The 144,179-nt window shown below is 41.3% G+C and overlaps 1 protein-coding gene, 2 long non-coding RNA genes and 1 other non-coding gene across 5 annotated transcripts; 3 read left to right on the top strand and 1 right to left on the bottom strand.

Moving 5' to 3' along the window:
* Nucleotides 1–6,634: 6,634 nt before the first annotated feature.
* E2F7 (E2F transcription factor 7) lies at nt 6,635–44,973 on the bottom strand. 2 transcript variants are annotated; one of them, XM_008526525.2, is made up of 14 exons: nt 44,615–44,973; nt 43,822–43,914; nt 36,883–37,158; nt 33,124–33,292; nt 28,581–28,871; nt 27,154–27,312; nt 25,589–25,723; nt 17,795–17,980; nt 17,111–17,183; nt 14,839–15,019; nt 14,515–14,712; nt 12,854–13,091; nt 10,895–11,316; nt 6,635–9,555 (listed from the first exon to the last, which is right to left on the bottom strand). In XM_008526525.2, exons 2-14 carry the CDS (start codon nt 43,912–43,914, stop codon nt 9,385–9,387), a joined length of 2,592 nt encoding a protein of 863 aa, XP_008524747.1. In that variant the 5' UTR covers nt 44,615–44,973; the 3' UTR covers nt 6,635–9,384. The 2 variants fall into 2 exon arrangements, with proteins under 2 accessions (XP_008524747.1, XP_008524746.1); XM_008526524.2 differs by having other exon boundaries at nt 14,515–15,019; nt 44,615–44,967.
* A 74-nt stretch (nt 44,974–45,047) lies between these two features.
* LOC139080171 (uncharacterized) lies at nt 45,048–58,285 on the top strand. The gene is made up of 3 exons (XR_011534449.1): nt 45,048–45,435; nt 45,900–46,006; nt 57,966–58,285. It is a non-coding gene; the product is annotated as an uncharacterized lncRNA (long non-coding RNA).
* A 65,408-nt stretch (nt 58,286–123,693) lies between these two features.
* Nucleotides 123,694–123,798, top strand: LOC139080393 (U6 spliceosomal RNA). Its single transcript, XR_011534879.1, has one exon. It is a non-coding gene; the product is annotated as a U6 spliceosomal RNA (small nuclear RNA).
* A 4,146-nt stretch (nt 123,799–127,944) lies between these two features.
* Nucleotides 127,945–140,042, top strand: LOC139080172 (uncharacterized). Its single transcript, XR_011534450.1, has 4 exons — nt 127,945–128,036; nt 135,189–135,372; nt 137,288–137,441; nt 139,836–140,042. It is a non-coding gene; the product is annotated as an uncharacterized lncRNA (long non-coding RNA).
* Nucleotides 140,043–144,179: the final 4,137 nt, after the last annotated feature.

Raw genomic sequence — 144,179 nt, forward strand, 5'->3', positions numbered from 1 at the left:
AGACGAGTTTTTCTAAAGTTTATGCCTTTGAAATGATTGAAATACTTTACCATAGTGGCCTTGCACGGTTGAAAAAGGTAACTGCTTTGCACACCAAGGTGAAGCTTTACAAATGGCGGCTCCAAAGGGACCGATTGAACACGACATGAGACTGTATCCTGGTCTTACCTGAAACCATCCTGGCAGAGAAAATCAGAGACAACCTCATGAGACTTTCCTGGGCCCCTGAGTTGTGCATAAAGCAGTTGAAAGATCATCATCCTACAAAACTAACGGTGTTCCTAGGGGCTGCAAGGAGTGTGGTAAACATGGGGCTGAGGAGCAGCACACTCAGAGACACCTTGTGGTTGGATGAGGAAGGCCCAGCGGGGGATGCCGGGGGTGGACTTGGTGTGCGAGGAAGTCAAAAGGGATGATAGGGACTGAAGAGCAGAAGGAAAAGGGGACATCTCAGCCGATGTCAATGAACAGATGAGGACTGAGGACCAGTTGTCCTTCCCCACGCCCTGACGCAGGTGACTGCGGGGAGAGGGGGTGGAGTTGTATTGAACTTGCTATTGCTAGCCAGCGTCCATTTCCTGCTTTTCCTGTTCTAACAGAACACAAATTTTGTTCAGGTGTCAACCCCTCCCCGACAGAGCCCAGGTGCTTCAGTTTCGGGGATAAGGCTAAGTGGAGTAAAGGTAGTCCTATATCCCTTGCCAGTAATTGTTCTAGAAATGGCCATGGAAGGCAATTTGGGCCAAGAAGAACAGAGGAGAGATTTTCCAGGGCACTCTGAGAAAGTTCTCTCTTACTCCTCTGGAAGAACTTCCAAAGAATTGTTTTTTCTCTTCCTTTCAAGTTGGATAGTGTGGCTGTAATTGCTGCAGCCTGTGGATAAAAGTGACATATGGAGTAAGCAGAACGGAAGGGATGGGAGCGAAAACAAGCTGGAGTCATCATCCCACTCTGTGCTGCTGGTTATGTGAGCCAACTAGGCCCCTGGTCGCTTCTACCTGTTTGAATTATGTTTTTAATACTTGCTACGAAAAGTGCTGCTTCTAGAGAGTGGCAGGAAGTGTCCGTGTGTGGGAGAGGGGAGCTGAACTGATAGATCTTATTCTGAATTGACAGATCAATTTCAGCCACAAGGCAGAATGAGAGCTTAAAATAGAAATTAACTTCAATCACAAAATATATGCAAGAAGTCCTTGCTTTCTACAGTTCTGATATGCACACATGTCAGTTACCGTGTTTAGTTAAATAACACCAGTCTCCAATGACATGGCTCAAATTTCAGTTACTATGATGTAATACATTAAGTGTATGTAATTCATACAAATACAAACTTCACTGCTTCCGTCCACAAACGCTGCATAAATAACAGATGCCCATCGTGACCAGTGACCAATCACATCACTTCTTTCATAGTCCGCTGTCCATGCACAAAGTCTGTCTACTCATGTGGGTAGCAAAGCACATAGTCATGTTGTCACTGTGTTTCCTGATGACACACACAGCATTTTAATAAAATGAATACTTGAAAGACAGAATTGGCCAAGAAACATGAAATGAAGCAAAGAAACAAAAACTGATAATGCTGGAGGTGAAGTTTGAAGCAAACATAAACGTAGAGAATTTATGAAAGAGAAGAGAGAGTTGATGGTGAGGATATTGACACTGGCAGCCGTGAGAGACCTGAGATGCACGGTCAGAGGAGCTTAATGGAGGCAAACTGATCACCACACGTGAGGAAAGTGATTGTGATGAAAGTCTGAAGAGGCCCCGGAGAAAGTCCTGCCTGCAGAACCTTCATGTTAAAGGAAATCTTACAGCTATTTCATGGACTTGAATGTGCAAAGGGTCACATTTGGAAGCTGACCCAAACTTAGAAAGGAGTATAATCATCCATCAGGACACAGAGAAGATGGTCTGTGCTCAGCATAATTTATACAGCGAAGAGGTAAGTGCTGTTCTAGTGTTTTTGAAAAACACTTTAATTCTCTATGTTTCTAATGTTTTAAATTACATAACTACATTAGTTTTACTACTTTTTCATTTCCCTTAATATTTATAGTCAACAGTAAGAGGGTTTTTAGCATCTTGATAAAAATTTTAAAGATCACAGAATAATTGCAGTTCTGCGTCCTTGCCCTTGCACAGCCATTCTCTCTGCCCTCCTCCCACCCCTATTTCTTGTTCTCTACCTGGCGATTTCATTGCCCCAAACCCAGGCCCAATGTTAAGATGGCTTTGCACAGTTTGCTGTGCAAAGAGAACAAGACTGTCTGTAATAAGGTATAATAATGTCACAACGTTCTGTACACCCAAGTTTGTGGTCTATAAAATTCACACATCCTGAAAATTGGATAGATATGTATGGACAGCTCCTTCAACATTTTGTTAAAAGATTTTGCTTTAGCTTGATGAGTGGCATGGCGTAGGGACAAGTGTGCTGGACCGGGTTATTTGGAGTCCTGTGTTCTGGTCCAGCTTTGTGGTTAAGTAGCTGTGTGATCCAGGCCCAGTCACTTAAACCCCTTGCCTCTATTTCCCCCCTGTAAAACATAGGAGAGTGAATAAGCTAATTTTCAGGATTCCTTTGGGCACTACATTTCTATAATTCTCTATCATTATTAAAGAGAGAAAAAAGGTGAAAAAGAGAGAAAAAGCCCCTCCACCAAGACTACTTCCATTTACATGGTAACAGTAAATGTTTATTGAATGAATAAATGATTAGCATGACTTTGGTGGGGTGAGGCTATGCATGGTTTGATTGTGGTGAGAATCAGTGAATGTTTGTTCTGGTGAGAAACTGCTGTTTATTGTACTCACTATTTTCATGTTGCCATTGCATATTAAGGCACAGCTGCCCTGATAACTCAAGGTGCAATACTGTGTATCCTTCTTCAGCTTGGTGGACCATTTATTCATATACTCATTGAGCACAGTGCTAGGCCCTAGATGAGAAAAACTTAATTCTCGCCTTGGAGGATCTCACAGTATGGTGGGAAACCAACTCACTCTTCCTGAGGGAGGGCCATTTGGACTGGATTTTGGAAGATGCGTGTGAGAAGGCCTAATAAAGAAAGAAAAATGGGGGTGGGAGGAGGGCATTTTAGGAAGAGGATGGCTGTGCAAAGGCAAGAGCACATAAAAGGATATGAAGGACGTGAGCACTGAGAGTGGAGTGATTGACAGAGGACGGGTGCAGGAGGAGGAGCGGGGCTTGGCGGAGATAGGACTGCTGGCTTCTGTGCAGAAATTAGAAAACACTCTAGGTATTTCTAGCAGGAAACTTTTAATAGAGGGAATTAGGTGCTTATAAAATTGCTGGAAGGGAGGGAAAGTAGAAGTCAGGGGGTTGTTGTGAAGTGTTTAGATCATGTCAGCATCGCTGCTACGCAGAGGTTTGGGGATGCTGTTTCCTTGTGGACGGTTGGGAACAGTATGATGCTACTGCCAATATATAGCTGTACCTCGTCTTGGGCTAGACAGTAGAATAAAGAATGGCTGCTGCAAAAACTCAGTCTGCCGCAATCCGTGCACGAGTTGCTCCTAGTGTAAGAGGAAGAACAGCCTCAGGTTCCTTTCTCTCTACCAAATCCTGCATGAGTGCATTTAACTGACAGAATCACATCTAGAAGCTGGCAGCAAAGGGATCTGGGAAATGTAGTTCCCAGGCTTCCAGACCCTGTTAAAGAACTTATAAGGGGAGTGGAAATGAATGCTGACGGGCAACAGACAGTAACTAGTAGAGCTGGGAAGGTAAGTCGGGGCCAGAGCCTGGAAGTTCTGGAAAGGCATGCTAAAGGAGACAGGAAAATGCTGCATAGGATGCCACTGAAAGTGTAAAAGCAGGATTGATACAATTCAATTTATTTTATCAGCATTCGTGGCATGGTGGAAGCCATTCTTCTAAACTAAAAAAAAAAAAAAAAAAACCAGCAAGCTGTACCACAATTATTTATTAAATAACTAATAACTGTTATGTACCTAGAATCATGCAGTGAAAAAGCTCTCTAAGTTTTTTTTTTTATTAAATTACCTGTGGTAACTCACCCGTCAACTATTCTTCCCAAGTTTTTACTGGGTGCACATTTTGTGGCAGGCATTGTGAATACAGATATAAATCATCTATGGTTTCTGATCTGAATAAGCTGAAGGCTAAGGAAGTTTCAGAGGGTTGTTTGGTGCATTAATTCATTGCTTCTCAAAGTGACTTCTGCTGAACTTTATGCTTGTAAGATACTCTAAGAAAAAAGTGGTCCCGCTATCAAACTGTTTAAAAAAATTTGTATATATACTATATTTCCTCTTGCAAATTTAAATCTCTAATAAATCCTATAGTAAAAAAAATTAGCTGTTTAATTTTGTCTTACCAGGATTACCCACTTTATTTGACTCTGAATATCTATGAACAATCGAGCTCTTCAGGGCCCAGTTGGGGAAAGACTGGAGGCTTGGAGAGAAGAGCCAGTCAAACTGAAGGCTGCCAGCGGGCGATTGACAAAAAAGGATTTAGATCGGAGAGAACGGAAAGAAGAAAATTCCAGAAAATTTAGCTTTAGGTACGATTTCTTAATTTCAGAAGCATTTTCAGGACAGAAAGATGTCAAACTAATCAAACTGATCTTAACACTTCAAACACATCAATATCTATCAAAAATTACTTTTATAAGGATGAGATATTAAGTGCCATAACAGTCAGCTAGGAAAACGCAAATCTTGGACAACAAAAACTTCTGTTTACCCAGATGTAAATGGTGAGCTGCAACACTAAGTTATGGTAAACGCTGCATTCCTAAGAACGGATAGAGCAGGAGGCTCGCTAACCAGTTACACGACCACGGAAGCCCTTCACCCATAAGGCCTTGAAAGAGCCTTGAAGGGGTTGAGCAAATGGAAGGAGAAATGGGTTTTGTGGACATTTCTTTGGAGAGTTATGCTGTGGTGCCTCCCTGGAGCCACTGAGGGGAGGGAGGGTGCTGCTCGCCTCATTTCTTGCCTGAAGTTGGAGAGAGTTCTGGTGTGTAACTCTGGTCTGGGGCGCCTGGCGGTTGTGGGGGCGCTAGCAGCTTTGGCAGGGGAGGGAGGGAGAGGCTGCTGGGAGTTTGGCTGGGCCTTCTGGCCAAGAATCGGGGCAAAGGGCACTGGATGCAGGCTTGTGGCAGATAGAGCCAGCCTGGACTGTTCTAAATCCCGCCCAAGAGTCTGTGTGGAGTGGACTGTGGGAAAACCAGATTCTGAGAGAGAAGAGCAGCTGGAGGAAAACGCACTGCTCGCATCACAGGAAATTCAGGCAAATGTTGCCAACCTGAGGCCTCTGAAGAACTGGCCACGCAAAACAGCTCAAACGTGGGCCAGTCCCGCGGTATGAGAAGCCCGCTTACGGCAGTGCCTGTTAACCCCCTGATATCCTCTGCCCTTGCCTCTCCCACCGCCTGCTTTGACCTTGCTGGGGCTAGAAGTCCAGGCAAGCACGTGAGGAAGGAGAAGTGCTTAGCAAAGAGGCAAAGGAGCCCGCCTTCTCTCATCCTGTGACTCAGGTGGTGAAGTTTTAAATGCTCTTTCCACACAATGAATTGAGATTGTCTTTGTAACTGAAAATGACTGAGAAGTTCTCTTACAGTAACCAGATAAACCACAGCACCTAACTTAACGCTCATCCGAGGGCCGGTGTGTCACCCCCATCGACCAGGCTTACAGGGACACTCGGGGGCAAAACAAAGCTGCTTTCATGATTACCCCACAAGTCTGCTTGTCCAGTGCACAGTTTACTCTGTTAAAGATGACCAAGAGGGGACACATGTGAGATCTTGGCAGACGCCTGCAGTACAGCAGGATCTTGTTATAATGTCATATACCCCTAAATACATGCTAGTGTAGTCCTGATCGCGGTGCAGGTGTAGAAGCTAACTTATCCTGGGTCATTTTATACACGTCTTGTGAGAAATAAGGCTAGAGACTGGGACAAGAGATGTGTAGGAAGGAAGCGGTCACAATAAAACAAGGCAGCCACAGGCTGAATCGAACTGACTGCTGGCAAAGGGGCGGCGCTGCTGTGAGAGGCCTACCGTTCCTCCACCACCGTTTTGGGGGCTTCTGCTGTACCAAGCATGAGGCCTGATATTGGAGCTTCAAGCTTGTTTTCCCTAACTCCTCACAAGTTAGCATGGGAGACCGACAACAGTGCAACATAACTGACCCTGGAGATAGCATGAGCCAGGGAAGCCAGACCAAGCCTGCTTGGAGGTTCTTTAAATAATGAGGGTGAACGAGAGAATCCGGCTTTGAATGAAAGGTGGGCATTGGCTAGACTGAGAGGCGTTTCACCTTGCTGATAGCATGAGACGTCAGGGAGGTGGTCTGCATTCACCTGTGATTCTTATATTGGATAAGTATCAGAATCATCTGGAAGCCGCAAACCGCAGGAGTTTCTCACTCAGGTGGAAATCAGCAGGTCAACAGCACGGCCCTCAACCCTCCCAAGCTCCCACGTGATGCGGATACAGGGCTGGCATCTGGGAACCACCCGGAGGTCTCAGCGGAGATCTGATTTGGGCTTATGAGGGTCTGGCTGGCTGTGCTGCACCTGTTAGGGTTTTACTGAAAATGGCACACAGAGAGAGTCCACCAACGAACACGGCCTGCGTCTTATTAAATGAATTCGTTTTTATTACTATTTATAAAGCTTAAGATTTTTCTAAAAGAAAAAAATCAGTTTACATGTAGTAAAGTTACAAGTAGACAGCTATAGATAATATAGCTGTTAGGAAAAAAAAGAACTAAATAACAGGAAAAAAGCAGTATGCAGCAATAAAATTAATACCTACGTAAAACTAGCAGTGCAATAAGAGAAGCAGAAAGCAGCTTTACATGGAAAAAAAAAAGGTATTTAAATACAGAAATAGCACCTTATAAAAAGGAATTGAGAAATGTAAACTTGGTAGGTAGATTCAAGTATAAAAGTTATACCCCCAACTCTTGTACCAGAATGAAAGGGTTTCACAAACCCTGGACAGTGTAGGGCACACACCTTCCTCAGTGCCAACTCAAAAGCTGCAGGATCGCCAACAATGGGTTTTTCCTTTTACTAATTTACACAATGATCGACTCAGGCTGGCTACAGCTTCTTCACGCACGCAAATACCCACGTGCAGCTCAGCAGCGTCACTACCGCCAGTTGCTCTGTAAGAAACACACTCGCGTCCTGACAGGAGCAACCACTGCATTATTATTTCATCTTTATGTATCACAAAGCCACATTAAGAGGTGGGTACTGAGCACAGAAGGAGTTTGTTCTTAGTTTTCTACTGCTAAGTATGTCACAGTCATAATGGTCTCCTCTATGGGGCTGCTTCTTAACACTCCTCAAGAACTGTGAATTCTCTGAGGTTTATGTAGTCATATCATGAACAGAATAAAAAAAGATGAAAAAGAAGTTAAAGTAGTAAGTGGCGAGCATCCAAGAACAGGAAGGGCGTATCAGTTTGCTTTCATCTAAATGCACACCTCTCAAGTGGGAGTACTTTGTGGAAGGTCTTGAGCGTGGCATACTGAAAACCCACATCCCCTGGGCAGGCCTATACGCTGCATGGCTGTAGCCTACCTGGAAAAGGCAGATTGTTACGTCTTGATGGGGAACCTATCATACTAGTTTGGGGTAATCATTACCATGCAATTGTTGATGATCAGAGCCATGTTTTTATCTGTTTAACTCTAGAGAAGACTGAAAAAGGGAAAAAAAAAAATCTTGTAAACTTTAAAAGTTTAGTGTTGATAAAAAATTTTATATAATAGCAAATTTATTTAATCTGACTACCTACCTGAAGTTTTCAAAAATCTCGTGGGGGTAATAAGGCTAATACTATCCTGTAGTTAATATAAAGCTACTTTACTGAGACTCCCAGAGTCTCTTAAATTAATATTTTTATTCTTTCATATAATATTTTATTGGGTCCAAAAATAAGAATAAAATAAAACCCTACACCAAGAATCCAAATCTAAGATAGAAGTTTAGGAAAAGAGAAAGGAACAAAGAAAGGAAGGAAGGGTGGAGGGAGGGACGGTGGAGGGAGAAAGGCGTTTACTCTGAAGAGACAAGAATGAGGTGAATATCCATAAATCCAGGAAAACAAGATCTAGCTTGGCTACTTAATGAAACCTAAAGTAATATGATGCAACAAAGGGATACTGCATTCGCACGAGAACAATGAACCCCTGCACTCAGCATTCTTATTTGTCAGAAGTACTCTGAAAAATAACTCTGGTTTCAATACTGAACATAATGTGTCCATTTTCCCTCTTGCCCTTCCAAACATGCAGAAAAAAAGTAAAGGAAAAAATAAAAGAATCACCTATTGTCCTCTATCAATTTCTACATCGTTACTCTTCAGAATTCTATCAAAAGGTCCCATCCAGGTTCCAATTTTCCATATAATTACTTTCCACTTTCCTGATTTATTCAATAAACAGCAATTATTAGAAGGCACCCATATCTGACACTCTACAGTCAACATTTAAATATAAAACCACAGGGGCAGGTGGTGACGGCAAGTGAGCACGGTAGGACTTCTACAAAGGAACAGTAAAACCTCGTCCTTCACACAGCTATTCGAGAAGCAGCTGTCAGGCTGCCAAGTTCATCTTGGTTCTCAGGCCCAGAGAGGTCAGCACAGTTCATCAGAGCAGGTGTGTCTTTCACAGTTATTTTGGTCTTGACGTTCTGTCATGTATATACATTTATCCACATTTTTCCTAGGCTGTAAAATAAGTGCAGGGCAAATCATACAAAAAAAGTAGAAACATTCAAGTCGTCATACCCTGAAAAACATGTGTTTTGCTGTAGTTGTAAACTTTTTGCACTAAATCCCACTTCAGGAACAAAATAAATAATACCATAGGATTCACAACTGACGCTGGCTTCCCGGTGAAGCCTAAGGAAGCAGTAGCTTTTTTAAAACTGCAGAAAGAAGCTTCTCTCACCACAGATCTCCTCAGGGCGAGGGCAAACACGTGGCAAGAATGCTCACCCCAGGTAAGTGCTAGACAGGCCCCCCCTTTAGAAAAACCACCAGACCCCACAGCCTGTTCAGGTCGACTCCCAGCAATAAGAGGATTCTTGAATTGAAACCACTAAAGTCAGTCGGCGCTGTCATGGTGACATCAGGTACAGAGTCCGGACTCTGGTATCAAATGCACAATTAGTAACAATTACTTTCAGGAAAATAGATGATTCACGATGATGGGAAGTTAACATCAGAACCACGGGTGGAAGAGAGGAAGGATGCGTGCTGAAGACTGATGGTCTGCATTCTGCTTTCCGTTCAGCATCAGGATGTGATCAATACACGAGGAAATTCAGGTGGTCTGTTCCCACCCTGCCTGGCAAAGTGTCACTTAGTCAGCCCCACTGCTTGGGATTTCAAGTCTCCTCTGTGCCGAGCTGGTGTTTCGTGACTGGTTCCTTTCTCTTCTCCTAAGGACAGGGTCTCCGAGGCTGCCAGGTGTCTTGAAAAATGTCTCCCGATGTGTGCGTCGGATGCTCTTGGGGGTCACCGGAGCTGGTGACTGAAAACGAAAAAGGGGTAAGGAAAAGCAGAAGTGAAAAGAAACTGCCCTCCATCTCTGACGTGGAAGCCCTTTCTTGACTGTGTCATTGAGACCCTGATGCAGGCATTCTCCCCTCTGCTTTTGTCACACTCATCTGACTTCTCTCCTGCACAACACTTATCATGACTGGAGATTAACTCATTTATTCTGTGTGCAGAAAGGCAGCCTCGCAAAGAGGTTCCGAGTGTGGCACTGACACCCGCCCCCGCTGGCTGTGTGGCCTCAGGAAGGTTACCTAACCGTGTGTCCCTCAGTGCGGGACATCCACACAATGGGGTGATACAGAGCGCCTTCACAGGGTTGTAGGAAGGAAATGAGTTAATATTTATAAAGCACTTTAGACCATGCCAGGCAAACAGTCAGTGTATGTGTCTTGGCTTTTTTGGTTTACTTGCTAATATTTATCCTCTCAAGTTAAATGTTAAGTATTTATCCCCTTAATGTGCCCCAAAAGGGCAGGGAGCATCATCCTGCTTACTGTTACATCCTCACTGCCTAGGTCAGTGGCTAGCACATAACTAGTGATCAAAAAGCATGTGCCATGTTACAACCACTTTGCTTAAAACCTAACATGTTTATTTCGGTGTCTAGCAAACTTCTGGGCCTCTGAGTAAACTTGTCTAAAATACTTTTGGCCACAGACTACTTTTTCTCTGGGAGAGAAGTAATCACTTTGAACAATGCCTAATGCCTAATAGAAATTCAATAAATATTGACTGACTGAACTACAAATAGAGTTTGGGGGGGGGAAAGACAATACTGATTAATTTATATTGACTATATACATTCATATACGTACATTTGCATATATTTCATTTGAACATATATATCTCCATTCCCTCCTAAACACTGCATTTTAAGAAATGACAAATGCTAAAAGTCTTTGTGGTAGTATCAAGACTTCTATTTCCCTTGGCTGTTTCTATAGCTGGACAATTAAAATTCAGAGTGGTCTCCTTTATTGAGCTAATGAAACGAAAGCTTGGAGAAATCATCTGAACATTCGGCATTCATCAAAAATCCCCCTGACTTATGCCTAAAATAAGTCACTCTAATTTTAAGAAACAAATTGACAACTCAAAAATGTTTTTATCCTTCAAGCACAGGGTCTGCCGCCTTAAGACTGTGCTTTCTAAGTAAGCAGACAACGCTGGGTCTCCGGTGGAAGCTGGGTAGAACCTGACGGAGAGCCCCCGTCCTACGGTCACGGGACTGCAATCGGAGCTAATTAACGCAGGCACACTCATCTCAGAGCCATGGGCCCTGTGCTGAGTCGAAATGAAACGCCAGCGCTCACCTGCTGTAGTTGGACTGCGGAGACTGGATGTCCCCCACAAGCGGGCGACTCAGGCTGGATGATGGCGTGTGCTCTCGACATCACGGGACTCAGGTTAAGTGAAAGCGGACCCTGCAGCTGAGGGTCTGTGGAGCTGAGAGTCGATGATTTTGGATTAAGCATGGCCGCAGGGCCGATGAGAAGGTGAGCTGCTGATCCGAGGCCAGACAGGCCCAAATTCACAGGTCCTGAGTTTGGGAGAGCACCAGGGGCAGAGGACAGTGGCCTGGGCATTGGGGGAGAATAGAGAACAGGAAAAGAGCCCAGTGCTGGAGGTGGTAAGACCATGCAAGGGACACTGAGGGACGACAGCTGACCTGAAGAGGGTCCCACAGCATGGAGGATCTGACTGCCAGAGAAGAGCACACTGAAACCATTTAATCCTGAAACACAAGCAGAACAAGGTGAAAGTCAACACAACGTGACCATACTATTCAAGCTCACATCCCTCATGGCCCTTCAGGTAGCGGCCCACAATAAACCAGCCCCCACTGGGCACGTCACGACCCCTGTGCTCTCCAGCCCCACACTGCCTCATCGCAGAGTGGCCACGACTGAAACCCCACATTTACCTGTGTGGTAACTTGGTGGATGTCCTGTCTCCTGAAAGGGTTTATGAACCTGAGCTCCACTGAACCCCAATTGAGGAGGAAAGTGAACTTGCATGGGAAAAATTATATCTTTATTTATGAACTTCCGAGATTTATACTTCCCTCAATTAAGCTCACAGGCCACAAGTCACAACAGCATTAACAGTGCCTTGACTGTCCCTAAAAAGCACAGACGTGTTCACAGAACCTGACAGCTATGGCAGACTTCTTAAGAGACTGTTAAGCTCAGCACAACTTTGAAATTATGGGTGTCCTGGACTTGCTGTCAGATCTTTTTATTACTGTAATTTAAAAAATTATTTTTTCTAACTGTATTTCAACATAATTGGCCTCAATCCTATGTATTTAATTCTATGCATTTGCAAACACCCTGAGAAGGACTCCATGGCCTTCCACAGTGTCAACGGGTCCAGGGCCCAGAAGGCCAACATTCGCCGTGTGGGGCTGCAAGCGTCATTCAGCAGGGGCGGAGTCTGTTTTTATTCATCAGTGTATCCGCAACACCGAGTATTACGTTTACATTGAACCCTCAAAAATATCTGCTAAAGGAGAATGTTTTCTAGATAAGTAAGTGAATAATAACAAATACCTACCTAACCTGTGAAGCAAACAAGGAACCAAGGAAAATCAATTTAAGTCTCTTTGCATCAGGAGTAGCTTCATGGACAAGTGTGGATCTTAAAAATTAGGTATCTGTTATATTTCAGTTTTATTTCAAAATAGTACCAGCATTTATTGCGTCTCATAAGCGTCAGGCACTATTATTCTAAGTGCTTTAGGTGCGTTCTCTTATTAAATTTAATTCGATTCTCACAGCACCCCGTGAAGCAGGTGCTCCTATGATTGCTGTGAGGATGGCTTAAGTTCATGCAGATATCAAGTGGTTTCACCGTCCAGCCTCTCGCTCCAGAGCTGGCTCTCGCCCACGGGGACATGCCCGTACTTCTGGGTATTCACGAGATCGCACGCTAGCTGCACACGGTGGCCAAGAGGTTTGTATTGTTAAACTGAACCAATGCCAGATTCAGCTGAATTATAAAAACTGAATCATCTTTTGAATTTGTTGTGCCTTTTACCAAATAAAGTTTAATGCATTTTAAAAAAATCACCTGCCCTAATAACTTTCCCATGATTCTGAGGTTGGTGAAAGTGGAAGCAGCCTCGACCTTCATTTCACGGATGCAGAAAACACGGGGTGAAGGGTAAAATGACTCCCAGCAGTCATCAGTGAACCACGTGGGTCAGGCGACTGGACAGGAATTTTAAAATCTAGACTCCCCAGGGGACTCGGGCGCGACAGCACCCTTACCGGCTGGCGACTGCACGCACACGTACTGCAGCAGCGGGGGCTCTGTGGGGCTGTCCTTCTCCTCTGAAGGCTTCTCAGTCTCCGTACGCCCTGACGGGTTCCCCCATGCGGAAGGAGCCCTTCCCGAAAGCGCCTCTGCAGCAGGGCGTTCACCATTCCTGGGGAGGTCGTCGAGGGACGCGGACCCCCCGTCACCCACGGTCTCGGGGGGGGCCATGTCTGTGGAATCCGAGGGTTTCTAAGCACAACCAAACCAGGAACCAGAAGAGCAAGTCAAAATCCCAGCAGTAGATCTTAATGACAGCTTCCTCAAAATAGCTCACACAAACAGAAAGGGCAAACACAGCTGTGCACCACCGACCGCGTGCCAGCGCTTCAGTCGTGCTCATGGGCATGGTCTGAAACTCAGTGTCACGTCGTGTGCTTCTGCAGGCCTGGGAGGCTCAAGCAGAGGGATGATGGGGATTTGAATAACGGAAAACTGGCCACGGTGGTTAGGCTGTGAAATCAATTTCTGAGCTGCTAACACGTAAAGGGGTTGATGCTGTGGTCTCTGAGGGGCCTGATAAGAACTGTGGGGCTGGCCCAAAGCCGTCCTGGTTATCTAAGACATATGCCAGCCAGTCCTTCACTTCTGTTCTGCAACCCCAGGCTACATACAAAACTAGAAAAACTCAGTCTGGCAGGAGAAAGGAAGAGAGGAGAAAGGGTCTTAATGAACAGACTGATTTCCATGAAGAGTCCTGGCTGACCTACCACAAACGGCTGTCATGACAGTGCTTCTGCTCTCTGTGAGCTTTACAGGCCATATCTTACGAACCTCCGAATGGCCACTGAGTGGGAGATGAGGACAGCCCACTTTTTGGTCTTTTCATTTTGTAGTTAGGGAAACAGGATCTCTGAGAGCAGCAACAAGAACTGATACAGACCCTGAAAGCCAGAAGCACCCACATTCCTGCCTCTGGAACTTAGGCGCACCCTCGATTAACATGATTATTTCAGTGATCTCAATTTGTTCAAAAAAAATATAGTCGCCCCTCGGTATCTGCAGGGGATGGTTCCAGGCCCTGTGAATACCCACATCCGGGGATGCTCGAGTCCCTTACATAAAATAGCACAGTATTTGCATATAACCTACACACATCCTCTCCATACTTTAAATCATCGCCAGATTACTCATAATACCCAATGCAATGTAAATGCCATGTAAATAGTTGTTACACTGCATTGTTTAGGGAACAATGACAATAAAAATGTCTGTACATGTTCAGTACAGACGCAACCACTGCAGGCCTTTCATCCGCGGTTGGCTGACGCTGGATGTGGAACCCACGGATTCCGAGGGCCGGCTGCACAGCAAAAAGACAGAGACGAAATATACAAATATGTTAACAGTGATTGTCTCTCTGGTGGGATTATGGGTAAGGTTTTTTTCCTTTATACTTTTTAGCATTTTATGCAAAATATGGCTTTTACAAAAATCACTTACTTTTCTTACAGTACTACTTTATGGCAAGATCTTTTGGGAGAGCCAGTCCCTGGCTTAATTATTCAAGTGACACGTGAAATACCTCATATTCCAGCCCCAGTATCTGTGTCTTTACTAGGAAGAAGCTCTGGGTTAATGGCGTCACTGAGCACGACCACCTCAACTCCGTTACCTTGGGGATGACAAGGGACAGCGGGCCGTCTTCGTAGTCTCTACTTTGTCTTTTAGTGGCCGGCTCCTCCTCCTGGGGCTTCCGCTCCTCACTGAGGCGCTTCTGAACGGAGGGTGTGGATGACTGCTCTGCTGCTGTGACTTCCGAGCTTCTGCTGTCCCTCTCAGACGTGGCCCTGGACCCAGGGGACAGTTGCTCCTGCAGGCGCCCGTACAGCATGAACAGTGAGGTGGAGGGCACATACACCAAGGGCTGGCCGGCCAGCAGGGCTGGCTGCAGGCTCTCTACGTCTGAGGCTGCCGGAGCCCGTGAGATAACACCTACTTGGCCATTCGGACCGTTCTGCATGGAGAAGGGCTGCAAGTCCGTGTGAGCCACAGAAAATACTTGGTGGGCCAAAGGAGTCACACCATATTCTGAGTCAGCAGAGAGGACGGGGGAAGGGGCAGCAGGGTCCAGACTGCTTGATGGAGGCGTCACTCTCTTACTGGCACAGGCTTTCGCCCTGGAATAAAAAGGAACGTAATGGGCACCATCAAGTTACCACCTTCTACCAACTCCTGACTCGTCGCTTTCCTAAAGAGGGATGTGTCAGAGTGGAGTGAGACGACACCGTTCAGGCTGACAGGAAAGCGCACTGCTGAGCACAGACTGGCTGACCCCAGAGGCAGATGCCCAGATATAACCTGACGGACGGTTAGGGACGGGGAGGGGAGCCGAGGTGGGTGTGCTCTTGTGGGTCTCAGGTAGGAGCTAATGCTGGCTCCTCCCTCCCTCTTCCACACCTCATAGTTACCAGTTACCCGGCATGTACTCCTAACCAGGCATTCAGACGCTAATAATCAGCATAAGGCCACAATGATTATAGATGCTCTCATCCTTCCCCCGCTAGCTTTCCAGGAGGGAACACTGAAGCTCAGAGGCTAAGCCACCTGCCGAAGGGCACCAGCTGGGCCTCACACTCAGTCACCCGGGAGGGCCTGGGTGGGCGACAGAGACTGGACCCAACTTTCATTTAAAGGACGCATCTAGTTGGTCTCAAATCCACGGTGAGATAAATGAAGTGGGCAGTGAGTGAGGAAATAAACATCTACAAAATTATTATTTTCTGTCATTCTTGTCCCATTCTGCTCAGTATCACTACAGAATTTCTGGGCAGCATACATTCAAAATTAAGCCTCATCAATATGTGAGATTATAAACAATGTCTGGTCCTTCTACACAGAAAAATTTCCAAGTACCGTTTAAAAACATATTTTTAGTATATTTTTGAAACTAAATGAAGAAAATCCTTTTCTAATTCCTTTAAGAACAGTAAACAGAGGACAGGGATTTCTCTCCACCTTTCTGATGGAATCGCTGCGGCCTATTTTGCCCACAGTCTTGTCCACGGGGCTGCGGCGATGAGTGACTTTCTCAACCACGGCCACTCAGAAGAGGATCGCCACAACTTGGCTCTCAGAAACTCAACACGCCCACACTGAGCACAGCACCCAGGGCCCTACCTCTGGCCTCCACCTTCAAACTCCCCATCTCCACCAACCATACCCCATCACCTGAAACCCAGGCGTTCTCTGTGCTGCCTCTTTCTACTCTGGTGAGTTTGCTGGCTCACTGTCTTACACTGATTTCCATCTTCAGCCCACGTGGCTCAGACCTCACCACAGCAGACCAGAAGGACTGCCACTGCTCCGCTCCGTGACCCGCTCATCTGGAGCCCTTCTCTACCTCCCATCCACCTGCTTGACGCAGCCAGCTGGGCGTCTCCCGTGAATCTGCAATAGTTCCGTCCCGTCTGTCTGATGAATCCACACTTTTCAACCTGGGTTTCAAAGCTTTTTGCCAACTTGACCTATTTACCTCCAACACCCCAAGCTCTTCTTATGAATGATATTTCCTTTTACTGTCCTATTTGGACAAATCATTATAGCTAAACTCATCAGCTTATTGGGCCCCACTCCCTGAGCCTGCCTCTCAATCTGTTTCTTCCCACATCTGTCATTAAAGCCTCTCTTGTTTCCTCTTCAGCATTTCTTCTGTTTCCTCTGGTAGCATGTGATTTCCTTCAAAATTAGGCCCAAAATTGGAGTCAGATGGCCTGGGTTTGAATCCCCTCTGTCACTCATTAGCATTGTGACCTTAGGTAAGTTACTTAAGCTCTCTGGGTTTCAGTTTTCTCTCTGTAAATGGAGGATAACAGTCCCAACCTCAAAAGACTGCTGTTGAGATGAAATGAGTTCATATCCATAAGCAAAGTCACCACGATGACAGCACAGTGATTTGTGGGACTACGATGCATCATTTCTCAGGCCACGTTAGGAGGGAATTGTCTTTTTTCAGTGTTATTTGTCTTTTTGTTTTCTTTCCTATAAGCTTTCATAGTTTAGGGGATAAATTTTTATACTTTTGTGTCCCTGACGCTACATCCTGCACAGTGTTGGGCACAGAGGGGAAACTGATAACATTCTTAATAAACAAACGGCTGACTTACGAGCAAGATTGCCAAAATTTAGCTTTTGATGGGTGGCATTTCAATTCAGTCAAAGTTAACATTAGGAAATAGATAAGAATACACTTGGAGTTTTTAAAGACTTACTGTGAATTGTCTTCTATTTTCTGTCGGTAAACAGCTGCCAGACTTCCAATTTCTAAGGAGTAGCCATCTGATCCTGAAAAGAACAATGAAGTTCTAACCAAAATAGCAAAGTATACACACCAATTATATACAGCATGGTTCCTTATTCACAGCTCTGGGATTATAAGACTATCTCAAATCCATTCTGTTTTTTAAAAATTTTTTGTGAGGAAGATTGTTGCTGAGCTAACATCTGTGTCAATCTTCCTCTATGTTATGTGGGATGCTGCCACAGCATGGCCTGATGAGCGGTGCTAGGTCCACGCCTGGGATCCAAACCTGTGAACCCCAGGCTACCAAAGCAGAGCACATGAACTTAACCACTATGCCACCGGGCCAGCCCCAAATCCATTCTGGTTTTGATTCAAAGAGAGAAATTTCCAGAAGTTAGCTGTTAATGGTGAATTCAGGTCTCATCAAGAATTAATAAACAAACAAAACAAGTGTTGCTTTGTAAGTCCAATGAATTTCTGAGATGCATCCAACAGGCCAAGCGTGACAAAGCAATTGATCTTCAAGTCTGACTGGGATCAATTTCAGGTAAGTGAGAAAACAGGTGGGGGCTAGAGAGTGAGCTCATTGCAAGGGCAGGGCTACAACTGCATGGTGACTGACAGATCCCGCAGTTTCAGTAAAGGCAGTCACCTTGTGCTTCTCTGCAAGGGCTGCTGGGCTCCGAGTCCGCCTTCCTCCAGATCCTCTCAGAAGCCTGCACTGTGTTAAAAGAACCATGTCGGGCCAGTCTCTGTTTTGCACAGACTTGAGTCTGGCCGTATGTTTCTCTTTTCAATTCTGGTAAGACAGATGCAGAAACATCCCCTCGTTCTTCATCTAAACAAACGAGAGAATTGGTAGGGTTGTTACACAGCTATAATTCAGGATAATTTTAGCCTTTTAAGATATGCCTTTGAGAGCTTATAATTGTAATGGAGCTACCCTATAAATTAAAAACTAAGACAATCAAAGGGATTTCATGAGCCTTGTCTCAAGCCCCAATTTCTTTCAATGTACTAATTTTTTTTAAAAGTTCGTGGGTGAGTATAAAGTGAGACTGAATCCATACATATTCTAAAATTAACTGAACTACAACAAAAGTAGAGCAAGATGTTCTTCAACCCAAATTAGAACAGATCGGACATTTCAGATGCTTTCTTTGGGCAGAGATATCAAAGGAGAACCCATACTCAGCCCACCATGCGTATTTTGAGATTTTAACACTAATTGAGATCAGTCTCTTATGCCATAGCTCTAGGGTAATGAGAATCTCTACTTTCTATTATGCTTTATTACTTCTGTCTTATGCAGTAGAAGGCTCAGTTACTAAGTGACCAAAGGAATAAGGTCAGCAGAAACCTCATGGTTGAAATGCTGCAGAACAGTGAAGAAAACAGAAGGCTGGGCCTGGAGGCCCACTTTATGCTTACAGAGCCTGTGTGAAGTCGGAACAGAACTTTCTATATAGAATCAGCCTGTGTTTCCATATAGGAATAGTTCCTGTTGCTCAGACAGTCATTCCTACCCTGTTCTTCCGTGCTATCTTTTTCTAAGTTCAAAGGATGCACATTTTAATTATGAGACTGATTTAATAAACTGAAAGGCCCAGCTGGATTTACATTTTCTAAAACACACAAAGATTGAAAGAGAAAATCATCTATATGGTTTTCATTTTCTCATAACAAAAACCCAATAAATGTTCTCTTCAGAAAACCAGAAATTACAGAATTAAAATGAAGAAAATGGGTCAACACAGTAACAGGGATCATATCTACCCTGAAAAAAAAATTGGACAAAAAATATAAAACAATGGCTGTCAAGACGTTGGACATCAGGACATAAAGGACAGTGATCTCTAAGAGACAGGAATCAAATGAGGTGAGCTCTATGACTGCTCAGCTTACTGCCTGGAGAACGTTTCCAGGGTGTGTGCAGAGGAAGGGACCTGGACAGAACGTGGAAGTCTCCCCAAGTTGAGGATGGAGTTGGGAGTCCAGGAAAGCCAAGGCAGCCGGAGTTTGCGGGGCACTGGAGAGAGGAGCCTGACAGAAAGAGAATGCCGGAGATGTGCAGAGGGCCCCCTCGAGGACTGAGTGGAATACTCACCATGAGAAAAAACTACCCAAGGCCAGGGAAAGAACCACTCCAAAGGAGAAGAGGGAATGGTGTCTGCAGCTCACAAAGGGCTGGGAACAGTGCCTGTGGCCAATAGCCAGAGTGGAAAAATCTCATAATTCATGGTCATTGGCTAGAATACTAAATAAAAAGGTGTTGCCTCAGTAGTGGGGCAATGTACTCAGGACTAAATGCTGATAGGGTCCCGCCTACTGAAGCTCAAAAGCAAGACCTGAAAGGATCACTGTTCCCAAGGAACTGCACTGCATCCCAGAACAAAGCTCAAGGACATTCTTAGGAATACAAAACGTCTGCCATCTAGCAATATGTCATTCTCAGTGTCTGGCATACGATTCCAAATTGTCAGGTACACAAAGAAGCAGGGAAATACAACCCATAGCAAGGAAGAAAATCAATTGAAATGGTCCCAAAAGTGACACAGATGATAGAATTAGTAGATGAGCAGATTAAAATAGATATTCTAGTTGTATTCCATAAATTCAAGAAACTAGAGCAAAGACTGACCATGTTAAGTAGGGACATGGAAAATATAAAGGCCCAAGTCATACTTCTTGCAAATAAAAACTACTGTGTTGGAGATGAAGCACAATGTGGATGAGATTAATGACACATTAGATGCTGCAGAAAAAAACTGTGAACTTGAAGACATAGCAGCAGCCACTATTCAAAACGAAACAGAGAGAAAGAAATGAACAAAACATCAGTGGGCTGTGGGACAACTTCAAGCAGCCAAATATAAGCATAACTAGAGTCTCCCAACGTCAGGAGAGGTGAGGACAGAAGAAACAAGGGCTGAAAATTTGCCAAATTTGATGAAAACTTTAACATAGATCCAAAAAGCTCAATAAACCCAAGTACAAGAGACATGAAGAAAGTACACCAAGGCACTCATAAGCAAATTGCTTAAAACCAGTCATAAAGAAAATCTTAGAGCAACCAGAGGAAAAAGACACATCACACACAGAAGAACAGGATGATTGTAGATTTCTTGTCAGAAACAACACAAGCTAGAAGACAGTGGAGCAACTCCTTTAAAGTGGTGAAAGAACAAACCATCAACCTAGAATCCTTTACCCAGCAGAAATATCTTTCAAAAAGAAAGGCGAAAGAAAGACATTTTCAGACATACAACAGCTAGAAGAATTCATCACTGGCAGACCTGCACTACAAGAAATGTTAAAGAAAGTCCATTAAGCCAAGAAAAAGGATACCAGATGGAAACTTGCATCTACAAAGAGGAATGACAAGCACTGGAAATCCTAACTACATGGGTAAATATAGATTTTTTTCCCCCCTCATTAAAATCTCTTTAAAACACAATCAACTGTTTAAAGCAAAAATAACAAGGCATTGTGGGATTTATAAGATATGGAGCAGAAAAATGTATGGCGACAACAGTAGGAAGGTCAGGCAGGGAGAAACGAAAATATGTATCGTAAGGTACTGACACAATATAAGTAGCATAATATTACTTGCAAGTAGCCTGTGATAAGCTAAAGGTGCATACTTAAACCCCAAAGCAGCCATTAAAATAACACAACAAAGAGCTATAGCGAATAAGCCAATAAAGGAGGTAAAATGAAAGCATAAAAAATCTTACTAAATCCAAAAGAGAGGAGAAAATGAATAAAAAGAAACAATGAGCGGACAAGACAAACTTAAAACAGAGAGCAAGATGACAGACTAGAATCCAAATATGTCAATAATCATATTAAATGTATATGGTCTAAACAACCCAATTAAACAGAAGAAATTCTCAGATTAGATTTTTAAAAGCCTCAACTCTACACTGCCTACCAGAAACTCATTTTAAATATAGATGCCAATAGTTTAAAAGTAAAAGGATGAACAATACACACTATGCTAACTAATCAAAAGAAAGCTGAAGTGACTATATTATCATCAGGTAAAGTAAATTTCAGTGCAAAGAATACCATCAGCATAAAGAGGATCACTTCATAATGATAAAAGGGTTGATTCATTAAGACACACCAATCAATCCTAAATGTTTATGCACCTAATGACAGCTTGAAATACACGAAGCAAAACTTGACAGAACTGCCGGAAATAGACAAATCTGCAATTATAATCAGAGATTTCAACATTCCTCCATCAATAGTTGATAGAACAAGTAAACATAAAATCAATAGATATAGACGATTCAGCCAACACTATCAACCAATCTGATCTAGTTGTCATTTATAGAACATTCCATCCAACAAAGCAGAATGTACATTCTTTTTAATGCACATGGAGTATTTACCAAGATAAAGCATATCTGTATCAAAACACACGCCTCAATAAATTTAAAAGGATTCAAGTTATACAAAGTATGTTCTCTGCCTACATAGAACGAAATTAGAAATTAGTAAGAAAGAGGTATCTGGAAAATCCCAGACTATCTGGAAACTATGTAACATACATCTAAGTAACTTGTCGATAAAAAAAGAAATCAAAAGGCAAATTGAAAAATATTTTAAATTGGAAGACAATGAAAACACACATATCCAAATTTGTGGGATAGACATAAAGCAGTACTCTGAAGGAAATTTATAGCACAAAATGTCTATTAGAAAAGAAGAAAGTTCTCAAATTAATGACCTCCACTTCTACCATAAGAAACTAAAAAAAGAGCAAACTGAACTCAAAGTGGAAGAAAGGAACTAACAGAGATAAACTGAATGGCCCTACAGCTACTTGAATCTGTTGTTAAAATCTTCTCACTTAGAAAACTGTAGGCCCACATGGCTTCACTGGTGAATTCTACCATTTAAAGACTTGTGTGTGAACACTCATTGTAGCTTTATTTACAATAGTCCAAAATTGGAAATAATCCAAATGTTTATCAACAAGTAAATGAACAAAGAATGATATATCTATACAATGGGATGCTCATCAATAAAAAGGAATTGATACATTCTACAACATGAGTAATGTCAAAATAATTATACTGAGGGAAAGAAGCCTGATAAACAGTCGATTCTGGTTATTCATGGTAGCTACGCTGTATAAGGTCACTACAATCACCGAAATAGCAAATACTGAACCAGTGCTCCCTGAGGAAATACAGGGTTAGGTTCCTGAGAGCCTCTGGTCACAAAATTTCGTCAACTGATGAATACACAACCTTGTTTTGCATGTGCTTCTATTTAAAGACAGCTTAATTAATACAGATTGATCCATTATCACTGAACTCAGCCATTGCACTAGAACTCATGCCTGAGTATGTATTTTGGCTGTACAGTAGTCCCCCCTTACCCAGGGTTTCACTTTCCAGTTTGTTAACCAAAGTCAACCACAGTCTGAAAATATTATGTGGAGAATTCTAGAAATAAACAATTCATAAGTTTTAAATTGCACGCCCTTCTGAGGAGCATGATCAAACCCCACGCTGTTGTGCCCGTGATGTGAGTCATCCCTTTGTCCAGAACATCTGCACTATAGACACCACCCACCCGTTAGTCACTCAGTAGCCGTCTTGGTTATCAGATCCACTGTCACGGTATCGCAGTGCCTGTGTTCAAGTCATCCTTATTTTACTTAATAATGGCCCCAAAGCACAAGAGTAGTGACGCTGGCAATTCAGATATGCCAAAGAGAAGCCGTAAAGTGCTTCCTTTAAGTGAAAGGGTGGAAGTTCTCAACTTAAAAAGGAAAGAAAAAAATTGTATGCTGAAGTTGCCAAGATCTAATAGTAGCTTTTATTATAGTATATTGTTATCATTGTTCTATTTCATTATTAGCTATTGTTGCTAATCTCTTATTGTGCCTAATTTATAAATTAGACTTTACCATAGGTATGCGCATGTAGGACAATACACAGCATACACAGAGTTTGGTGCCATCCTTGGTTTCAGGCATACACTGGGGGTCTTGGAGCGATTCCCCTGCGAGGAAAGGGGACTACTCTAAGGCACACACAGGCTTCTTGTACTTTGAAACAATAGGCTGCACTTCAGTATGACACTTGGGAACCATTTTAAACAGCAAAATCACCAACACAAAGCACAAAAACATGAAAACATGGCCTTAAAAAGGCCACAACAAGGACACTTGTTTACAGGACGAGAGCTGAAACAGCAGGCAGAGCACTGCTGCGAGCCCAGCCGGGAACACATGTGTCAGCAACTCAAAGTTTTCACCACTTTCTGCACGTCCGTGAATGAGAAAATGCCCTGAGGACTGATGTTGGTGTTACAAATAAATTTTAGTGAGTAGGCAAATTTGCAAATATGGACCTGTGAATAATGAGCAATGACTGTATATGATTCGCTTATAAAGAATTTTAGAAAATACAAATGATTCTGGAGTGAAAGGCGGCGGATCTGTAGTTGCCCAGAGTTAGGGGTGGGGGCAGGGAGGAAGGAATCCTGAAGGGACAAGAGGAGACTTTGGAGGGTGACTGGTCATTATCTTGAATGTGGGGATTATTTCACAGGTGCATACAACACAAAAACTTATCAAATTGTAACTTTAACCACATGCCATTTATCATATGTCATGATACCTCAAGAAAGCTGTTAGAAGCAAAGGCCATGATGGTGGGGAGAAGAGGAAAGAGACATTTACGAAGTTTAACTGTGAGGAATTGCTCATCAAGGACTGAAGGAGAGTGAACCAAGGAATCAAAGAACTTGTTCCAGATTTGGACTGCTGGGTTGATGACGACAGTGTCCTCAGTAATGGAACTAGGGAATACAGAAAGGGGGTCTTGTTTCTGAAGGGCAGAGAAAATTAAGTTTATTTTGAGGTTCCTGACCTGGTTCCCAGCCCTCTTTCCCTCATCAGATCAGAGCTCTCCACTGGTTCTGCAAATCCACAAACTCCTTGACCTCCTAACACCCGCTCATTTCTCCAGTTGTCTTATTTTCCTCAAAACGACACCACCACCTTTGAGTCCTTCCTCTCTTTCAATCTCTTTATCTAAAGACCCCTTGTCCCTTCTGCCTATTACATCTAGTACAAACTTCTTGGCTTAACTTTTGAGGCCTTCCAAAACGTGGTCTCAACTGAACACATTTTATTTCTCATCATTTCCACCCTCTGCCCTCCACTTAAATCAGGGTGGCTGGTCTCTCCAACACAAACCAGCTATTCTTAGGTATCTAGTTCCTTCAACTAAAACGCTCTCCATCCCTCCAAAACCCAACAGAGTCCATCAGAACTTAACTCATATCCTCTCTGAATTCCTACAGAGCCAGTTCCACCATGCGTATTGCTTAACTGTACTGTAATTTTCACAATATGAAGTTGCAGTAGTTCAGCTGAGACACTGCTCTGTAATCAGGGAACACTTCATGGAGGAGTTGACACTTGAGCCAGATCTTGAAGATCAACAACATTTTTATGTTGAAAAAGAAGAGGGCCTCACAGATGAAAAGACTAGAAGCCAAAGGCAGAAGAGTGGAAAATGGCAAAGTTGTCTGTTTCCTGCAGGGGGGAGCGCGTCATCTATGTTTTCAATCTCCCATGGCATTTAGTACAGTGATCATGCAGTCCACATGCTGGGCTGAATTAGTTATACTTGATCTTAAGTGATTTCACCTAGATCCTAAGTGAATAATGTCTCATGAGTGAGGTAGAGAGGTATATCTTTTATACGCCTGGGTTAAGTGGCAGGAATTTATACCACTAATGCCCAAATTGGAAGGGTAATTTAAAAATAACTTAATGGCTTTTTCCAGGCAGCAGAGCTATATGTAAAGTGGCTGGTGCGGTAGGATCCAGCTCTCGATTGCTCAGATATTACCTATGAAATAAGTAGAAGAGAAAACCCTCTTTTGCTGTAGTTTAGTAAAATTATGATGTCTGTAGCCTTTTAAGTAAATTATAAAAAAGGTATTCATTACATCCACACTGTTTAGAAGCCATCTTACTACATATTAGTTTTGTGATAGTAATTGACATAATGTTTACATTACCTGGAATTTCAAAGAAAAACAATATTTTATTTTTCTAATGAAGAAACAACCAGAGTTCATAAGAAGCGTCATTTTTAATCCTCAGTCCTAAACTTCCAGGAACTTTGGACTAAAATAAAAAACGCTAAAGAGCTGTAATTTACTATTACAGAAAGCCCTGGGCTGCAAGCTCGCAGGACTTCCCTTCCCACCGCGTGTGAGCCAACCACACACAGCAGTTGCAGACTAGTGCCCCCTGTTCCAAGAGCGACAGCACTAGTCTAATTTCGAACGTGATGTGCGTTACAGGAAATGAAGATCAGTCTCACTACGTGGTGGATGTGTGATTTGAAAAAGGAATTAGGGATTACAAACAGAACAGGTTCCTAGCACAACCATGGCGCCTTACCACTGGAACTGAAGTCCACGGGCCCGATCCACTTGAAGGCTGGTTTGCGGCCCCGCTCTTCTGTTACATGCACTTTCTTTATCAAAGCCAAGCTGGTCAGAACATTGGCTATGTCATAGAGGCGGCGTACCTTTGCTTGAAGATGGAAAACACAATTACAGTCATGCTGTCTGAGCCACCATTCCATTTTAGTTTACGAGACAGGTCACTTTTCTCAGCCACCATATAAACCTCAAGGGGAAAGCAGTGGGGTGGGATGGAGACAATGGCTCTCCATGAAATCACCCAGGATTGATGTTTCTGATGTATCTGAAGACACACACTAGGGGAAGGTCAGTGTGTCCTTCCGTTTCCACTTCACACCTCTTACAAAAGGCAGCTGGTGACAAGCAGGGAGCACCGTGATTGCAAACACACCAAGGGAGAGAAAGGAGCTGTAATTAAGGGCTCAGTAACCGTAATTCTATATGCGGCATGTCAAAAGCTTGCCCTGAGTTTCTCCTAGCAGGAGGTGGCGGCGCCAGCTCCTCCAGGCACCTGGGCTGTGAAAATGACAGGGACTCCCCAGCTACCTGTGAGGCTGCACCCCTGGGCACACGGGGTGTGTGGGGCTCCTGGTTACGAGGTACGACTGTGCTAAACACAGGCAGCTCCTCACCTGAAACCCTGGCGTTCCTGCCCCCCAGTGGGGGAGGGGTGGAATGGGCGTTCCTTGAGTCTTAAGAGGGACGTTTTAAAATGCATGCACTGGAGGAGAAATTCAGAAGGGAGGTAGCACATTAAACAGGCAGGACCATGCCCACAAAACACTTTCTATTCAAGAAGTTCATTTACAGGCAGGAAACCCGCTTGACCTCAGTGCTAAGACCAAGCAAAGGGGCTTTGATTCTTATCTAGAAACATCAACCATTCACCCCAGGTACAGTTTTCTTCCCAATTCTGATAGAGCTGGATTTTATCTAGTCATTTCTTCCATAGGGTGGCTATCATTCCAGCTGGAAAAAAAAGCTGGAATGTTGACCTCATGGCTTCCTAGGGCTTGAAAGAGTTACAGGCAGATGAGGGCATTTGGCTCAGGCGCTGTGCTTGACAGAAAAGGAAGATGCACTGGGTGTGAAACTCAGAAATGCTGTCCTTGTCCAGCAGCCATGTCCCACCACCCCTACCCTGCCCTGCTTTCCTCTGGTTCTTACCTGTAGACAACTTTCATCTCCACCCATCAGAAGAGTATGCAGGGGTGAGGAAAGAAGGGGAAAGAACACTCAGACATTCCGTCTTGGATGCAGTGATACTAAAGAGCAACGCACAGTCCCTCACACCCTCCCTGACCTGCATTTGTGGGATGGCATTCCACCAGCCACTCTTACTCCGAGGAAAAGGTGTCTCACACAAATTTGATGGGCATTCTGGCTCGTGACTAACTTACCTCTCAAGGCATCAAGGACCTCTATGAGTGCAGGAAGGATCATGCTTCTCAAAAAATCCCTCTTTTAATCTCAGAGACAGAATATATCAACATAGGAAATCTCACCCTTTTTGTGCAAGATGTAGGTGAAGATGCTTACTTTTAAATTTACTATGGTCTGGGGTATCTTGGCTTTCTTCTATCAGTATTTTGGCAGCCACGTCAAGAGTAACAATCTTGGTTTTGGAGACGAGGAACAGCATGACAAACTTCTGGCTCATAATTCTCAGAGACTTGTCTTTTCTACTGTTTGCAGATGCTACAAAGGGAATGAAACAAAAGCATCAAAACATGTAATTTACCACAAAAAAGACTGTACTTAGAGTTTGCCAGAAGTATCTAACGCTACCAGCAAATGGAAGGATCACTCTCGTTCCACGCAGAGGCCTGCTGGATGCACATCACAGAAGACAGCTGGCTCATAAAGAAAGAAGAGGGGTTTTCTTGTGGCTCATAAAATTACTCTAGAGTGGGCATCCACTCTGAAATACGCATTTTAAACCACTCAATGCTTTGCATCATACTTCATAGGATAGAATCATGAGGGAGTTTTCCTGAAGCAATTTTTTGAAAAGATTAGTTTTAGAGGATAAAAGGATAGGGCAGGGGTCAGGGGTTGTTTTCGGAACATCAACTCTCCTCAAAGGCAAGGACTCCATTTTTATTTCCTTGTGCCCACACTACGTAGAATATACCCTAAATGTAGTAGGCGCCCACCTCTTCCTCTTCTTTTCAGAAACAGATGAAGAAATAAATCATAAACAAACAGGACACACTGATTAGACGTGTGTTGCCGTAGACGGCAGGCAAAACACCCCTGACAGATGGCTGTCCCCTCTGGTTATTAGGACAAGAACTGGCTCATGGGGTGAAAGTAAAAGGCATGGGGCAGTAAACAGAACGAACACCAGGCCCACCTTTCCCTTTCTATTTCTTATATTTGCAAGTGAAATGGGAGTGAAACTTACACTTTATCATCTTAGCAATGGGGAGTAGGCTGAGAATGATGAAGATCAATGGGTAAAACAGGAAGAAGATAAATATGAATTGGGAGGGGAAGAACAATGTGGATATAAGTTAAAAAAATCATGCATCAAATGAAAGCAGGGTTGTTTATCTTTCTAATCACCATTTTCTGCTAATGGTATTCTTTTCCAGGTAATCTACTTCAATATATAATTTAAAAAATTGAATTATTTGAAAAGATAACTTCTTCCAAAGTAAATTTTCCCTAAAGGCTCACAAATAGAATCAGCATGGGGCTGTCAATCTGAAACGGGAGCACTGTTGGCGACCTACAGTCCACACACACCCAACTCCAAGTGGACTGCCCCTGGACAGGCTTTCAGGGAGGCCAGTGGGCAGCCCAGCTGTGGAGCCATCTGTCTCCCTTTCTTTAGTCGAGAGAATAAGAGGATATCCCTCTCAAGCGTGTCACTCCGGCGCTTCTCATCTTAGCAGTGAATCTCTTCAGAAGAGACCGTCACTTTCTCTCTGCCACTACTCATGGGGTTACACTGGACTCACAGGAGGGATAGTCGGGTTCAGAGAAATCCAATAACTGTTGATCTTGGGAATCTGAATAGCCATCTTTTTTATGTTCTCCAAGTTTATAATCCATCAGGTCTAGCTCCTTCTGTTGGAAGTGTGCCATCTGCTCTTCATATTTCTGCTCCTCTCCTAGTCTCTGGAGGTTCCTCAAGGTTTTTGGCAGGCTGTGCCGGCCATGCCAGCCATACTGATTCTTGGCCACACGACTGACCAGATGCAGTGACTCCAGCACATTCACAATGTCATAGATACGTCTCCTTTCAACACCTGTTTGAAAAACAGAAGCCAACCATCAGCATGCAGATGACCATGTTTTAGTCTATATTTCTTGAGGGCTTGGGTCATGTCTGTGAACTACTTTGTATGATGCCTAGTATAATGCCCAGCAGGTGTGGATGCTCAAGAAATTCAACCTGTAAGGATGCAAGCAACAGAAATGATTTTTCTTTCTTCTTCTTGAGATCCAACCCTCAATAAGATCTAGGATAAACATCCACCTAGATATGGACCAGAGTTCCATCTGCATTACATAAATGGTAGAGCGACTTTTCTTTAGACCTGACAAGCAAACCACACAGCCTTTCAGCATATTTAAGCTGGTGGAATTGTGCAACACACGTTATAGTAATGGATGTCTGATGAATGCTGGGTGGTTGATTTCGACTTGTATTCCTAACTATACAGACTACAAAACAAATTGTGTCTAGTAACTGATACCTCGTTATTGGACAATACTGTCCATTCCTGGAGTTTGAATGATGTGAAAAAATTACCTTGTTAACTCTCTTAATGCCTCAGTAAGGAAAACAGATGGTAAACATTTTGTTTCCTATTATGCACGGGAAGCTCAGGAGTTAAGAGCTTGGGCAGCCTCCTCAAGTTGCTGGAGGAAGCTACTGCAGGGCTGCAACGGCCATCGACAATTCTCCCCGTGCTCCCAGGCACCATATCCTGCCAAACAGCCCGACAGGAAAGCCCCGGCCACCAAGTCCATCAGTGCCCTACCCACTCTCCCAACATGCCCCAAATAGATAGGATTACGAGCGGTCTATCGAATTTACTAAAAATATTTACGCTGGTTAATCGTGGGGGCCTCGGGCTCCGGCTGCCTGGACTTGAATCCCTGCGCTATGCCTTACTGGTTGGGTAATCCTGGGAAGTTACCTTTCTGTGCCTTAGTATTTATCTCATAAAATGATGAGGATTAAATGTGACCATAAACATGAGGGGTCTCTAACAGGAGTTAATTTTATCTACTGTTTGTATATTATGTTGCAAACACTTCCTGCGAGGCACTGGAGATACCTAACGTCCCTGTTAGCATAAGAGGTCACAGCAGATACAGATAAACAATCTCCCGTCTCTGACTCATCCTGTTGGGCAACAGGCCCTCAGGCTTTGGAACGCACTGGCCCCCTGTGCTCTGTGTAAGTATCCGCAACAAGGGCCTCCAGGCGTCTCTCGGAAAACCCGCCCAGCTGCAAAAATGCCCTCTTCTGTCCACAGCTAGGAGCTGTGATAGAATCAGGGCAGACTCAGTGAGTGCGGCTTTGGGCCCTTCAAAGACTTAACAGGAGAAACAGAACAAATTACAATGAACAGTTTGGAGCTGAGAGGAAGTTCTATCATACGCACGAAGAGGCATTTACTGTCAATCAGCACATTTCGGCTCATGACCCCACAGGGCTCTTCACCCTCACCAGCTCAGGTTCTGGTGCCAGATGCCTGCTGGAAGGTGCTGGCAGGAGCAGTCAGCAGCCCCCTGTCCAGATCCGCCTGGTTCCTCATTCCAGTCTGTTTTCATATATTAACACATCTTGTTTAGAGAGTAACATTCTATAAACCTTCCCATTAGAAATGTCATGTGAATGCAACTGAGACACCCCAGGGCCAGCCATATGCCCGGCTGTTTTGTTGTTTTGGATGAGATACAAGCTGTTAAGTCTCCACCTAGTGGCTAGACATCCTAAGACGGGAAAATACAGGAAGATTCTGACCACTTGGAGAGTACGATGAGGCTTAATATGAAAAATGGGTGTTTGGTAGTGGGTACGGGCAAGGCCAATGTGTGGCTGTTTGTCTGGATAATCACTCATCTGGATTAAGTGTAAGCTGGTGCATTACAAAGTTCCATTTCAGAGGTTTCAAGACGTGTAGGTTACTCTGGGGCTTGCTCTGTCAGGAAGGTTTTCCCTGGCACTCAGCCTTCTTTTTCTTTGTATCCAGGCAATCCTCTTAATCCTAGTCACGGCATGAGTTATGCCCTCAAGGATTCACCAATCGTTACCATGCTTCCCTTGGCCTCCGATGGAGCTTATCAAGAACATCTCAGCCCAGTAAAATAGTCTCCTAGGCTGTGCAAAAGATTTTTCATTTACTAAAGTCACTCCCAGTTCTTTGACTTCTTACCTATAATATCAAATCTACATGGGACCAGAATCTGGAAACAAAGCTATTTGAATACTCTGTACATTCATGCTTAAAATATGGTCTTATAGCTTATGACCTGGCATGTGGCAGGGAGTCTAGACTCAATCCCAAAAGATGGTCACCACTGAAATAGCTTCTAGGAAGGGACCCCCTTTTTTGATCTCACATGAAGAGAGAAGGCAAATTCACTTGGCAGGTCTAGGTGATCATGAGACAATAGGAAGCTACTGCAAAAATCTCTGGAGTTCTGCTCCAGGCAGTCATAATATGCAGATCTGCAGAATGATCTGCAGCGCATGAGGGTAGGGGTCCGCTTTTCTGTCCTCCCGGGACCTGCAGCATAGCCTTCCAACATCTAATCCTATGTCTCCTGCATTGACATTGATGCAAGGCCCCCTGATAGAAGTTGGCTGCCTGGGAAGACACCGCATGATCTGTTGTTTTACCCTCATCCTCTGTAAGACTAGTTTCCAGGACCCTGGCCCTCAACTCGGTCCATACTAAGCTTATGTCCAGCTGGGTCACTTTCCCCTGCCTGTTTCATTGCTACATATGCCAGAATATTGTATTCTGCTTCTGGGTTCCAAAATGGCCCCAAAGCACTGCCTGTCCTCTTCTGGGCTGCAGGGGCTGACAGGGCAGCTTGGGGAAGGGGGGGGTGCCTCGAGTAAGGGCTCAGTAGAAACTGTTCCATGCAACAGTAAGAGTCACCATGCCGGGGGGGCCGGCCCGGTGTCGCAGTGGTTAAGTTCGCACGTTCCGCTTCTCGGCGGCCCGGGGTTCGCTGGTTCGGATCCCGGGTGCGGACATGGCACCACTTGGCATGCCATGCTGTGGTAGGCGTCCCACATATAAAGTAGAGGAAGATGGGCACGTTGTTAGCTCAGGGCCAGGCTTCCTCAGCAAAAAAGAGGAGGACTGGCAGTAGTTAGCTCAGGACTAATCTTCCTCAAAAAAAAAAGAGTCACCATGCCGGGCCCAAGTTAGGCAGTTACTGCCATTATCCCAAACCTTGCTAGGTTTCTACAAGGGAGGGACTACGGTCCATATGTTATAGAGGAAAAAAGGGTCATTAACTTTTTTAAAGCTCTCACAGCCTGCAAATTGGAGAGCTGGGCTTCCAATCCAGCCCTGTCTGACCCAAAGCCCAGCCCATGGTCTTTCCATCACAGCCCATTGCCTCCTCATTATCTCAGTTTCCAGCAAACACAATTTCTTTAGCCATCAGTTTGAATAATTCAGATTGACACTCATCTACTGGGTCACATTTCTCTGGGCTATGGGAAGAAAGAGGACTAACAAACAAACTAAAAATATAATCTATCCTAAGGCCTACTTAGCTGATTCCTTTGGGACTTTTTTCTTTTTTTTTCTGTATGTAAACCCTCCTAATTTTTTAAGGGGACACCCTGACATCTTCAAATCATTGTGATTTCTGCTTATTTATTGATTGCCAACAATACGTTCATCCTGAAACCAACTGCAATGCATGTCCACTAGGGGTCTCTATTCTGAAGCAGCTGTACATACCTTTACAGCACACACACTGCGGCATGTCACACACGCCCAGGCCACGGGAACACATGCACTCCCCCGTTATAAAGTTTGCTGTGTGAGTTGTGTCCAGATGTGCTTTCTCTAGTTTGGCAGGCTTGCTGTGAATGTTACACTAGAGAGCTTCAAACCTGATGCTCTTGCTTTAACAGAACACCAGTTCTGAACTCCTAGAAGCATTATTAAAAACGAACAGCAGGATATTTCTAAATATCTTTTGCGTCTGTCTGAAAAAGATGGAACTAAAATAGTAGATATTAGTTTATAATGTGAGTCTTTTGTAAAAATATTTTTTAAGGTTAAAAAAACCAAATTTTTGTTTGCCCCTCCCTCAGGCCTAGCAGGCTCCCTGGAATTCTGTGCGTAACGATGAGACTCTTGATGCTGACAGGCGGCAGCTCCGTCGGCTCTGTCCTCGCTCTCCTGGAGCCCACTCTGTACTTAACACAAGAGGCAGCCGCAGCCCTCAGCCTGCCCAGGGAAGCCAGTTTCCACTGTACCTGGAGATGGCTCCGGGTAATCTGATGATACATACCCAGACTGACAGCAACTTCGTCTAGGGAGATGGTAGTTTTCTCAGTTGACAAGGGATAACTTGGATAGCGAGCTAGAAACTTCTGGCACAGGAGTCCTAAACTTTTCTGTTTTCTGCTTGGCCTTTGCTTTTCAAATTCGTCCACAGCACTGTCCCCAACAACATCAAGCTACAGAGGGCAGACAGAAGGGAGGGTGGAGACGCCAGGTTAAAATTCTAACAGAGAAAGTGCAATGGTGGGTATTGGCTAGTTGGAGAGACATCCCAATCCATACCCTCCCAGATTCTGGATAAAAGATATTTCCTAATCTAATTTTCTTAACGTTTTACCTATTGCTTTCTCTAGACTGAATTTTTTCTCCTTTGCAATTTGAGGCTGAGTCTGCTGGTTAAAAGCTTAAACAATGAAGTTAGTATGTAGACTGCTACTGGTGTGCTCTCTGGGCTGCAGATCAGCATCACCAGGAGCTTGTTGGAGATGCAGAGTCTCAGGCCTCATCCCAGACCTGATGCATCAGAGTCTGTCTTTTCATAAGATCCGGGGTGATGCCTATGGACATGAAAGGTTGAGACGGACGGGCCTGCACTGTTATCATACTGTTTTATTTTTTACAGTTGACCAAGGCTTGATGGACCTGAACAAGGTCAGCTAAATCTTATTCTTCCGTATTCTTTCTTATTGTAAGTACACAAAACTGGTGTCCTTGTCTCATCAAGCCATATTTGAAAAGGGCTCAGTTCAAGCCCTGAGAAAGTAAAAAGCTTTTCAATGATCTCATTCAAGGAGAAAAGCGATAGGATTATCTCAATAGCTTCAGAAGAAGCATTTGATAAGTTTAACACCCAGTCATGATTTTCAAAAATGCCCTTAGAAAACCAGAAATGGAGAACTTCTGTAATAAAGTGTTTCCATAAAAACTCAATGGCAAACATCTGTCTTAATGGGGAAACCTTGGAAGCATTCCGTTAAAATCAGGAAAGTGACAAGGATGCCCATTATCATTGCTCTTCTGTACCATATTGGAAATTCCAGCCAGTGCATAAGAAGCAAAAGAAACCGAGGCACAGGAATTGGAAGGAGTAAGTAAAACTTTCATTCTGCAGAAGACATGATTGTTTACATAAAAAACAAAAAAATCTCAGACAAATTCTTAAAAATATTAAGAGAATTTAGCAAAGTGGCTGAAAAGACGTTAAAAAATCAGCTGCACTGCTATACAATAGTAACGAAAATGAAGAGAAAAGACATCATTTACAACAGCAACAAGAAGGATAAAGCTTTTAGGAACAGATCTATCAAAAATTTGCATAAAATACTAAAACTTAGATTTTAGAGAAACATACTTAAAGCTTAGAGAAATATACTATATTCACGGATAGGAGGACTCAGGATCATAAACAAGGTAATTCTTCTCAAATTAATGTACACGCAACGCAATTTCAATTACAATTCAATCTGACGTCTGGATGGAAGAACAGAGGGTGAAGAAGAGCCCACACGCTGTGGGGGAAAACAAGCTGAGGCTCTTGCTTATCTGACAGCAACGCTTAGTACAATGCGGTCTTGGTGTAGGGACAGAAAAATTGGCCAAGGGAACAGAAAAGAGCCCAGAAACAGAGGCACGCACAAACGGAACCTCGACACACGGCAGAGGCAGCACCGCCAGCTCAGGGGAAGAGGAAAGGCTGAAGAGACGGAACGGGGACGACTGAGCACAGGCAGCAACACAGAGGGGCGAGACGCGCACCAACTGAAACGCGGACATGTGACTGAGGCAGCTTTAGCTCCAAGAGCGTACAAAAAGCTCCTACAAATCATTACGAAAAGAAAAACAACCCTATAAAAATCAGCGAAGAACATGGACAGGCATTTCACAGAAGAGGAAGAACATGGTGGCCAGTACACACTGGAAAGAAGTTTAACCTCATTAGTAACCAAGGAAAAGCAAAGGAATACCACAACAATACACAACTGCACACCCACTAGACTGGCAGAAATTAATAAATTCGACAATTTCAAGTGTCAGAGAGGATCTGTGGATCAATAAATGTTTACACATTATTGGTGGAAGCAAAGAGCACTTAGGAAAACAATCTGGCATTATCTTGTGAATATCTGTACATTCGACAGCCTAGGAACTTCACCACTAGGCGTATACCCTGAACAGTAGTTCTCAAGCTTTTTGGTTAGGATCCCTTTATTACACTAAAAATTACTGAGTAATATCTCTTTTAAAAATTGGTTCTTTATTACCATTTGATAGAATATTTGGTCATATAAAATACACTTATCACGTGTGTAATATCTTTAATACTCATGAATCTACCTCCCAATCCAAAAACCAGAACAATACTATTAATTTAGATTTGCCTACTCCACAGAGTAACCTCTCTCCTGAATTTGTATTTATCATCTCCTTGCCACTTTTAAAGCACTCTGTCACCTATGTATCTATTCCCATATACTAACTTGCTTAGGGGTTTTTGGTTTTACTTTTAGTCTTCTGGAACTTGCTTTTTTCAATCAACATACATTCTGAAGACTCATCCATGTTCTTGCATATACCTGTAGTTCTCTCATTTTCATTGCTGTATGATATTCCATTGACTGAATATGACACAATTTATTTATCCATCTTCCTGTTTATTGCCATTTGGACTGGTTCCAGCTTAGGCTAACAGGAACTGTACGGCTATGATATTCTTGTGCACGTCTCCTGGTGTGCACACGCAGGAGTTTCTCTAGGGCAGTGCTTCTCCAAGTGTGATCTGATTTGGATTTAGTTACATGAAAGAATCTGTTAGTTCTATCACTGCAATTAAGCGTACAGCAGATTCAATTCATTGTGTTCTAGTAATTTCATGTTGTTATTCGGGACATCTTTCTCTCTTCCCAATTTCTTTATTTTGGTAATTTTTATAGTGTAGAAAAATCCACCAAAAAGAGGGAAAATGGCAGAGAAATAACACTGAAATCTGTGAATAACTTTTCTTAGCAAGTCTTGGAAAAAGTCTGATGGGTGAGTGAAAATTATTGACCATTGATTTTTTAAAAAAAAGTATTGATATGCTGCTTATTCAATAGCTCTGCTTCGGGGCAAGTGGTTAAGTTCACATACTCCACTGTGGCGGCCCAGGGTTTCACTGGTTCAGATCCTAGGTGCAGACATGACACTGCTCATCAAGCCATGCTGAGGCAGCGTCCCACAGAGCACAGCTAGAAGGACCCACAGCTAGAATATACAACTATGTACTGGGGGGTTTTGGGGAGAAGAAAAAAAAAAGATCAGCAACAGATGTTAGCTCAGGTGTCAATCTTTAAAAAAAAAAAAAGCTCCGGTTCCCCAAAGGACAGGTAATTTCAAGATAACTTGTGCACTCAACATACAAGAGAAAAGTGAAATCTCCCAAGTCAAAAGTATTCAGAATATTACCCTTAATTGGAGCAAAATTACAATCCACAGCAGTATTAAAAAAAATCTAAATTCCTTCATTAAATCAAAATCATTAAACAACATTGCTTAAAAAAATTTATCAGCTTAAAATGTGTACTAGTCAAGGGAGTATCATACAAGAGAAGCAAGCATTCATTATGAAAAATGAGATGAGTGAGAATTCCATTTCAGCTATAAATAAAAAGATATTAAGTTTAATACTGTTTTTCTCTCAATAGTAACTGAATAATTGAGAATTCTGAGTTTTTAATACAAGTAAAAATTTTACATTTCTGCAAAGCCCTCAGCAGCACAGCCTGCTTACCTGCAGGGAGCCTGTAAGCGCATCCTCCTTGTTCTCAATGGGTCTGAAGAGCCCCTTCTTCTTCTCCCGATCTCTGATGTCGGGGCTGGCAGCACTAATGAGCATCTTCAGGTTGGCCGTGGGTGTCCATGGTTCTGTCTGCTGTCTGTCGACAAGCTTAACTGGAGTAATGGGATTTCTTTCTGGAGTGAAGATTTTTTGCTTTGATAAATCAATTGGTTCATTTTTTATTGGAGTCTTCGGGGCCATCCTTAACCGATCAACAAATATATTTTCCTATTTAAAAAAAAAGAAACCTTTTAGCAAGAATGAGAAAGGGCAGGTACCAACATTTTGTTCCCACCATTCACTAATGCATGAAAATACAAACAGACCACATGTTCAGGGCTGAAAAACATCAGGAAAGGACTAATGAAACTAGACAGATTGATTCATGGGAATGCAAGAGTGGCTCCAATGAGAAACTGATTTTTACTTGGTACTTGTTTAAAACATATTTTTCATGGCATCTCTGTGAAAGAAGTCATGAGTGTAGCTGTCACTGGTGGATGCTTCTATTGTTGGGGATGATAACAAGGATAAATGTGGGTTGAGTCCCTATTGCTTCTAAATGCCAGGTCTTTTAAAAACACTATTTATAAGTTTGCACTAACTAGTGAAGAGCAATTTTGCTTTTGTAGTTCAACGTTCCCCAGTGCTAATGTAGCAATTAGTAGCAGGACCAATTAATGGAAGAGCATCCAACAAAATGCCACATTTCAAGCCAACCTGGAGAACTGTCTAATGTGATCTCCCCAGATCAGGGCTTCTCAAACTCCCCGTGGTGAAGGACTACGGTATTCCCACTTCCAAACTCCCCCATGCTGACATGTGATCTTACTCTGTGGGACTTAGATGCAACTCCCACATGTGACTCTCCACTTGAGTTTGTCACTCAACCTGACCTACAGCTTGTTCAACAGGAAGAGACCACTGATCACAGGCTCGGGCGTCATGAGGCAACATCAAATTGCTAGAGGGGTTTCTAAGTGCTTAACTCTCAAGTTCCGTTCTTAAATTTTTTGCAGCTTGTTAATAGTGTGTGGACTAGCACCTGCCCACAGACCACACTGTGTAGAATGTCTTAAAAAGATCAATGATGGGTCCATTATGACCATTATGAAAAAGGACTGAGTACATAGAACCCATATTTGGAAGTACCAAGTAATTAAAGTAAATTTCTTTCCTCTAAAAATAAGTTTTGCCATTCAAAGCAGGAAGACTCTGCTCTTCTGTAGCAGAATTCCCCTCCAGGCAACAGTGTCATCCAGAATTAGGAAGGTGGGTGAATGAAATATTTGTCATTTCCTTTCCTGCACACGTATCACTCTACAGCTACTGCATGCCTGGATTTTGGGTGAGCAGTGGTTTAAAAAAAGTGCCTTCCTCTCTAGGGCCAGCCCCATGGCCTAGCGGTTAAGCTTAGCATGCTTTGCATTGGCAGCCCGGGTTTCGGTTCCTGGGCATGGACCTATACCACTTGCTGGTGGCTGTGCTGTGGCGGCGGCTCACATACAAAATAGAGCAGGACTGGTACAGATACTAGCTCAAGGTGAATCTTCCTCAAGCAAAAAGAGGAAGATTGGCAACAGATCTTTGCTAAGGTGCAAATCTTCCTCAGCAAAGAAAAAAAGTGCTTTCCTATAAATGAGCGACATGTGAAGAGAGAAAAGACTGGGAGAAAGTGGAATCTGTGGCAGCAGACCAACTCTTGTTCCCTGGATCAGGAGAAGCTGCCAGGCGTGGTGAGGTTCTGTCCTAGCCTAACAGGAAAGAAGGGAGTGGGGATGGGAGTGACATCTTCTCACGCCACAGCAGCAGTGAGCGTTCAGCCTGGCGCAATGCATCTACCCACAGCTCTTAACAAGTCCCTACCGGAGTGTAATTCTGATAAGTCTTCTACAAGGGAACTCTCAAGGAAAGTACTGAGCGTTTACTGCACGCCACACCTTGTTGCAGATACTTATATACAGCCAAGTGCCGCATAACCGATGTTTCAGTCAACAATGGACCACATATACAACAGTGGTCCCACGAGATTAGCACCATATGGCTAGGCGTGGAGTAGGCTGTACCATCTAGGTTTGTGTAAGTTCACTCTGTGATGTTCACACAATGACGAAATCGCGTAATGATGCATTTCTGAGAACGCATCCCAGTGGTTAAGCAATTCCTGACTGTATCAACTCCTCAGCCAATCCTGTGACCTACGTAATATTATTTTCCAGTCTACAGATGAAGAAACTGAGGAACAGAGACGTTGAATAACTTGCCTGAGGTCAAACACAGCCTCATTCAGTACAAAAGTAATTGGTGTACAAAAAATAGCTAAAAGCAGAAGTTTCTGAAATCTGCACCTAGAAATGAGCTTGTCCTGGGTACCAATTGGGAGGAAATTATCTTCTTCACAGCTCCAGCAAAAGGTACCCAGCAGGCCACTGATGCCCTCTCGCGCCTGTGGAGAGGGGGTAAGGGGTCGTTCTGCACGCAGGCTCTGGGGGTAAGCTGGTAACTTATTGGCAGGCTGAGCACGGCAAGTTCCTTCTCACTAGGCTCTAGCTGTCTCAACTGAAAATGAAGTTCACAAAAATGCCAACCTCAAGGGTTACGAGAATCATTCCTGGCATATGGTGAGCACTCAATAAAACTTAGCTATTATCTTCTCCCCTCTGCCCCATTCTTCGTTACCACTCATTCTGGCACTTGGAGCCAATGGGATATAGCGCGTCGTCCTGCTACTGAACTTCCCGGGTGTGCGTCTGGTCTCGTTAATGAGCCTCTGCAGCTCTGGCGGCCAGGGAGCACGTTCCACATGTCTCATTCCTCACAATTTTTGGCACAATGGCTTGCCTCTCACAGGTGCTCAAAGAACACTGTGCCTTGATTATCTAGTTATTCCAAAGGTGTCCCCACGGTAGACGGTGTGGCCCAGGTGCAGAGCTTCACCCTCCTGCTCGTCTGCCTCCCTGGTACCTGTACTCGCAGGAAGGATGAGCTCTGACCTTTTCCCCACCCAGGAGCAACTCAGACGACTTATTTCCTCCAACCCTTGGACAGACTTTCACTATGGTTTAAGTAATACTTACAGTAGGAGGAGTTGGGTACCTGGCAGGTTATGACTGTATCACACCTCTGTACCAAAGGAAAAAAGGCCCAGCAAATTGTTTCCTGAGGTCTCAGGTGGGCAGAAAGCCAAGTGCAATCTAATCCCACTCTGCACAGCTGTCTGTCTACCCTGCGATCCTAACGCTGCACACGGCGCTGGAAGGAAGACTGGCACCAGACTCCAGAAAGCTGCCTGTTGTCTCAGCTCTCTATCTTTTTGATACTCGACAGATTGTTCTTTCCGTCTGGGCCCACGTTTCCTGACCATAAAACAAGAGGTTTAGAGTAAAGGCCAGCTCTGAGGCTTCCCAGCAAGCCTGCCCGGCTGTGGTGGACACTGGGCTGCACCCAGATCTCTTTAGGAATGAGCGACTCATTCCCCCGGCTGCTGGAAGTAATGCCAACAGGAGGCCTCTGCCCTTGGCTGCAGAGGGCTGAATGGTCCAGGACCACGCCCCTTCCTGGGAGGCCCAACTGTCCTCAACGGCTGCTAGGGGCAGCACTGACCTGCGAAAGCCTGGTCCCCTTGTCCTCACTCAGGACTGCTCCAAGGGGTCATCCCACAACTCCCTGTACGGTAACCTCAGACTTCCACCAAGACGGTGCTACAGACGAGCTTCCCCCTCTGTCCATCTCTGCTGCCTCCCCTCCTTCCACAGGTGCTGATGCCCAGAGCACTCCCTATAAATCTCCCGTGCACTAAACTCTGGGTCCATCTGCCGGCCATGAAATCTAAGCTGCAACACCCTAGAAATCACTTCCTCGATTAGAGAGCCTGGAGAAAGTAACCTGAGGCAGGTCCCCCAGTTCTCACATGTAAATGGAGCTAATACACCTTGGCTTATCTGCCAGAGAGTTGCTGTGGGGATCAGATGAGCTAATGAAGGTGACAGCAGTCTGCGTCTGTGAAGTGCTGTACAAACATTCAGGAGTATTAACTATACCAGCATTAGGACTATGCTGCACGCTGCCACAGAAAGGGCCTTGTTGTTAAAGATCTTGGTTCTAGTCTTGCTTCTGCCTCAGATAAAGCTTTGATCATGCTGCCTCAAAGAGTATAGACTATCACCAGCCTTGTCAAGGCCCTTGCCAATTCTGTGCCAACCGCTTTTCCAGTTCCATCTCATGCATATTCTGCATTTAGCCCAAACAGTCGACCTGCTTTTCCCCCGGTATTTTACCACATCTGAGCTGTTGCTCCTGCCATCACTTTGCCTTTAATGCCAACGGCTAAGTTCTGCCCATTGAAGCCCCTAGTGTTTAAGGATCATTGCAAAGATGACGTGTTAGGAAGTGTCTCCTTCTAGCTAATGACTAACAGCTCTCCTTCCCTTCAGAGCACACTTTCTAGAAGGAATAAGCCACGCTGAGGGCTCCCCCTGCCCACGCCCCAGGGCTTCCTCACACCACCACAGTCTGCTCAGATCCACTGCTCTCACTTAGGCCACCTCTCAGCTGTCAAGTCACCGGCTAAATTTCTTACTTGACCTCACAGCAATGGTCAAGACTGTTGACTCTTCTTGGCTCTCTGAGACCCTCAGCCCTGCGATATCACTCGCTCTCTCTTGGTTCTCCTCCCACTTTTCTGACCGCTCCTTCTCAGTCTCTTTCACCAGTTCCTCTTTCCACTCCTATAAACCGTGGCCTCCACCCTCTCGGTTTGCTCTCTCCACGGCAGTTCACCCAGTCTCGTGTACAAACATGCCCCAAGTTTCTATCCAGCTAGCACCTTCCATCAACTGCAAAATCAGGCACCCAGCTGCCTCCTGGATCTTCTGCCTACAAGGTCTGTCTTCCTTACCCGTGTTTTCCTGTAGGTTGAACGTCCTCAGATGTTACCTTCTCTGTGAAGCTTTCCAACTCTCCCTGGACTCCCCATGAATTTACGTCTTCATCTATTCTCTAGGCATTTTGTTCCCACTCCTATTACGGCACTTACCAAATCACAGGACAGTGAGTGAGTTTTACACCCGAGGCCCTGAAAATCTCTCCGGTAACCGAGGGCAGGGCCTGCACCACGTTGGTCTTTGGAGTGTTGGTTCAGCTGAGCACAGTGGGAACAGTATGTGTTTCTTTACAAACACCCAAAGGGAGAGGTGCTATTTATTAGCTCCAATTTATGGAAGAAAAAAACAGGCTTAGAGAGGTTACGAGACTTATTAAACCATGTACCCCTAGCACTAGGAACATAAATATTTGTTGAAAGACTGAATACAGGTATGAGTTCAAGGTTACATAGCTAATGAACGGCAGAGCAGGAAATCAAACCCAGATCTCTCTGACTCCATATGCCACGTTCTTACCATCCCTAGAAATCCTCTTTCCTTCACTTCGGAGCAAGGTGAAAAGAGAGACAAAAGCCCCTCCCGTAGGACCTGGGCAGAAGCACTCTGCTCCATCCTTGCCTTCTCTTTGAGAGGTGAAAGAATCCCTGCTCGTCCATTCTATTTCAAACATTTTAACCACTTTCCCAGTCTCTCGTGAGTCGTTTGAATTTTTCTCCACACACGTTAAAATGTGAAAGCTCAGCTGGACAAAGCACTAAGGGCAGGCACCTAGAGTAGAAGTGCCCGTGCTGGAGGCACAGAGAAAGGTCACTGACCCAGAAGGGAAGCAGTACACACTGACTGAGGCTTTATATAAAAATACACACATTCTGTCAAGGCTGTCCCTTCCAAGCTACGAAGGAAAACAAAAAGTTTTGCTCTAAGACTCCCAAAGTCAAAACTATGAATATACATTTTAAAGTGTGGGCATTTCCATCTTCATCTGGCTTAGGTAATGTTTTTAAAAAGTCTTCTTTAAAACACTGATGATTTGGTATACTTCTTTTCCTAACAAAAACATTTTTGAATGCTAGGTGGAAACCCCCCCCACGGAAAAGTGTACAATTTCACACCTGTCCCAAACTGACGGTTGCCAACTATTCTTCAAAGGCCCACAGAACAGGGGCTTTGCTACCAGGAGGTTTCATTGTTGACACTAAGCCTAAAAGTAAGACCAGGAAGCTGGAGCAGTTCAATGCCCAAGGAAGCTGCCGTGCTCAGATTTATAGTCAAAGTTTCTAAGTTGGCGTTTGTTATGCCTGTTTGCCTAGAGATGTTCAGATGTTCACGACTGACAAGCTATCACACCTTTTCGTAGGGCAACGGTGCTGATGTGGGGAGGGTGACAGTTTAGGCACTGCGATGGCCGGAGTACCTCATTATGTTTCTTAAAGACACCATACTCTTACAAATCACAAGGGGTACAAAAAGGGAGAATGTGCAAAACCAGTAGTAGCACTGTGAAATATTCAAAGAGTATGTTGGTGGGTTCAGCCACCTTGTCTCCCTATATGGGAGGCACCGGGCATACTCTTGGGTGAACGAACAGCCTCTAGGAACTGGCTCACTGGTATGAAGAACATTTCACGGTACTCTAATAATCCAGCATTTATAGCAAAAAGTCTATTTTCCTGGGAAGTGAGGCTTAACATTCCTGCACAGCATTAACTAATTCCACTCTCGACAACTATAAGTATTACAAACTTTTGGTTGCAGTGTCCAGCATATCTCTGATTCATATAAACTGGTTCCAACATTTCATCTAATCTAGCCTCTTTCTACTACACAACGACTGAGAAACAACAATAATGGTTAGGATGCTTCCATTTAAAAAAAAAGTATATTTCTATAATGTTCATCAAAATTAATTGTGTTCACAAGACAACTACAAGTGGCATGTTGAACAATGAATTGAATCGGACATCACATCCTAAATATGCCTGAGCTTAAGGTATTTCAGTACGCTTACCTTCTGTGCATTTTCCCCATCTTCAACTGCGAAATCCAGTCCGGGCTGCCTGGGGCTGATCAAATCTTTCAGTGTTAAACAATTTACCTCCATCTGTAACGCAAAATTACATTAGAAAATGATTTTACAATTGGATGTGTTCTCCTCCAACAAAAGTATCTATTACTTGCTCGTGAACGTGAACTTCCCCTCCCTAAACTTGTCCTGGGAATTTCCAGGAGGGTAGCCACCCAACTCTCTAAAACGCACATGAACCAACACAAACGCTTCAAGTGTGCTTAGTGATGACTGAAAACCTGAGATGAAAAAAAATCGACAAAAATAGTAATTTTTAAAGAAAAGCAACAGGACAAAAAAAGTTACCAAGTCAGGAGGGTATAGGGCAAATCTGTCAGAAAGGACAGGGTCTCCTGGGTCAGTTAATTTTGGCGCAAAGAACTGGGAGGAATTCGGCTTTGAGGGGGTTTCGAATCAGGGGAGAAGGAAACCTGATCGCTAGACCAACCCCACCGAATGCTCAGCGCAGCCCCCTCCCAGGCCTCCAAGCAGACCCCAAGGATAAGCTCTTCCAACGAAACCCCAAACCATGAGGAAGAGCAAGTCCCCTCTATTGCCCAGCCGGAGAGAGAGCTGGGACCAGGACAACCCACGCGCGCCTGGTGCGGCGGCAGAAATGCCTCGATTCCCCGCCAGCCGGGGAGGGGAGGGGTGGCAAGCTGGCAGCGGGGCGGGAAGGGTCCCTTTCCCCCCAATTCCCGCCTCCTCGCCAGCGGTGGGGCCGCACGCTACTTACTCCCGCTTTGCGAAGGAGCCTTCCTGCCTCTACGGGGACCACCACGGTCCCGGCCCCGCGCGGGATCAGCGGGGCGAGGCGATCAGCAGCCGGGCGGCGACATCGGGCGGGGACGGCGAGGCGCGCAGATCCCCGCTCCGACTGCCCTGCGCTGGCGGGGACCGCGCGGCGTGCGCACAGCGCCAGCGCTCCGACCGCCGAGCGCGACTGCGGCAGGGGCAGACCCCGCTCAAACACCTCCGCTGGCGCCTTGAGACCGAATTTGAGAACGCACCAATCCGCGGCGGCCGGCGGCGGCCCCGGCCAATCGCGCGGCGGCACGGCCCGGGCGCGCCGCCCCGCGGAGTCTTGGCGCTCCCGGCCGCGCGTCCCGCCCTCGCCGCCCGATTGTTGCCGCCGCGCCCCCTCCCCCTTCCGGGTACCTGGAAACCTCGGGCCGCGAGCCCGTCCGTGCGGCGGCCGCGGGAAGCCGAGGTGGGGGCGGCGCGGGCGCGGGCGCGGGAGGAGGAGGAGGAGGAGGTGGCCCTTTTGTTATGCATAAAAGGCCCGCTCCTGTCCCCTCGCCTTGCCGCGCCCGGAGACCGCGGGCACGGCCGCGGCAGGGAGAAGCAGATGGAGTTTGGAAAAACGATCCACACACACTGGATGCTGCCCCCCGCCCCCCGCGCGGAAGCCGAGTTGTCCAGGCTTGTTGGGGCAAACTTCCAGCGCCGGGGCGGCACGTGAACCATGGTTACCGCGCTGTGCAAGCAGATGGCACGCCAGTTAGCCCTGGCAACTCGACTGCCAGCAGAACCAGCTGTTTGCTTCTCCTTTTGCAAGTCCGGAAAAGTTTCTGGGTTCCCTTTTCAGAACATCGTCAATAATTAGAGGCAAAAAAAAAGCCTTATTAAATAAGTCTTTGCAATATGGATTAGCATTTTGAGAAACAGTCGAGAAAATTTCCTCAACAACGTTACTGAGTTGTTTTAAATGTTTCACTTCCTTCAACTTTAGTTTCTTATTTAAAATGTGGCTATTGATAGGGACAGCCGAGTCTGTGTGTGTGTGTGTGTGTATTTAATAGACGTTTTTGTTTAGAGCAGTTTTAAATTTACAGAAAAATTGAGAAGAAAGATCAGAGCGTTCCCGTATATCTGGCACCCGGTTTCACCTATTTATTAACATCTTATATTTGCATAGTACTTTTGTTAAAATTAACGAACCAATGTTGATACGTTGTTCTTGACTGAAGTCGTTATTCAGATTTCTTTAACTTTTACCTAATGTCCTTTTTCTGTTCCAGGAGACCACATTACATTTAGTCTTCTTGTCTCCTTGGGCTCCTCTTGGCTGTGACAGTTTCTCACACTTTCCCGTCTTTGAGGACCTCCACAGTTTTGAGGAGTACTGGTAAGTCATTTTGCAGGATGTCCCGCTATTGGAACTGGAGACACTTCCCTACAAACCGTATACTTTATAGCAAGGATATCTTTCTCTTTATTATCCTTTCTCTACTAAGTGCTCTGCTCTTCACCGCTCATCTCCCAAATAGACGTTTTTAACGAGCTGTCTGCAGAATTCAGAGTGCTCAGTCAGGTCCTTCACTTTGTCCGCTGTTCAGATTCCTGATAAATATAGCCTAAATATCACTGCCCGCGGCCCCGTGGCCGAGTGGTTGGGTTCGCGCGCTCTGCCGGGGCGGCCCTGGGTTTAGCCGGTTCGGATCCTTGGAGCGGACATGGCACCCTCGGGCCATATTGAGGCGGCGTCCCACATGCCACAACTAGAAGGAACCACAACTAAAATATACAACTATGTACTGGGAGGGTTTAGGGAGGAAAAGCAGAGAAAAAAAAAAAAAGATTGGCAACAGTTGTTAGCTCAGGTGCCAATATTAAAAAAAAAAAAGTCCCTGCTATGGTCATAGGTAAGATGTAAAAGCATGGAAACACTTCACACAAAGAAAAATAGCAATAGTAATAAAAATTTGACATTTTTATATTAGAAATGATATTTTGAACTGAAATCTATCTTGTAGGTAGTAGGTAGAAGCATAAGGAGACAAGTATAAAGAATAAAATTGCTATTTATTAAATTTTGCACTTATGTGGAAGCAGAACATTTTGATGAGGAAATTTTTTTTCCCCAACTCTATTAATTTCGTGTGGCTGCTGTAACCAATTACCACCACCTGGTTGGTTTAAAACAGGAGCAATGTATTCTCTCACGGTTTTAGAGGCCAGGAATCCAAAATCAAGGTGTTGGCAGGGCACCCCTGGGGGAGAATCTTCTTTGCCTCTTCTAGCATCTGGTGGCCTCAAGCAGTCTTGGCGTGTGGCTGCCTCGTGCGGTCTCTGCCTTGGGGTCGCATTGCCTCCTCTTCTGCCTGTAAAATCTCTCCTGTGTCTCTTATAAGGACACGTCATTGAATTTAGTTCCCACCTGTATAATCCAGGATGATTTCCTCTCAAGATCCTTAGTTAATTGCATCTGCAAAGACCCTTTTTCCAAGTAAGGTCACATTCACGGGGTCCAGGGATGAGGACATAGCTTTTTTGGGACCACCTTTCAGCTCTCTAAACCCACATTATTAAAGTCCATTCATTTCTCTGATATTTAATAAATAATAGTGGTTGTTTCTTTGAGTTTAGGCAGTTTCATGTTATAGACCTTTTCCTAGCATCTTCAGAGTAGTTTTTCTATCTGTTTCAATTCAATTGTAGCTACTATTCAAAACAAGAAAAACTCAATATGTAGCTTCAGACACTTGTAATTTCATTGATTAAGAGTGATGTTAGATTTGGAGGAAAACTGGAAAATGAATGTTTGGGACAAATTCAGAGACATTACTCTAACACGTTTATATTGATGCTTTCAAGTCCCAGAATTTGTAAGTAATCTGTCAACCTCTCAGTTATTCAGTGGACACCATGGCTGGGAACTCCAGTAGGGCATCAATGGGTGCCCCTGCGTGTGGCTTCTCCACGTGGCCTGGCCTTCCTTACAGTGTGGTGGCTAAGGTGGTTGAGCTTACACGACGGCTTGGGGCTCCAAGGTGGGTGTCCCAGCGCACAGAGTGGAAGTTGCATTGTCTGCGTGATACAGCCTCAGAATGAAGACAGCATCAGTTCTGCTGTGTTTTCTGGATGAAGCAGTCAAAGACCCACCCATATTAAAGGGGAGAGGACGTACACCCTACCTCTCAATGAGAGAAGTGGAAGGAATTTGGGGCCATATTATAAAATTGCCACACTGGATTTTGTGCTAATTGAAGTATTCTACATTTCTGCCTCAATAATATCTGCCTGAAAGGTCATTGACTTTGGAACAGTATAGTATTGCCTATATGGCAACAGTCCCCAGGGTTCTATATTGTGCTAGACCTGTGGTTTTCAACCCTGTCTATGCTTTAGCATCACCTGGGGAGATTTTTAAAAATATCAATAACTGAACCCCATATCCAGAGATTTCTAGTTTACTTAATCTGGAATTGGACTTCAGTATTATATATTTTTTCAATGCTTACTATCTTGTTCCTTAGCGTCATGCTAGTTGTATGCTTATTCATTGATTCCTTTGGCTACTTCTGACTCAGTGGTTTCAGAAATGGATCCTCAGGTCCCATCAATGAAGACAGGAAGAGTTGGACAGGTGTGTTACCCTCTGGAGTAGGAGCAGAGGTTCCAAGAGGCTGGCTTTACTAGTTTGTCGCTGTGTCACTGGTTTTTGGAAGGAGTTTGCGTATAAATGAGAAGTCTGATGGGCGGGATGGAGCTATAACAGAAGAATGAGCAGATAGGGCTGTGATCAGGAGAATACACACAGATGATGTCTGACATTCCTCTGTGCAAAAGACTTCTTCCACAGCTTCTCAGACTTGCAAGTAGTGTTTTACCTTTCTGGGGTTCCAAATCCCAAGATTTATCACACTTTACAGAAAGAATGCAGCATACTGAAATAGAATTCCTGTCAGTCAGGCAGTCTGGTTGTCCAGTTTGTGTTTCCGCTGCCTCTGGTATTTCCCTTTTCTTCCACCACTGTGAGCACAGTCATCTTGATGTAGTATCTGTTCTCAAGAGTGCAGTCACAGAGGAGATTAGAAACCGATTTTTCACCCCATGGGTAAGAGAGGCACCTTGGCTTCTTATCCTGGTGACTCTCAGGTCTCTGCGAGTACATCAGCTCAACAGTGGTTGAACTCAGGACTGCCCAAAGACTGACCGTCTGTCTGAGAATATGACACGTTTGCTTCTCTAACTGCCAGCAAGTTCAGAGAAGACAGAAAAGTGGTTCCTGGCTGACCGCTGGTGATGTCAGAAGGAGAATGAGTCCATGACTGGTTCCTGCTCATGGCCTTAGCAACGATAAAAAAAAAATCATATTAATACTAAAGGGCAGTGTGGCTCCCATCTCAAATGACCTCCGGATGTCCAGCTGTTCACAGGGAGGTGCCTAAGCTGTGATTACATGTCCCATGGGGAACAGAGGGAATGCATTCTTTATCTTAACAGACTCCTAGTCCTCCTTAGCACAGTGGAGCAAGATCAGTTTCCTTAATGATTGTGTGATTTGTGTTGTCACTAAATGAAAAGATAGCGTATTTTGTGTGCATGTGTGTATATGTGTGTGAGTGTACCTGTGTGTGCATGTTGAAGGTAAAGATGCAGGGAGGGACTTGTGCTGGAACAAACGTTCCAGACCACAACAGATAGGTGGGATTTTGAGCTGGGCTGGGTGTTTCTGGGAATGATGTGGTGGTGGAGAGTGTGTAGGAGGCACCCCTTTATGAGGAGCCACATTTATGCTGCAGGTTTGGGCGAGGTTGTTGGGAGGGCCCCCAGACTGGGTGGGTCAGTAAAAATGGGGATTGACCTGGAACTGAGATTCTGGAGAAAATGGGGACAAGCTTCCCCTTAATCTCCAGAGCCTTACCCAGAAGGGGAGGAATTCACTTTGAGGAGTAGAGAGACACGGTTTCTAGATCAAGCTTGGCCATGAACTTGCTGGGTGACCTGGAATGAAAGGCATTGCCTCTTAGGCCTCAGTTTTCTCTTAAAGTGGTGGTGCTAATTTGAAAGACTTCCTAAGAACCTGCCAATTCTGTCATTCTAAATCCTTATTGGACACTTACGATATCCTCTTAAAACTATTTGCTTTTGACTCCTAATCTCTTAGTGTGGATATGTAAGAATATTGCTGAAATCACTTTTTTATTTCCATATTTGGTGAAACTGAACACATCCCTACCCATTCTTTTACATTATGTATATACATTTTTAACATCAGACAAAAGACTGACCTTTGTCACCTTTGTTTTTCTAAGCTTAGAACTAAATGGCTGAATATAACTTTTTGTACCTACCTAATAGCCTTATTTTAATAGCATTTATTCATTATAATATGTGTAGGACCAAATGAAAATGTTTTCATTGTCAGTGGAAAGAGGAGTTTGGGGTTAGCAGCTCAGGGGCTGGAAACCTAAGTTTAAATGCTGCAAATATTACCTTTTCCTAACCCAGAGCCGCCTCATCACATGCAGGGCCTCCTACCTTGGAAAAACCAGAGTAGTAGAGCATTGAGCCCAAATGGAGACACAACATTAGCCCAGACCTTCACTAAACAATGGGAGGAAACGTTCACGTGCGAAGGGTGAGGTATTGTCTACAAGAAGTTCCTGTTAAAATGCAAACTGTTCTGGAAAGAGTGATCATTTAGCCAATGTCGCCCGTTAAGACATCTTCCCTCCAACCATTCCTGGGGGTGAAAATGAGGTTAACCTTAAAGTACAAAACATTGTTTCTGTGTAATACCTTCTATAAATACTGGACTTTCTAGCCTTGTTCAAAGACTCCTCCCGCCTACCCCGTGAATCCTGGGCGTCCCCAGTCGCACATACTCTCAAACAAGTCCTTTCAGCCTTCCCTGACGCCTGGGACCTCTGCTGCCATATGTTGGTTTCTTTCTGCCCGCCCTGGCAATGCGTGCCATCAGGTACCTCCCGCAGCATGGCTACCTCCTGCCAGCGAAGCCGTCGGCACGCAGAGGTCAGCATGCTCTGTGATGCCATCGTGCTCTCCATCAAGGGTGCCACTTGCTGCCGCGGCCATCAGGTGAAGCCAGACCTGGATCTTTGCTGCTTCTAGGACTGGTGTCGCTGCAGATGCTGGTTCTGTGAGGTGCTGCTGCCACAGAGCATGGGAGATGGCCTTGGCCCCCGTCTCGTGCTGTCCTCTCACCCCCCAGCAAGGTCATGTCAGGCCATTGCATCTCTGTGCTGAAATAGGGAGTCAGAGAACAATCTCTTTCTGTTGGTGGTTATGTTTCACTTCTTATCCCTTTTCCTAAGCATTCATCGTGGGACTGGGGTGGGGCCAAATCTGGGTAGTAGAGACTAAGTTATAGTCACAATTCCTTCCCTCCCCCAGTGGCTGAGACATTGTAATCAGACTGAATTTTGGTCTCTTTGGATAAATTATTTCCCAAATTAATTCCTCTCTCCTCCTCTAGTTGCAAACTAAGATGGCCACTTCTTGGGCATTCACTAATGGCCTCACTACACTCAGATAAGTTTATCAGTGTGGCTGTAGAGAATGGGACCCCAAAGGTACAAGGGCCCGAGAAGAGAGTGCTCAGGACAGGCTTAGCTGAGTGGGGCGGATGTGAGTGGAATCAGGTAAGATTGGGAACAAGTGTGTTCCTTTCTCCAGGAGGAAGGCTTGAATGGAGTGACTGCGTTCCTAATGGGTATGAAGAGAAACAGTCTCCTGATAAAAGGAGGAAGATGCAGAAAGGAGTGTGGAAAATAGAGGCTTGCATGACCATCTTAATAGAATTGCTTGGGATCCCTGGATAATTATTCTTGTCAAAGATTTATAAGATATGAATAAAATCTGCAGTGGATAGACCTCCGGGTAGAGAATGCCTATCAAATAAACTGCCATTTCCATGAGGGTAGAACAGAGACCTTGGTTTTGTTCTCATATTCAGCTGCACACATGTATAAAGAACCGTGCCATCTAGCACTGGGGCTTCCAGGACCCTACAAATTAGGACGTATTCATTTGGTCTACATTTTAATGACATACTTACTTTAAGTTTTCTTTCTCTCTTCTCCAGATGTTGTCTGTTATAAAATATAAAAATACCCTCAAAAGTGATTAGATTTTGGCCAAAGGAGTGCCAAAAAATTGTTTGTTCTGTTGAATATTTTTTTTAATTTTTATTTTTATAGCAGTAACATTGGATTGTAACATTATATAACTTTCAGATGTATATCATAATATATTTCGAATTCTGTGTAGATTACATCATGTTCACCACCCAAAGGCTAATTATAATCCACCACGACACATGTGCCTAATCACCCCTTTCCCCCTCCCCCCCCCCCTTCTCTGGTAACCACCAGTCCAATCCCTGTTGCTATGTGTTTGTTTGTCGTTGTTTTTATCTTCTACTTATGAGTGAGATCATATGGTATTTGACTTTCTCCCTCTGACTTATTTCACTCAGTATAATACTCTCAAGGTCTATCCGTGTTGTGACAAATGGCCGGATTTCATCATTTCTTGTGGCTGAGTAGTATTCCATTCTGTATATATATGACCTCTTTATCCATTCGTCCCTTGATGGGCACCTAGGTTGCTTCCAAGTCTTGGCTATTGTGTATAATGCCGCAATGAACATAGGGGTGCAAGTATCTTTATGCTTTTGTGTTTTCAAGCTCTTTGGATAAATGCCCAGCAGTGGGATAGCTGGATCATATGGTAGATCTGTTCTTAATTTTCTGAGGATACTCCATACTGCTTTCCATAGTGGCCACACGAGTTTACACTCCCACCAGCAGTGTACGAGGGTTCCCTTCTCCCCACATCCTCTCCAACACTTGTTGTTTCCTGTCTTGTTAATTGTAGCCATTCTGACTGAGGTGAGGTGATATCTCATTGTAGTTTTGATTTGCACTTCTGTGATAGTTAATGATGTTGAACGTGTTTTCATGTATCTGTTGGTCATCTGTATATCTTCTTTGGAGAAATCTCTGTTCAGATCTTTTGCCCATTTTTTAATTGGGTTGTTGAGCTGTATGAGTTCTTTGTACATTTTGGAAATTAACCCCTTATCTGATATATAGTTTGCAAATATCTTCTCCCAATTGTTAGGTTGTCTATTCGTTTTGTTCATGATTTCCTTTGCTGTGCAGCTTTTTAGTTTGATGTAGTCTCATTTGTTTATTTTTTCTATTATTTCCCTTGCCCAGCCAGACATGGTACTTGAAAATATGCTGCTAAGACCGATGTCAAAATGTGTGCTGCCTATGTTTTCTTCTAGAAGTTTAATGGTTTCAGGTCTTACATTCAAGTCTTTAATCCATTTTGAGTTTATTTTTGTGCATGGTGTAAGATAATGGTCTACTTTCATTCTTTTGCATGTGGCTGTCCAGTTTTCCCAACACCATTTATTGAAGAGACTCTCCTTTCTCCATCGCATGCTCTTGGCTCCCTTGTAGAATATTAGCTGTCCATAAACGTGTGGGTTTATTTCTGGGCTTTTGACTCTATTCCATTGATCTGTGTGTCTATTTTTGTGCCAGTACCATGCTGTTTTGGTTACTATGGCTTTGTAGTATAATTTGAAATCAGGGAGTGTGATATCTGTAGCTTTGTTCTCTTTCCTCAAGATTCCTTTGGCTATTCAGGATCTTTTGTTGTTCCATATAAATTTTAGGATTTTTTGTTTGATTTCTGTGAAAAGTGTTGTTGGAACTTTGATAGGGATTGCGTTGAATCTATAGATTGCTTTAGGAAGTATGGACATTTTAACTGTGTTAATTCTTCCAATCCAAGAGCACGGAATGTTTTTCCATTTCTTGGTGTCTTCTTTGATTTCTTTCAACAAGGTTTTATAGTTTTCAGTGTACAGATCTTTCACCTCTTTGGTTAAGTTTATTCCTAGGTATTTTATTGTTTTTGTTGCAATTGTAAATGGGATTGTATTCTTAATTTCTCTTTCTGCTGAGAGAAATGAATTAACTTCATTGTTAGTGTATAGAGATGCAACTGATTTTTGTTTGAATGTTATTTGTAAAATTTGTTGGTCCTTATCCATAAGAGCATAGTTTCCTTTATTTTATCTTATACTTTATGTAGTTTGAGTAAAGTAAGAATACTTCCCTATTCCTTATATGTATTTTTTGTTTTGTTTGTTTGCAAATAATATCTGATATTTTGTCACATTTATTTCTCCCCTCCTAGGCATACACTTATTTAGTAATCTGGTCTAATATCCTTTGTGTGTGTTTCTCTAATTCCTCATTTCAGTTATTCAACTTCTTTTAGCCGCTGAAGTTAAGTTCTGCCTATCCTTTTGACTCAAGGAGGATTTGTTTCTGTTTTCAACTTCCAGTTTTACTAGATTTCTTATTGTTTAATTATGTTCCCATGTGGCCACTTCTACTATTTTCTTAACCTTGTTGAAATTTACTCTGGAAATTTGTTTTTCCACTTTACTCATTTCTTTACTTTTCTCATGGTTGTTAAATATTTTATTGATGTTTGCAATTACAGTGACACGGTACTAAAGTGTCCACTTAGGGTAATTTGTGTTTATTCTTTTCCTAAAGTTTTTATAAGCTTGTGATTTTTTTTAATAATTAAAAATTTGAGAAAGATTCCATCTTAGTCAGTGTCAGCATAAACCAAGCAAAGCTACTAGCTGAAGAACAGTACAGTAATCTAAACAATTTAGCTTTTTTCCAGTGACTCTTCTAAAGGAGTAAAAAATTACAGACTCACCTAAGGCCTAACTGAGAACATATTATAAAGAGAGGAAAGCAGACAGCATTGCCCGTGGGGGAGACCACATGTTGCGAGGATAGGACTAAAATTAAAAAAGTAAAAGCAAGAGATGAATTAAAATTTGCACAATAATAAAAAATAATTTTGCTTTCACCGTTGTCTAATGATTCTCTTGTTAAACATGCAACCAGCAAGTAAGAGAAGGAAAATCTGTCCAGTGTGGGAGACAAGTGCCCCTGAATTTCATGGCTATAAAACTGACATCTTGATGGTTTTCCTATTTAAAGTGGTGGCCTAATTTATATGTTTGTTTGTTTTAGAACAATCACAGTTGGCTATTTGAAAGAATGCAAAGCAATCTTCTCTCTCAGGCCAATGGCAAGCTCATGGTTATTATGTAAGATGGCACTGAAGATGAATATATTTTAATAGCATTAAATCTCAATGAAAAGTTTTTATGGGCTAGGTAACTCAGAAAGATTCATAAGACCTTTGGTTAGTTTCATTTACTTTTTATACATTAATTATTAATACCTGTAATGAGATAATAATACTGTTATGCACTGGCAGAGCCCTTTTCGCTGCAGAGGACACCAAGCACTTTATGAGCTGCTGGGAGCCAATTTCTGCTCTTGGTCCATATAGTTCTCTGATTTGAACCAGCCACAGGCATAAATGTCACTTATGCCTGAGTTCCAGACGAGGAGCCTTTGGCACTGTCTTAAAGATCTGTGCAGAATCCAGACACTGCTTCCACCTCCACCACAACCTCCTGATTCCAAGCCACCTTCATCTTTCCCCTGGATTGTTTTAATCAACTGGTCTCTCTGTTTGTTGTCCTTCTGTAATTTGTTCCTAAGCACTAGCTACAGTGATCCAAATTAAAATGTCAGATCACGTCCTCCTTTTCCAAACACTCCAGTGGCTCCCCACTCGTTCAGAGTAAAAGTCGAAGTTCTTATAATGGCCTTCCAGGTCGTAAGGATCTGGCCTCCCTTTATAGCTCTTAGCACCTTCAGCTTTTCCTCTCGTTTGCTTTGCTTCAGCCATGCTAGGCTTCTTACTAATCCTTGGACACACTTGTTAGTCTCCTGCCCGAGGGCCACGCATTTACTGTTCCTTCTGCCTGGAATGCTTTTCATCCAGAGAGCTGCAGAGCTCTGTCCTCCACTTCTTTCAGGAGCATATTAACTAGGGTAATGTTAGCTTCTATAGCAGAGAAACCTTAAATTTTCAGTGCTTTAACAAAACAAGTTTACCTCTCACTTATATAGCAGTCCAATAATGGTGCTCCTGCATCGCAGGTGACTTACCTATGTGTGGCAACTCGGGGACCCAGGCCCCTTCGTTACTGGCTCTGCAGTCTCTTTGGGCAGGTCCTGGAGTGCTCTGTTTCTAGCTAGCAGAAGGGGAAACAGACAGTGGCCATGGCACACATTACTTCTGCGCACATTCTGTTGAGAGAACAACTAGTCACATGACCACGCTGGACTCAAGAGGAGCTGTGATCCTAATCGCTGGCTCTGTAGCACATCCCAGCAAGAACCTAACACTGTGGGCGTAAGAGCTCAGGGGCAGCTAGCCATTTCTGACACAGAATGCCATCTGCCCACCGAATATCTCTGTGGCCTCCTCCCGGAAGGAGACAACCTAAAGTCCCACGCGGGCGCCTCCTCCATGACCGGGTCCAGGCATCTGGGGAATGTGGTCCTTTGGTTTGGAGACCGAAGAATTCAAAGACAAATTCTTTGCCCACTTCCCCCTACTAAACCTCATATAAAAAATACAGGCCAGGAACAGGATAACCACAATAGAAACTCCTGTTTGGAAAGGGGCGGACTGGAAGATCCATCACAGAAACTGGTCCATAACAGTGAGGAATCCGACTGGGCAGGCATTATAAAGGCTCCCAGCGCTGGAGGTGGAGGCGATTCCTTCATTAGACTGTGCTCCTGCTCGATGGGCAGAGCTTGCCTGTTCGCTGTTCTCTCTGGTCCTTGGCTCTGCCCCCTGGGATGTTCTTTCCTGTCCACTACGCTTTCTGGTGATATCTGAGATCGGCATTAAGGAATATGCCTTTTTGGAGCATGCTCAGTGTTCACAGCCTGCTTTCTGCTGGTGGATATTTGAGGTCCCTGGGAAGGTATTTTATAGTCATAGGCTTTTTAAGGCCCAGATCACTAATCTTCAGAAAGTGTTCCCTTGATTTCTTTGGAAACATTATTCCTTGATTTCTAGTCAGTTTGATGTGCCAGTCACCATATCCAAAGTTCTTTCTTAGAAGTGATTCTTAGGCCTGCTCTATTTCTTTCTCTCCTTGTCCCTATACTTGTCTCTCTAACTTAACGCCCCTTGAAGCAACAGGCTGGTGGGAAGAAAATAAGTTCCCACGATCTGTGTTTCTGCCTTGCAAATATCTGCTTAACCTAAACAACTTAATGGGTGCTTTTACCCAAAGCATTTCAGCTCTCCTCTCCTACTGCTTGGTGGCTAGAAGCAGCTAGCTTTCCAAACCTGCAAGGCCCCACACCCACCTTGATTTCTGGATTCTCTTTCTTCTGTTTCATTTCTGCTTGCAGACCAGCCAGTTCTTTTCTGAACATGTTTCTTTCTTGTAATCTTTGTTCAGTGCAGAGAGGAGCATTCAGCATCTTCATGGACTGAATTATGTCCCCCTAGATTCATATGTGGAAGCCGTAGCCCACAAATCTAACTATATTTGGAGATAGGGCTTTTAAGGAGGTAATTAAGGTTAAACAAGGTAAGAACAGTGGGCCCTTAATCCAATAGGGTTGGAGTCCTTATAAGAAGAGGAAGAGACACCGGGAGTACGTGTGCACAGAGAAAAGGTCGTATGAGGACACAGCAAGAAGATGGCCATCTGAAAGCCAAGGAGACAGATCTCGCCAGAAACCATCCCTGCAGATACCTTAATCCTGGACTTGCAGCCATCAGAACTGTGGGAAAATACATTTCTGTTGTGTAATCCCCCCAGTCTGTGCTGTTTAGTTGTCGCAGCCCTAGGAGACTAACACAGCGTCTGCTGGCGTTCTGGATCTTCCACACTCCTTTCGTGCAGCAGGATCACTAGGTGCTTGTTCTGTCTTGCAAGAGTGCACAGGTGATAGTTTCACTGCTACACTACATGGGGCTCTGATTTCCAGCTTCTAGTGTCTATCTTCTGCTGCCTGTTACCTGATTGCTAAGCCAATGCTCTATATTTTTGTTTTTTGTTTTTATTACACCACTTCAAGGAATTAGTTTCTGTAAGAAATAGACCTCAAAACTTTGGAAGATTAACACAAAAGAAATTTATTTTTCTCTCTTGTAATAAAATGTGTGTGTTCCTGGCTGATGGGTAGCTGTCCTCCATATGGAGATTCAAGGGCCCACCTTCTTTCTTCTTTTCGGTCTGCTATACTCTAGACCTGTGCTGTCTGAGGTGGTGCCACATGTGGCTACTGAGTACTCAGAAAGAGCTAGTAGAAACATGCTGTAAGTGGAAAATACATACTGGAGTTTGAAAAGCAGAATATAAAGTATCTAATTAATATTTTTTCTTTTCTTTTTTTTTTGAGGAAGGTTAGCCCTGAGCTAACATCTGCCGCCAATCCTCCTCTTTTTGCTGAGGAAGACTGGCCCTGAGCTAACATCTGTGCCCATCTTCCTCTACTTTATATGTGGGATGCCTACCACAGCATGGTGTGCCAAGTGGTGCCATGTCCACACCCGGGATCCAAACTGGCGAACCCCGGGCCACTGAAGCGGAATGTGCGTAGTTAACTGCTGTGCCACCAGGCCGGCACCATCTAATTAGTATTTTTTATATGAATACACGTTGAAATAATTTTTGGAAATATTGGGTTCAAAAATGCGTTATTAAAATGAATTTTAGCCATTTCTTTTTACTTTTATTAATGTGGCTACTAGAAAATTTAAAATAACATGTAACTCTCACATTATATTTGTCTTAGCAGTGTTCTAAAGCCTCAGTCTTCTGCTTCAGTTGGCAGAAAGGGAAAGAGACAGTGGAGGACCTGTATCAGATTCATAACAACCCTGGCTTACAAATAAGAGAAAGTGTGTTTACTCAAATTCCACTGGTGAGAGTGAGTTAGGCGGCTATGTCTACAGGAAAGAGGGGCTGGGAAACGTAGTCCTGGCTCAGACGCCGCCTCTTAGCAACAGTTCTGCTCTAAGAAGGGAGCATGAATGTTTGTGGACAGCCAGCCCTCTGTGACACAAGGTGTTTGCTCAGACCTCGCCTCGTCGGTGCAGCCTCCCCCGACCACTGCAGCCACCCCCAGCCTTCCCTCTCATCCTCCCTTGGTTTGTTTTTCTCTAGAGCGCTTCCACTATTTGGCATATCATATGTTTTATTTGTTCACTTTATTTCTTTCTCACAGTATGTAAACTCTTTGAAAGCATTATTTTTAAAAAATTTTTTTTACTGTGGTAAAATACACGTAACATACAGTTTGCTATCTTGACCATATTTAAGTAGACCATTCAGTTCAGTGGTATTAAGAATGTTCCTATTGTCGCACAACCATCACCCCATCCATCTCCAGAACTCTTTCAACTTGCAAAACTGAAACTCTATACCCGTGAAACGATAATTCCCCCTTTCTCCTCTCTCCCCAGGCCCAGGCAACCAATGTTCTACTTTCTGTCTCTATGATTTTGACTACTCTAAGTACCTCATAGAAGGGGAATCACAGAGTATTTGTCTTTTTTGTGACTGGCTTATCTCACTTAACATAACGCCCTCAAGGTTCATCCATGTTGTAGCATTTGTTGGAATTTCCTTCCTTTTTAAGGCTAAATAATATTCCGTTTTGTATATATCACATTTTGTGTATCCAGTCATCTGTCTACAGACACTTGAGTTGCTCCCACAGTTTAGCTATTGTGAATAATGCTGCTCTGAACATGGGTATACAAATATCCCTTTGAGACTCTGATTTCAGTTCTTTTGAGTATGTTCCTAAAAGTGGAATTGCTGAATCAAATGTTAATTCTATTTTTAATTTTTTAAGGAATTCCTAAACTGTTTTCCACAGCAGCTGCATCATTTTACATTCTCACCAACAATGCACAAGGGTTCTAATTTCTTCATTTCTTGACAGCATTTGTTATTTTCTATTTTTTTTATAGTAGCCATCCTGATAAATGAGGTGGTATCTCACTGTGGTTTTGATTTGCATTTCCTTAATGGTTAGTAATATTGAGTATCTTTTCACGTTGTCCATTTGCATGTCTTTGGAGAAATATCTGTTCAAGTCTGAAGACATTCATTTTGTCTGTGTATTCAGTGCTGTTTCCCCAGTGCCTGGAACTAGGCTGCCATGTACTGGGCACTCAAGGCTTATATGCTGAACAAATTAACCTTTGAGCCTTATTGGCCTACTAGGCCCCAAATAAAGCATTGAGGAAGGAATTTAGGGTACTTGAGGTGGCATAGTTCAGAAACTCATAATATTGTCGAGGTAAATGATATGTTCTATCAGTATGTAGGTATGAGCAAACCAGAGTTGGACATAATGGCAATGTCAACCTACATCATGGATTTTAAACTTCAGCTGAAATTTGCTGCCTGGTGTTGTCTTTGCTCTGCATAGTACTGGAGGAATTTTTGGGGGGAATTTTTATCTTTTATTTATCTGTTTTTTATTAGTGCTTAACTTAAAAAAATCTGAATATTTCTACATCAAAAAAATCAAGATTTCACTCTTTTAGTCTCCTGTTTTTTAAGGTATACACTCTATTTATGCTCTTTTAGTGGCTGTTATTTAACTTGTATCATATAAGCACATCAGTAATAATAATTATAATAATGATAATAAATACCTTGTGGTGTTAAAAAGAAGATAGAACCTAATTCTGGACAACAAATCTATGTAATCCAGGAGGGAGGATATCAGAGTTAAGTTTCTAAGCTCCTCGTGTTGTTTGGAGGGGGTTAAAAAGTTAACTGTAGAGTTTCTTAGTTATTATCAATGCAAGAGCTTATTTAAAGATAACCAGTAAAGAGTAGACAGAGAGTCTGTAATCTTCTATCAGTAGAAGGAAAAAATCAAATAATAAAGCAAACCACAACTCCATTCCTAGGTATATACCCAAAATAATTGGAAACAAGGACTCAAACAGATATTTGTACACCTATGTTCACTGCAGCATTATTCAGAATAACCCGAAGGTGGAAATAACCCACATGTCCATCAACGGATGAATGGATAAACAAACTGTGGTATATACAAACAAAGGAATATCATTCAGCCATAAAAAGGAATGACATTCTGATACATGCTACAACATGGATGAATCTTGAAGACTTTATGCTACATGAAATAAGCTAGACACAAAAGGACAAAGATTGTACGAGTCCACTTATGTGAAATATCAAGAATAGACAAATCCAGAGAGCCAGAAGTAGATTAAGGTTACCAGGGGCTGGAGCAAGGGAGGAATGAGGGCATTATTGTTCAATGGTTACAGAGTTTCTGTTTGAGGTGACAAAAACGTTTTGGAAATAGATAGTGGTGATGGTTGCATAACACTGTGAATATAATTAATGCCACTGAATCGTACACTTAAAAATGGTTAAAATGGCAAATTATGTTATGTATTTCACCCTGCGTTTTCTTAAAAAATGAAAGCAAATCAGTAATTTGCCTGAAGAATGAGTAAACATACAACAGTACCATAAAGGAAAAAGCACTAGCCAGACCACAGAAACGAGTCCAGGTAACAATCTCTGTAAATCGGATGAACTTACCAGCTAAAAGACGGAGATTCTTAGATGTAAAAACACAAAATCCATTTGCATGTTTCTAAGAGACACATCTGAAACATAAGGACCAAGGAAGGTTGAAAGTAAGAGAATAAAGAGAATTAAGAAAAAGACATACCAGGAAAATACTCCCAAAAGAAAGTTGGGGTTTCTGTATTCATATTAGTTAAAATAGACTTTAAGGCAAAAAATATTGTTAAAGAGAATCACAAAATTACGCTAAAAGGTTTATTTCAATAGGAAGTTCTACTGACTCTAAATTTGCAGAACTCAATAAAATATATAAAGTGCAATATAAAATTTATAAAACCTCAAAATATACACAGTAAAACTGATATAACTATAGGAGAAGTAGACAAATGCATGTTTGAATGGAAAATTTCAACCCATGTCTCAATTATTGACAGTTGTGTAGACCAAAAGTTTAATGAATATATGGGAGACTTGAATCACATGCTTAACAACATTAACCTAAGAGATCTGTATAGAACCATGTTTATAGAGCCATGATTAAAGAATACATATTCTTCTCAAGAGCATAAGGAACGTTCAGACAGACAGACAAACAAATCTGATCACGTGCTAGGCCACAAAGCAAGCCTCAACAAATTTGAAAGATTAGTTATCATACGGCTCATATTTTCTGTCAACAATGTGATCTATTATAAAATCAATTAAAAAATATAAAAAAGGCAAGACCTCATACATTTGAACATTTAAAAATATATTTTTCTAAATAACTTTAAGTCAAAAGGAATAATAATGAAGATTAAAATATACTCAGAACTCAATGATAGTGAAAATACTAAGGATCAAAATGAGAGATGGGCAAGAAAGGTATTGAGAGGGAAATTTATAGTAATAAATACTTGTTTTAGGAAAAGAATGTCAGTGGAAAATCAAGAAGCAAGGCATATAGTTAGAAAAAAATGTTATAAATCTCCCCAAAAGTCAAAGAAAATGAAATAATAGAAGCAGAAATTAATGTAAAAGAAAATAAAGATACAGTGGAGAGGATAAACAAATCCTTAAATTTCACACCTAGGGATATATCCTAGAGAAGTTCTTACACATGTGCATCAGATAAAATAGACATAAATGACAGTAATACATTACCAAAATTGAGAGAAACAAAAATGGAAATAAGTGAAAGTCACAAATAATCAAAATTGACACAAAAAGAGACATAAAATCTGAATAACATTATATCATTTAAGTAATTTAAATTTATAATTAAAAGCCTTCCCACAAAGAAAACTCAAGTCTCAGGTGGACTTACTAGTGAATTTGACCAAAAATTTAAGAAAAAAGTAGTACCAGTCACGCATAAAAGCTTCCAGAAAATAGAAGAGAAAGAAATACCTGCCAACTCATTTTAGGAGGCCAGAATTTCTCTGATAAGAAAGATGTTAAAAGATAATTAAAGACCAATATCTCTCGGGAACACAGACAGACAAAGTCATAACAAAATATTAGCAAATCAAATCCAGCAATATATAAAAAGAAGAACACCTCATGACCAAATTAGATTTATCCCAGACATGCAAAATTGGCATAGCATTCCACAATCAATTAATGTAATTCACCATATTAAAAGAATAATAAAGGGAAAAACCCAGATTGTCTCCATAGGTACAGTAAAAGTATTTTTAAAAATTTAGCACTCACTAATGATATTTAAAAAAACTCTTGGGAAACTAGACATAGAGGAAAACTTCCTCCACCCAATAAAAGGAGTCTGAAGAACCTGCAACTAATGTCATATTTAACAGTGAAAGACTGGATGCTTCCCTCTAGGAGTGGGAACAGGCGAAGGTATGTGCTTTCACAACTCTTGTTGAACATTTTCCTGGAGAATCTAGGAATTGCTACAGGCAAGAAGAACAAATAACAGGTATATAGATTGAAAAGAAAGAAGTATAACTTTCTGTTTGCAGAAGATATGATAGTATATGTAAAAAGTCCTAATGAATCTACAAAAAAGCAGCCAGAACTATTAAGTGAACTTGGCCAGATGGCATAATAGAGGTTCAGTATACAAAACTCTGATGAGTTTTTTATACTAGCAGCAAACAACTGGAAAATCAAGTTAAGAGAGACAAATACCGTTTACATAGCATAAAAATAAAATACTTAACAATAATTTAACAAAATATATTCAGTGTCTGCGCATAGAACATTACCATAAATCGCTGAGGGAAATTAAAGAAGATCTAAACAAATGGGGTTATAGATCATGTTCATGGATTGGAGGAATCAGTGCTGTTACACTTTCAAAACTCCCTAAATTCTTCTATCGATTCAACACAATCCCAATCAAAATTCCTATAGCCTTTCTTTTGTGGAAATTGGTAAATTTATTATCAAATTCATATGGAAATGCAGAAGATCTAGAATATCTAATACAATTTTGAAAAATGAGAATCAAGTTAGAGAACTTATGCTATCTAGTTTCAAGATGTTATAAAGTTACAGAACTTAAGATAGTGAATGTTAGCATAAGAATAGACATAAACATCAATGCAATATAGAGTTCAGAAATAGATTTTCCTCGACTTATAATGGGGTTATGTCCTGATAAACCCATCATAAGTTGAAAATATGGTAAGTCAAAATGCATTTAATTACACCTAACCTAACTGAACATCATAGGTTAGCCTAGCCTACCTTAAATGTGCCCAGAACACTTACATTAGCCTACAATTGGGCAAAATCATCTAACACAAAGCCTATTTTATAATAAAAAGTGTCACATATCTCATGTAATTTATTGAATACTGTACTGAAAGTGAAAAACACACTGGTTGTCTAGGTGGAGAATGTGTGTATTTCAGTTGTTTACCCTCGTGATCACATGGCTGGCTGGGAGCTTGGCTGCTGCCGCTGCCCAGCATCACAAGAGAGCATCCTACTACCACATATTGCCAGCCTGATAAAGGATGAAAATTCAAAATTCAAAATACAATTTCTACTGAACGAGTATTGCTTTTACACCATCGTAAAGTCGAAAAATTGTAAGTCGAACCATCAAAAATTGAGGACCATCTGTATGCAATTAATTGATTTTTGATAAAGATTTTAAGATAATTCAGTGGATCAAATGGTAATATTTTCAACAAAGGGTGTTGGAATAATTGGATATCCACATGAAATAAAATGAATTTCAGCACGTATTTCACACTATTCACAAAGATTATATTGAAATGGATCATAGACCTAAATGTAAAAGCTAAAACTATAAAACTTGTAGAAGAAAGTATAGGAGACAATCTATGTAACCTTGAAGTAGGCAGTAGTTTTTTAGATAGCACACACCATAAAATTTTTAATAAAAGGATAAATTAGACTTCATAAAAATTAAAACTTTTTTATTCTTTGAGAGGAATCATTAAGGAAATGAAAGCCGTGCCACAGAATGGGAGAAATTATTCTCAATACATATATACAAAAAAGTGTACCTGTATCCAGAATATATAAAGAATTCTCACAACTCAAAAATAAAGAGACAAACAACCCAATAATAAATGAGCAAAAGATTTGAACAGATACTTGGCGAAAAAAGATATACAAATGGCCAATAAACACATACAAAGTTGCTCAGCATTATTAGTCAGCGGGAAAATGCAAACTAAAACTACCGTGGTATACCACGACTCACCCCTTGGAATGCCAAAAAATCCCCCAAATCTTAACAATATCGAGTGTTGGCAAAGATGTGGAGCCTCTGTAGCTCATACATTCCTGGAGGGAAGGTCAAATGGTACACAACACTTTTGAAAATAGTTTTGCAGTTTAAGGTACGCATGCAGTTATCATATTATCTAGCAGTTCCATGCATTGATATTTACCTAAGAGAAATGAAAATATGCGTCAACACAAGGCCTTGTTCATAAAATTCGTAGCAACTTTATTCGTAATAGGACCAAATTGGAAACAACTCAAGGGTTCCTCAACAAGTGAGTGAATAAACATCCAGTCTAGCCATCCAGTGGAATATTGCACAGTAATGAAGAGAAAGGAACACACAACGACGTGGAAGAATCTCGAAAATATTATGTGCAGCAAAGAAGCCAGTCAAAGAAGATTACATACTGTGTAATTCTTTGTACTTAAAATTCTTGAAAATGCAAAACTAACCTGCAGGGATGGAAGGCAGATAAATGGTTTTCTAGGGCCAGGAGTGAGATGGAATTGATTGCAAAGAGCCACAGAGAACATTTTTGGGTGAGGAAATGTTCTCTATCTGGATTGTGGTGGTGGTTACAAATTGTGGTAGTTATAAATTGTCAAAATCTTCTAATTATATACTTAAAATAAGTGTAGTTTATTGTATATAATTTATACTCCAATTAAATAGATTAAAAAGACAAATGACACATCGAGGTCAGATCTCCTCCGTTTGGTTTAACCCTGCTGTTCTGCACTACCAGTGCGGACTGTGTTCCTGGAAACATGGCTGCTAATTTGGGTGCTATGACTAGCGAGGCTTTGAAGTTACTGGTGGAGCTACTCCCAGAAATTTCTCTGGTTGCTCTTTTTATTGCCATCTGTTTTGGTTTCAGTGAATGTAATAGCTCTTAAATTATCTGAAGATGCTAACTGGAATTTTATAAAAGTTCTCTTCTATTCTCTGATTTATCTCTATTTTTTTCTGTGACCATAAAGATAAGGAAAGGGAGTAAAGCCTTCGCTGGTCATTTTTTCCCTCCTTTTCTCCATTCTCTTGCTACTTCAGACCTTGCCTTGAGATTAATGATGAAGAAGGATCCCCATGTCATCTTAGATAATATACTGACTTGGATTACAGTAATTATTTCTAGGGTCAAATTATAAACCAGATTTCAAGTTCTAGAAAGAAAAGAGGATATTAGAAAGCTAAAAGAGCAATCAATTTATCACTGCATTATTAATTATTTTCTAGAATTAATCACAATTTTTGTGTTTTTATTTGAGCTGGTTCTGATTTTTTCTTTTATTCTTGGCGATTGCTTTTATAATTAATTTACAATTAGTTATAGTGTTAACAAATAATTTCTTTCTAAATAGGTCTTGCCAAAATTAATCATAAGAATATTTTCTTCCATTTAAGTTTGTTTACATTTTGTTACGCAGGTAACATTTTCAGTTTTCACATTTAATTCCATTTCTGCCAAGAATTACTGAGTGCCTGCTGTTTGCTGGGCACTGATACTGCAACTGGAAGAGTCAGGGTGATAACTGGACCTGTCCTCACTGCCAGAGAGACGTGGGGAAGGAATTTTATAAAATGCAGCCCCACATCATAGAAGTGTATTTAAAAGGCTGTGAGAACCAGTTGAAAGAACAATTGATTCCCCCTGTTGAGAGAGAATTAGAGAGACCCAGTGGTTACTGACGATTGAATTATCTAGAAGTGAAGGAGAAGGAAGGGCAGTTTACTTAGAGAGGAATTTTGTAAGCAAAGAGTTGAGGTATTTTTGCTCCCATTGTCTGCGAAAGTTGAATTAAGGAACAAGTTATTCCAACAAGCTTTCTGTGATATTTTCAAATTGCATTCTAGATTTTCACAAATATTCACAAAATCAACACTTGCAAACTGGGCCTTGCTAAAGAACAGAGGCAAGGGGATTGGCTAGGTAGTGGAGTGCGCTTCAGAGCCCTGAGACAAGCCCATGCAAGCACGTCGCCCATGGAAATGTCCATCTTTGTGTTCGTCTCAATGGGACAGGCGTAGAGCCTTGTGTTTAGGACAGACAGGAATTCAAAGCAGTGTTGAGATCATAATAAAGGGAAACATTTTATAGTGTGGGGAAAACGAAAGAAGATACACACACGGTGAATATAAACAGGCAAAACATAATTAACAACACTGGCACAGAATTTACTTTTGTTCTTCAATACCCACACCTCTGTGCTCCTCCTTCCCAAAGAAGAAAAAATTCACAGGTCCTTTGTGAAGGATGGTTTAGAGTCAGAAATACTGACATTGCTCACTAGCAGCACAAGCAGTTCTAGACCTGAGCATATTCCTACCAGAACAAGCCATGCCAAAACTTAGTGGCTTCAAACTACCACAGTTTATTATTTCTCAATGTTGGTTTGAATTCAGGCAGAGCTCTGCTTCATATGATCATATCTGGGGTCATTCGTGTGGCTGAATTCAACTGGGAGCTCAGCTGGAGCTGGGACATGCAAGGCCTTTTGCCCCTCAGGGTCACTTTCCAGATCATTCAGTGTTTAGCCTGGGCTTCCTTACAGCACAGTGCTTGGACAAGAGTTTGGCTCATCTTTTCATCTAACCTTTGTTTTATCCCTCCACCCATTCCCTAAACTCTAAACAAATATATTTCGCAAGACGTGCTCCATGAAGTTCTCTCTTGCTCCTCTGCTTGCCTTCTGCCCACTGAAATCTTTCTCCTCTTACAATGCCCATCTCCAATGCCACTTTCTTGAAAACTGGATGACATTTTTCTTTTCTACGTGCTGTCTCCATACCCTCTGATGGCAGCACATTAGCTCCTTCCCAGCTCCCACAGAATGCTATTTGTCACTCTGTCTTGTGTTGTGCTCAGCTGTTTAGTTGCTCTGAGAAAAGCTTGGCCCTACCCATGACTACTTGTTTGTGGACTCACCTTTGTGTGGTCCTGAGGAATCTTCTCTTCAGACAGATGTCTCAACTTTCATAAGAGAATGTCAACTCTCTCCATTTGACTGACCAATGAAACATATGAAATTGAGCTTTATAAAATAATTTGTACTCCAAGTTCTTGTCAGAGGCTATAACCGAGAAGTCTCTGCTGCCCAGTACCTATCAAAAGCTCAATTGTGAAAAGTAATATATAGAGAGAATTGCCTGAAGGATATGCAGTCCATCCATTCTCTAGACACACTCAATTTTATTCCTGGATTAAGCCGAACCAACAGAGAGCTGCAGCCTGAAATACTTTTGTTTTAGTTCCCCAGGGAGTTGCTTTCACGGAATTGCCCTTGGCATTATGCCATTGGCTTCCATTTTGATGGATATTATGAGGAAAAGCCTGTTCAACTCTTTGCCAATAAATTTGAAAATCCAGAGCTAAGTCCATTTTTTTTTGGAGTGGATATCTATTGTATTTATTTGCCTATCAATTATGTCTCTCCCTATATCTTTCTCTTTCTCTTTTTTCTTATATCAGTCAGTACCACTCTTTCTTTTGGGGAGTGTATGTGATACTATGATTGTGGGACATCGCGGTATACCAATTCCTGGCCACAGAAGTAAACTCATCATGTTGAACCCTATTTGCATATATACTTGTGTATATTGATCTAAGGTGGGGCATGTGACCAAATAGAGTTAATCAGAGTCCTTTCCTGGAATTTGGTATTCATATCTGTGGGAGATGATCTCTTTTTCTGGGTTGCTAAATGGGGATGATGTCAGCCTACAACTGGATATGGTCACAGCTCCCCCCCCCCCACACACACATAAATTAAATCCATCTGCAATAAGAGACGAGAGAGAGAGAGAGAGAGAGAGAGAGACAGAGAGAGACAGAGAGAGGGAAAGGGAAAAGGATGGGGGCAAGGGCACGGAGCCACAGAACAGACAGACACACAGTCAGAAACTCTCTGCCTGAGAGACGGAGACTGAAAGAGACAGGCATGCACACACAGACATAGGACTCAGACACAGACACGGAAATAAAGTAAAAGAGAAAGAAAGAAAAGATAAAGATTCCAAAATTGAGTCCCTATGCTGCTCCAGTTCTTCCTATATGTAGAGCAATAGATTTCTTTAAATTTTTTTTTTTTTGCTAAAGCTAGTTTAATTTGGGTGTCTTTCATTTGCAAGGGAAATACTTCGGATCAAAATGGTTTTATAGGTGAACTTAAAAAAAAATTAAGGACAGATAATTCCTTTGTTCCTTTCACTATTGTAAAGATAGAAAAGAAAACTGCCATAAAATTTGTCTTCCCATTTTATAAGGCTATCATAATTCTGATATAAAAACTGAAAAGTCATATCACAAAAAGAAAACAATGAATATACATGAATAAAAATGCATATATTCTGAATGTAACCCAAAAGACATCTGTCTCCTTGTCCTCACAGGATGACTCCATTTAGCCCTGCTCCATTCAGTGCAGAACTCACCCCCTGCCCTGGTTTACTCAGAAAACCCAATCACGTTATATCTATTAGGATACACAGGCTTTGCTGTGGTGACAAATAACCCCAAATTCTTAGTGGCTTAAAACAGTGAAAGCTTATTTCTTGTTTACTGAGGGTCAGCTGGGGATTTCCTCACTCAGGAATACAGGCTTTCAGAATGTCAACCATGTGTAAAATTATTTAGTGACTGCTACCAGAGGAAGGATACATGAGGAATCATATTCTGGCTCTTAATGCATTGGCACAGAGACGATATACATAATTTTTACTTAGATATCATTGGCCAAGGCAAGTCATGTCTGCATCCAACTTTTAAAGATTGGTCAAGAACAATCTTACCTTTGTCTTGGAAGTAGAAAGGACTGGACTATTTGCAAACAGTCCTAATGATTACCAGAGAACTCCTTTCTGGTCACCAATTATTTGATTCATTCTCCTTTCTACGTTCAAATTACAATTGTCCGCTTTCCAAGGGAGACTACTTAAAATCCCCATAGTCTAACAAAACCAGACTCAAAGTCCAGGATCTCTAGATGATGTATGAAGCTCTCTTCATCAAGAGCGGGTAATGCCTACTAGTCTTTGTGAAGCCTGGTTGTGGCTTCTTTTGATCTGGAGATTTATGCATTAAAATGTTATCTGCCCTTCACACACTCACTATACACAGAGATTGGGTAATAGGAAAAGAGTCCCTTTTCTGGATGTGGGGATTATTTCTTGATCAAGTCCTGACTTGGCTCCCTTGACCATCCATTATTCTGCATTGTTTCTAGCTTCTCCCTCTAAGAGATTCTTCCTTTTCCATTATTCTCTTTGGTCAATTGGAAGTGGGCATCAGGACTAGGTCCTTCACTGGGGCAAGCAGCTTTATTGGCCCACTTTCTGTTCAATAGAAGTATTTTGTTTAATTTTTTAAATTATTGTCTCTCATTTTAAGTCTAGAACAGTCATAATCATTTTTAGTCGAGGTTGGTGGTACTTTTACAGTACAAATCTCTCAAAAACATTGGCGACTACTTTCCTATTTGATTTTAGTCAGCTCCATGTACGTATAGGTATAACCACAATCTTTTTGGACATAAATCTCAAATTTGCTCTGTCTTTGTTTTCTTTACCTTGAGCCAAATGATTTCTCACTGTATAAAAGAGACTTTTATCTTTCATGCTCTGACAATGTTTTCTTCACCACCCACCTCCCATTCCTTAATCCAGTGCCAAGTATTTTAGTATTTTTTTTTAACATTGCAACAGTCTACTACAAGCTATCAATTTCCATATCAGTTAGGATAGACTGGGCTATGTGGCAGCAACAATCTAAAAATTTTAGTGGCCTATGACAACAGAGATGTATTTCCCACTCACACTGTGTCCATCATGAGTTGACTGTGGTCTCTGCTGTATATGGCCCTCATTCAGGGACACAGACGGTCAGGGATTCCGTTATCCGGAACATGGCCAATAGCCATGGTAGGGAAAAGGGAAGATGGAAAGCCATGCATGGGCAGTAAAACCTTCTGTCTAGAAATGACCCATATTACTTTCACTCACATTTATTGGTTAATGCAAGCCACAACTAATTTTAAGAGGTTGAGGAAATTAAATCTTACTACATATCTGGAAGGACAGGGAAAAAGAATATCTGTGAACATATCCAATAAATAACACACACACACACACTCACCCTGCAATATTAATGATCTTTGTGGACTTCACTGAAAATTTGTGGGGACCAAAGGAGGAATTTTATCACATGGTATATAGAATCTTCCAGAAAAACCCTCACCTGAAAGTTCTGTTCTTCCTAGTTCCTTTTCTACGGTGTCACTAATGTTTTATTTTTCTCTCCTTCTTCCCTCGTGTAGTACTCAGCCTCACAGACTCCACTCTGTCCCTCTCAGTTTTTCTGTTTGGGACCTAAAATTCCATAGTTTTTCATTATGGGGAGCAAATTCCATTATCCTTGATATTTGCACATTCTCTCGAGGTCTTATGTACTACCCCAAGAGACTTATGAAGCATTTCTTCTGAACAAATATAGTGCTTTTTCTAAGAATCCTGGTGAGTGTAATGTATTTATAATATATTAGCAAATCAAATATGGCATTATCAAGTAGATTTTTTTCCAGAAATGAAAGACGGTTTGGCCTTACTAATATTTCAATATCTTATATTAATAGATTAAAAGAGAATATCTATATGATAATCTGGATCTGCTCTGTCCAACATGGTAGACACTAGTCACATGTAGCCATTCCAATAAAAATTTGAATAGTTGAAATTAAATTATTTAAAAAATGTGGTTCCACATTTCAAGCGCTCAATAGCCACATATGGCAATTGGCCATGGAATTAGCACAGATATGAACATTTTCATCATTGTGGGAAGTCCTACTGGACAGTGCTGATCTAAATCAATGCTGAAGAGTCATTTGATAAAAGTAATAGCCATTTATGATTTTAAAATTTTTGTAAATTAGAGTGAGGGAAACTTTCTTAAGTTGAGAAACAGTATAAATGAGAAGTCAATGGTAAATATCATACTAAGTAGTGAAACACAAATAGTATTTCCATTATGTTCAGGAAAAAGATTGATCATCACTATACAATTGTATGTGTTAGGCTTAGGTATGGTTTTATTTCTCTTTCTTCTCTTATTTAAGACAACTGGAGAAAGGCAGTTAAGGATGGTAAACTGGGTCTACTCCTTGGCCTCTTCAGGTACCCAAATTTATTCTAGCACTCCTAGGCTCTGGCCTTCACTCTCACGTTTTAAGATGATAACTCAAGTTCCAGATGTCATATTTGTATGTAAGGCAGAAGGATGGAGAACAAGACAAAGGGTAAAGAAGAAAGGAGGCCAGTATGGTATCTGCTGTTTTTAAAGAATACTCATGGAAGTTGCCACATGATACTTCTGCTGATATTAGCCAGAATTGGTCACATGGCCACACTTAGTTGCAAGGAGTGCTGGAAACTGTTGCCTTTATTCTGAGTAGCCGTGTGCTCATCCAAAAACTAGGGTTTCCTATGGATAGGAAGAAGAGAATAGATACCGAGAGATAACTAAACTTTCTGCCTTACCACCTTATTTACTATTGTTCTTGAGGTTTTAATCAAAGCAATAAAATGGGAAAACAAAGAAGTACAAATATTGGAAAAAAATGGACATAATTATTTTTCTCTTCAGAAGATATAATTAAATGCCCCAAAATCCAATTGAATCAACTGAAAATCTATTAGAAACAAATAAGACAATTCAGTAAGATGCGGGAAACATGCAAAAATCAAGAGCTTTCCAAATGATGTTTTAACCCATGAGAAAGATAATGAAAAATATGGAAAAAAAATATAATGCCTGCGGATAAATTTAGCAAGAAATGTGTAACCTTATAAGATGAAAATTGTAACATTTTATTGCAGGGCCTAAAAAGAAGATCTAGGTAAATGAAGAATCTTGGTGTGTTCCTGGATGGGATGCTCAGTGTTGTAAACACATCAGTTCTCCCCCAAATTTGTAAATTCCATACAATTCCATTAAAAAATATTTCTTAATTTGTCAAGTTAATGATGAAATTTTTAAAGATTGACTGAGAATAGCAAGAAAATAGAAAAAGAACAATGAGGGGTACATTCCCTGGTAGATGTCAACATGCTACAGTAATTAGAAGTGTGGTGTCAGCTGAGGCATTGACCACAGGACAGAACATAGTTCAGGACAGGGTATATGCAGCGAAGGAGAGCAGTGCAGCGTGCGGCCTCGGGCAAATTCCTAAACCCTCTGTATTTCAAATTTCTCATCTATAAAATTGGGATAAAGTGGTCCATACTGCATAGAGTTGCTGTAAGGGCAGTATCTGTAAAGTATTTAGAGCAATGCCTGGCCTAATGTAAGCACTATGAAGGTGGAAAATATTATTAATGCCAGAACTTAATATATGATAAAGGTGCCATTAAAATCAATGGGGGAAAGAATGCATTATTTAGTATGTGGTGTTGGAGTAAGTGGCTTACATTTGGAAAGAAAGAAAGAAGAAAGGAAGAAAATTAGAACTCTAGTTCACATTCATTATAAATTAAATGGTATAGATTAAATATTTAATTTTAAAAATCCACATAGAAGTATTAGAAAAACGAGGAAGAATTTTAAAACTATTTTTGCAGTGCAAATGGTCTTTTAATGTATTATTCTTATTTTCAGCATGACTCCAATACAACAAGCCATAAAAGAAAACATAGTCAGATTTCACTGCCAATCTAAAAGGAAGTTGATATGGGGTGATGGGGGGGCGGTTGGTAAGAGACAGTGTTTAGGCAGGCAAGAGATGGTGGATCAGAAAAAGTTTATTTAAATACAGTAAAAGCCTTTATGTCTAATTCCTTTTGTAAACTATGCTCCATATATGGCTCAGATTGCTATTTTGAAGTGCTGCACTTTGGTAGCAGAAAATGTAAATGAACATAATGGCTTTCCCTTTTTAATTTTCTAGAAAATTTAAGCAAGTCCATTTTAAATGATTGTTTCTCCTTTGGAGCATGTATTCAACAGATGCTTATGGTTTTAAAAATTAGATGATAATGATGGGGAAAATATAACTATTGTGCATCAAATGTGTAAGACAGCAATATTAGAGCAATTTGGCTGTTCCAGATTGTAAAGTGGAAGTGGGTTGTTTTGGTGAAAGGAAGATAAGAATTTTTTTATGTCATAATTGTTTTTATAATGCACATTTAATTCAATGGAAATAACCATTGCAAAAGTTTTCTTTTTAGCTTTATAGAAAATTATACACTTGGAAAATTACATAAATGTAAAAAATTAAAGCAAAAAGGGCAGAGCTTGATATTGCATTGAAGATACTCTATTCATTATGAGGAAGAGAGCTGTAAAAATGTAGAAGTCTAGAGGGTATAGTTTTTATGCAAAAATTGATGTAGCAGATTGAAAATTTAGTTGGCAAATAGCTACTGACTTTTTAATTTAGAGACATTAAGATTTATTGTGTCAATCTGGCTGCTACCCAGCTTGTGCAATAGTCAAGGCTAGGAGTTAAAACTCTATAAGATGTAAGAGTGATAACATAGAATACAAAATGATCTTTACAGAAAAATCTGATTACTTGGATCCCCCTGGCCTCCCCCCAACAAATGCCCAAGAGTTTGAATCCCACGTGAAACATTCATGGACTTCTATATTTCACTTAAAAATGCTCTCTGAGAATTATGAGAACATCAAAGTGACTGAGGCTAATAATAGGTATTTTCTTTAGCTGCACAACATGAAAGAAACTAATTTTTAAAAAGTTATAAGCAAGACAGTCATGCATATTTGATATTCTTTGATTTATGTGGAAGGATACAAACAAGTTCAGGTTTCCTTCCCCCAGGATGATAGAGCTCTTGACACAGTTCCTTCTCCGTAAGTTCTAAACAGAAAGCATCGGATGCCCTTTGTCTCTCGTTAGAACTGTTAATTTATTAATGCCTTAAAGGCATTGTTTCTCCCACCTTTGACCCTGACAAATTAGACACTCACTGGTGATGTGGTCATCTTATTCACCCCTCTCTCTGCTTCTTCTTCTTCCAAATTAATACAGTTCCATAGGACGGGTCACATCATGGTAAACACTGTGGCACCTGCTGCTGTTTTTGTGTTGGGAGAAGTTTCTATTTCTTCAGCATTTCAGATCTGCTTTCCAGGCTTGACATCCTTAAACTGGCATCTAAATATTTAGTTGGAGGTTTGTATGTGCTGTTGTCATCTTTACTTTTTCAAAGATATGGAGGGCGATGGATATGTACTTTTCTCCTCCAACTCTCATCTCTAACCCTTCTCCAAACAATGAACGTTAGAGTGCCAGTTTACCTCCCGCCTTCTTGCCCTAACTGGAGTTCAGCTTTCCTCCGGCTGAGTCTCCCCCCCATGCCTCCCCTATAGAGGTCTCATGAGGGGACTCTTTAAATGTTGCCACCCACTGTCCAGAGCCCTGAGGCAGCACTGGACTGACCCAAATATTGCCATTACCCCTGGCACATCATCTTTCTTCTACATGTAAGCAAACCTCTCTTCCATTTTGCACCCTGCCTTCTGTTCAAAGCACCTTCTAATGTGGGTCTGGCTGTCATCCAATTTCGGTCACTCCTTCTCATTTGTTGAAGGTTTTGGCACTGGGATCACAGTCTTCCTAGTCAAGCCATGATCCTTGGTGACTTTACTATCTACATGGATGATAAATTCAGTACTTTAGTCTGAAAGCTTCTTGACCTTCCCATTTGCCAACTTCCTGCATGGCTATCTGCAGGGCCCAATCAGCACCACCTCTGATTCTTTAAGTCAGTGTCTGCCCCGAGCCTTCAATTACCCAAAACTTGACCCACTGCTTCCTGTTGCTCTTTCCTGCACTTTTCTCCTACCTACTCTCTCAATTCACCTGTTCCCTGCAATCTTAACATAACCAAATGTCTTCTATATAAAAAACAACTTCATCCCTGATCACAAGTCAACCTCTAGCTGTCTCTTACTATCGCTTATTCCCTTCTGAGTCAAATGCCTCACAAGACTTGTCTTTGGTTTCTGCCTTAATTCATTCTTTGGGAGTCAGGCAATTGATTCCACCAAGTCAGTGAAATTGCCATTTCTGGCCATCATCTCCTAATTATCCAATCCAATGGACTGTTTTCAGACTTCATTATAGTTAACCTCTGCAGCATTTCACCCACAGTCAACTTTTCTCCCTTGGCTTCTGTGACACAGCTCTCTCTGTGTCATCTCGTGATTTCTTTTCAGTCTCCTTTGCCAGTTCCTCCTCTTGTTTCCACACTGAAATGTGAATGATCCATTTTTCTCTTCTTTCTGTATGTGCTTACTGGACATCTCATCCTCTTCTGTGACTTCCGTCTATAGGCTGAGGATTTATGATCTCTAAAGGGAAGTGAATGAATGAACTTTCTGAACAATACATCTTGTCTCAGGAATAATTTAAAACTGCTAATAAGGGTACAAGAAATCCAACTGAGTAGCACGAAGTAAGTATGAGGCAAAAGAAACAAAGACAATTAAGGGAGAAAACAAATGTCACGAACGAGGAGTGAGGCTAAATATGCTGTAAGTCCCAATTTGGTTCTAAGCTTTTGAGAAAGCAATGAGAAGAGAGTGAAATCTCATCATGGTCATACAATCCAAAATATCTATAACATACACAAACCAATTCTTTAGAAATACAACCATTACTGCTTCCGAGAGGAACAAGATTTTCTCTCAGGGTGGGGTGAGGAGGCCTCTAAAGGATATGAATCAAATCCTCAATGTCATCCTTCCAGAAGAAGCACTCACGAGTGCCCAGGGTCTGTATCTTATAAACACCTTCCATTTAGACAGTGGCATCAGAATAAGATTCGATTTAGTTAAAGCAGTTCTGTGAGAGGCCAGTCCAATATGGTTTATGTTCCTAAGGAAATGTTTTAGAATATCTTGAAGTGGAGATAGTTTTGTCTTACAAGCAATTCTTCCTAAATATTCTCTTAAAACAGCTTTTGATAACTGTTGGGGACATTGAGTATGAGATTTACTCTATGACAAGTATTCAGTCTCACAAACTAATGTTTCTAGCTTTATTCTAAATGCTTAGTAGTTGTCTGCACCTTGATATCCCACAGGTATCTCAGTTTCTAAAACTGGGCCCATTATTTCCCTCCAAACCTGTTTCCCCTAGCCCTCTGACAGAGAATGATATTATCATGAACTCAGTCTCATCAAGAAATCTTGGAGTCATCTTAGACTTTCGTCTTTTACCCTTATTCCTCACACGCAATAAAAACCCACATCTTTCTGAAATATCCTCCTTACACCTCCTGTCTCTGTCTCTGCTTCCTAGCTCCACTGCCACTGTTTGGGTTCATTCACCACCTTGTCCTTTCTTGCCTGAACTACTGCCATATTGTCGCAAGCAGCTTTCTTGGTCCTAGTTTGGACTTTCCTCCTCCAATCCAGTTTCCATCTGATTCACATCTGTATCTCTGGTGTTTCCCACAGTGCTGAGCACATAGCAGGCAAGTAGGCTATTTTTATTGGATGGATTCGTATGTGGATGAATGACTGTACACACATGTGGTCTTATGAGGGGCATTATTGTAACGCTGCTTGGTAATATCAGAAGAGTATCTATGCTCATTCATGTGCTCTCAGGATTAAGGCAAATGGTTGTGCAGAATGGTAAGTAACAGAATGTTGCTTCCCACATTTTGAGCTTTCATTTTATCTTTCATGTGAGCAAACAACTGAGGAGACGGAGACCAAAGAGCACTCTTCTCACATTACTGTTGGAGAAACTCCAGGAGAGGCCCAAAGCAGAGAGAAAGAGGAGGCCAGCAGCCTTACGGTAGCTGTACCTCCAACAGCCCAGGCGGGGGAGGCAAGGACTTGACTCAGAAAAGCCGTCAGGATTTAACTAAAGACCCAGGCGTGGAGACGCTCAAATGAGGAGAAAAAGGAAAGAAAACTCAGCTATTACCGAGTGGTTTTTGTTGAGAGAAGACGAAGGGAAGGAATTTATATGAATGTTAAGAATACGTGGGAATGTGTGAGCAAGCCTATAGTGAAAATGATAAGTCCATGAAATGGTAATTGGTTGAGGGTGTAAAGCAACATTATCAGAGGCTCTTGAGGGGAATAATTGCGTTAAAGCAGTTGATAGCTTCAGCCCCTTATCAGCTAGGAGAAGGATGGCTGTTGTGCTTACCTCCAAGTAAAACAGTGCTGTGAGTTAGCCAATCGAAGAGCACTTGCAATTCATGCAAACCGCATTTTGGGCTCATCTCTGCTCAGTCCCTGTGTGAGAGAAGAGAATGAGCAAGAGTAAATTCTATCAATAAGCATCACTTTATTTATGATGCTGGCTGGCCCTGGCAACTTGCGGGAAGCAATACGAATCCTTCAGTACTCGTCTGACTGAAGGACTAAGCCAGACAGGAATGTAGGTTGCATACTGGGTACCAATTCTTGTTAAATAGCCAGGTTGTGACTTACAGAAAAGGCTGTGTCCTACAGGAGCTGTGCACTTCAGCAGAGATCTCCTTGGAGAAGGAGCATTGACTTAAATCTCTTAAGTCATGGAGCCATCCCTTTCTGCTTAAAGGCATATTGCACCTCTTACTTCCCTTTGGCCAAGGGAGAAGAGAAAATAAAAAGAAGAGGAAATAAGGTTGCTAGTTTATTAAATATCTAATGACAGTAATAATCACATTAAGAGCTAACATAGGGGCCGGCCCCACAGCTGAGTGGTTAAGTTTGTGTGCTCTGCTTCGGTGGCCCAGGGTTTTGCCAGTTCGAATCCTGGGCGCAGACGTGGCACCGCTCATGAGGCCACACTGAGGCGGCGTCCCACATGCCACAACTAGAAGGACCCACAACTAAAAGATACACAACTATGTACTGGGGGGCTTTGGGAGAAAAAGGAAAAAAATAAAATCTTGAAAAAAAAAAGCTAAGGTATTAAATACTCATTATGTTTAGGGTCCTGGTCTCAGTGCTTTAGTTGCATTATTTTACTTTATTTATTTAATCCTTACAACAGCTTTGGGGTAGGTATAATTTCCTGTTGCCAGGACGCACCTCCTTACAAGGCAGAGGAAGATCGTAATTATGGGAAGGTGGGATTCCAGCCCGTCACACTCCTTCTGTGGCTTGTCGGGTGACTTAGGAAAGACTGTGTTGCTTAAAGCCTGGGGGTGCTCACCTGTAAACTGTGGATGTAATAGCTGTCTCGAAGAGCTATATGGAGAGTCAGAGATAACATTATCTAACATGGTGGGTCTAACATGGGTCTAACATGGTGGCTAGCACAGAGTCACTATAAAAGGGCCTTAATGTCAGGTCCTCTCTGAATAAACTCTTTTTTCTGCTCTCATATTTTAAAGTTAAATTCAGAATAAAATTAATTAGCACTATTTTCTCCTCCAAGCCCTGATTTTCATGTTTTTGTTTTGTTTTAAGTCTCAGAGAAGGGAGTCCTGAAACAGGAGAGCAATAGGGCCGTTCATAATAAGAATGAGGAGATATTCTTGGCTCTGACTAATGATTTTTAGCTACTTCTGTTCAATAGTAGACAAGTTTTGAGCACAGAGAGTTAATATTATAACTAGGTATTATTCCTAGTTTTTCACAAGTCCATGCCTGAATGTCCAGTAGAGGCTGAATCAGAAAGAAAAGTTCCAGGAATCCAGGACTGAGCCAGGACAGATAAGTTAGTATTTGGCCTCTAAAGGGCAGTGGAAAGCACAAATTAAAGACATCAAGCCACAGGCAGTCCTGAGAACATATTTCCCCAAAAGTAGACTCAGGTAATCTTAATAAAATGAAGGGATGTAGATTGGTTTTTGATAACTTCGGAGCGTCAAAGGGTATTTGAGTGTTTTCATGAAAACAAAAGGCAGAAGTGATAAATAGTGACATACTATGGGAATGGTTCATGAAAAAACTAGTAACATTACCAATTTCTATTATTAGCATCCTGGGGAGGCTGCAGGATTCTTCAGGGGCTTGGTCTTAATTATCTTCTAATGAAGATTTGATTTCATTTGCTCTTCATTATCTCTCATTCTTATTTTTCTTTCCATATACTTCCCTTGTTTTTAATTTCATAGTTATAATGCTTCATGCTTAATATTCTCAGTATAGGAACTGAGCTCTTCAGAGGAAAGACTATGTCCGTCTCACAAGTAATATAACTAGTTATGAGGGGCCCTTGCATTACTGCAGCTCCTCATATTTTCATGTGCTCTCTCTACTCAATGAGAGGAATGAGAGGAGGATTCAGAGAGAAGCACTGTGATATCCACTCCTATACATCTGTTCATTTATTTGTTTATCTGCCACATGTGAGTGAAATCATACGGTAATTGTCTTACTCCATCTGACTTATTTCACTTACTATAATACCCTCAAATTCCATCCGTGTTGTCACAAATGGCAAAATCTTGTCTTTTTTATGGCTGAGTGGTATTCCGTTGTATATATACATACACCACATCTTCTTTATCTATTCCTCCATTGATGGGCACTTAGGTTGCTTCCGAGTCTTGGCTATTGTGAATAATGCTGAAATGAACACAGGGGTGCATATATATTTTTGAATTGTTGATTCCATGTTCTTTGGATAAATACCCAGTAGTGGAATAGCTGGATCATATGATATTTCTATTTTTGCTCTTTTGAAAAATCTCCATACTGTCTTCTGTAGTGGCTGCACCAGTTTGCATTCCCACCAGCAGTGTATGAATGTTTCCTTTTCTCCACATCTCCAACACCTATTATTTCTTGACTTTTTAATAATAACCATTCTGACGGGTATGAGATGATATCTCATTGTAGTTTTGATTTGCATTTCCCTCATAATTAGTGATGTTGAACATCTATTCATTTGCCTATTGGCCATCTATATATCTTCTTTCAAAAAATGTCTGTTCTGATCCTCTGCCCATTTTTTGATCGGGTTGTTTGTTTTTTTTGTTGTTGAGTTGTACGAGTTCTTTATATATTTTGGATATTAACCCTTTATCAGATATATGATTTGCAAGTATCTTCTTCCAGTTGTTAGGCCATCTTTTTATTTTGTTGATGGTTCCCTTTGATGTAGTCCCATTTGTTTATTTTTCTTTTGTTTCCCTTGCTGAGGAGACATGATATTCAAAAAGATACTGCTAAGACTGATGTCAGAGTGTACCACCTATGTTTTCTTCTAGGAGTTTTATGGTTTCAGGTCTTGCATTCAAGTCTTTAATCCATTTTGAGTTGATTTTTGAGTGTGGTGTAAGATAATGGTCTACTTTCATTCTTTTACATGTGGCTGTCGAGTTTTCTCAACACCACTTATTGAAGAGACTTTCCTTTGTCCATTATATGTCCTTGGCTACTTTGTTAAAAATTAGCTTTCCCTTTTTTATATTTTTTAAATTAAAATTTTCCTTATATTGAAGTACTACATTCACATTGTTTAGAGAACTATACAGATGGCCAACAGGCACATGAAAAGATGTTCAACATCACTAATTATGAGGGAAATGCAAATCAAAAAAACTACAATGAGGGGCCAGCCTGGTGGCACAGCAGTTAGGTTCACACATTCCACTTCGGTGGCCTGGGTTTCGCTGGCTTGGATCCCGGGTGAAGACCTATGCACTGCTTGTCAAGCTATGCTGTGGTAGGCGTCCTACATATAAAGTGGAGGAAGGTGGGCACGGATGTTAGCTCAGGGCCAATCTTCCTCAGGAAAAAGAAAAGAGGAGGATGGGCAGCAGATGTTAGCTCAGGGCTAATCGTCCTCAAAAAAAAAAGCTGCAATAAGGTATCACCTCACACCCATCAGAATGGCAATAATTAACAACACAAGAAATAACAGGTGTTGGAGGGGATGTGGAGAAAAGGAAACTCTCATACACTGCTGGTAAGAACGCAAACCAGTGTAGCCGCTACGGAAAACAGTATGGAGATTTTTCAAAAAGTCAGAAATAGAAATACAATATGATCAAGCTATTCCACTAGTGGGTATTTATCCAAAGAACATGGAATCAATAATTCAAAAATATATGTGCACCCCTGTGTTGACTTGGAAGCAACCTAAGTGCCCATCAATGGATGAATGGACAAGGAAGATGTGGTATATATGTATGTACACAGTGGAATACTACTCAGCCATAGAAAAGATGAAATCTTGCCATTTGTGACAACATAGATGGACCTTGAGGGTATTTTGCTAAGTGAAATGTCAGATGCAGTAAGACAATTACCATATGATTTCACTCATACGTGGAAGATAAACAAACAAACAGATAAGGAGAACAGATTAGTGGTTACTAGAGGGGAAGGGATTGTGGAGAGGACGAAAGGGTAAAGGGGCACATATGTATGGTGACAGATTAAAGCTGGATAATTGGTGGTGAACACAATACAGTCTACACAGAAACTGAAATGTGATAATGTCACCTGAAATTTACACAATGTTATAAGCCAATATGACCTCAATAAAAATAATTAAAAATAAATAATTAATCCAAAAAATCAAATAGTTCTCTAAGTCTCATTATGAAAAGCACCAATCCCTGCCAATGACACTCCCCCCTCCCACATTTCCCACTGCTGAGAGGCAAACACTTTCACCTATTTTTAGATATTTTGTTGTTGCTGTTCTATCTCTGGACATCTCTAAATTGCTGAAATGTATTGATATTTGTAAATTTTTAAGTTTTGGATATTATGTACTGCTTTCCCACTATGGGAGGTGGCGATTTAGCTGTCTTTCATTCCTCTTCTTCCACGCCAACCACACCCACACACGTCCCATCCATCCACTCACCCATCCTCTCAATGAAGTTTTATGGTATTTAAAAAGTTCATTAGGTCTGTATTCAGCATTTATAGAACTAAAACCACACAAATGCTAGTTACATTTGAGTAACATAATATACTATAATTATTTTTCTTTACTTGCACAATGTTTTGTTTTTCCTAGAATTAACAATCTTCTTCTTTGTGGATGATAATTCTTTTTGTGTATTTACCACAAATTTAATCCTGGATTCTCTCCCAGTTGTCTAAATCTCTTATTAACACAGCAGATATTCTATCAATTCCATCTTTTGGAGACAGCTTTTCCAGTAACTTCTAAGCCACTCAAATTTAGACTGTGGCTTTCAAGGCCCCCTGCACGCTGTCCTCCTCGGATCTCATCCTGGGCTTTCCCTTGTCTCTCTCTTTCTTGTGTTGAAGCCTCTGTTTCTTTAGTTCTGAGGCTTTTTCTTCATTTACTCCCCATTCTAATAGATCGTATCCTTCGGTAGCTTCCTGAGAAAGAAGGATTAATGGTAAATTTTTTGAGACTTGCATTCTAAAACGTATTTATTCCACCCTCACACTTAATTGGTGATTTAGAGTGATGGTTTGTTGAATACAAAATTCTAGATGGCAAACCATTTTCCCTTACAATTTTAAAGGTATTGTTCTATTGCTTTATAGTTTCTATTGTTAATGAGAAGCCAAAATGCCTTCATTATTTTTGATTGTGTGTAAAACTATTCTCTCTGGAAGATTTTTTATATCTACTCTTCTTCCTAGTGTCCTGAAATTTTACAAGAATGCACCTTAGTGTGGGTCTATTTTCATCCATTGTGCTGGGCATTCACTCTGGAAACTCGTGTCCTTGGGTTATGTTAATATGTTTTGATTTCCTCTTTCTACATTCTCTTCTGGAACACACCTACTATAATAAAATTGGATCCCCTAAATTAATCCTCTCATTTTCCTATCAGTGTTCTACTATTTACCACTTCTGTTATTTTTCTACTTTCTGAGGAATTTTCTTAACATTTATTTCAGTATTGCTGTTGTGTATTTAAATTCTACAATCATCTTTTTCATTTTTAAACACAACTTTATGGAGATCTAATTTACATACAACAAAATACACCCATTTAAGTGTACAGTTCAATAAATTTTGACAATGTATATTCAATCAATCCATGAACAACTTCCATTATACCAAAACTTTTTCTTGTGCTCCTTTGCAGGGTTTCATAGTATATCTTTTTAACCTGTTCACTTTTAACCTATTTTTAAAGGGGCTATTTTAAAACCTCTTTTAAAGGGGCTTCTGGTACATAGCATATAGACATCTTTTTTTCCCCATGCAAATTGGTTATCTCTGCCTTTTAATTGGAGTGTTTAGTCCATTGTTATTTAATGTAATTGTCTCTCTGGTTGGATTTAACTCTACCATTATGCTGTTGGTTTTCTATTTGTCCCATTTAATCATTGTTCATTTTTCATATTTTTCTGACTTCTTTGGGATTAATTGAATATTTTTTTAGCATTTCATTTTATTTCCACTGTTGACTTATTCACTATAACTCTACTACTATCTTTTTAATTTTTTAAGAGCTCTTTTTTTATTTCTAAATATCCTTTTTTATGGTGTCCTATTGTTTCACGGATGCACTTGTTTCCTTTCATCTCTTTGAATGTATTAATGCATTTTTGAGGTTTTCTCCCCTCTGCACAGTCTCTCCAATTTGCCTTCCTCCATCTGTTTATTTTGTCTCTGTCTTTTACATCAGAGGCTTTCCTCAAATGTTTCATAACATCCTACAGGGGCATTTCATTTTGGATAGTGGCCCACCAACCAGATTGGATCCTCTTTTTCTGAGAGTTTTTTAGGTGACACACAGCAGGAGTAGCAGCAGTCGTAGAGGGAGAACAAAATTGAACAGGTGCTGAGACAAAGGGAAGCTGAATCACAAGAGTGAGTCAACAGCTGATGACTGCGTTCCAGGGGATGATAAACGGTGATACTCCTGGGCTCCTGGAGCTGTTGATGTCTTGTTCCCTGAATGGGGATGAATGACTTACCAGGTTCCTGAGGTCAAACTGAGTGGCTACTGGGTCTTCCATTTCCTTGTGCATCCTTTCAACTAACTCTCACTACCAAGTTAAACTGAGGGTGCTTGTACCTTACAACCTAAAGGACTGTAGCACCTACACATAATAGAAGGTTTAATTCACAGAAACAATTACTATAAAGTGTAAAATCTGCAGGTTATACATGTTATGCTAAAAGTTTCACACAATTCCCATTCTGTATGCCGATAAGGCATATGGACTAGGACTGTGTGCTCTGGGGTCAGAGCACTTGAATTTGAATCCTAGCTGTGTGACCTTGGGCATATCACTGAACTTCTCTGCCTTATTTCCTTATCTGTGGGCCTAGTAGTCAAAGATAGCTCCAAAATTTTTATTTAGAAGTGGCTTATGCTGGCAATCTGATTGGAAAGGGAGTTTACAATGAATTTCCATAGGACTTTTCAAAAAAGTCAGTTGTCCACATCAAAGAATGGGGAGTGGCTGATGGTGATTTCGTGTGTGTGTGTGTGTGTGTGTGTGTGTTAAAGATACCCATTGGCACCATCATTTGTAATAACAACATTGCTTTATTATGAGGGTTAAATGAAGTGATATGTTTTAAAAGTTTAACATAATGCCTAGCAATAAGTATTCTATACATTATTAATGGTTATATTAAATGATTGTGATATTTTTATTATCTGGCATATGAATAAAGGAGCTATGACAGGAAGGAATAAGAGTTTCTTCAAATGACAGGCAGGTCTTGGTGTGTTGACGTTGGTTCTTACCAACAGGTTCATAAACCTCTACTCTAAACCCAGAACTGAATGAGTTTTGGCATGTTTGCTGTACAGAATCCTACCTCTTTAGCACTTTAGAGAACTCCTCTCCCATGGCTACTGCCTGTGGTTGAAACTGCTTGCTGGTCGTTGCTTTGTTACTGTATCGTGCCCTGGTACAACTGTATTTCCAGGGAACCATCTTTATATTGTATGCTGTGACTTGCTTCCCAAAGATTCTACTTCTGATTTGTAAATTTGTGTCCTGTCAGCAAAGTTCAGTTTCAACTCCTGGTGGCCAAACACCCTATTTTTTTCCCCTAGACTCTTGCTTGCGTCAAGTCTTTATTTACTTAACAGATATCATTGTGCCTGTATGATGGGGCTGAGACAATGCACATGGAAACACAACCCTGAATGTAGATACAGCAGTAGATATTTTGTAGTTTTCACAGAAGGCTGCGACCGAGGGTACAGCGAAACCATACTGTTAATCAAATCTTATGAAACGTATTTCTCTCTTATTCATGCTCATTCAAAACTTCCCATGCATTCTTACGGAAGTTGAGATGTAGTTTTCAAAAGCTGTTGTTGCTAAGGCTTAAAGAATTAAGTGCTCCTTGAGGCAGAATTGGAGCATCCGTTTGCCTGATCCAGCTGTTTCAGATAGCTCGACGTCCCCAAGCCCCACGCAGCTGAAGGCCTAAATTTGAGTCAATCTCCTTCCTCACCATCCTCATCCTCACTTCCTTTTATTTACTTCCTGCTTTCTCCCTGCCAGATTTGATGTTCTTGCTCTGGTTTGGCTTCTCTGAATAGGTTTTAGCCTTTTTTGTCCCTTTATTTCTATGAAACCCTTAAAAGAAACTCTTTTATATGTGTGTCCACAACTCTGACTTATGGCCCTTAGAAAGGACCTCACTCTCTGACACTTTTGTGAGCCACCCGTTCTTCCCTGGTTCTGGAGTAGAAGTGGGGGAAATGGACATTCTACAAATACTAAGGACTTGGGATATTATCGAGATCAGTTCTGAACCTTTATTTCTATCAACACTGAAGGAGAGAGAACTTTCATATAAACAGCACACTCCCGTGAATGTAGCAGGATTTTGTGAAATTCCCATCACACTAGCAATATCTTTATTTTTTTCTCTCTCACTCAAGAATGCAACTAGAAATGTTAATGAGAGTGACATTATTAATGAGCTACCTTTGAATCCACTGTGATTTATGGAAAATTTATAAACTTCATTACTTTATGATGTCTAACGAATTACTTAAGTTGTACTTCATAGTTTATCAAGACACTTCAGTAAATTTTTAAAGCTTTTTTTCTATTTAAATTTTTAAAATAAATAGTGGAATTGTTTTTAGCAGGGATCTGTATCTGAGAAGCCCAACATGTAAAACAAATTAAGAGGGAATTCCACTTATTGGATTAGGGAGGAGCCCAGAATTCCATCCCTTCAGTGTTCTTTGGACCCTAAAGCCCCTCCATTAAACCTTAGGGGCTTTGTACAGCACAACTTGAAAACCCAGTGACCTTGATTACATCTTTAATGACAAGCAATGATTCCATGAAGTTGAAGCACAATGGGAGTTCATCCAGTATAAGGCATCTAGGAAAGTATTTTAGAAGGCCACTATTGAACTGTGACAGCAAAGTACCATTTGGAATGTTGGAACTGGATTCTTATGCATTGTTCTACTCCATTATTACCATGTCCCCCCCAGGCAATTTGGTAATTTTTTGACTCTTCTCCTTGTCACTTATGATTATCACCCAGAAGGCAGGGGTGCCTGGCCTGCTGTGCTTTCCAGTCTCATTGCCATCTCATCTCTATCCAGCTTAACCTCACCCTGCCTGACTCTTGTCCTACTACTTGCCCATCTATCCACTTCACTGTGCCCTCTGGAACCCCTTTTCTAGAGTCCTACACTCCATTATATACGCCACATCAAGTTTTGCTCTTTCTTCTGTGTTCCTTTATCTTGGTTAAAGATGGCACTGTCCTCCTCTTGCTCGCTGAGTCGTCCTCACTTATCCCTCTCACTTCCCATTAGTCACCAATTCCTATTAATTCTAGGTCTAAAATGTTTCTGAGATCCGACATCATCATAGCCTGTAGGTATTAAAATAACTTCTTGCACAGAGCTTTGAAAGTAGTCTAAAGGACAACACAAAAAAAGAAAATTACAGGCCAATATCACTGATGAACATCGATGCAAAAATCCTCAACAAAATACTAGCAAATCGAATACAACAATACATTAAAAAGATCATACATCATGATCAAGTGGGTTTCATTCCAGGGATGCAGGGATGGTTCAACATCCGAAAATCTATCAACATGATACACCGCATTAACAAAATGAAGAATAAAAATCACATGATCATCTCAATAGATGCAGAGAAAGCATTTGACAAGATACAGCATCCATTTATGACAAAAACTCTAAATAAAATGGGTATAGAAGGAAAATAGCTCAACATAATAAAGGCCATATATGACAAACCCACAGAAAATATCATTCTCAGTGGAGAAAAACTGAAAGCTATCCCTCTAAGAACAGGAACCAGACAAGGATGCCCACTGTCACCACTCTTATTTAACGTATTATTGGAAGTCCTAGCCAGAGCTATCAGGCAAGAAAAAGAAATAAAAGGGATCCACACTGGAAAAGAAGAAGTGAAACTGTCACACTTTGCAGATGAAATGATTTTATATCTAGAAAACCCTAAAGAGTCCACTAAAAAACTTTTAGAAATAATAAAGGAATACAGTCAAGTTGCGGGATACAAAATCAATGTACAAAAATCTGTTGCGTTTCCATACACTAACAACGAAGGAGCAGAAAGAGAAATTAAGAATACAATCCCATTTACAATTGCAACAAAAAGAATAAAATACCTAGGAATAAACTTAACGAAAGAGGTGAAAGATCTGTACATCGAAAACTAAAAACATTGTTGAAAGAAATCGAAGAAGACACAAAGAAATGGAAAGATATTCCATGCTCTTGGATTGGAAGAATTAACATTGTTAAAATGTCCATACTTCCTAAAGCAATCTATAGATTCAATGCAATCCCTATCAAAGTTCCAACAACATTTTTTACAGAAATAGAACAAAGAATCCTAAAATTTATATGGAACAACAAAAGACCCCGAATAACCAAAGGATTCCTGAGGAAAAAAAAGCAAAGCTGGAGGTATCACACTCCCCAATTTCAAATTATACTACAAAGCCATAGTAACCAAAACAGCATGGTACTGGCACAAAAACAGACACACAGATCTATGGAACAAAATTGAGAGCCCAGAAGTAAACCCACACGTTTATGGACAGCTAATATTTGACAAGGGAGCCAAGAGCATACGATGGAGAAAGAGAGTCTCTTCAATAAATGGTGTTGGGAAAACTGGACAGCCACATGCAAAAGAATGAAAGTAGACCATTCCCTTACACCATGCACAAAAATCAACTCAAAATGGATTAAAGACTTGAATGTAAGACCCGAAACCATGAGGCTTCTAGAAGAAAACATAGGCAGTATGCTCTATGACATTGGTCTGAGCAGCATATTTTCAAGTCCCATGTCTGACCGGGCAAGGGAAACAAAAGAAAAAATGAACAAATGGGACTACATCAAACTAAAAAGTTTCTGCACAGCAAAGGAAACCATCAACAAAAAGAAAAGACAACCTAATAATTGGGAGAAGATATTTGCAAACCACATGTCAGATAAGGGGTTAATATCTAAAATATACAAAGAACTCATACAGCTCAACAACAAGAAAGCCAACAATCCAATTAGAAAATGGGCAAAAGATCTGAACAGAGATTTCTCCAGAGAAGATATACAGATGGCCAACAGGCATATGAAAAGATGCTCAACATCATTAGCTATCAGAGAAATGCAAATCAAAAATACAATGAGGTATCACCTCACTCCAGTCAGAATGGCTATAATTAACAAGACAGGAAACAACAAGTGTTGGAGAGGGTGTGGAGAGAAGGGAACCCTTGTTCACTGCTGGTGGCAGTGCAAACTGGTGCAGCCACTATGGAAAGCAGTTTGGAGTATCCTCAGAAAATTAAGGATAGATCTACCATATGATCCAGCTATTCCACTGCTGGGATTTATCCAAAGAACTTAAAAACACAAAGGCATAAAGATACTTGCACCCCTATGTTCATTGCAGCATTATACACAATAGCCAAGACTTGGAAGCAACCTAGGCGCCCATCAAGGGACGAATGGATAAAGAAGATGTGGTATTTATACATGATGGACTACTACTCAGCCATAAAAAATGACGAAATCCAGCCATTTGTGACAACATGGATGGACCTTGAGGGTATTATGCTGAGTGAAATAAGTCAGAGGGAGAAAGTCAAATACCATATGATCTCACTCATAAGTAGAAGATAAAAACGACAAAAAAAAAAACACATAGCATTGGAGATTGGACTGGTGGTTACCATTGGGGAAGGGGTGAGGGGGGAGGGCAAAAGGGGTGATTAGGGTCACATGTGAGGGGATGCACTATAATTAGTGTTCGGGTGGTGAACATGATGTAATGTATCCAGAATTTGAAATATGATGTGCATCCGAAAAAAATAAAAATTAAAAAAAAAAGAAAGTAGTCGCAGAAAAGTTTGCTGAGTGCAGTATGTAGTAGTTTTAATCTTTTGAAAATGTCTGTGCCATCCTTTATGTCTCCCCCTACTTGTTTATATTCTTCCTGACTTCAATCTCATATTTGGATGAAGATATTTCAGATTTTTGTCTATTCAATATTTATGACGTGCTGTCTTTTGAAAGACTAATAATTGTAAGCTTAAGGTAAGATTTTTATAGGGTAAATAGCAAAGTTTAGCAATTTTATTACATAGAGCAGCAGTTCTCAACCTTGGTTTTATTTTGATCAGGTATTTCAGAGGTCGGTGGGAGAGGACAAAAATGAAATAACAGCGTGCTCAGAAGTGCACGTGACTCCAAGCCATTTTACCTTGCAGACAGTCATAGTCTGCATTTGCCTGTGGGGGTGTGACATGTTTGACAGTGTCATCTCATGTGTGTAACTCAACTTCCCAGCGTCTCAGTTTCCTAATCTATAAAGTGGGTGTTTTAACGTTACCCAGATCACTGGTACCCAGATCCCAGGAATGTACATTTAACATATAATGAATGTAAAGTTCTTAGCACAGGGCATTGCTCAAAGTAAGCCCTCAAAAACTAGAAAGTGTTGCACTCAACTCAGAGGAGAGAGAATAAAAAACCGTCAGTTTATAGGCTTCATTCGACCCACAGATGTGTTTAGTTTAGCTTGCACAGTATTTTCCTTTCTTTTTAGAGGAATTGGTTCCCAACATTTAAAAATTTGGGAGATATATAAGATACATGTTTGGGGCTTCTTTTGTAAAATTGGAAAATTTGGCACCAATGCTTGATAGTGGTGAAAACCTCTATCAAGTTTATCCTAGTTGCTACCATTCTCTATTGATTTTTGCCAAGGGTGCATCATTCTTGCACTACCAGCTGGCTTCCAACTCCTGGACTAGAGAGTTTTGGAGGTCCTGTCCTGCTATTTTAGAGTTTTAAAGTTTTGATTTAAGCTGCACCAACTTTCTTTTTTTGCTGAGGAATTTTCCCCCTGAGCTAACATCTGTTGCCCATCTGCTTTTTTTTTTTTTGCTTGAAGAAGATTAGCCCTGAGCTAACATGGGCACCAGTCTTCCTCTATTTTGTAGGTGGGATGACACCACAGCATGGCTGACAAATGGTGTAGGTCGACGCGCAGGATCCAAACCTGTGAACCCAAGGCTGCCAAAGTGGAGCATGCAGAACTTAACTACTATGCCATGGGCTGGCCCCTAAGCTGCACCAACTTTGTGAACGACCGTGGCATCTCTTCAAAGAGTGAGATGAGTCACACTCTTTTGATAGCCTTTCTGATATAGTTTAAAGAGTTATAAAACTGCTAATACTCACTAAACACCTACTAAGAGAGAAACTGTGGTGAGCACGGGCACCTCCTTGGGGAAGCCCCATTATTTCTTTGAAGGAGCTCACTATCTCGTAGGAAGGAAAATACAGGTACATCCATAATCATGTACCAAAGAATAATATGGTTGGCTAGTCCAATCAGAGAGGTACAGAGGACTATGAGACCACAGAGAAAAGAGAGATTTACTTAATAGGGCCCGGGGGAGAACAGTACAGCCTTCATGGAGGGGTTTGTACATTCAGCAAATGCATTCATGGACACTAAGTAGAGGAAACTGTGGTATGTGTCGGGCATACAGTGCCTGCCCTTGAGGGACCTGGAGTCTAATGGGGAGATGTGACTAAGTGAGACCAGCGAAGTGTGATAGAGAAAGACAACGAGGGGAATATGTGCTGTGGCCAGTTCTCTGTGAAGTTAGGGAGATTGGGGATTCAGTCTTAGAGGGCTTCAAAGGGAGAATGGCTCCTACATTTGGAATTTAAATTATGAGTAGGTGCTCAGATAATGAAGAAGAGGTAAGAGGGAGTTTCAGGTAGGTTGAACCAAAGAAAGTAAGATATGTTATTTGGATTTTCCAGAAAGGATAGGGTTTTAATAGCTATAAATGGAACAGGGGCGTATCAGGTGGAGAGAACAGTAATCATTAAGGCATGTGGTTTAGGGCATGTTCAGGACTGATCAGTAACTCTCTTTGACCTCCTGACAGGGTGTATTGAGAGAGCGGAAAGGCAGTAGGTTTCAGGTTATGGAAGGCCATGAGAGCCATATTAAAGAGTTTAACTTTAGGAAACGAGGAGTGCCAGAATGTTGTCTAGCATGGAAAGCTAAACCAGAAGATAAGAATTCTGGTGATGTGTGTGAGGGCTGGACTGTAGTTGGGGAGACGGGAGGGGGATTGACTAGATTCGAGACTGATGAGTCTTTTCATGATTATTGAAGATTTTGGTGGGCAGTACCCAGACATTGCCATAACCTTCTCTTTTGCTTTAGTGTGAAAGTATTATGAGAAAAGAAAGGAAAATTACACCAATGAATGGTGTGCAGGACCCTCTGCAGTTTGCTTCTTTGAGGAGATTGTTTTTGAGGAGACTTTGAGGGGCTCTTGCTGTTGAACCTGGCTTGTGGTGAGGAGGTGGAGCTTCAGGAGGGAAGAAATTGGGGTGGGGAATGTTGCTACCTGTTGCAGCAGCTTCCTGATCACCTAAAAGATTTACATAATTTCTTCCCCTCACCAGGTACCTTTTAGCAACCAATATCTGTAACAAAAGGGAAGCTGCTATGGAAGGAAATTTAATGACAAAATTAGCTAGGCATTTGTTCGCACTAGCAATACTTGACATTTTGCAGGTCCTAACTCATTTAATCCTCATAAGAACACTGTGTGGCAGATTTTTTAAATTCCTTTTTTACAGTTGAAGTAACCAAGACTCCAAGAGGATAAGTGACCCATGCAAGGTCACATAATGTGTAAGTGGCTGAACCAAGATCTGAACCCAGGAATATCCAGATTCAAAGCCCATCCTCCCTCCAACAAATGCAACATACTGTTTTGCATTTTTGTATTATCTTAGGAAATGTTTTTCTTCTCGTATGAAGTATGGATTGCCAATATATGTCTCCCAAGTTAACATCACATATTCCAAATCTAGGCAGTAAGGAAAGGAGCAAATTAAAGACATCCACACCAACAGACATATCCTTTTCCACTTTCCACCTTCATTCCTGCAAGTTTAACTTTTACACACTGAAAAGCGTGCTATCACAAAATTAGCGAGCCACAAATGTAAGTAACACTTTGTTCCTTTTTTTGTCTGATTGCCAAAGTTGATCTCAACTAAGATTAGAAAATATTTTGGTACATCACCTCTCACAGGAACATAAGAAATTAAATTGATAAGTTTATGCACCACTGTGAATTCTTTATGACTGAGTTGTCAATTACTTCCTTCAGGCAATGAGCCAATGTTTATTAATAAGGTATAATAGGCAGGGTGTTTTGCAAGGCTTTGTAGAAACTTTCAAAGGAAATAGCTGTAGACGTGATTTCCATCACAAGAGGGTTATAATGTAATGAAGAAGACGGACAAAATACATAAGAATAGAGGTGAACAGGAGTACATGAGTGACCCTGTAATGAGAGATCATGTATGCCTCATTGTAAAGCAATGATTACAACAGTGAGAGATACACATCTAGAGACTATACGAATAGCCAGAATTAAGTGGGAATTTCTTCATAGACTGAACATGGTGAAGTAATCAGTTCTGAGAAGAGTTGTGAAGAAATTTTATAAAACTGGAAATCAAAGAAGTCTGTTGAATTCAAATGCTTATTAGACATTTTTATGACTTCTGGCAAGCATTATGCCTTTTAATTTTTCCAAGTTGTACAATCTGTGATTAATAAGTGATATAAAATAGAAAAACTTCAATTCAAACCAATTTAGCATACAATCTTTGACATTTTTAGTAGAGCTTATGAAATTCATTCTTTTTCAGATTTGCTCAAATTCAAACACAAAGAGACAACAAGAAGGCTAGCAGGTACAAATGAAACACTGTGCATATTATGACAAAAATTGCTCATATTAACTCCTCATTAGAACATTCATTATTTTGAACTTAACAGTAAAATAAGGCATCATATTAATGTTACCTATCAGTGAAAAATACATTCAAGCAGCAACTATTCTCTGAGTCTTTTGCAGTTTGAAAATAGCTGTGAATAATGACTGACTAAGAATTAATACTCACATTTAAAATAGTTAAATCTGTAGTAGTGAGGCTGTATGGTTCACATTGGTCAAGGAATGCAGCAGCTTTGCAATTAGGGTTTTGAGTTTTGAAAGTCTTTAATTTTTTCAGTTCCCTTCCACGTATTACCAGAAAGGCAATACCTTACACTTCCTTAGGAAAAGGATGATACAATGGCTCAAGTGCTAGATGAAAACAGAGGGAATTATGGTTTTATTTCTAGCTTAGAAAATTATTAACTCTTAATTTGAACAAATACATGTGTTATATATCTTCGAGTCTCAGTTTCTTCATTTGTCATTCCATTCATTCAACAATTTTTCATGAGGGCCTGCAATGTGATAGGCAGGGTTGTAAAGTGATCAAATCAGAAACAGTCTTTGCCTTATTAGAATTTATATAATGGGGGAAGAAGAAGTAAGCAGAAAATAAAAATATAATTTCATATTGTGAAAGGTCTTTGACGGAAAATAACAGGATGCTATAAGGGAGAGCCAGGGGGCTGATGGTGAATCAATTTGAGGTTTGCTGGTTAGAAAAGTTTCCCTGGGGAAGTGACATTTGAGCAGAGACTTGAAGGTTGCATAGGAGATAGCCAATTTCAAAAGGAGAAAGGGGGAAGACTGTGCCAGGACCAGGAAACAACACCTATAGAGACCCTGCTGAGAAACACTGTGGCATATTTGAGGGACCCAGAGGAAGCTGATGTGGCCGTAACTTAAGAAACAAGAGAAGAGTGGTCATAGATCAGTGCAGGGCCTCTCAAACCTCAGTCACGTTCAGGGGACTGGATTTTAGTGTAAGTGACATGGGAAGCCTTTGAGGAGTTTTAGATGAGGAATGACATAAGCCTGAAGGCTGCTGTGTGGAGAATGGATTGAAGGTAGACAAGAGGAAGCAGAGAGACCAATTAGGAGACTTAATACATTGTCCAGTTGACAAGGATGGTGATGGACTTTCCTTTAGGGTTGACAATATAAATGGACAGATGGGGAAAGACCCAGGATGCATTATGGAGGCACAATGGATAAAACTCAATAATAAGTTGAATGTGGGGATAAAGGAAAAAGAAGTGTCAAGAATGACTCTCAGGTTTCTGGTTTGAGTAACTGGTGGACTGAGGTGCCATTATTGACATGGGGAAGGCTGGGAGTAATGATAATACTTACTCCCCTGTGCTGCTTTGAGACTGCATCTGGAAAGGCCTATACATTTCCTGGGGTTGGTTGGTATATAAACAAGAGTTATTTATAGAAATTATATTCTGCTTTAGCATAACATAATAATATATATCAAGGGCATTGCTACCAATAATTATAAAGGTAATGGCAACCATTTAAAAAAAAATTTCAGATAATGGATTCCTTTTGTCACTAGGAAGTAATATCTTGGAAAAATTTGAATATTAAACAACATATGCTACTAAATTGGGAGGGAAACAGTGCATTTAAAGAAAAACCTTTTATCAGTATTTAGCAAACTTTGAAAGAATATGATACATAAAATGCAATTTTAGATCCAGGAAATCAACTCAAGGGACTTGAAATATAAATAAATTGGCCTAAAAAGCTCTCTGAGGGACCACCTTCCTCTTTCCTTCCCTTTAATTATTACTGTTAAAAGTATTTTAGTGTGAAATCCTGAATATTTGAGGTTAATTCCTCTCCCACAAACAAGTCTCTTTGGAGATGGGGCATCAGTATGAATTATTAGGGAGAATTTGGAGAAGAGTAAAGAGCTGGTTAATCTGAGTCAGCAGGGCCTTGGTCATCCAATGAATTCTAGGAACATCAGTCATCTGTGCTCTGCAAATCAGTGAGAACTAGAAGTATCTCTCATGTTAGAGTGTTAGAGAAAGGATCTTAGTAAAAGTCCTGCATGGACATTATCTTTGTTATGGGGACAGATGGAATCCTAATAAATGACCTTCTAGGTAAGACAGGTCCATAGAGACATGGCAATTTCCTTTGACAAAAGTCATTTGCATTTCTATACACTAACAATGAACTATCCAAAAGGAAATTGAGAAACTAATCTCATTTACAATAGCATCAAAAAGAATAAAATACTTATGAATAAATTTAACCAAGGAGGCAAAAGACTTTTACACTGAAAACTACAAAATGTTGCTGAAAGAAATTAAAGAAGACATCAATAAATGAAAAGACATCCCATGGTCATGGACTGGAAAACTTAATATTGTTCAATGTCCATAACTACCCAATGCAATCTACAGTTTCAATACAATCCCTATCAAAATTCCAATAGCATTCTTCACAGAAATGGAAAAACCCATCCTAAATTCATATGGAACCTCAAGGGACCCCAAATAGTCAAAACAATCTTGAAAAAGAACAAAGTTGGAGGTCTCACACTTCCTTGTCGCAAAACTTACTACATAGCTAAGGTAATAAAAACAGTGTGGTACTGACATAAAGACAGACGTATATATCCAATGGAGTAGAACAGAGAGCCAGAAGTAAACCTTTGCATATATGGTCAAATAACTTTTGACAAGGGTGCCAAGATCATTCAATGGAGAAAGGATGTTCTTTTCAACAAATGGTTGGGAAAATTGGATATCTACATGCAAAAGAATGAAGTTGGACCTTATAATATATACAAACATTAACTTAAAATGTATCAAAGACTTAAGCATAAGACCTGAAACTCTTAGAAGAAAGCATAGAGGAAAAGCTTCATGACATTGGATTTGGCAATAATTTCTTGCATATGACTCGAGAAGCACAAGCAACAAAAGAAAAAATAGATAAATTGGACGTCATCAAAATTAAAAGCTTTTGTATGTCAAAGGACTATATCAACAAAGTGAAAAGGCAACCCACAGAATGGGAGAAAATATTTACAAATCATATATCTGATAAGAGATTAATATCCAAATGTATAAAGAACTACTACAATGAACAGCAAAAAACAAACAACTCATTTAAAAAACGGACAAATGACTTGAGTAGGCATTTCTTCAAATAAGATATACAAGTGACCTATAAGTACACAGAAGATGCTAAACATCACTAATAATTAGAGAAATGCAAATCAAAACCACCATAAGATACCACTTCATAAAAAACCCAGAAAATAACAAGTGTTGGTGGGGATGTGGAGAAATTGGAACACTTGTCTGTTACTAGTGGGAATGTAAAATGATGCAGACTCTGTGAGAAACAGCATGGCAGTTCCTAAAAAAATTTAAAATAGAATTACCACATGGTCCAGCAATCCCACTTGTAGATATTTACCCAGGAGAATTGAAAGCAAGGACTAGAACAAATATTTGTACACCCGTGTTCATAGCAGCATTAGTCACAATAGCCGAAAGGTGGAAGCAATCCAAGTGTCCATTGATAGACGTGTGGGTAAAAAAAATGTGGCATATACATACAATGGAATGTTATTCAGCCTTACAAAGGAAGCAAATGCTGACAAATGCTATAACATGAATGAACCTTGAAGACATTATGCCAAGCGAAATAAGGCAATCACAAAAGGACAAATATTGTATGATTCCACTACTAGGAGGTACCTAAAGTAGTCAAATTCATGAAGACAGAAAGCAAAATGGCGATTGCCACGGGTTGGGGGAAAGGAGAGTGGAGAACTAGTGTTTAATGGGTAGAGAGCTTCAGTTTGGGAAAATGAAAAAATTCTGGAGATGGACGGTGGTGATGGCGGCAGACCGATATGAATGCACTTAATGCCGCTGAACTTTACACTTTAAAGATGGTAAATTTTACGTTATGTATATTTTACCACAATAAACAAAGAAAAACAGGCAGTGTGCTGGACTTGGCCCGCGGGCCATAGTTTGTGGACTCCGGATCTCTGCGAATGCTTGATTCATAACAGTTCAGCAGCAATGTGCCCATGGGCAAATTGGTTACCCTAAGTTGTGGGGTTTTTTAGGAATACTATCTGCTTTATAGAGTTATCATAAGATAAAATGAGATAATGCAATATTTACTGAACTCCCTGAAGACACGGATCCTAGGGAGTGCTAGTTGAAAATACACGGTTTCCAGCTCCAGCACAGACCCGGTGAATCAGAATCTCCAAGGGGAGGGGTTGGGGAAGCTAAAAAAACACTAGAAAAGTTTGGGAAGCACTGAAAAAGTGCGCTGAAACAGTTAGCATGCCCCCTTGCCTTGGTGAGTGGTCAGTAAATAAGTATAGCTTGTTTTTTCCCTTAAGTTCCTAATTCCTTTTACCCCATTTCCGTATTAGAGCCTTTTGCTATTATGCTCCTTTTTTTTTCTTTTTCTTTTCTGTCTTCCTAAAGTCTAGGATATACTTTGGATTTTCACAAAAGATAAGAAAGTGCGTTCTACAGACTGTTGGGTAGCAAGCCTGAGGCTCCAGGAAAGATTCTCTAAGACACATTATTGAAGGTGTCATTTATAAAGAATGAGAGAACTTGCCTCCCTGAGTCAAAGGTTGCAAACTGGAACGCCCACTGGGGCCAGGCAGTAACTTACATGGGTGAAGCCGGCCCTGTTGGAATTGTGGTGAACTGAAGAGTGCCTGGCTGTTTGGAAGGGAGCATTGTACGTGCACTGTATTCCATTGGATGGAATACATTATATGTGTTCCGCTCAGCTCCTGCCCTTTATTGCTGTATACAGCTTTCCAAGAGAAGACAGAAATCTGAACTTTTAAAATGTTAACACGTTTTGATTATTTTTCTTAGCCTATTGGCCTCCAGGTTCCCACCATGGACCAATTCATTCAATGATGGTTAAACTCTTGTTTCTCTGGCTGAGTCTTAGGGAGAACTGACTAATGAAAGAGAAGTCCTTGCTTCTGCAGGAACCAAAGGGAGAGTGAGCAGTGAAGATCAGGCCCAGCTCTAGTGGACAAGAATTCGGTTGGGGTGGTGATGGTGGTGGGCGAGTGCAGTGGCAACACTACAGACTGTTCCTCAGTGAGAAGGCCAGGCTGCTCTGTTTGGCACAGTCTGCGCTGTTGAAAGATGCCCTAACACCTAACCCAGCCCCATCTGCTTTCCCTGGATAGGGCTCTTGGCGGGGATCCAAGGCCAGCACATCCTAGTTTGGGGCCTCACTAAATTTTCATCCCCTGGGGGTGTGGAGGGAATGCTTCAATTGTGAGGCCACCTGGGGGCCGCCTGGAGCTGGGGGTCTGGAATGAGGAGGTAAGTGTGTAACTTCCTTCACCATATGAAAAATGAAGATTCCTAAACATCTTTAGTTCCCAGTGCAGGCTGGTCAGTTCACCCGTACTTGTGGCTGAGTTAAAGAGCTTTAAATAGCTTGTGTTTAATTCTTTTGGCCAGTTTAGAAGGCATTTTTCAACAATTGGGAGTCAGCATATTTCACTAAATCAATTAACATGGGTATTTGTTTTCCTTTTTCTTTTTTCTTTGACAGTTATTGGTTTGACTGTTCAAAATAACTCAATGGTCACTGTGTGTCTGACTTTTAGGCAGACATTTGGTAGGGTCCTTCACAATAGCCTTTTGGAGAAGAGTAGAAAATATAAGTTGCACAATATGACAAGCAGCCTTTTTCTCAGAGACGTGGATGGAAAAAAGGAAGACATGCTTCTCAAATTTGTGGATAAAGCTCGGCAAGATAAGTAACATATTAGGCAGTGGAATTGAGATCCGAGATTTTTATGGACTGAGTCCTGAGCCTAGCAGGACAGACTTTATCAGGACAATTCCACTTCGGCTGAGAACAGGCAGTTTCGCAAATGGCCAGTGCTGCTTGCTCTGCCTGGAATATCCTCTTGATCGCTTCCGCACTGCAGTTTCCTTGGCCGCCGCCTTCTTGTTCTTTGCGACCCAGCTTGAGAGGTGCTGTCACTTGTAAACCACTTCTCAACCTCTCCTCACCCAGCTTGTCTGAGGATTCTTTGCTGAACTCCAGTAACACCCTTACGCTTACTTCTTTTATAGCTCTCATCACACTGAGAAAATCAGATTGTTTTGCTTGTTTTCTCTCTCTGTCCTCCTCAACTCTGAGCTTTCTGAAGTCAGAGACTGTTTATTTCTATGACCTTAGTTCTAATAAAAATGCCAGATAAAAATAAGTTTTTAATATCATTTTTTTAAATTTTTATAGCAGTAACATTGGATTATAACATTATATAACTTTCAGATGTACATTTTAACATCATTGTTGAATGTATGAAATGACCTACACCTTGCTAACAAGTAAAACTAAGAAAGAAACAAATGACACCCAATTCCACGATTATAGGAAAAGGCAAATATGGCTTAGAAGTAGCATGTAAAATTTCATTTTGTAAGTAGTGGCTGGATGTCAAGGAGACTAATGTAAACTTGTCTGCCTTGGTAAGAATCACTGTGTTTAGAATGATGAGAGGGATAAGCTTGCTCTGTTCTGGACAAACCTCACTTACAGTTATGTGACAGCCATCTCTGGTCACCATGCTTTAAAAGAGGCATTTACCAGTAGGAGTGTTTACCAGCTTGGAGAACAGATGACTTGGGTAACTTGATGGCTAATTTCAAATATTGTGAGAAAAGGGAATAAACTTGTACTTTACAGATCAAGGGGTAGGGCTGGACCCAACTGGTAAATATGGCAGGGAAGAACACTGTGGCTCACAGTGAGGCCTAGAAGGTTGGAAGGCATGACTTCACTATGGTGCCACTCTTCCCAATTGTCCTGTCTGCAACAGTTCAGCATCCCAATGGTTGAAGTAGACAAAGAGGATTTAGTGATTGAATCAGAATTGATATTTTTTTGCTGAGGAAGATGAGCCCTTAGCTGACATCTGTTGCCAATCTTGCTTGTTCTTTTGCTTGAGGAAGATTAGCCCCGAGCTAACATTTGTGCCAATCTTCCTCTACTTTATATGTGGGCCACCACCACAGAGGGGCTGATGAGTGGTCTAGGTCCATGCCTGGGATCTGAACCTGCAAACCTGGGCCACCAAAGCAGAACACACCAAACTTAACCACTCTGCCATGGGGTTGGCCTCCAGGGTTGGTATTTTTAAGGGATAAATGTAGGGAAAGAAGTAGGATTTCTGTGGAGACGTTGGCAAGAGAATGATCAGGGTTTTTTTGTGGGTAGGGGGCAAAAGAAATGTAAACCAAAAATCAAGGATCGGAGCAAGAAGAAATTACTTACTCCCTTATTGTGATTAAAAAAGCTAAACACAAGGTCGACCATTTAAGTTCCTAAGCTCATTCTGATAGCTGCTGTTTTGTATGTGAAGGACATTTTTGTATGACAGTGGCTGCTCTGATTTAGTGCTGGAAAAAGCACCAGGCTAGGGGCTAATGGTGGGCCTGCTATATGACAAACGGGGCAAGTTCCTTAACATCACTGAACTGGTTTCTTCACTTGTAAAAGAGGGACCACAGGACATACCACAAGAGAATCCTTCAAGGTCATATAGTATTTTCTTTGCTGAAATGCCTACTATCGAGCCTAGAGCTCAGAAGGCTGTGGGTTAATATTTATTGAATCAGGATCATGGAATTGCTGTTTTAAAAATAGCAGATATTGTGAATATACAGGTAATGAAATCGTACTACTTTGATTTGGATCTCTCATTTTTAAGGTGCTATTTGCTATAATGTCTTATGAAAAGTCTTAGGTGCACCTTCTTTTTTGCATACCTTTTATTCTGCAAGCATTGGAGATTCACACGTAGTTGTAAGAAGTCATACAGAGATCCCCTATACCTTTGACCCGGTTTCTCCTAGTGGTAATGTCGTACATAACTGTAAGGCAGCGTTGCAACTGGGAGATTGCCGTCGATAAAATCCGTCAATTTTATTCACATTGTCCACCCTTACACGCATTCATTTGTATGTGTGTGTATTTGGTTCTAAGCACTTTTGTCATGTGTTAGATTTGTGTGAAACCACCACAGCCAAGATATGGAGCAGTTCCATTGCAAGGATGCCTCGTGCTACCCTTTTACAGCCACATCCACTTACCTCCTTACTTCAGCCTCGGGCAGCCGCTAAGTTCTTCATCTCCATAATTTTGACATTTCTTTTTTCTTGAGGAAGACCAGCCCTGAGCTAACATCCGTGCCCATCTTCCTCTACTTTATGTGTGGGACGCCTACCACAGCATGGCGTGCCAAGCGGTGCCATGTCTGCACCCGGGATCCGGGCCGGCAACCCCCAGGCTGCTGGGAAACGGAACGTGTGCACTTAACCGCTGCGCCACTAGGCCGGCCCTAATTTTGTCATTTCAAGAATGTTATATAAATGGAATCACATAGTAGTGATTTTTTGAGATTGACTGTTTTTCACTCAGAACAATTCCCTTGAGAGTCATCCAAGTTGTTTCATGTATCAATAGTTCATTCCCTTTTATTGCTGAGTAGTATTTAATGATTTGATATACCATAGTTGGTTTATCTTCTCCCTCATTGAAGGACATTTAGGTTGTTTCTAGTTTTTGGCTATTGAGAATAAGTAAAGCTTCTATGAATATTCGTGTACAGATTTGTCTGTGTGTGTGAATCTAAGTTTTCGTTTGCACTTTATTTTGTTAATTAATTAGTTTGAAGTACTTAGTATTTTTAGCTAATGAGTAAGGAAAATATACAAATTAGCGGTGAATAGAGATTCTGTCCTTGTTGAAGGTATTCATCTTGGTCAAAATAGGAATAATTTTGACATTTATGTCAGTGGATATAATTAAATAATATAACCTGACACACAGGAGCTTGTGAATTGGCAACATCTATATCTAGTGTATTAACACCTTATAACTATGCCAGCTGCTGGTTAAAATGCATGGCTGTATTTACACAGTGAAGATGTCTATCTGTCAGTAAAACACATTTGCTTGTAAACTATCTCCCCAGCAACACACTCTTCCAATTGTGACATGTGCTAGAGTTTAATGCCTTATGACAAATAAGTACAAATATTTCTTCTATGCATCCCCCTTCCCCAACTCAGAATGCACAGAAGTATTAAATAAATAAAATCCTTGGCACATGACCAGACCACAGTGACTATCACTTATCTAGTATCACTAAATGACATGCTCTTTGCATGTATAATGACTGGCAAAGTTACAGCAGCTAAACAATTGTTAAATTATATTAGCAAATTCCTATATAGTGCATACTATATACCAATCACTGTTACATGCCAATGTTTCTTAGTAAGGTGAACTAGTCTCCAGTAAAACCCTATGGTTTCTACACTATAATATGCTTGTCTTACAGCTAGGAACACTGAAGCACAGAGAGTGATCAAGTAACGTTTCCAAGGTCTTACAACTAGTCATTGGTGGAACTGAGATGGACTCAGACAGTGCTGTTCCAAAGCCCATCCCTTAACTATTATACTCTTTGCAAGATTATAATCAGTAAATCCAAATAAACCAACACATCAAAGTAAGATATTTTAATTGAAATTGGGGTTTTGTATTCTTCAATTGTCAGAATGAAACAAGAACTTATAACTTTCCTTCAACTAAACTAAATTACTAAAGAAATACAGTGTAGCGGGCATTTCTAACTAAAACCTTAGTGCTGCTCACCTTAGAGTCAGACGCATCAGGCAGGTTCACTCAGGGTCAGTTTGGAAGAAGGTCCAAGGAAACTCGTGAGAATGAGCTCATTCCAGAAAAAGGGATAATTAACAAGGAAGCTTGGTAATTAGAAGTGAGGACCAATTTTGAGTACAATATGCTGTCTGCTATTGAAATTTGCTTGTCAGTGTGATGCCCATGAATTCATCTCTAGGAGATGGCTGAAGATAAAAATGGAAAAATCCACTTTCACTGAAAACTTAGCAATATATCAAGGCAGTAAACAGCATTGCATTGGTGCCCATTAAAAAAAGAGAATGATACAAAAAATGGAAGGACAAATAAGGTGGGCATAGGAATACAAAACTTTGATACATTTAGGGTGCTGATATATTAATAACACTTGTGGTGTAGGCCAAACCCTGCCCCTAGTGCCATGGGAACAATCAAGACCTTCATTGGAGCACCTGGCAGAATCCAATGTCTGAATCTCTGGCTCTGATGTGTTGGGTCAGTTGTTTCATCAGTGGCATGAGGCAGTGCTTTGTGTCATTAAGATGCAGTGCCCTTGGCACAGATGTCAGCACCATGGACAGCAGATGCTGGCAGGGCACTAGGGCACTGCCCTCAAAGGGCTTCACAGTAAGTGGGAGGTTCAGCACTAGACACCCCAAAAGGGTGCTGAGCATGTGTGGGAAAAATGGGGGGCACCAGGTGGAAGCAAAAAGAATGTGTTTCTGTTCACTTGAGAGGAAGGTCAAATGGCATTCTCAGAAAAATTTAGGGATAGGAAACGGAAAGTTTTAGAGAATAGAGGTTCTGTAAAAGAAGATAGGGCTACAGCTAGATGTTCACCACTGTTAATGTGACATCATTATTATTATTAATGTGACTCTGGCACATTGATGTTAGCAAGGGAAAATCCTGGTTATAAATGTAGTTGCCTTCTCTAAGAATAAGTGAGGAAGCTTTTGGTCTTGTACATTTTTAATATAGTCTTGACTAAAGATAGAAAGGAAGGTGTCTTAGACTTTGAACTTGATATAATGAATAAAAATGGACTTGGTTTCAGGAACAGTACTCTTCTTTCCCATTTAGTTTGCCTGAGGTATGAGAAAGATGCAAAGTACATGCCCACAATCAACATTTTCCCCTGATTTAGAGAATTCTTTAGAAGATGGTTAAGTAACAGTGTGTGTACTGGTTCTCTGTTGCTGCATAACAAACAATTCAATCTTAGTGTTATAAAAAACAACCATTTTATTACACTATGGATTCTGTGGTTAAAGAATTTGGACAGGGCATGGCCAGATGGCTTATGTCTCAGTTAGGCTTCCACCAGAGACACAGGGCTGGTAGGATATATGTATATTAAGAAACATATTATGAGGAATTGGCTTGCATGATCATGGGGGCTGGCTAGGCTTGTCTGAAATCTGCAGGACGGGTCATCCGGAAGGGCAGGCTGGGAGCTCTCAGGCAGGAGCCGATGCTGCAGCCCACAGGTGGAATTTCTGCTTCCTCAGGGAAACCTCAGTTCTGTTCTTAAAGCCTTTCAACTGATTAGATTAGGCTAACCCAGATTATCCAGAAGAGTCTCCTTTAAAGTCACCTGATTATAGTTGTTAATCATAGCTACAAAATTACCTTCATAGCAACACCTAGATTAGTATTTGATTGAATAACTGATACTGTCGCCTAAGCAAGTTTGACATATAAAACTGACCGTTACAGTTTGTCACTGCTCCACAGTGTCTGGGAATTCAGCTGGGAAAACTCAGACAGCTGGAGTAGTCCAGAATGCTGGGGAACCGTCAGGAGACGTCTTCACTCCTGGGTCTGGTCCCTGACTTAAAGGCTGGGGTCAGCTGAACCTGTCATCTGGAGCCCCTACATGTGGCCTCTCCATCTGGCTTGGCTTTCTCACCGCATGGTAGCTAAATTCTGAGAGGGAGCAAGCTGGTGGGAAGTGCCCTGAGAGGAGGTGTGCCAAGAGAACCCCACAGAAGCTGTATGGCCTTTCCTGACCTACCCTAAGAAATCATGCAGTGTCACTTCTTAATGTTTTATTGATTACAAACACATCACACAGGCTAGCCCAGATCCAAGAGGACGGGAACTGCACTCTGCCCTTGATGGAGGTGTGGCAAGGTCACATTGCCCAGCCATCTTTGGGAAATACAATCTGCCACAGGATATTAAAATGAACAGCATCTCTGCTGATTGGAATAAAAGAAATGTTTAGAAGTTTACTAATTGTTCACCACCTCATCTCAGACACTCAAAAATGGCAGAATTTAATAGCACTAGGAATTGGTCTCTGTAAAGATATTGCTCTTTCTTTGCACTCAAAGGCTTATCAAGTTAGAGGCTTATTATTAAAAATGTGACAGTTTGGGACTAGTATGCGACTAGCCCATTTAACTTCCGTGACCTCTGGGAGTGGGGGAGATAGTGGAAACTATATTAATGATCTATTGCTGGGTAACAAATCAGCACATATTTAGTGGCTTAAAACTCCACACACTTATTATCTTACGGTTTCTGTGACTCAAGAGTCTAGGCATGGCTTAGCTGAGTCCTCTGTTTCAGGGTCTCTCACAAGGCTGCAATCCAGGTTATTGGTCAGGGCTGGGGTCTCATCTGAGGCTTGACTGAGGAAGGAGCCTCTGCCAAGTTCACATGACTGTTCCCAGGATTCACTTCCTTGTGGGCTGTTGCACTGAGAGTTCCAGTTTCTAGCTGACTATTTGCCAGAGACCACCTTTAGTTCCTTGCTACATGGGCCTCTCATATGGAAGCTTGCTCTCAATGGAGAGAGGCAGCTAGCAAGATGGAAGTTATAGTCTTATGTAACAAAATCATGGACATGACAGAGCATCATCATTGCTGAATACTGCTGGTTATAAGCAAGTAACAATTTCCACTCACACTTAAGAGAGGGAATTACACAAAGGTGTGAATACCAGGAGGTGGGATAATTTGGGGCTATCTCAGTGCCTCTCCATCACAGAAACATTAGACACAATTGCTGGAGCTTGGGAGAAGTCCTGTCTTCCTGATCGCAGTCTCTGTGTCAGGAAGCATTTGATACAAAGGTGGGAGTTAGAGTCCAAGATGATAAGCAATTCCCTACCGATAGGTGAAACACAATAGTGGGAAATGCACAACTCATTTGGAATTCTAGGTGCCAGACAGACAGGCAGCCAGAAAGTCAGACCAGTAGGCAAGCAGTAGACTTCAGGGAAATGTTTTGGCAGCACTCGACGAGGGTGAAGGGGCAGATTCTGGTTCCTGGAAGGACACTGACAAGAGTAAGCCATAGAAACCACATTTTTATAGCAACTATGGTTCTGAGTAACTTACTGAAGTAGAAACTTATGTCTAGGGGGACAAAGCAAAGGCTCATTTACCAGAATTGCAGAGTAACGGACTTTTAAAATATCTGAGTTCCCACCAAGGCTTAGAATTCTACGAGGCCAGGGAGAAGGTGCCTTTGGATGTATCAATAAATATATTAAATGTTGATTGTAGGAGGTGACAGTGCAGGGAGCTTGCTCCTCTCTGGGAGGGAAAGCTCCTATGGGCTCTCTCCTTGTTGCCACTGGCTGAGGTCACCCAACTTTGGTTGCCCAAGGAACCCTTGCAGTACCCATGTCTGAGAGAGTATGGTGGTCAGATACGGGAGCAACTGGCTGCTGCACTGTGTAACTGCTGGTGAAGGCGACAGGGAACCAGAAGGTGGCTGCCTAAGTCTACGTCTTCTCAGCTCATGTTCCTCCTGCTGTTCCTGCTGGACCACAAACTGAAAGTGGCTCATTTGGACACCATTTTTACCATCTAAATGCATTGATCTAACATTGATAGTTAATCTGGTTCTTACTTTTAAAGGAAAAGATCTTTCAATATAAATTGTTTCCCAGCCCCTAAGACTAGAAAAATACCTGGAACCCATCAAACTATTTTCTGGCATTTTGAAAGGCACAGAATTATCTATGCAGTCCCACTCTGCATCAGACATGAAGATAAAAAACCTGGAATGTCTTCTAGGTACTCATACACGGTGAAACATTTTGTAAAGGTACACAAATACCTATTCCAAAGTCCAGGTGCTGGGTAATTCCAGCATTCTCAGTCCAAAGCATTCCCCAGACCTAAACCAGATGAAATCGAATAGCAACTCCCGGGTGATGTTGGCTGGGAAAAAATGACTGGGGACCATTTTTGACTTGAGCTTTCTTTGAAAAGTAGAGCATATTTTATGGAAAGAGAAGCTTTTTGGTTCTGTCTAAACAAAATTTCTGCATGAGTTCTTTGTGGTAGTAAATAATCTGTGTGTCTTGGACACTTAGGTGTGGTTGGCAGTTCTCTAGTAATTTAGCAGTAATAGCTCTTAAGGGATGAATGCTGAGATACTCAGTTTCTTAAATTTGTTTGTTTCTCTAAAATATAGCTTTATACTTATATCCCCTTTTCAATCATACATAAAAATATTTTCTATTTAGAAACAGATGTCCTGTTTATTTTCAAAGGGATTTTATTTTATCGATGTATAACATATATACCAAAATTTTCACAAATTATAGATGTACAGCTGGACAAATGATCACAAAGTAAATGCCTGCAGGTAAGCACTATTCAGATCAAGAATTAGAGGGTCTGGCCCCACGGCCTAGTGATTACAGTTCTGTTCTTGGGCACAGACCTCCACCACCTGTCAGTGGCCATGCTGTGCCAGCCCACGTGCAAAATAGAGGACGATTGACACAGGTGTTAGCTCAGGGCGAATCTTCCTCAGCAGAAAAAAAAATAGAAAAGAAAAGAATTAGAATATTACCAAGGTCCAATTTTTGTACCTTCCTTTCTCTACAAAGAAAACCACTGGACTTTTAACATCATACATTTGTTTTGCCTGTTTTTTTGCTTCATATAAATGAAGTCTTACAGTACGTACTCTTTTGTATCTGGCATTTTTCATACAAAATCTGATTATAAAATTCATCCGTGTTGCTGTGTATAGCAGTAGTTTATTGATTTTTATTGCTGTATGGTGTTCCATTGTAGAAATATAATACAAATTATTCATCCATTCTGCTATTTGATGGAAATATCAGCTATTTCCAGTTTGGGGTTATTTTGAATTATGCTGCTACGCACATTCTTCTACATGACTTCTCATACATGTTTCTGTGGGGTATGTACCAAAGAGTGGAATTGCTTGGTTATAGGGTTTGGGTAGTTCAGCTTTACTAGACACTCCCAAACCATTTTCTAAAGCATTGGACTAACTTATACTCTCACCATAAATGCTTTGGGGGAAAATTGGGCTCACCTCTCCATACTTTCCTTCTCTCTTGGATATTTGTCCCTCAAACCCTCACTGCTTTGGAACTTCTCCTGTCTCTTCAATCAAATCTGTAAAAAAATACTTTGTCTAGCCTTTTTGGTTCTCCTCCACCCCAGGAGGTCTTTCTTCAGCAGTCTAATCCACTACTACTAAAAACAGAAAGCCACTACTGATGCCCTCTGAACCTCAGAAACAGTAAAAGCTAGCTTGTATTTTATTCTCCTGAAAAAAGAAATGAATGACTGAAAATTAGACAGGCAAATGAGTATAAACAGAAAGATAAGAGAGAATAGCATACATAAAGAAAGAAGCATAGTGTATGAGGGGAATCATCAGTAATTTAGTGTTGTTGGTTCATAAATTGTGAGATGGTAGTAGGAAAATTATAGAAGTCCTGTTATAAAAAGACTATAATGCCATAGTAAAGAGCTTGGATTTTTATCTGAAAGCCACGGGGAATCATTGATCATCTTGGTGCAGGAAATAATAGGATCAGATTTTAATTTTCCAAAATTCATGTTGAAAGCAGTATGGGAATGTATTTGAGGGGCCAAGACTAAATTCTAGAAAATTAGTCTCATAAAACGGTGCAAAAGAAAGGATGGGACTGAAATTAGAGAAAAGGAAACAGATTCAAGATATGCTTGGATGGTTAAATCTGTAAGGAGAATGAAGAAGAGGAAAAAGTAAAAAGTAACTGCCTGATTTTTTGCTTGGGTGACCAGGTGGGTGATGATGTCAATAGCTGACACACGGAATACAGCAGGAGGAGGTCTCTTGGGTAGGGAAAGAGGGGGCAAAGATGAACTCACTCTGGACAATGTTGATTTCCAGATGCCTTTGGAAAATATACAGGCACGTGCATGAGTATGGAGCCTGAAGATATCATTAAAGGCCGGAGATGAGTAAGAGTTATAAGTCTGCAATAGGCAGTTGTAAAAGCCACAAGATCAGTTAGATGACTAGATGAGATAATTCATGTGGAGTGAGAAGGGACATGGGCTGAAGACAGAGCAGCAATATACGGACAAGCAGAGGAACAGGGATAATAAAGGAGATCAAGGAAGCATTATCAGGAAGTCAGAAGAGAACGAGAGCAGAGAAATGTAATCAAATGTGTGGGGCACATAGTTTAAGGAGGGAGAGATGATCAGTGTTCAAGTTGGGGAGAGGATTTCAAGGTAACAAATGTGTTCGTTATATTTGCCTGTTAGAACCTCATGACTTCAGCTGAATAGAAGAGAAAGAAAGCAGGTCATAGTGATCTGAGACAAGAATATACCTTATTCTTGAGATGTCTAGATGAGAAGGAAAAGAGAAAAATTGTAGGGCTCAAGAGGACGGAAGGGTCAAAGGACATTTTTTAAATTATGGGGGATGTTTAATGCTCATGGACTGGAGAGATAGTACTGCAGAGAGGAAGGAGGAACTGGGCTGATCTCGAGAAGTCAGAAGAGGGTTAATAGCCTGAGAAAACCTGAAGCTGTACTTAGAGATTTCAGTTCGCATGCTCCACTTTGGTGGCCTGGGGTTTCATGGGTTTGGATCCTGGGTGCAGACCTAGTACCACTCATCAAGCCATGCTCAGGCAGCATCCCATACAGCAGAGCTAGAAGGACCTACAACTAGAATGTACAACTGTGTACTGGGGGCTTTGGGGAGAAGAAGAAGAAGGAGGAGGGGGAGGAGGAGGAGGGGGAAGAGGAGGGGGAGGAGGAGGGGGAAGAGGAGGGGGAGGAGGAGGGGGAGGGGGGAAGAGGAGGAGGAGGGGGAGGAGGGGAAAGAGGAGGAGGAGGAGGAGGAGGGGGGAGGAGGAGGAGGAGGAGGAGGTGGAGGTGGAGGGGGAAGAGGAGGAGGAGGAGGAGGAGGAGGGGGAGGAGGAGGAGGGGGGAGGAGGAGGAGGAGGTGGAGGGGGAGGAGGGGGAGGAGGAAGAGGGGGGAGGAGGAGGAGGAGGAGGAGGGGAGAGGAGGAGGAGGTGGAGGAGGAGGAGGGGGGAGGAGGAGGAGGAGGAGGAGGAGGAGGAGGGGGAGGAGGGGGAGGAGGAGGAGGGGAGAGGAGGAGGAGGTGGAGGAGGAGGAGGGGGGAGGAGGAGGAGGAGGAGGAGGAGGAGAGGGGGAGGAGAAGGAGGAGGAGGAGGAGGGGGAGGAGGAGGAGGAGGTGGAGGGGGAGGAAGAGGAGGAGGAGGGGGAGCAAGAGGAGGAGGAGGAGGGGGGAGGAGGAGGTGGAGGAGGAGGAGGGGGGAGGAGGAGGAGGTGGAGGAGGAGGAGGGGGGAGGAGGTGGAGGAGGAGGAGGGGGAGGAGGAGGGGGAGGGGAAGAAGAAAAGATTGGCAATAGATGTTAGCTCAGGGCCAATCTTTTAAAAAAAAAAGATTTTTCTGTAAAGATTTAAGAAAATCAAAGTGAGAAAAGTCCTCAAAATATGAAATCAGATCATTGAGTATTATTCTTTTTGTACATTTATTATTTAAATGAAAAACTTTTATTTGAAAACCAAGAATTTGTACTATTTGTGTGGGGCTGTTTGATTTTTTCTAAGTCAATAAAGGAGCAATCTTCTGAAGGGAAAATAGTTTCCTACATATCTACGTCACGTAATTCATCAGGAAGCGCTCTCCTGAGAAGACTGTGCTGGGGCCTTTAATCCTCTATCATTTTCTTTCTCTGAATAGTGTTTGTGATATTATTCGGAGCCTAATTTGCTTGATTCAGTACTATCTTTGATAATTCCAAAAATAACTGATTGATTCTGGCAAAAATTTGACCAAGGAAAAGATTTGGCAGAGAGAAACGTTCTATTTCATGAATTAGTGCCTTGGCCCACTCGGTCATTTTCCTCCCCTTTGCTAGATTGTCCCTTTTGGTCTAGCTCAGAAGCTAGAAAATGAAAAATGAAAAATGACAAACTATCCATTGTAACTGAGTGATGGAAAAAAGCAAGATGCTTTAGAAAAGTCACAGAATATTATGAAGTCATGCAGAATCCTGAGGACTCCTTCCCTTTGCTCTTTCCTCTTTCCTCCTTCATGCACTGGGTGGAACTGGGGCAGACTATCCACTTTAGTGCTGAGTGGGGTGCTAAGAAAACTATGCTAAGTCAGAAGCAGTCAGCTACGGTGCAAGCTGATCCAATCTTTGCTGTTCTGAGATGGACAATGTGATTCCTCCATGATTCCCGTATCCAGGGTGGCAAATAGGCTTCGTTTTGGCTGCAACTCTGATCGGTTGTTCCCAGCTGCTTGGGGCATTGTAATGAATGGGCTGGAGGCAGGAGAAGTGTTGTGATGGTGATAATGTCTGCCACGGGCAGGTGGGGTAATCGTGACCTGGAAACTGAAAAGTAAAAATGACAAAGCCTCTTCCATTGAGGATGCCACGTAGTGGAAATCCTCTCGTTGGACCAGCACCAGCACATCAGCAACACTGCCGGAGAGGTCTGGGCGTCAGGGGTTCAAGTAGGGAGCTTAGAGCGTAGGAGAGCACGTGGAAAATTCCCTGGATCTGGGCTCCAGCCTCATTGCCGCTGCTTTCCAGCTGTGTGACCTGGGGTAATTCATTTATTCTTCATCAGCAGTAAAGAACGAGGCAATAATAATTTTCCTGTCTTCTGTATCAAAAAGTGGTTAAAAGGATTAGTTTATTCTGTATTTAGATGAGACATGACTTTGTAAACTCTCAGGCACTATTCCACTTTTTAAAAATTGGTTAGTATTGACATAGTTATGATGTGCACGAATAGCATTGATTTCCTTTTACATTAAATTCTAGTGATCTGAGGTAATACAGCAAGTACTGCGAGAGTACAGACGAGAGAGAGCCCATTTCCTGCTGGAGAGACTGAGGAAGGCCTCGTGGAGAGAGCAGTGTTCCAGCTGGGCCTCGAAGGTGAGATAGGAATTTGGTAGTTGGGGATAAAAAGGCTCTTCTGCGGGGAGAAAACTGGGGGAGCCAGGGCCTAAAGTGAAGAAAATAAAAGATATTAAAATAATAAATAAACCTTGAAGTTTACACGGTGCTTGTGATCTGCAGTGCACTGTCACGGATTGAAAATAACAGTTAATGCAGTTTGGCTGTAGCGTAGGGTGTGCCATTGGGGCTGGAGAGAGGGAAGGTTGGGGATCCAGGTTACCGTCCTATTACAGAGGAATTTGAAAGCTTTCTTAAGAAATTTGCATAGAAATGAACATTCCAGGTAGATAAAAAGTGGAATGAATAGGCATTCCAATTCTCAGTTGTCCCAGTGGAACATGTGGTGTGTTTTTTTGCCTGTCAAAAGGTTGTGTGTTTCATAGATTTTCTTTCTTTCTCTTTCTAGGGCACTTTGTTACAACTCTACACTTCGCAAGCTTTAATGATGCCTTTTGTACCTAACTCTTCTTCTCTGGTCCTTAGTGCCTTACCTGGTAATGGTACTTCTCCTCTGGGCAGGATGCTTCCAGTCTGCCCCCCCAGGCAGGCGATACCGAGCCGCCAGAGTCACCTTGCTGCTCTGACCTTACCGCCTCCCTGTTCAGAATCCTGCAGTGACTCTCCACTGCTTTCTTGATAAGGTCCGGACTTCTTATTTCTGGCATTCAACTTACCTGGCCGCGAATCACCTTTCAGTCCTATCTCCTGTTATTCTGACATCTGTCCTATATTTCAAACATTTTCTCTCTCTCTTCTCAAAACACGTTCATGCCGCATTGGGCCTGCCCTCACATTCCCTTCCCATGCATCCAAGTTGTACCCGTCATTCACGAGTGAACTCCAAGGCCAGTTCCCATATGAACTCCAGGGCCAGTTTTCGCTGGCCCTCACATCTGTAAGTGATCACGCCTGCTTTTAAATCATCATCGCTAACACGTAAAGCTTGCTATGTGCTAGGCACTCTCCTCAACGTTTTACATAAATTAATGCATTTCATCCTTGCAACAGCTCCTATAAGGCAAGTATAATTATTGCTCCTATTTTACAGATGAGAAAACTGAGGCATCTCCTTATCTTCCCCAAGGCCACAGAGCAAATGACTGGCACAGTTGTTATTTGAACCTGGGTATTCTGACATCAGTAATCGGCTGTTAACTGCTATGTCATTGCCTCTTGTGCAGTTTCATAGTACTTGGCGTCTTCCGATGACACTTAGTATTTTTAATTTGATTGCTTGTACGTTTACCCTCCTTGTCTGCTCTGCCTGATCCCAGGCCTTTAACCCTGGTGAACCCACTAACGTAATTGGAAATACATCCATTAAAAAAGGATTCTGGGTATCCTGTTTCTGATAATGGCCAAAGTCCTTTTAAAATTGTCCTAGTCTAGCCTTGGGCCTTAATTTTTGCTCCATTACTGCATTTACTTCTGTCTTCATTTCATGTTTTGGCGTTTGTACTTGCTTCTTGTAGCTGATGACAAATTTAACTTCTCGTATTTTTTTCTTTCTTTCTTTTCCTTGCACATGTTTTTGCACATGTTTCTGTCCTCCTTGAGTTGCTGCTATGTTTGGCTTTCAGCCCTCAGATCCTAGGCTGACATGGGCCAACGTGGCTGGCCTTCATCCCCCAGCTTTTCTTGGGGGAAAGAGTCAGAAACTGCTAGGTTATAAGTGCCTAAAGGCAGGTATTGTGTCAGCCTTGTATCCCACCAAATACCTATAGGAACTCAATAATCTTTTACTGAATAAAAGGATGAGCAAATGAAAGGGGCCATCATCAGCCCAGTCGTCCTTGACTGCCGGTTGTGCCTTCTCTGATGACTTCTCCTCCTAGCCTGTTTCTCATCTCCTTTATGCTGCATCCAGATTCAGCCTCGGCTCTCCGAACCTCAGGGATCCTGCTGTGACAGAGCTGAGTTAAAACAGCAGGTGCTTATTGAGTGCCACTGCAGGAGGGCACAGAGGGTATATAACGTAAGATGCACATACTGACTTTAACATGATTTCACCATTATTGTCTCATTAGGACTCAAATATATCAAAAGTCATTATATTAAAAATGCTAAGTTAACAGTTTCAGACAAAAGCAGTTGTTACAAGGAGGCACGTGATCAACCAACAATTAACAGGACAGGTAATAATTTTGGGGAAGAAGGTGGGGTCACTTCAGGCAGGGATGGCTAACAAAGGATTTCAGAAGAATGTAGTTTTCTTAAATTTATGTTTTAATTGTGGTAAAAAGTAACACAATTTTGCCATCTGAACCATTTTTAAGTGGACAGTCAGTAGTGTTAAGTATATTCGTATTATTGTGTAACACATCTCTGGGACTTTCTTGTCTTGCAAAACAGAAGCTCTCTACCTATGAAACAACAACTCCCATTTCCCCCTCTTCCCAGCCCTGGTAACCACCATTCTGTTCTGTTTCTGTGAATTTGACTGCTTTACATTCCTTACACAAGTGGGGTCGTATGGTATGTCTTGTTTAGAAGAATGTAGATTTTGAACTATGTCTTTAAAGATGGGTGGGACTAAACAGACAGATGAGATGGGCTACACTACATAGGTAAATGGGTTAGTATAGTGTGAAGGGGATGTTTCCTTAACATGAACCGAGATAGATGGAAGCTGAGACATCATGTTTGTTATTTCTTTTCCTTGGGGCAATTTCCTCTTAGGTTTCGGCTGTTTCGGCTGCTGTTCTCTGTGTATGTCCATATCTGAATTTACCTGCAGTTCTCAACTCAGATTGCGTCTTAGGGCATCACATATACAAGACTCGTCAGTGTAAATTGTGGTCCAGAAGACAAAGAAGCACCCAGCTGTGGTCCAAAAGCATGGACACTTGGGTTTATTTATTTTTACTTTAACGGTGACAGAATGGAACATTTTGACTTGGTTTTGAAACAAAGATTTTTTCTTTAAAGAACCAAAGACTTATGATGGGAAATCTACATACAGGGTTATGTGATAATGAACGCAGGCACATGTATAACAGATTTCAACACATATTTTACTGTTGCGTTGCTCTTTTAGTCAATAATTCAATGTTATTAGGAATTGGTAAATATTTTTTACCTATGGTTTGCAAGAGACAAGGCTCTGACACAGTTCTGGTTTTTTTCAGTGCAGTATCTTCTTGAATTTTGTGGTTAATCTTACCGGACAGGTCATGTGACTCTCACATTTGGGCAGGAACAGACCTCACATGAGGGGTCACCACAAGTTCGTATGGCACCTTAGTGTGAATTGGGAAAAGGGGCCTCTTTCTACAGACACGTAACTTCTATTTGATGGAATATTGTCTGGATAGACCAAAATGCTTTGCTGTCATCCACTAGAACATTGTAGTAATAACTTGGTCACCTATACGAATGATGGCCTCTAGAGTTATGCAGTACACATCCTGCATAACTGTATGAATGATGGCCTCTAGGGTTATGCAGTACACAGCCTGCACAACTGTGCTTCAAAAGGACAATGGTAATGAACAGAAAATGGAGCAGCCCCCCCGGGTCTCTCTCTGTAAAGGCATAGTTGTTAACAGGAGTAGGTTTGTGTCCTGTAGATATGTCAGAGGGCAAAAACAAGATGGAAACCCAGAACTCAGGTCTCAATATTATGAGATAGGCAGAAAATGAGAGATATGTATGATCCCCAAATGGAGAACTGGGAGGTTGGGGTTGCCAAGAGCCAGAATTTAGGTGGACAAATGGAATGCATGTCTGTAGAAATTTTGGATAAGGAGTCTAAGTATTTGAAGCAGCTTTTTATGGGATTATAACGCCACTTTGCACAGGGATGTGTAGCTAATTTAAAGGAGCAAGAATGGCGCAAGTATCAGTTCTGTTCTCAGCAGTAATAGTAATAGTTGGCGTTTATGAGGTGCTCCAGAGTATAAGACATTCTGAGTACATGGTATCTCATTTTGATATTTTCAAGTACCTTTCAAGGCAAGAGAAGTGTTATTTATGCCAATTTTATAAATAAAGATTAAAAAATTTCCATGACTTGCTTAAGGTCATATGTATGATGAAGCTAAATTTTTGAATCAAATTCTTCTGAGTCCATGATTTTTTAAAATACATCATGATTTTTTTTTTTTCTGAAAAAGTTCCACCACAATGTGCTGATGAAACCGCTCCCTAGACTTCCACTGTGAGTCATCAAATTTATTTCCCTTTATTTCTGGGCACAAAATACAGACTCCGTTCCTAGCCAGATTACTAAATGGGAGAAACTGATGTTGGCCGCTGCCAGGCCTGACCCATAATGCAATGCTCTTCTCCCTCTCTCCTACTGTCTTGATGTCAACAACCATGGCAGCCTTAGTAACCACATATTGAAGATGGCAGAGCCTCCATCACCTTGAGTCTGTGAATAACTACATGGAAAAGAGCCCTTCCTCTTCCAAGACATAAACTTCTGTCGAGTTTACTGAGCAAGAAATAAACTTCTATTAAGTTAAGCCACTGAGCTTTTGGGTTTTATCTCTTTCTTACAGCAGCTAGTGTTACCTTAATAATGTGCTCTTTTCACATTATTTATATTTAGCCTCTATTGTGTGAGCATTTCTCTCTTAGTTGCTTACCTGTGGCTGAAGTTATTTAGTGTAAGGCGTGCACTTTTTCCTTCAAGACTGCTTTTACACCGTAACTTCCACTTCCTCTTCAGTCCCTCTGCTCCTTTGAAGCACGTGGACTTTGGACTCCTCCTCCCTTTCTTTTCTTTTCACAATTATCTATTTCCCCCTCCATTCCTTCCCCTATGCATTAAGGATTTTAGCCATTAGTTTACTAAATTTCTCTCTGTCACTATTTCTATCTATTCTTTGATCACTTCTCGTCTCTCAAGTTCACTTACTCTCGGGTAAGTGAGTAAGTAGAGAATTACTCTACCCCAGTAATTCTTGGACACCATTAGGAACCCCAGGCCATTGACCTTATTACTTTCTCACTGGCCAACATCCATCTTCACTTGGTTAAGATTTCTCAGTCTATTTTTAAAAAATTTCCATGTACACGTGTTCAGCTCCCTTGCCCCATTCCTCTTATTGTTTTTGCCTGGTAAAATTCCAACCCTCAGTAAGTTCAACTGTCTTCCTGTTCCACCCCTGCATCAGCACAACTGAATGTAGCTGGAAAAAAATGCAACAATGTGTGCTAGTCTAGCTTTAAATTTATGACCACAAACCTCAACTGAATTTGGTTTCTGGCCCTCCTTTACTTTCCACATACACTTTTTCCAGTGATTCCATCCAGGTCTGTGGCTTTAAATACATTATATGTGACTGACTCCCAAATGTATCTACCCAGCCCTAGCTCTTCCTCCACTAGCCACACCTGGATACCCTACTGCCTGTACGCCCATGGAACCGGCATCTCAAACAGCCCAGCAACCTTGGAGACTGGAGACAATGCCCAGTGTAGTCCTTGCCCCAATCTCCTGACTACTCCTGCAATATTGTTGAAGGAATAAATAATAATAACAACAACTAATATTTATTCAGTGCTTACTTTGTGCTGCGTCCTTTACACATAAAAAATTATTTAATCCTCACAGCAAATGTATTAGATAACACCATTATTATCATTTCTGCTTTATAGAAGAGGAAACTGAAGTTCAGAGCACAAATGGCAGAGTAGGTATTTAACCTGACTAAATAGAGGTTGTTTTTTGTAAAGGGCCAGAGAGTAAATATTTCCAGCTTTGTGGTCCATACTATCTGCGTTACAACAACCCACCTCCGCCCTTGGTGTGAAAGCAATCATTGCCAATACATAAATGAACACACATAGCTGAGTTCCAATAAAACTTTATTTACAAAAGCAAGTGGTGGGTCACATTCGACTTAACAGATGCCAATCCTTGCTTTAAACCATTATTGCTGTATTTCCCTGGTTAAATAAATGACTGAACAAGTGAGTGCACCAATGAGTGAATGAACGACATCCTCTTCGGCACCAGCCCTGCCCTCTTTGGTCCCCTCAGTTCTCTCATGTGTGTTCACGAGACTGCTGGAGAATTCCATACTACCAACGAGGGAAACAGCACCATCACTCTTTAGGGCTGAATGAGGAGCACATGGATCAAACCTTACCTGTATAGTGTTTTGCTCCCAAGATGAGTCAGGTGAGCAATGGTCTGGCTCCCTGACACTCTACTTGGATGCCTAAGAGATCTAAATTATAACTTTCTGTTTAGGGAACACATTCCCTCCAGGATGAAGTCCTAACATTTCTCCCCAGGACCTTCATGATCTGTCCTCTTTGTATTGTCCAGTGTCATTTTCTTCCCTTTCCCCCTCTAGCAACACGGGAGAGCTTGCAGGTTTTGGAACACGTAGGTTCTCTCTCACTTCTAGGTCTGTGTACATCTTGTCCTTTCTGCCTGGAAATCTCCTGGCTGCTGCCCTTCAGTGGCCAGGCTCATCATAATTTGTTCTTTAGGACTCTGCCTGGATGCATGGAAGTTGTTCTAAACACTGCATGGCAAGTGGTTGTCCTTGCTCTGTGTCCAATAATTTTATGCTTGTTTCAATAGTAGCTTTATCACTCTGCATAGAAATTGCTCTTTTGCTAATCTGTCTCCCGAATAGTGTGAGTGTTTTGACATGGAGAAATCCCTCACTCAAGATTTGTTGAATGAATGAACAAACGAACGAATGAATGAATGATGCACATCTGATTTTTCTTCAGGAGAGAAGCTTTATTTCCATTGTGTTCCACAAACCTTGTTCCTACCCTCTTGAGATCTCGGGTGGGAGGAGGGATGCCATCTGGTCCTAGCTCAGCAGAGTAGGCAAGTAACAGTGTCTGCTTCTAGCTGGGAAGCCGTAAGTGTAGCATTTGTCTCTCCAGATTGTTAACCATCCAGAAATCAGGGGTTCTTAGAAAATAATGTTGGTTGGCTGGCTATAATGCTGGAGGTATATGAACGCAGTGGCTGTGTGTACAGCGGAAAGAGTTTGACCGGAGTCAGACTAATTTGGTTTCACATATCATATTTTCTACTAACTCCTCTGAGGTTCAGTTTCCTGATCTGTAAAATAGGGGTGAGAATATACGTCCTGTAAGATTTCGGCAGGATGGAAAGGGGTTGGAGGCAGTTGACCTAGGACAATGTCGCCTGGGAGGTCCTAAGCAAAGTGGTAGCTGTAGCCGTGAAGTCGTATCAAACCCTTCGAGTCCCACACTAGAGAACCCCCATGTCCGGGATTGCTCATGAAAAGCAAAGAGCCTGTCTCGAGTCAATTTAATGACAATACCAACTTGCATCATGATAGCAGCAGCTTCGCATGGGGTTGTTTGTCTACCCTGTTGATTTCCCATCCCTGGTAGGGCTAAAATAAACACACACGGCTCTAAAGTTCCCACAAGTACACTTTAATCTGTAGGCCTTGGCTACTTGAAAACAAAAAATGTGAACGCTCGCACATGCTCGTGCATGCATATGTGTGCAAACCCACACACAAACCCCCGAGAATTTCTCTATTTAATTTGTGCTGCTAGTGCTTCCAATTTCTTTTTATTTATTTTTACTGAGGTCACATTGGTTTATAACATTTTACAAATTTCAGGTGTACATCGTTATATTTTGGCTTCTGGATAGACTACATCATATTCACCACCAAAAGTCTAGTTTCCATCTGTCACCATTCATATGTACCCCTTTACCCCTTTTGCCCTCCCCCCACCCCTTCCTCTCTGGTAACCACCAATCTGTTCTCTGTATCTAGGCAGTTATTTGCTTGTTTATCTTCCACATATGAGTGAAACCATATAGTATTTGTCTTTCTCCATCTGACTTATTTTGCTTAGCATTGTACCCTCTAGGTGTATTCATGGTGTCACAAATGGCAAGATTTCATCATTTTTATGGCTGAGTAGTATTCCATTGTGTATATATTACCACATCTTCTTTATCCATTCTCCCTTGATGGGCACTTAGGTTTTTTCCAAGTCTTGGCTGTTGTGAATAAAATTGCAATGAACATTGCAGCTTATCCTTCTTGATACTGGAATTTACCCAGGAGGTAATCGGTCGACAGAAAAGCTAACCACTTGAGAGAGGAGTGTTGAGCAAGGGTAGTCCTGTTCTGGTGGTCATCTGTGAGGCTGGGGAGGAAAGCATTACAGGTGTTTTCCGTAGCTGCCAATTTCTGTCACGTCTTGGGTGCCTCAAGTTGATTTTCCTCTGCCAGTACATTTAGTTTACAAGATGATCCTCACATGAAACACTGTGGTTATGTTTATGAGAACATATGCAGAATTAACCACTGATCCAGTAGCCAAATAACACTTCCCATAAATTATTGAGCTTATTCTTTGATTTTCTTAAAGCAAACAAGCCCTTTATCCTTTAATTTTCCAAATAAATGCTCTTGCAACAAACAGGAGCTTTATGGGTCCAGAAGGGGGTATAAGCAACAGAGTTGTGGCCTCTTAGTGAGATCAAAGACTTCCCTCTGCTTACTGGACACAGGAGAGGGTTCTCGTGCCTGCTTCTACCAACACGGGTCTGGCATCTATGGCAGCACTTTGGGACATCACTTGGTAAATCAGAACCCTGGATAAATTGGACATAAGGTCTCACAATGACTTGGCCTTCACCCAGGCAGGCCTCAGGTAGAAGCTGCTCCATATGGTGACTGATATTAAGTAGATAAAATGCCTTATTTGGTACCAACAGGAGCCTCTGTAATTCTTCGTGGGCAGCATCAATAAAGAACATACATGTCAGCCTACCTTCTGTGATTTATGATGCTGTGGGGAGACAGAATGGGGATATAAAATGCATAGAACATGTCTAATAGACTATCCTCTCCACCAACCACAGTTTTCATAGAACTTCTAACACATGGCAAAACCTTGGAATTTTATCATTCTGGTCATCTTGGGAGAGTTTCTGTGTTTGTTGTTATCATCACCATTATTATCAATTGTCTAATGAGCCACCTGGGAGGCACTGTGGCAGGAGCTGTGGAGGATACCAGGAAAGAAGTAGGAGGCACAGTCCTTACTGGGGATGACGTGCCCGCCTGATAATGTCACAGCTGGCTGAGGGTGGCCTGCAGGGAGGCAGCGGTGAGAGAGGGAGCTTACTGGTCCCTTGAACTCACATAATGCGGAATTTTGGAACATACCTCTAGCGATCCTGTTTACACGGGACATGCAAATCTCTTTGGAGAACATGTTGGGGAAGTCGGGGTGGCTTTGGCCCTGGTGAGTCAGGGTTCAAGGCCCTTGATTATTCCTAAGGCTAGTGACTGAAAAACCAAAGTGGAAAAATACACCTGTGTAAGGCAGTGTATCGTGTGTGGATAGGTGGCATGTGCGGCACCCAGTAGGAAGTTACGTTCTGGTACTTGCCATCTAGCATCTGAAAGTTTGTACCTGGTTGGTTTTTTTTTTGAGGAAGATTAGCCCTGAGCTAACTGCTGCCAATCCTCCTCTTTTTACTGAGGAAGACTGGCCCTGAGCTAACATCCATGCCCATCTTCCTCTACTTTATATGTGGGACGCCTGCCACAGCATGGCGTGACAAGCAGTGCCACGTTCGCACCTGGGATCCAGCCGGTGAACCCCGGGCCACCGAAGCGGAACGTGAGCACTTAACCCCTGCACCACCCGGCAGGCCCCTGTGCCTGGTTGTTAAGGAATAGCCTGTTGCAAACGGTGCTTGACTGTGAGGCATTCTCAAGTTGTCCTGGGCTTTCTTTTCCTGCATTTAGTTTTCCTTAGCGTTTCCTAGAGCTCTCACAGGAAGGCGGGGAGGTTCAGATGCCTTCAGGTCAGGCAACCTATGTGCTCATGTATAACAGGAGAGCTTTTTCCAGCTTTTCTCCCCTAGGCCTAACTCTGAACTGACAGTTTTCTTCATTTGTGTTTTCTTTCTTTCTGTCTCAGCACTTATAACACTTTGTTGCACTTATGAGTTTAAATTTCTGTCTACTAGATTATAAGCTCTTGAGGACAGAACCACTTCCCCTTTCTCTTCTGTGCACCCAGAGCCTAGCATAGTGCCTTGTATGTGGGAAGCCTGCCATCAGTATCTGTGAATGGGAATTCAGCGAGCCTCCCCAGAGTACGCAAAAGGGCGCGCCTGGCGCCACCTGCCCTCACCATTTGGTGAATGATTATTTCTACATTATGGCATGCAGTTAAATATCAGCATAACCGGAGGGAACAAGGAATGCTGTGGCTCTAAAATCATTATTATATGCTCTCAGTACATTGGTGATAGCACTGCTTTAATTTCGTAGTAAGCTTGATGAATATTAATTAATGTCTCTCTCCAGAATGCATTCCAATTAATGGAAGGGAAACCAACTCTCAGGTATGTTGGATGTGGGACTAACCGGATTGTTGTTAACATTTCAATTGAAGAGTTTCCACGTGGTTGAAAATCTACTACGTATGCCTTGATAGAATACGTTTATTATTTTCGGTATTTATTGACTGCCTACTGTGTGCCCAACACTCTCTTGACAGGATGTTTCCTGAATGAGCCCATAATTTACTTCAGGGATTTGGCTATGGGTGTAATTTAACATGATTGGACAGAAAAATGACTCCATTAGTCAAATTGATGTATTTGTAAATTAAAAGATACAAGTCAGGATTTATGCTTTAAAAGTACATTTATTATAATAAATGCTAGAAGTCTAGTGCTTGCTTCAGCAGCACGTATACTAAAATTGGAATGATACATTGGGGATTATCATGGTCCTTGCACAAAGATAACACAAATTCGTGCAGTGTTCCATGCTTTAAAAAAATGTTAGAAGTCTACATCTAGACTACATAAAATTAACAAATATTTTAATTTAAGAAAAGATCATTTTAAAAATTGACTTTCAAGTTCTTTAGCTTATAAGACTTGTCCTAAATCTACCCATAATTTGAGAACATATTTAATGTGTAGGCTATGTTTTCTTTGGAGTTTGTTGTGTAAAATGATTACCCGGTTATTGAAATGGTGCAGAATTGCCTTGATCCTGAAGTGTGTGTATGTTTGGCACATTTCCACGGAGTCGTTCAGTTGATTGTTTTCTTTGCTCTTCTTGTATGAATACTGCAGAATCTTTTTCAATAAGAGAAACTAGTTGCAATTTCAGCTGTAAAATAGGCGAAGAAGAACTTTCAGTGTAAAACAAGATTCTCTGCTTTTTAATTGACCAGAAGGAGGCTCCCTTCCACCTCACTGTGTGAAGCTGGACCAAGAGCTTCCAGACTTACTCTTCCCACGTGGTTCTAATATTCCCCAAGCATCTTCTTTGTTGGTGGTGGTAGGGGCGGCTCTCTGAAATTTCCCCTGGGGGAACAGAATTTAAATTTGCATCATGGAGAAGAAGTTTTGAGTGAGCGTCAAGGGCCCCTTTCTTCTACCAGCTCATTCATATATTTCTCTTCTAGCTGAATAATTATTAATAAAAATGTTGGACAAAATTCTCCTCAGTAACTTTGGCTATCTCAACATTCCTTAACTCAATTCTCATGGCTTTGTTTTCTCAAGATTGTCCTTTAGTGTCCAATACAATATTTAAGAAATTAATATTTTGAAGTGAATCAGTAAGGCATTGGGATTTTTAAAAAAGTATAGTTGTTGCCTCTACCTACTTCTTAGTGTCTATGTATCTATAAGTAAGAGACACTTCTCATGTTTATGACATAGGATAATTACGTTCACCCCAAATGCTCTAATTACATTGCATTTAGCAATGAAGACACCACTAGTAGATCCAGAATACTACACAAAATGTCCAAAATCTTTGAAGAGAAAAGAGGGCTGTGAAGATGCAGCCACGACTGTAGGCACACAGTCCACCATATGATATCATCAGATCATTTTGAATTAATTAATTTTTGAGTTGTTCTCTTTCATTGTCAAGGAAGGCAGTTTATGTGGTTATTGCAAAAAATAGCATTGTTGCTCTTTTGAGAAGCCTTGCCCTTTACGATGGAGCAGAGCTGGTTATGAAATAGCCAACTGTGACCAATTTTGGAGGAGTAACATCTCAAAGAAATTGTCTCCTGGAGATGCTGTTGGAACCAGTGAACAGTAGAATGATGATGAGTTTATCTTGCTAACTGCACCTTTGAGGGTTTATTCCTAGGCAGGCGCAGAGTAGATTGGTGCCGCACTTCTAACCTCTCCTTGGCACGAAGATTCTGGTTGTGGACTGTGATGGGCGGAATAATGGCCACTGGAGAGCTCCATGCCCTAATCCCTGGAGTGTTGGTAATGTTATGTTACATGGCAAAAGGAGCCTTGCAGGAGTCGTTGAGATGGTAGACTTTAAAATAGGGAGAGTAAGATGGGTAGGCCCAATCTAGTCATGCGATTCCTTAAACCAGAGAACTTTCTCCAAATGCAGCAGAAGGAAAGGTCAGAGAATTCCAAGTGTGAGATGGATTCAATGCACTGTTGGTGGTTCTGAAATCCAAGGGGTCACTGTGAGGCCTGGAGAGAAGGCTTCACAGTTAAGGCTGGCCCCTGGTGGACAGCCTTCAGGGAAACAGGGACCTCAGTCTCACAACCCCAAGGAGCTGAATTCAGCCAACAGCATAAGTGGGCTTGAAGCTGGATTCTTCCCCAGAGCCTTGGCTAAGGAATGCAGCCCTGCCAGTACCTTGATTTTAGCCTGGTAAAACCCCTGTCAGACTTACGCCCCACAGAAACTGAGATAACGAATTTGTGTCAAGTCAGTAAGTTTGCGGTAATTTGTTACAGCAGCAACAGAAAACTAAATCAGAGGAACTATTTTGAAGGAAATGGTACTTGCGTTGGATTGTTGCCTTGGTGGGAGACTGTTATGATGAACCATGCCTCCATAAATTTAGTCCAATGACTCTGGGCTTTAGCTATGGGATATTAACAAATGGGATAAAAACAGAAGCTTGATAAATGCATTAGTCCCTATTGTTGTTTTAACAAATTATATAGATTTACTGGCTTAAAACAAAACAAACATTATCTTATAGTTAATATAGTCTTATATTAAGACTCCCTGGGCTAGAATCAAGACGTCAGCATAACCACGTTCCTTGTGGAGGCTCTAAGGGAGAAGCTCTTCCCTTGGCCTTGACCAGCTTCTGGAGGCTGCCTGCATTCCTTGGCTCGTGGCCCCTTCCTCCAATTTCAGAGCCATCAGTATAACATCTTCAAAGCTCTCTTACTCCTGCCTCCCTCTTATAAGGACTCCTGTGATTACATTAGGCCTCTTTTGATAATCCAGGCTAATCTTCCCGTTTCACCTTAACTTAATCGCATCTGCACAGTCTCTGTTGCCATGTGAGATAGCATATTCACACATTTCGGGGATTAGAGCAGGGGTTCCTACCTTAATAAGTGTTTACCTGGTGGGTTTATACTCTTGGAATGCTCACTGTTAGAATGCTCCTTCTTGAATCCCAATGGCTATGCTGTGAGGAAGTCTAAGCAACCATGTAGAGAGGTCTCCGGAGAGAAGAATCTGGCCTCTGGCCAACACTCCCAACTGAGCTCCCAGCTATCAGCCAACACTAACTCCCTGCCATGTGAACGCGGCCATGGGAGGCCTTGCAGCTACCCCAGCGCCCCAGCCATCACTGCAGAGGCAGAACTGCCTGGTCAACTCACAGAATCATGAGAGAGAATTGATGGTGGTTGTCATTTTAAGCAGGTTTTGGGGTGGTGTGTTAGGCAGCAATGGATAATTGAAATACCACTGTAGTCCCTTTCATAACTACCTAACAACCTAAAATGAAGGATTCTGACTAGAGGAAGATGGGTTCGTTTATCAAGTGTTCAGATGAAATACATGACATAGGTCAAGATACATACAGTCCTTCGCGCAGGGCCTGGCACACAGAAGTGTTGTAAATGTATTAATTACCTTTTCCCAAGCGGTCTTTCTGCTGCAGACATTTCCACCTGCCTCCCTATTAAAAGAGAGAGGATTTCTCTCTGTTAGAGATGTATTTAATTCGGCATATAACAGAACATAATGCATTATCTGGTGATTTTGCTTGGTGGTTCATAATTTAAAGTTATAAAGCCTTAACCTGAACAATGTCTATTTTTGTTCCAAAAATACCATTTCTCAGAAAATACATCATAACTAAATTTTAGAATATGAAGTGGGGTCTTGCAGTTCATATTATTTAATTGCACTGTCACACAAGAATCCTAGAATTTTTCTTCATTTGTTCAATTGCTGTAAAGGACTTCTGAAAAAGTAATGTAATTATAACGTGCAATGGTAAATGCATTCATAGAATTCGCGGGGCAAGCTGAGTATGTAGCTGTTCATTTGGAGCTCAGCTGATTACCATTTGAGAACAGTTAATAGAGTAGCTGATTAGAATACATTGCAGAGTCATGATTTCATTTCACATCACCTAGAAAAATCTAATGCCATGCATGTTAATGGCAGTTTTGAGGGGCATAAGGATTGACATGTTTTCCTGAGCTCAGCAATATGGCCATGCTGACTCAGGGAAAAACTCCCATTTCAGAGTACGTGAAGTAATACAATGCAAACTTATGTGATTAAATTCACAACCTGAGTGTTAAAAATGTGAGTGAAGTTTATGAGTGAGGTTTAAGCTCATTTAAAGCAATGTGCTGTGAGATTTGGGTGGAAATCCCGCACAACGGAGGCTTGCAAGTTTTCATAGCATACTACTTGAATGGATTATGTTCACTTTGTGTTCAACCTGCTTTTCTCCCTCCCCACCTTGGAATCTCCACAGTGAAGCTGCAGCGACTTTTTAAGACTCACGAATCTGTCATGTCATTCCCCAACTTAAAGCTCTCTAGTGGTTCCCTGTTGCCTCGGCGGAAAGTCCAAATTCCTTAGCTCAGCATCCAGGGCTCTGTGTGGTGTGCTGCTGCTGAGCTGCAGTCTAACTCTTGACAATTTTTCTTCCCTTCCAGGGCTCCACATATGGCGAAGAACTGCTGATTCCCTAAACCTCTTTCTTCTCCAGGCCACTTCCAGGCACATGTCCTGGCTGTTTCCTGTGTGTGAGTAAAATCTTGTTTAGTGTCACTTCCTCTAGGAAGCTTTTCTTGACCCCCCTTCCCCAAGTAGCCTCAGAGCAGCTCTGTGCGCACCTGCAGCACCTCGGGTTTATTCTTTCAATGACACTGATCAATCTACGTCACAAGCGCTTGTTTAATTGTCAACTTCCCTCAACCGAGCATAAGCGCCCTGCAGGGAGTACTGTGTCAGGTTCATAATTGAACCTAATGCCAAGTACAGTGCCTGGCACATAGGAGAACTTGATACAAATTCACTGAATGAACAATGGATGTATTTGTTCCAAGTGAGCAGAATATAAAACCTCCATTATCCATGCCTGGCATTTAGTAGGCACCGGGTATATGTTCATTCATCCCTCATCATGGATCAACACTGCGGGGTTCATCATGAGTCATATGCCACTTCCCACTGGTTTACCATGTGTTATTTACAAAGGAGTAAGCTGTTTAGCTGTGTGGTAACATCTTACAGAGTAATTTTCTTGGAATAAAATAGGCTGGATTCTATAAACCTGAAACTGTAGCTGTTCATTTTTAGGCATTTTTAGTCTTATGACATTTAACACATTTCCCTCCAAGTCTGGCTGGATCCTTCTAATTTAGGTCTCAGCCCAAATGGTTTCTTCTCAGAGAGCCTTTCTTGACCACTTAATCCACAGTCCTCCCTTCTCCTGTCTCCAGCTGGTGATCTCTACCAATTATTCCATTGAGCGGCTCTAGTGTTTTCATTCTGCCCATCACCACAGAAAATGATCTTGCGCGGGATTTCTTTTGCTTATTGACTATAACCGCCTTCCAGAATGGAAGTCTTCGAGAACAGGGCCCTGCCTGTCATCCCAGTGCTTTGAAGACTGCCTGGCACGTGGTGGGTGCATGCATGTCAGAAAGAATCTTCTAAGAGAGCTTCCTCCAGCATTGCTATGTGGGCCAGTATCCCCTAGGATCATCTCAGCTGCCACTAAACAAAGATTCTCACCAGACAAATTTTCAAATGCACATGTGAGGTGATTACTTGATAAAATTTGGACATCCTATGATGACTTTCTCTCGAGTCAATAGAACAGATGGCTGATGTTATTGTCATAATTGTTAGTGACTTTCACTGGCCAAACAATCTTGTGTTATCTATTAATTCAGGAAAGTAATGTGGCAAAACAATAGAGTTACTTGTTTTAAGAACATAAGATGAAAAGGTTATAATAAATTTTCACAAAATTAGTTTCGGGAGGAACACTTAGTCATCTTTTCTTTGATTTTCCTGACAGGACCTGTGCTCTAAACCCTGAAAGGAAGGCAATATCGAAGGGAAAATGTCCTGATTTTCTCTCCACCCCTCACTGATTTCTTTCCATATGAAGGAGAATGACATATTGATTGGTGAGACGGGGTCAGGAAGTCAGTCATTGGCTTGTGGTAATCAGTGGGTGACATCATCAGGCATTTCTTCTCTCTGGCATTCCACAGGAGGTATTATAGTCTCTGACGCTCCACACAGGTATTTGGGTAAGAGAGCTCTGTAGCTTCAACCTTCCCCAAGGTAGTCCCCAAGGTCTAAATTGGGGGAAAGAGTAGGGTGAGTATCAGGGAGCTTTACGTTTGCTCTAATGTAGCCAATACCAGAGAGGGCTAAATCCGCTCAATGAAGCCCATTTAGTCTCTTTTATCTGTTTTTCAAATTCATCAGAACACACGGGGGAAAGGATGAGAGAGTAGGCTTTCCAGAACCTCCAACACCAATAATTCCATTTCCTTCCTGAGTGAGAATGCTTCTTTGGTTTCTTAGATGAAAAAAATTTAGAGAATACAGGAATTACATGTAACTACCATCAGAGAATAACACTGGAATAGTAATTTCTCTAAGAAAGTGGAGTGTGTGGAATTCAGAAATGGCTTTTATTCAGAAGCTGAAGTTGTGACCTTTGGATGGTGGCTGTAGCTCTGTGGCATTCCTGTATGTGAAATCTAGGGCCAGGCTCAGTAAAAGGCTATGTTTGACTAGAATCAGCAAAGGATTGATGAGCAAACATTTCTGGGTGTCAACTATTAAGTCATCTACTGTTTCTCTCTATTTTTACTAATTCTGTACACTTCTGCAATGTAGTGGTAGAAAGTGCTTGTGATAATTGCTGGATTTCTCTCTTTGTTTTAGAAATTGATACTTCATAAATATCAAAGTGCAGTTTCATAGGTGCCATGCTTTCACATGTCTGGAAACTTAATCATCACTATCATCGTCTGATATTCTTTATAGAGAGATGAAAAATAAAATAGGATTGTCTTTTTGTTTTCACTTTAATTTGACCCCCTCTAAACTCCTAGGACTCTTACATTCTCATTTGACTGTAATTCAGATTTAAACAATGGCCCAATATACTCTTATATCTAAGAATAGAACTTAAGAATGTGTTGTAAGTCGACATTAGACTCTTCCTGTTCGTGAAGATGTTAAAGAGAAAATACACTTAACCAATGAAGGGGCGCTCCCAGTAGAAGATGATAAAGGAACAGAAAGTGGCCAATACTACCTTGCCTCAGCAAAAAGCAGCTGATCTTTTAAATTTCAAGAATGGAATATACCAAAAGTTGTCTAAAATTTTGGAAAGTGAAAGATTTTAACACAAATCATGGTCTTGATTATTTTAGTGCAGGCTGTAACATTTCTTTTATAACTTTTAAATCTTACCACCCTCTGACCACGATAGGCAAGAGGGCTGATCGATAGGGTCCAGATCTTTGTCATTTTCCTAGGCTTACTGAATCAGAAGTTAAACCTGCTCATTTTGTGATCTAATCAATTCTCTTTGGTTTAACACCGAGACTAACGCATCCCTTTCTTAGGCTCTTCCAGTGTATCTGAAATTAGAGTTTTAGTGATTCATGTAAAGCTTTTCATGCCAGTTTTATATTTCAAAATGGGTCCCAGCTGCTCTGGCTTTCCTAATCCATCCCAGAAAGGCGTGTGTGACAGCGTCCGCCCCAGGGAGATGGCAGCTCCAAAGCTTTCTCTCCTAGGTAGGGAGAGTGCTAAGCCAGACACTATTATCTTGCTCATTGCCCCAGCTGGCTAATTAGATCAATACAGGTTTTATTTTTTTATGAATAGGCATAAGAATATAAGAATAGTATAATATATATGTATATACATATTTTATGATTATGGAAATGCCATTCAATTAGTATTTTTGAAACTTCTCTCAGGTCCTAGCCTCTGGTAGGCATTCCATAAATGTTGAATGAATGAATGAATATGAAGAGAAAAAAGTTTTAAGTAGCCAACACCGGGAATTCTTTGAATAAGTTAAAATGTTTCACCATATCTTATTTTTTAAATAAGGTCGAAAACTGTTAAGTATTTGACTTCTATCACATATTTTTTAATCCAGTCAAAGAATTAAACACTTACAGGTTTGTTCTCTATCTTCTTATAATTATAGAGCCTTAGTTTTGAACCTACTCCCTAAGAATTTTTAAATTCTCTCTTACATATTAGATATTATTCAATCACTCAAATTCACATTTAGAAATTTCTAAACCAAAGAATTCGTAGGACAGATTTTTAATTTGAATGCATATATCTATACCTGCTGTATAGCTGTTGGTTCCAGAATAAAGTTATAATAGTGGACTCCATTCCTATATTCTAGATTACATCAGTGATATAGAATAATATATACTTTGCTTATACTCAGAGTAGATGCTTATATTCTTCCAGTAAGTGTGGAAAAGATTAATCAATTTGCAATAACAGAATTCAAATTCTATTCTTGAAGCTTAAAGACAACATTAGACGTGGCCAAAAGTGGTAGAAAATATGATCTGAAAGGAATTTATCAAAATGTGAAGAAAGTAAGTATCCTGAAGCTTTAAATTTGCTTCTGAGATGATGACAAGCAGGCATTTTGCCAGTGCTAATTTGTCTTATCCTATTGACTGACGCTTTATTGGGCCTTCTATGGTCTCTTTGAGGGAGGGCATAGGGGGAATACGCAGTGGTGAAGCCGATTCGGGATAACGTTATACTCATGAGCTGCGTCACGTCCTAGCTGCACTGTACACAATGCAGCACCTGAAGTGTATTTCCCAAATATCTTTCTAAAAGGTATCTCTCCCCATATATGGAAGTTGAGACTTTTCTTTGTATAACCGCTCCAAGGTATAATTACATCTGAAAACCTTTAAATGTACTCCACTATTTTAGATACATTCCTTCGTAGCTGAAAAACATTGCCCAAGTCAACATAATCTTAAAGCATAGTCATAGTTTCTTCAACATTTTGAATGACTAAAAGAGCATTCTCCCTATTACTACTTATTGCTGCCTGTCTGCCTCTAATAGCACACCCTCTTTAAGCACATTCTTGAGTGAGGATAAAAAGGAGTCCAATATATTTGTGCAGTAAAGGCACTAGAATATTATATGTTCAAGAGAGAAAAAGAAATTTTTGAAGACAAATGGAGCGATGATCTCCTTTTTCACCCCTGTTAAGGCTGACCATCACGCTCACTGTCTTTGCGGGACCACCTGAGCTGCTGATCGACAGTTCTCTTCTACCGCGTTTCTTGCCTTGGTTGAATGACGTAAAGGCTATTTGTCTAATTCATTGCTGTCAGGAGAGTCGGCTTCCTATTTTCTCTGCAGTTGGCTACACCAATCTTGCTTTTTTACATTAATGTTATCTACTAGGTGTCAATACAAAGCCTTTAAATATAGTGCTGTGTGGAAGAGTATTTTAGATTCATGATTTCTAGAGTTTAGAAGAGCGTAGCCCTATGTACCCTTGTACACAAATTTACACTTCTTGCTTAATACAGCTATTGACCAAGGCTTCATTTTATTTTAACGATTACTAAAATAGATGAGAAGGGACAGTAAGCTGACATCCTGATGTCTAACCTCTGTGTGTCTTTAAAATGGATCAAATGAGGGAAGTCTGTTGGTTAGTGCAACAGAGTGAACAGACATACTTCTTCTCATGTCTCCCTGGTCAGAATGGAGTCACAGGTCTATTCCTAACACAATCACTGGTGAGCCAAATGGATTACCCCAATAGGCCCAGGCCAGGATTTCTCAGCAGGAGTGTATTGATGCTTTAGGTAGACAATTCAAATCTTTGTTTTGTGAGACTGTCCCATGCATCTCAGTATGTTTATCATCCTGGGATCCTGAGCTCAGTCACCAGGAAAACCCTAAACTTCTCCACCTCACATTTCCCACGGACTCGCGGGGGGTGGAGCTGGTTATGACTACTGGCTTAGATGAATCATTTTGAAGAAATGAATTGGAGGCATTAACCATGGACATTGACACTCTCCCCTTCATGTTTTCCCATTTTGCATCATTTTCCTTTATTATTCAAGCCAGACACTGATGTGGCATTCTTCAAACATGCCTCTTCCCCACCTACAGCATCTAATAATGACCCAGTCTGCTAAAATATACCTTAACTCTGGGCACACTCTTGATCACCTCTGTCATCATCGTAGCCCAGCCTCCGTTATCTCTCACTCAGACAATTGTTATAGCTTCCTGACTGGTCTTACAAGAATGTAAGAATGCTTCCACTCTTGCCCCTTGTTCTCCCAACAGCGGCAAATATGATCTTAAAATATATCCAGTACATGAAACTCCATGAAAAAATTATTTAGTGAGTTCCCACTGAACTTAAGAATTATTTGTTTATTTTTTTTGCCCCCTCACTTGAGCTCATGAGCACAGGCATGCCTTTATGTTAGGTTGGATTGTTTTTCCTAATTCTTCGCTTCCTCCCTGTATGAGAAATATATATCCATGTCTTTTCCAATGAGAGCCTTTAACTCTTCCCACTGGAGTAGGTAGCCTTGATGTTGGGCTTGACCATAGGCCTTTCTTTGGCCAATGGAAAGTGGTCAATGTAACCATTTCCAGAATAGGCCTTGAGAGACATGGTGTGTTTCCACTTGCCCTCTTGCAGCCTTCTGTGTAAAGATCATACTATGAGTAGCTTCTGGCCCCAGAATGGAAACACTTGGCTTAAACCAGAATTCAACATGGCCTGGATTCAAACCCAGCAGAACTCTGCTGACCCCCTAGCAATCTGCAGACCTGTGAGCAAGACAAATATGTATTTGCCATTGTATGTAACTAAGATTTTGAGTTTATTTTTCTTATGCAGAATTATTACACCAATAGTTGACTGATTATAACTAGCAATAATTAGCAATAGTTGCTTAATCTTATTCAAGGTTTCAGGTTAGTGCCTTGGCACACAGCAGGGATTAAATAAATATCTATTGAATTAATAAAGATACAAATGGTTGTTAGTTTCGTGATCGGTAACTACATTTGAACTTATTCAAACTGTTTCTTCCTCATTTGCTCTTGCATTAAGCCATGTCAGACTTCTCTAAAACTGTTATCCCTTTGATCATATAGATCCTTTTGGAAGATTCTAAGACTGTCTTCAATTAAAGTTCATTCACATTTTCAGATGTATAATCCCAGTGTCAATCAAATAAGGGGTGTGGTTTCATTAGGGCTGTGTGGAAGTCTGTGAGTTGAGATGTTCTGCAGAAAGTAAATTTCTTCCATCTCGCAGTTCCATGTTCAGCATGCCAGTTTCTTAGCACAGATTGTGTACCCCAGTGCAGGCTTTGGTAGACACCTCTATCTTTTGGCTTTAAAGATGATGCAGTGAAGACCCACCACACATTCAATCCACAAACATCTTGTTAAGGAGATCCTAAGTGCAAACTGTGTGCCCACGTCTGGGCAGGATGGTCATTGGGAAGTGATAGGAAATGCTGACTCTTCCCTCAAAGAGCTTACAATTTCATGGACAATGAGACCAGTACCTAGAAAACCATTATGAACAATGCTGGACAGTTTACTTGCAAAACAAAGCAATCCTTTTTTCACTTGGGTGCAGCTTTTTAATTTGTGCAATTCTCATCACTCCAATGCTGATGACTTTATTTAACAGGGCCTACTGTGTGGATGGCTGTCTGGTAGACAGTATCAAAGGGATTTCCATATCTAATGTTTACACTGATGGTTACAGATGGAGTTCCCTGCTTCAGTGAGGCTGCTGGGAATTTTGTTCGAATGGTTTCATTTTCTAATTTCTAATTGAAGGCATACTTATTTTCTAATTGAAGGATCAAGGGAAACAGCCCAGAGGAAAGAAGACAGAAGGGGCATGATAGCTGCTATCAAGTATTTTAAAGTCTGTCATCTGGAAGGATTGAATATGTGGTGGGGAGACCAGACTGTGTGCAAGTTGTGTTCGTCATAGGATTCAGCGTTGCCCAGAATGGCCTGGAGGACCTTATGGCGCTGGAGGTGGGGGTACTCTCCAGTTCCATGTGTTAGAGTATAATCATGGTTTTCACTCCTCTCTTCCCTTGGTTTGGAGTACACCAGTGTCCTGAGTCTGGCCCCAAGGTCCTGGACTCTCTCACCGTCTACCAGGTGGAGCAGCAGCTCTGATGTACACCTCCTTTCCTCCCTCTTTGGTGTCCAGGAGTGTTGCTGGGGAGCAGCGTATTCTCCAGTGCTGAAAGATGATGATGGGGTGTGTTGGAGGATAGTGACCAGACAATCAGAGTGATGGACAGAGTAGAAGCCTGACAGGGTGACTCACCTTTCTAAATGAGGTGCAAGGATGGGTCTTCTGGGCTGGCCTCAGCTGGGGTCACTGCAGTATCATCTTTTTCACGGCAGTCCTTCTCATTGTTCGTGGCCTGGACACCTCTCATTCCCTAGATGGGAGCCAGAACAGGGCTCAGGTTGTCTGCTGCTTCTTAGACCCAGGGCACCACCCCTTTTCACCTTTCGTATCTTCCTCCCTGGACACCACCATGCCATTCCTGAACACCCTTAGTCCTAAGTGATGCTCATCCTATTTCTCTTCTCTAACAATTGATCTATTTATCAGAGAAAGTACAGACATTAGAAATCACACAAAGACTTATTTACTCTCCTCTTGTTGGGGGAATATCTTATGTGTTTCCCTGTAATTACAAGGAATTTCTGAAACTTCATTACTAAGCAGGGGAAAAAACATAAGTTAAATCTTTATACAGAACCCCTGCTCCTGCTACGTGAAGAGTTCAGGTGTTTTGCGGGAAAGCACTCATCCCCAGAGAAGGTAATTGAATTATCAACAATTTCTTAAGGGCAGGGAGATGTGGCTGGGGAAAATTACGTGGGAGGCTTGACAAGAAGACTTCTAAGGTCTATAATTGAATGAATCAGCTCAGATTCTGTCCCATGAGTTGTTTTCTGTCTCAATCTCTACAGACTCATACGTAACCCTTTGGAGATTGAAACCACAATTTTAAAAAAAGCATACGAAAACTACTAGAGTTGTCCTGTCATCAGCTTGGTAGTCCACATGAAGCTCATGAGTCAGAGTTTACTGGGTGGCTCTGAGATCTGGGCTCAGCTACTCTCAGCTGGCCTGGGTTGTGGGGACTGTGGCCGTGCTACCCCCAACCCCCAACTAGTCCAGGGTGACCCTGGCTGGGATGGCTCTGCCCTGCTCCACGGGTCCCCTTGTGGTTCCCAAGAGAGGGCTTAGACACACGCAGGGTCTATTGAGGCCTGTGTCAGAAACATTCGAATGTTATTTCTGACACATTCTGTTGGTCAGAGCAAGCCACAAGGTCAGCCCAGATTCTGGGGGTGGGGAAATGTTGCTTCTTGATGGGAGGAGCTGCAAATTCGCATAGCAAAGAGTAATGAATACAGAGAAGGAAAAAAATGTGGACATTTTTGCAATTTGCTACAGCATGTTACAGACCATCGAGTGCTCTCATTCACATCCTTTATGTTCCTCCCAAATAATCCAGTGAAGGGAGTAGTACAGGTACTGTAATTCCTTTTTTACATAGGAGCAAACTAAAAACAGTAAGATTGAGAGATTTCCAACGGATCACAAATGTTGGAAGTGGCAAGAGCTCAAATGTATTTTGAAAAGCATGGAAGTGAAGAGAGCTGTCACTGTGATCAAAGGGACGTTTCAGCTCTGCCTCGTGCACGCTCATTGAGCCCTATTTAAATAACTTTTGGGGATTGGGACGATGGAGTGTTGAATCTTTTTCTAAATACTGTCTAACTTTAAGTGTTAACACAAGGGCGTAAATTCAAGGAAAGGAGCTTCTCGAAGTCCAGTTAGTGTGGGGATATCGTGGCTTCTTGTCAAGATCCTTTAGACAATCCACTTCATTTCTAACGGCAGTATTTTTCTTTACAGTCTCCTCTCTCGAGCTGTATGAACAAAACACTTGAAAAAACCCACTCACTAGATTGTTCCAAAGCTGGATCATTCTGCTAAAGATTGGTAGGGAAGTTATAGTGGAGGCAAGAAAGGAAGAAAGTGTCCACGACATTTATTTCCTTAGAAGCAGGTGAGTTCCACCCACAGATACTCATTCTTCTGGGTTTGCTTTCATGTTTAATAATTACGCTCTTTGGACAACTCTCAAGGCCGAAATTCTATGTTTCATGACTTTACGAAAATGCAAGTTCCCAAGGAACTGAAACCGAAATTCTTGTTTCTAGGTTCTTTGTATCTTCTTCCTTATCAAATGGACACAGGAATGTCATAAACTGGCCCATTTTAGGACTCACCCACCTTTAGAAATTCATCCCTTTTTGAGTAATTAAACTAAATAATATAATTCATATGAAATCTCTTAACACACTTCCTGATATACATCACAACCCTTTAGTTGAAAAGCAAATGTCTGAGGAAATGGTTATCTTTCAAAACATTTTCAGTTAATACATTAACCACCATATCTGAGGCATGATACTGGGGTATCACTCATTTAATTTTCATGATACTTTTTTGAATATGTAATACCTTAATTTTATGCAAGAGGAAACTGGACTCAGAAAGAAGACATACCTGTTAGGGCAAGCTAGGAAGTGATACGGCTTGGACTGAAATTCTGATTTCCTTGGATCCCAGAACCCCATTCTCTTTCCTCTATACCACAGTATAACCAAGAGAAGGCAAGGTCCTCTGGGAGTGAGATACAAGTTGAGCGCTTGAGGGAAGTAAAGGCAGGGAAAAGGTATTCAAACTGAGGCTGAAGAGTCGATTCACAGCTTTCAAGGGTCAGCCTTGGAAGGAATGTGAAAGGCCACACTCTGTGGTGGAAGGGCCTCTTTCATTACATGGGGGTGATAAGAAGGACATTAGTGTGCTGTTCTGTTTCTCCTGTTTGGTAAGAGCTGCCTCTCACGCTTCCCGTATATACCAACCACCCAAACCTCCGCAGAATCTCTTCAGTACGGGGCTGGAAGTCATTTACCTTTTTTGTCCTATTTTCTTCATAGGTGTATGTGTCGTTTCTTGCCTTTTTAAAAAAAAAAATCTGATTTTTTGTCGTACAGTTTATTTTCTACAATGATTTAGATTCCTATCTGTGATTTGGAAGATGTGTGGACTGTTTTTAGTTCAACTGTTGGTTACCTTCAAATTGTAACCACTTTACCTCTATGGAAATATGGCGATTGGTGCTTTTATTTCGTCCTTCTGAGTCTTTATTAATTTAAGTTAGACTCTTACTGTCTGTCTTTCCTTTTCAATGCAAATTATCCCTTCTACTTTAAAACACTGTCTTTGGTGATCAGCTTTGTGTGAGTGTCTAAAACAATTACTGACAGATGTGTCACTGTATTTCTAGTTTTAATGTCAGCTAATTATTTCCTATGACAATTTTCTCATAGTTAATCCTTGATCTCTTGTTCTCACCTCACTTTTGCACTGGCTTAAAGTAGATGTTTTCTGGAAGGATATTTGGGTGGCTGGTATGCTTTCTGAGTCTTTCCATATCTGAGATTGTCAATTTTTTTGCCTTCACAGATTAATGACAACTTTGCTGGATACTGAATTCTGGCTTGGATACCTTTTAATTTATAATGATAAAGATGCTGTTACATAGTGTTCTATGATTGAGTGTTACTGAAAGAAAACTGTATGCAACTCGATTTTATTCCATTTTGGGCCATCTGACTCCTTTTTATTTTTCTAATTTGAAAATTATACTAACCATGATTTTGTGGATTAAGTTTTCTTAGGACATGAAGCACACTGAATTTTCAGGCTCAGGCTTTTCTTACTTTTATAACTTTTAATTTTATTTTATTGATGTATAATTTACATATAGTGAAATACAAAAATTTGTTGGTAAACATTTTGGATTGTTACCAGTTTGGGGCAAATATGAACCAAACTTCTATCAACATTCTTATACAAGTCTTTTATGGACATACATTTTTATTTCTCTTGGAAAAATACAGGGGCAATGGAGAAGGTATATTTTTAATATTGTAAGAAACTGGCAAACTATTTTCTAAAACAGTTGTACCATTTTATACCCCCATCAGAAACATAAGAGAATTCTGGTTGCTCCACATGCTCAGTGACATTTGGTGTTGTCACTACTCTGTTTTAGCCATTCTAGCATGTAGTATGTACCTGTTTGGTTTTATTTTGTGTTTCCTTAATGTCTAATGGTCTTACACAAATTTCTCTTTTTTTATTGCCCTTTGTGTCTCTTATTTGTGAGGTGTCTAAGTCTTTTGCCCCTTTTTATTATATTGTTGTGTTTTTATTTTGAATGGTAGGAGTTTCTTATATATTCTGGATACACATACCTCGCTATATATTCGTATTGTGAATATTTTCTCCCAGTCTGTGATTTGCCTCTTCATTTACTTAATGGGCTCTTTTGATGAGCAGTAGTTTTACATTTTGATAGAGACTAATTTTTCAATTTTTTCTTTTATAGTTAATGCTTACCTCAAATATACTTGTGGAATACCACTCAGCCATAAGAAATGATGAAATCCAGCCATTTGTGACAATGTGGATGAACCTTGAAGGCATTATGCCCAGTGAAATAAGTCAGAGGGAGAAAGTCAAATACCACGTGGTCTCACTCATAGTAGAAGATAAAAACAACAACAAACAAACACACAGAAACAGAGATTGGATTGGTGGTTACCAGAGGGGATGGGGGGAGGGAAGAGGGGGAAAGCGGGGATGAGGCACATGTGTGTGGTGATGGATTGTAATTAGTCTTTGAGTGGTGGACATGTTGTAATCTACACAGAAATTGAAATATATAACGATGTCTACCTGAAATTTATATAATCTTATAAATCACTGTTACCACAATAAAAAAAGAATAAGAAATAAAAAAAAATTCTTCTATGTTTTCATGTAGAAGCCGTATAATTTTAGCTTATAAATTTGGACCTGTAATCTATTCGAATTAGTATTTTTGTATGATATGGTGCATATGGATCTAGACTCATTTTCTCCATATGAATAGCCAGTTATTTCTGCTCTATTTGTTGAAAAGACTTTCCTTTCCTCGATGGAATTCACTCTTTGCCTTTGTCAAAAGTCTTTTGAACATATACAGGTGAGTCCATTCTGGACTCTTAATTCTGTCCTACTGTGTTATTTGTCTATCCTTACACCAATACCATATTGTCTTGAATACTGTATCTTCATAGGAAGTCTTGTAATCTGATAGCGTTCATCCTCCAGGTTTGTTATTTTTCAACATTTCTGTGCCTTTTTTAGGTCCTTAGAATTTTCATAGAAATGTTTGAAATAGCTTGTCAATTTCTCAAAGAAGTCAGGCCTTTCTTAGGTCAGTGAATTTTTTTCTGTCATTGCTTTGATTTTTGATTTCTTTCCTTTTGGGATTCCTGTTAATCATAGATTGAAGCACCGGGATCTCTCCCCTTTTTTCTCTCATAGATTAAATTTTTTAGGGCTTTCACAGGAGTTCTGGGTGAATTTCTTAAATTTATCTCATAGTGATTTGATTTTCTGTTTTCAACTGCCTCCGTTGTGGCTTTAACTTAGTGGTTTTGTTTTCATTTTCAATGAATTCTTAATCTTGGATTTGTCTCTCTTCCTGCCTTACCAACACAGTGGTCCCTGAATCTTGCCGATACATGGAATAGGTGTTTTCTAAAGGTTTATTTGATTCTGGTCATATCCGAGGCAGCCAGCTTCCTCCTCAAGAGAAGGAAGGTATCAGGGCTACTTTCTTTGTTCATTTTAACCCAGCACAATGCCTGGCAAGTGGTAAGTGCTCAAAAAATACCGATTGAGTCAGTGAGTAAGTATAATTTTTCCAAGTGCTTCCCTTCATTTATACTCCCCCAATTTTTAGATCTCATGCTTTTTCAGTTTTCTTTTACTTCCAGAAGGTTGCCTATGCTTGCCAATCTTTGTAGGAGTTGAGTGGGTTCTGTTAGAAATTGGTATGCTTCCTGTTCTCCCCAAATGTTTCAAAGAGGTCCTTTGAGTCTAGACAGAAGGAAGTAGGGAAGAAGCAAACAACAAAATCAACAAAAATATCCCAGTAAATTGCCACTATGAGAGGATCAGAGAAGGAGCTGGTGCTTTGGGGCATCACAGCACAGAGCTATGTCTCCACGCCATATTGTGGATTGTCTCCCGTATTCCTCTGCCTACTTCCATGCCTGCTTCTGTTCTACCTGTGCTAGGAGCAAACCATGGAGTCTTCCAGTGATGGCTGGGGGGTCCTGTGCTGTTAGTCTGCAAAGGCAGGGAAGAAGAAATCTGCCCATGGCCGTATTTTCTGCCCTTGTCTCTGGATGTTCGCTCTAGTTAATAAGGGTGATTGAAGTATCCTCTTACTAGTGCCTACTATTTTGAATCCCGCAGGAGCTTTCCATCTTTTTAAAATTTCTGGTATGGAGCGATGGCGCTCTCTTCCAGTGTCCAGTGCTAAGACAACATTTCCACTTTGAGTATCCATTGGTCACTTCAGTGGGGTCCTGGAAGGAAAGCTGGACGCATGTGATTTTGTAGCCATCTTTCCCAGCAGCCACATAGACTTGAAATGCCCTAGTCCAGCACAGCATCTTTGTTCATAGCTTGAAATAAGGGTGCAATTCGCAATGTTCTTTGGGTCCCTAGCTGTGTCAAAATGACTGAGAGAAGGGTTTTCCTCTGCCCCAGGCCTGAAAGCATCATTCTCCTAATGATAGGGCCCATGTTTTTAACTAAGCATTGTCCTGAGTTCATAGCTTAACAACTGCCTTATTAAATTATTTTTCTTCCACAAGAAGAAAATATTTTACTTCTGAAAACACAGATGTAGATAAATCAGTGACCCCTGCCAGAGAAACGTACATTTAGTGACACATTTCTGGGAAAGGAAATAGCATCCTTTGCTGTTTCTTGAGTCAAGAGAGATTGAATGTCAGAACACTGGAGTTCTGGCTGTTTTTCTGACTTTTTAGCTCTCTCAGTAGATCTGTGCGTGAGGCAGTAAGAGCAGCAGCAACAAAATAAAATGACTGTACTTTGCATAGAAGGAAAATGCCCTGTACCGATTCATCAGCTAGAACAATAGATGGGTTGCCTTATAAATTTTTTTACTAGAAAAGGTCTTGTTTCTATGTTGTTATACAGCTTCTCTGCCCATCCAGAGATGTTCCTGAGAGCAGATTAACTTTATTATCAGTTTCTAACACCAACAAATTTAAACAATTAGAACTTAAGCCAGCAATTTAATCACCCGAGAACTAAACAAGATTGCATCTTGCAGGGAGACCAATACATCTATTTTATGTGGCAAATGGATGGGCTTTTTCCCCGTGATTCATTTACCTGCTGTTTTGTGTGAACATTCTTTTGTCAAGTTGATGGGTGACACGAGCTGTTCAACTAACACCGAAGAGAAATTTGTTTTACCACAATATTCAGTGGCAATGTTTTTGCTTTGTGTATACAAAATTTCATGCAGATAAAAGAAAGATTGATCAATAAATATTTATTGAACCCCTTAGTTTATGTTCAATGCATTGCTGGATTCAATGGAGGATACAAAAATGCATAAAATATGGTACTTACAAGAAAGTTAGAGAGGACATCCTTTAGTTTGTATAGTCTTTTGTGTTCTAACATATTTTAATAAGTTAAGTTAAATCTAGGTTGAAATCTCTTTACCTAGACCTTTTAAAAAGCCCATAGTCTTTCCCTCTGGTCAGACTTTTAAAAAAATAGAATTAGAAATTTGTATTTAAGAAATAAATGAAACTGATTTTACTCACGAGCTAGACCTGGTTTGAGTAGCGAATTGAACATGGCTGGCATGGTAATAGATAATTAATCCTCACTTAAGTGCATTCTATTTTAGTGAGTGAAACAACAAGTAAACCAATAATTACAGCAAGATAAGTGGTTTTGTAGAGGTCTGCAGATGTTTTTCTATGGAAACATCACCTAGCTTAGCTGGAGTGTCAGGAAATGTTGCTCAGAAGCAGGGATAGTTGAGCTATGTACTGAAAGTTGAGAAGGCTGTGCACGGGATTCCAACATTTACCACCCACTCATGGCTCTCAGGCGTTTGAACATACTCTAGTCTCTTCTATCTTAAAAAAAGAAACACCCACGTCCTTCCAGAGTCCTCTAAGACCTTCCAGCTGTTGCCCCAGTAGGCTTCTCTACTTCACAGCCAGACTTCTTCCTCTCCCATGGACTCCTTACTTCAGCACTATCTACTGCCACTCATACCATGTCATTGATTGGCTCTTGTCTAAACCACCAAGGACCTAAAGACTTCAAAGAACAATGTTCAGTTCCCACATTATTTGAACTCTCCTTAGTATTTGGTACAATTTATCGACTCTTTCTTGATAAACATGCTTTTCCTTGGCATCTATGAAACTAAAATTCCCTGATTTTCTTCTCACCTTTGGCTACTTCTCATTTTCCTTTGGAGATTTCTCCTTCTCTCCATAATCTTTAAACGTTCCTTATGGCTGCATCCTGGGACCCTCTTCTCTTGTTTCCCTGGGAAATTTCATTTCATTTCAAGGACCTCATATCAGGTGTATGTTTAAGACTCTATCCCAGACTTCTCTCCTGAGAGTGTCACATAAATGCCCAAATGCTCACTCGACATCTCTATTTGGATACCCTATAGGCAGCTCAAATTATACTGTTCAAAACTGAACTCATGATCTGCCCTTTGAAATCTATTCTTCATTCAGGGTTTTGCTTAAATAAATGGGCTATACCCTCAATTTCTCAAAGATAAAACCTGGGATTCATTTTCAATACCTCCTTCTCCCTTACT

This window comes from Equus przewalskii, chromosome 29 (assembly GCF_037783145.1).
Source record: "Equus przewalskii isolate Varuska chromosome 29, EquPr2, whole genome shotgun sequence".
NCBI classification, from domain to species: Eukaryota; Metazoa; Chordata; class Mammalia; order Perissodactyla; family Equidae; genus Equus; species Equus przewalskii.

What these genes read in the sequence shown, in the direction of transcription:
- E2F7 (XM_008526524.2), bottom strand. Translation starts at nt 43,914, where the DNA reads ATGGAGGTAAATTGTTTAACACTGAAAGATTTGATCAGCCCCAGGCAG. An exon ending in CGAAGTTGCTGTCAGTCTGG is followed by an intron (nt 28,872 to 33,123) that starts GTATGTATCATC and finishes TTTTTCAAACAG; the next exon opens with GTGTTGAAAGGAGACGTATC. An exon ending in CGTGGACTTCAGTTCCAGTG is followed by an intron (nt 17,981 to 25,588) that starts GTAAGGCGCCAT and finishes TCGTTTGTTTAG; the next exon opens with ATGAAGAACGAGGGGATGTT.